Below are 143,714 nucleotides of genomic sequence, written 5' to 3'. Positions count from 1 at the left end.
TAACATCCCCATTTAACTGAGATTTTAATTATTCATGTTTAAATACTATTCATCAAAAAAAAAACCCTTATGCACTTGGTCATTTAAGGAGCTCATCAGTGACTGCATGCCAGTTCAAGAGCTCTGTTCAAACCTCACGGCAGTGGCTGCCATGAGCAGGGAAGGAGCTTCTTCCCCCTAAATTATGGTCTCCCCATAGAGGGATTGTACTCGTGGAAAGAAGAAGGGAAATGACAACAAAACCAGTGCGGCGCAGCACGAGCCCCCAGGCAGGCTGGCTGCACCCTGCTTTGGGGTGTCAGCTCCATCACCCACGGGCTGCATGGACACGCAGACAGTCTCCTTCCTCCTAACGTCACCTTCCAGTGTCAGGAAACCTCTGTGGAAAGGTAGCAAAAAAGAAGCAAAGGAAACCTTCTGGCAAGCACACAAAGGAGCTGTGCTGTTCCAAAACTTAGCCACTGTGGAAAAGCTTTCCCTATAGACATATTGCCCATTGCATCCCATATATGATTTTTACCCCCATGAAGAACTTAGGCTGTGAGTGCTTGGCCACTGCTCTTGCCTGAGGCTGTGAATGGTGCAATAAATTCATGGCTGTTGCTCTGCCAGGCCAAGTAGAAATAGCACAGGGGCTCAGGAAGCTGCAACCAGTGTGGGGTACTTAGCCAAGGCAGAGCTTTGCTGCAACTTCATTTTCATGATTTAGCATTCCTGCTGTAAATAATTGATACTAATGTAAGTGAGATAAGAGACAGACTGTCTGTGGGCCGGGAGGAAGTGGATCCTGGTCTCATCCACCCGAAAATGTGCTTGAGGATTTATCTGAAATAAGAATGTTGAAAAGCCAAACACAAAATCTGAGAGGCGGGGAAGGGAGGACGGATAAAAACGATAATCTGTGGATCAGATCCGAGGACTCTCATCGCTCTAAGAAAAAGCTCGCAATATTAATTTCCTTAACAGGAGAACTCCTGCACTAACTAGCACTTTTTAGCTCTCCCTAAACATTGCTCTCACACTAGTCAATAAGCTAGTCGATAAGTTCATGCATTGCCAGAAAGCTGGCTGGGTATTACCATAGTTTAAGAAATCATAATGTCATTACAAGGGGTACATGGAGTGCGCCCTTCCTCATCGGAGATCATGCTGCCAGGAAAATGCCAGTGAGCTCTGTATATTTGATGCCTCTGCCTTAGGTTATCTACAAAACAGCTGAGTACCAGGAAGGAGCAATCCTGCATATTAGTCTCTGAAACTGGAGAAGGCAAATTATGTGTCTTGTCCTGCGAGGGCAGCCATGAGACGGGCGATGGAGACAGCCGCTGCTGGCATGGAGAAGGGGAGATTTCCCTGCTGGGAGCGTTTGAATCCAGCGCATCCCAGGGGCCATTACACAGTATCTCTTTCTAAATCCTGAATTTTGAGGCTGCTATTAGCATTTCACATCCTCTGAGCAGGCTATGCTCAGTGGCAAACAGACATTCACTTCACCTGGCATGACGTAATGCCCGTTTCACCCTGTCTAGCATATATAAAAAAAGATAATATCAGCAGAAAGAAAAAGACACCACGATTGGGCCACCTTTACAACTCTCCGCTGAACTTTTTCTCTCTCCGTCTTTACACCTCACCTGCATTATTGATTGCTCATCAGCCCAAGGACCTTTCCATACCCGCTGTAGAAGGTAAGCATGCCTGATGGTTTTTAATTGCTGGAGGATGCCACACATAAGTAAAAGAAACCAGCAATGGCAATTCCTTAATTTTAAACTCTGTCCCTCAGATCGTGGGTCTCCCATGCCTAGAGCAGGCAGGTTTGTGTGCTCACATCCCTAAGGCCATGACTTTACACATCACTCTGGCAAGCACACACTCAGAGCTCTGAATTTGTTTTAAAACATACTTCTTAGCCCATAGATTTCATGCGGGAAGCCAGATGAGAAGAGCTACTTTGGAAATGCTAGGAAAGAGCAACATTGACTCATCAGCAATACAGCAGGAGAAAGCTAGGGAGACTTTCTCATCTCTAACGTGATTTTATGATTCAGTGAATAATGCATATTAGCATAATACTAACTAAAAAAATCCATACTCATCATTTACTATTAATTAGTTATCAACATTATCCTATTATTAATTATTAACATTTACACTATCAATCAGCTCCTGGCTGACTGATAACTTAAAATCTTGCATAAAGATTGTTACAACAATAGCTACAGTGCATCACATAATGGGCTTCACAGTCGGGTTGTCATACCCTCATCTATAAAGCTTTTTACTAATGCACTTTACAACATATCTTACAGTACATGGAAGAAGAATGTGGCTGTACCCAGTAATAATTCCATTAATTATGAATAAAGCATTTACAAATGACATCCTTATTTAAAAATGGTGATGAACACATTTTGTTTTAGTGCGGATGCACTGTGTAATTTGTAATTCCATAAAAAGCAATGCTGGCAGCACAGGTCAGGGAAAAAGGGCCAAGATCTTATGATCTTTACATCAGAAAGAGGAAAAAAACAGTGGAGAAAATAATTGACAAACAACAAACGCTGGGATAAAACTCCAAGGTGATGGTGGGAAGGGACGTTTAAAGGTGCCATGCAAAGCTGAAAGGCTGAAAGACCTTATTCAGTGACCTTGCCTTGTGGCTGTGTCAATAAAACCCTATCCCACATTAACAGTAAGTCTGTATTTTCACTGCTTTCTCTCGTTTGCAATGTTTTCAGCTGGCTGGCAGCTCACCAGGACTCGTTAGCCATGCAGAGTCTGCCTTTGCAGTACCTTGGTACTGCTTTGTCCTATAGGCTTTTGGAGATGGCAGAATATTTATTACACACAATATTTCAGCTAGGCTACTTACGTCAAGAGGCTATAAATACATTACTCTTCCTAGTTTACTTAAGGGATAAAAAGTGAGTAGCTAAGTTTACAGATCAGGCTCAAGCTCTATTAATGTGTGTGGTCTGTTCGTTTTCATATATATCTCAACTGTTTGAAATTATCTTCCAAATTAATCCTATGAGTGATTCTTGACTTACTGATCATTTCCGAGTGCTGCTGGTCGAGTTGTGCAGCAGCCATATTCAGGTTATTACACGTATTATGCAAGAAAGATTAATTTAAACTTACGAGGCTTTTTGGCAATAAAGTTGTGAATATTAATGCTGCCCATAGTTTTCAAATGAGAGCTGTGAGCCAAGGGCTTCTTGCACGGAGGTTCAACCATTTAAATGTGTGCTGATTGGGGATGCAAAAATCCCAGCAACTCACTCCTGACCACACTGGCGGGTGGCTGAGAGCTTTCATGGTCAGCAGAAAGTCAGCAGACTCCCCCTGATTATTTTTTCCTTAAATTGTTCATCAGTGTTTACAGCAGTCTGGATAAACAAGGTGCCTGGATAATTCACAAACCATGGTGCCATGTACTTGTTAGCACACAGCCAGAGCCATGCACGGCGGAGAATGCTGAGTGCGGTGCAAGTGTCTGCAGAGTCAGAGTCCAGAGGAAAAGGGACTTGCATCCATCATGGAAAGATAAGACAAAGCATTGTCTTGGGAGGGACCTAGTTTTGGGTTCAACCAGACCTTTTTGCAGGTGCCCTGTGGAGAGGAGGCTCCAAATGGGAGCCAAGCCAGGCAGGAATTTCATGCAAATTATTTTCACACTCCTTTTCACTGTCCCGTTCTGGTGTTCATGGGTGATACTTAGTGCAAAGCATGACACCTGACATGGCCCTTTCCCCAGATTTTCAAGTGAATAAATATAGTAAAAAGTTAATATATATAGTGTTTACTGCCAGCAGCGTCAAAGAGGACATTCTGCAGTTCCCCTCCCCTCTGAAACCCAGGGAAAGCCAGGCAGCGTAGAAGAAGCTGCTGTAATCACAGGTCCCTTGTGCAAGGCTCCTTTGAAATTCCAAATATTTCTCCAAACCACCAGCAAGTTGGTTTTCAGAGCTGGCTGACAGAGGATTTATTTATTAAAGTTTTGCCTGTTTGCAGCAGCGGCTGGGCAGCAGCGGTTCCGCAGTTATCAAAAATCTATTTCCTCGCAAAGTCACAAGTAAAATATCAAACACCCTCCAAAAAGCCGAGTGCAACATTTACATTTTAATCTCACAAAACACTTTCGTTTCTGACAAACTGGGTTTTTCGGTCTGTGTGTTATGGAGAGGAAAGGCAGCGGAGTTACAGGAGAAAGCTTTGTAGCCCTGGGAGCGAGCGCAGGCTGTTTCGTGTACGTCCAGAGGGGCACGGTGACCTCCCCGTCCGCAGTGACAGCAAAGACTGTCCCCCTTCAGCACTGCTGGAGCCACATGAAAAAGAAAAGCAACCTGGCCCTAAAAGCTAAGGGTACACGGGCATCTCGTGCTGCGCTTGGTTAGCGATGGCAGTTGCCTGTGTAAAACAGGTTGGGGTTGGAGGAATCAGCAGCCCTGTGCTGCTGGCTGCCGTGCACAGTCACTCCCGGCTACAAACAGAGCCAGGACAGGGGCTTTGAACATGGGCTCTTGTGGGGTTTGCAGTAGCCAGCTTCAGCTTCAGCTGCCCCTGACTCAAGAGCAAAGGTCTGCCAGGATGCACGGCTCTGAGCCAGGCTGGCCCTCCCGTGATGTGGAGGTTTTTCTTGCACCCCTCAGCACACGGTAGTGCACTGGCAGCTCGTCCTTCCCGGTACCCATCTGCAGCTCTTATTTCACTGCCTATTCGCGTCTTTGCTTAAAAGGCAATTGGGATAAAGTGGAGGTGCTGGCTGGACATAAGCTCTCCAGTTTGCAGTCTGGCAACAAAAAGCATATCTCTCTCTCCCTTGTTATCGCCAGCGCTGAGGTCCCGTACTGCCTCTGTAGAATCGCTGCAGCAAGATATGAATTATGGATGAAATAAAAAATCCCAGCCCAGTGCACAGAGGGAATATGCAAAGTGCAGAGCAATCACCTCTGTGCATGAGCCTTGCTGTGTGCCACCTTCAGGTGCATGATGCCCGAAAAACTCTGCTCAGCCCCAGCCTGCGACTCCCTCATCCCACGGGTCTCAGGATTCCCTCCTCCCAAGGGCTTTGGGTTTTGAAATGATGACATCCATTAATTTGAAAAGCATCCCCTTATGCTTTGTGGGATCTTCATGTGGAGGTACTAAGGGCGCTGTACGGATAAGCTTTCTTTTAAATTTACACACAGAGCATCTCCAGTGGTGCAGGCATCAGGCAGGCTGGGTGTCTGCTCCCAGCATGGGAGGGGCTTGCCCTGGGGAAATTTGGCACGGTGCACATCCACCCCCTCCAGATTTGCTCCTGAGCACATGAATGCACGTTTGCAAATACGGTGATGCAGGGTGCTGTGGGCAGGGACCCCTGGCAGAGGCAGGTTTGCCGGGGTAAGCATGGCACAGCCCTGGCCTGAGCAGAGGAGCTCCCACAGGGGTTTGCAGAGGCTTTGGCCGGTTCCTGCCAAAGGTCCATTCTGCAGAAGCAGAGAAGCGAAGGGTTGCACAAGTCCTTCAAGGTAGCCACAGACTGGTTTTAGGGTCTGTGATTTGGGGAAGCTCAGTCTCTTTACTCATAACTTCTTTATCAGAGAAGAAAATGACTTTCAGAAGGTATTTTTAAAATGTCTTTTAATTTTTAAATGCTTTAATTTCTCCCTTGCAAGTGCAGTTCTTTGCTTTCATTCACCACTAATAGCACACTGCAAATGTGTTTCCACACAGCCATTTCTGAGTGTGTAATATCAACATCTGTGCTAAAACCAAGCAGAAATTTTTCCCTAAAGTGATATTTTGCTCAGTATTATTGTTACTTTTTCTTTTTAATAGTTTGCTTGTCATGGGGGTTCTTCAGCCTCTTAATTTCAGGAAATGAAACTCCCTGCTTCTCCCTCCTTGTCAAAGCCAGCACTGCCAGGCAAGAGCCACACCACTCTTGTCCCTTCTGCTAAAGAAGTTTTACTCAGTGCTCACTAAAATTATGCTACACTGAAGCACCTCGTTGAACTGGGGCTTGGCCACCGTCTTCATCATCACGCAGAGCCCAGACTGGCATGCCCATGCACGGGAGAAAGGCCATGTACTGCAGCCAGACCAGACAGCCATCTTTAGAGCTCAGCTTTGCAGCAGATGAAGACTACTTGTAGGAGACTGAAGAGATGCAAAATAACTAGACAGGTGTTGCTATAAAAAAAATGCACAGGAGGCAATGCTTCCTGCAGTAGCTTAAATGCTACAGCTGCTGCTCAAGGTCTGGTTTAGTTAATCCTCGTGCAGTGCTGTTATCTTGTCCTCACCATGAGCAAGCAGAATGGTCAAAATTTGTCGTGTTCCAAAACCAGCATGGGAAAACTGCAGGTAGAGAGGTGCTCACTGAAGGCATCAGCAGCACCTGTGCTGAAGGTGCTGATGAAGGACACAAACAACTGAGCAAAGTGCTGATTTCTGCCTGGGGAACAGCATTTAAGTGCCATTATTCTACCAGAGTTCCCCATAGAAATTTTGGTAGCCTCCTGTGTTTGCCCTGGCTTGTTGCCTGCACCCTTTCCTTTGGGAACTGCTTTTTCCAAGCCAGTTCATTGCTACCGGTGCCACAGAGCTCCCTGTGCCTGCCAGCATGTGCCCCTCCAGCAAAGGCCGTGACTTGAACGGGCTGTGAGGTGCTGCACGGGTGAAGATTGCTCTCCTGAGAAAGGGCTGAGGTGCAGGATGGGGAAAGGGAGTGAGAATCGCCAGTTATGTGCATCTGTAGCATGTCCAGCAGGAGAAAGCATGGTCAATTTTCAGCTCTCGGAAGCTGGAATAGGTCTGATGTATAAAAGTCCACTTTTGGCTTCTTTCTAATTGGTGTCTCTGTTGCCTTGCGAAGGGTTTGGGAAGGGGGTGCGCTCTGATGGACGGAGCCATGCCTTCCCGCACACCCTTCCTTGGAGGATTTTTTTGTGGTGGTGCAGGCAATAGAGGTGCAGGCAGTGATGTCTTATAGGGACTCCCAGAGTGGCTGCAATGGAAGGAAAAGGGAAGCCCTGGGACTGCACTTGGAAGTGGAAGCAAAGCAAATGGCTCATGTCTGGGCAGGGCTCAAGTGGACAGGCAGAGCTGCCTGCAAGTGTGACTCCAGCTTGGACTTCTCTGCTGGCGGTTTGCAGGTAACTGTCTCCTCACCCATCATCCTTCCCCTGCCCAATACATAGCAGGCTGGCAGGATTAACCGATCTGTTTGAATTTGTCCTGTTAGGTCGGTGGGGGTGGAGTTTTTTTGTTTGGTTGGTTTTTGTCCTTTTGTTTTTTCCCTCATCATAGCCACAGTGGCAAACATTCCCCTGTGCACGTATTTAAGCTATCCAATGTGGGCCGCTTTGTTCTTCACTTTGATTATTTATAAGAATTCCTTTAGCACATCAAGAAGTCTCTGTAGATGAGGATTTATAGGAAGGTCTTGAGAGCTGTCAGAGTAATGTTTTTCCAGCAGCGAAAACTTAACCTCCTCTTAGATCTTTATTTCTGCATTGTCCTGGGTTTGCCATGTGATAAAGAGATGGTGTAGCTGCAGCAAGCGCTTGGTTACAGCTATCAGGATGAAGGAGATGTGTTGTCAGTTGTTTTATTTTTGATCCTATTTGAATGTGTCAGTCAACTGCCTCAAATCAAAGAAAGTGAGAAGGAGCCTTTAGTAGTTGTGATTTGGAAACTTCAAACTTTTTTTTTATAGGCACTAAGTAAATGGTTGGCGGGCTCTTGTAAATCATAACATTTCTAAATATATCAGAGAGGCTGTTAGCCAAGCTGCTGGCGAAGACAGTGTCTATTCCTATTGACTTCTCTTCCCCCTTCAGATTACTTTTGCATTGAATAATTTCAAATCGTAATGCAAAAAATCAGGGAGTCTTTAACGAGACTAGCTAACACTGTGATTAATGAAAGTGTAACGCAAGCTACTGTACAGTACTTAGAAACCAGATAGCTAATTAGTGTAATCACAGAGGTGGAAATAATTAAAAGACCATAAAATAGAGGTAGCCTAATAACATTTTCCTCTGACCCAGAACTGGTGAGAAGAGGATGCTTTACTGGGTGAGGAGCGGAGACTGAGCAGTCTGGGAGTAATCACCATCAATGGGGTCTTGGGGCTGGATCAGACAAGTAGAAATAGAGCAGATTTTACAGCAGCGTAATCCAGATTGCAGCAGAGTCCTCTGGCAATGGCGCTCCATGTTACAGCACCCCTCTTCCACCTTTATCCATTGCCGCAAGTTTAGTGGCAAACTAATCAAGACAGAGGTACTTGTGGTGAGGCAGGATCTGCCTGGCTCTCTTTCTTCCTTTTTTTGTCCTCTTTCTTCTTTCCCAGGTAATTAGCCGATACAGTATTAAAACATCTTTCACCTTGCAGTGCCCGAGCCCTCCAGATTTGGTTTCAGGAAAGGGAGAAATCGGTGTCATAAGGTATTTAAGAAGAAAATCATGTTGGAGGATTCCCTATATTTATATAGAATATACTATATTTATGTATGTTATTCACTATAAGTTTCACAGGACTCTAACAGCTGATTGAAAAATCTCTTGCAAACAGGGAAAAGTCTTTCTGGGCAGCGACCAGTGAGGGTGGCAGTTGTTGCCAGAGCTGCTCCGAGGAGCTGGGTGCCCAGCAGACCTGCCACCCTGTTCAACCCGCACCCGCAGCCTTTGCACCCAGGTTGGTGCAGACAGCCCTGAGTCCTTTGGGCAATACCAGCATATTACTGCAGTGGTGAGACCTAAACAACCCCCTAAATGCATGCCTGGTGCTTCTCCAAGTGGTCTCCTAAGCAGGACTGTTCAGTTTCACCTCTTGTTAATGAGGCACAGGATGGTGTGATGAGCTGGATGTCGCCCTCGGTGATTAGAAGTGACCTGCCTCTTCCTGCTACATGAAATAGCTCCATGTAACGGGCTATAAAAATTCCGAACTGGTAATTTTCCTGTTGGGATGGGTCACCACTACGGCCATCTCCCTCCGTTTTCTCATTTCTGCCACGGTTTTGTGTGTGTTTCATTTGACCTGGGTATAATGAGCAAAGAAGAATAAAGTAGCTGCAGACACACAATCAACGATCATCTGCTGAAGCTGATGAATATGCTGAGACTGCTAAGTGGGTCTTCATTAGCTATTCACATGTTAAGAGCAGTCCTTATTTAGTCTTCTTTCCTAGGTGAATATTTCTTTTAATATCTTTTGTACTGATCTTGTCTGGGGGGGGCGGGAGGTTGGATGGAGGGTACCACTGCTGCCAGGTAACCAGATTATTTTCATGAAAAAATAGACTGTGACACCAAGTTGGCAGCAAGCTGACAAGAAGAAACAATGTGATGCCATTTAGAGAAGGAAGGAATAATTTTCCCTGGTGACACCTCTTGTGGGAGGCAGAACTTTATCTTCTCTTTGCAGCTCAAATGAAGCATCACAGCAGTAGCATTAACTGTGCTTCCACATTTCCAGCATGTCTTTTCATTAACCTTTTTTTTTTACTGCTGTAGTAGCAAACACTGTTTTCCAGGGAGGGTTTGCAGGGCCATCGCTGGAGATGCGAGCCCAGGATGTCCCACCCAGGTCCCCAGGCTGTAGTGCATGTGGTACCTGGTGCTCTGTGCTGCATGTAGATGAGCTTGCAGTGAAGAAGGGAAAACTGATATATATCTGCACGTCTGCTGGAGAGTGGATTTTGGAGCAGCAAGTGGTGGCCAGCCTTGTTCCAGGGGCCCCACCAGCTCAGATGTGCAAATCACATCCCAGGACATCCTTGAGGGTCCAAATGGGACAGCACTTAACGGCCAGCAGTGTCTTCATGAGAGAAAGGTGTCTTCTTCATCTGTACAACCTTCTTTTCCACACTGGGAATCACTTAAAATTTCTCATTTAAGGTTTCCTTAAAAGCCACGGCTCCCGCTGTGCTGGGGCTGGTTGGTTGCAGGTGCCTCTTGCCTTCCCGGCCGCATCCATCTGCGGCAAAGGCTGCCCTCTCCAGACACGCAGAGTATCTGAGAGATGCAGTGGCTGAGCTCTGCCCCAGCAGCACTAGGGGCCCAGCACCCTCCGCCAGCACCTACACTGGTCCCAGCTGCACCGAGCACAGCCCAGCGATGTCCTGTCCCAGTGAGCACAGACCAACGCAGCCTCATGTGTCCCCCGAGGTGGCTTGGCCCATCCCTGGTTCCTGCCCGTGCCACCTGCATTCGCCCCTCCAGCAGCATGTGGGTGCTGCTTGGGAGAGCACCCTGAGTGCTGCATTCCTTCTGGCAGAAGATTTCCATCATTCCTGAAGTGATTCCTGTCCTCCCAAACCCGCTCGGCACCTTTTATTTTTTCCTTTTTCTTTTTCTTTTACTTTTTTTTTTTTTTTTAATAATCTGACAGTCTGGGAGTGAGTACCATACTCATCTGAGTTACCTTTTTCCAGCTGAGGCTATTCACACAGCCGACTCTGTGGGTGACACCCTGGAAAAGCCAAGTTTAGCAGCGTACTGCTCCAGGAAAGCCTTTTTGTGTGAACTGCAATGTGAGCAGAGCACTTGTAGATCAGCTGTTTACAAACCCTGGAGGTATGAGAGATTAGGTTTTTTTTATCCCCTCTTGTGCTTTTGACCTTATTTGCTGAAAAGGAAACATCATCTAACCTTCCAGGAAATGTTACAGTTCTTTGATCTGACATAAGAACATAAATCTTCTGTAAGGGTGCATCAGCTCTGGTCAAGCTCTCGGGTCTCTGGAACAGGGTCCTGAACACCGGACTGGCAATAGCAGCATCCTGAATATGGGACAGCAGGACCTGAGCCCTGCATATCTCAAGCCAGGGAGCGACAGCCACATGGCATTAGTCACTGACTGAGCTGGTTTTGTACCAGTTCCTCGTGGAATAATTGGGATTTCTTGGGACTGAATCACCTTGAGCATCTTAAAGTTTTGTGGGAGAGGTGAAACCCTTCCCATCCAGCTCTGTGCGTCTGGCTGAAATAAAATACGGCCTTACAGCTCGAAGTAACCCACCTTGCCCTGCTTCAGCCTCCCCTTGTCCCCTCCTGGGAGAGGTTTTAAAGGCTGTTGCATTGCTGAAATTTCGGGCTCTGCATGCCATGCTCAGCGAGTGCAGCCCCTGGCTCACATTTCCGACAGCGCATTTCCTGAGCGTGACACTTGCGGGTACCAAACCTTGTCTGTACAATCAGCCTTTGCCCTTTGCGCCTCCCCCTGCTATTTTGGGGGACCACGGATGTCTTTCCAGGAAGGCAGCGGGGCTGAGGGGAAGCTGCAAAGCCGTGCCTGCATCAGGGCCGGAGCAGCAGCAAGGGCTCTTTGAAGGTAAGAAGTTATTTGTGGAAAGACACGACTCTCACGATGCGGCTTTCTGCCTCCCGCCCAGAAGACAGGGCATTCCACTGCTCACAAGTGGTTTAGAAGACATTATTTGGTTCAAGAAGTGCATGCTTTCAGATCCAGACTGTTAGTCTTTTGCCTGGGGTGTATTCACCAGCGTGCAGATCTCCCTCCTTTGTGGCTTATTCCCGGAGCAGGGCCCCCCAGACCCTGCTGGACCCAGGAAAGGATTCGGAGCCACCTTTGCGTTTTGCTGTGTTTCCCTTTGGATTATGTCAGTGACATTCCCGACCCCCAGCATGCTGGGGAAGATGGGTTTAACTGAACTCACCATGATAACCCCTCCAAAAGCCCCAGAAAGCTAAAATTTCTTTCCGTCTGGCCGGACCACCTTTCCTTGTTTTACCACTAGATGGGAGAGTGAGACTGGGTTAACTCAGCCGCTCTCGTCCTCATCCCGGTAGGAATTCCGAGGGGAGATGAGAACTGAGAAATGCCCGCAGGTCATCCTGCAAATCTTCCCGCCTCGGGAAGGGAGTGGGTAACCCCCAAAAAGGCACAGTTACTGCCTCACCCCAAAAGTGCACGCCTAGGGGGGAGAGTAGTGCCTGCCTGGTGCTTTTCCCTCAATATTCGTACCCAGCAGCAGCAGCTCCTCTGCCCTCATGCAAGGAGGAATTGCTTTCACAAAGATTAGATATATTCTTGGGGTGAAATACTTCATTTGGGTTTTTTTGTTGGGTTTGGGGTTTTTTCATTTTTCATATCACCTGTCCTAGAGCAGAGGGAGGTGGGGAAAGCACTTGCAATTCACTCCTCTCATCCACACCCAAATCCCGCTTCCCAGGAAGCTGGGTGACCCCAATAATTGCTTTGGGAGGTAAAGAATAAAGCAGCATTCTTTTCCTTCTTTCCTTTCATGCCTTTCTCCTATAGGATTCTTGTGTAATGATACTCCCAGCAATACCATTTTCCTGCAAAGATTAAAAATGGGCAGGATTGCACATGCAGGAGGAAAATCTGTGCCCTGGTCTGACGCTGCTCGCCTTGGGAGCTGCTGCAGGCGAGGGAGGGGAGGGTGCCTGGTTCATTAATGTCTTGTTAGATTTACTTTCACTGCAGCACTTTCCATCTCCCAGGACACTTCCTGAGCTTTTGCTGGACTGGGTGTGCTTGGGAATTACATAGTTGCAGAAGCACTTTCTCAGCCAAATCAAAGATTGCCCAGTTTGATTATTTGTATCATTACAAGGTTTAGAGTTTTTAAAAATGGAACATCTCTTCTTTCTTCCTGAGATTTCACAGGTTGTGGAAGAAATCTCATAGTAGCCAAATTCTCCAACTGCCTGTGTGACTGTGGCAGAATTCATAATCCTGTAATTTGGAAATTATCTTCTGGGGGGGTTTGCTGTCTGCCCAGACTTCCTAATTTGCAAGACTCTTAGAGAAGTGACTCAGCTGATTTGTTTAATGTGTGGCACAGGTGGGCTCTGAAATGAAATCATTCTAATAACCTCTCTAACTGCAGTGCCCTTGTTGCCTCTGTTGGGGTCTCCCATCTTTCCCCTCACAGAAAGTATCTATTACTACCCTGCTAGAAAGAAATAACAGCTGCTTTGGGAGAGGAAGTTTGGGTTTTTTACTGGATGTAACTACTCCTATTTTCCATAAACAACCACTCTACGCTGTGTGTGCAATGAGGCCACTGAGTCACTCAGCATGAAGCACTGACCGGCTCGTGCACCTTACCAGGGAGGCCCCAAAATCCCCTCTGAAGAAGAGAAGAGACATCTTTCTTCAGCTGATAATTACAGATGAAGAAATGTTGCCTGGAAGCAATTAAAAAAAATAGAAATTCCAGACCTGGCAGGTCCAGGGCACGTTTGTTTGTGCAAATGCAAATTCTAGCTGCTGGGGAGAGCCTGGGGTGACAGCAGCAAACAGGACAGCCAAGGTGGGAGCATTCCCTGTCGCAGCTGGGGCCAGGGCTGAGGTTCACCCCTCTCTCTATCCGTGGGTGGATCTGGGACAGGTGGAGATGAAGGTCAGAGCAGCCACAGGGTGTCTCTAATAGGTGGCTGATCATATGGCTGCTTTGGCCATGGACACTCCTGGGAGAAATTACTGCCCTCGGCCAACCGCCTGCTGCTCCCTGAGATCCTCTGGTGCCAAACACCGGGCAAGCAAGTGGAAGAAAAGTCTTAAATACTCAGGACCACTGCAGTAACTCTGATCTGCTTTGCTATGGTCCCAGTCTTTATATCCCTTTCCTCTCTTACCTCCCCCTCACCATCCTAGAAGAGAATTAAAAAGCACTAACTGGGGAGAGGAGCTACAAAGCGACTGGTGTCACGGTGCACCCTTGCGATGACACAGGACCAGAGGGATGAGGACACCACAGACACCAACCTCTGGCCTCTGCTGACTGCAGGAGATACTGTGGCTTGTTGTTGCCTAATGGCTTACAGCATGCCAAATGCAGAGTCAGGCCTGCTTCAGCAAGGAGAAGTTAATTAAATTTCTCTTTAATTATAACAAGGAAATGACACATGCAAGTGCTGTTGCCTCAGACAAGAAACACGTGGCAGTCACCAAATTAAAGCTGTATCTTGTAAACCTTTCCAGTGCATGAGACTGAGACTTGAATTCCTGCTGCTGCAGGGCCAGGGGGAGGAGGAGAAAAATGATGTGATCATGGCCCAAGCTGTGGTCAACAGGACTTGTTTCAGGAGGGCTCAGTTACCTGTGGACTGTGAGCCCTGCCAGGGCTGGGGCAGAGCCTGGCACGACACATATACATGCACAGCATTTACTGCACTAGGAGGCAGCTCCAGCAGCAATATAAAGAGTGTAAAGTTTAAACTTATAAAGCATCAATGCAGAGTCTGGAGCAGCAGACTAGCAAATCACAGTCTTGCTTGGAAATGCTGTGTTGACATAGATTGCAACAGGAGCCCTTCAGTAGCTGGCTCACGGCATCTATGTGGACCCTCATCATGGTGATTAAGAGCAGCTCCATGAATTTGGAAAGCGGGCAAAGGAGTCTACCTCCTCCTCGGGGGCATTTTGGGCTCCGAGCTGAGCGCAGAGCGGTGCAGGTGCTGGTGAAGTACGTGGGATGTGCTCCGCAGGGCTGCGGCCAGTTTGGAGGGGCAAGATGCAGTTGTGTAATGGTAAGCACAAAGCTCAAATTAAGTGAAAACTGTTAGGTGGGTGAACATCAGCCCCAGCACACCGGGGCATCCCCGGACAGAGGGGTCTGCGCCGCGGGGGTGGCTGACACTTGCTCTGGTCCTGACCCGCACAGGCAGCTCCCGGCTGGGAAGCAAGTCAGCCTCACAGATGCAGAACCTGAGCTTTCCTGTAGGCCTTGATCCTGCAAGAGGAACTGCAGGAATGGATTTTTCAAAATCAGCCAGAATGAGTGGGATCCAGGCCTTATCTGAGATAGCAACAGAATTAGCCACATGATTTCTTATCTGGTTTACAGGGGCAATGTCTTTCCGAACTTCAAAGTCTTTCTCTGCTAAAAGTATGTGACATGCTTCGGTCACAATGTAGTTTTGGTGCTATGAACAATTTTTTAAAAAATCCATTTCTGGAGCAATATTTGCAGTGTTTGTAATCTCTGAACTAATTACAGATCTGGAAAATCAATAGCTATCTGGAAATCTTTCCAGTGCAGCTACCTAAGCATGCTGGAGTATATTCTTCACAAACACATGTTGCTCATGACCATCTCCCAGATCATACGGGTAGATGATATCACTGTCAGTAAGTGCCTGTACTTCGTTACACCGCAACGGCAACATTTACCAAAACCTGCATGGGGGACTGGGCAGAGAGAATAGCACAGTAGGAGAGATCTGGAGCAATGCTTGGTGCCAGCTTTTTAAGCCAGCAACAAAAAGAGTTGAAAGACTCTGTTAGTTCAACAGGAATCTTCAAAAAGATTATGAAGCAATGTCATTAACGTTCATGCCTCAGTTGTAACGTTGTTTTTTCATCAGACTAAAAAAAAGAAAACAAAGTAAAACCTTTTGTGACTGAAAAGAACCTCTTTCTCTAGTCTCCTAGCAAGAGAAAAGCGGTGTTAAATGGGTAGTTCAACGGCAATTACACTTCAGAAACATGCGTAAAGAGGAAGGGTGTTGTTCTGATGAATGTGATCTCCTCTTGCTGTACAAACATGCTTTGTTGACCATGGCAACTCGGTTGGAGCCAAAGCCCAAACCCTTGTACCGACACTCTGCACCGCTTTGCACATACCGCAGGCATTGCTGGGATCTTATTTGAGACGCTGACACCTCGCTCGTGCCCTGGGAGTGCCCAGTGTGCTCTTCCTTGGTACCGTGGAGTTGGTGCTGTTGCTAAAGGAAGAGTAAATAGTCCCATCCCATGCCAAAAGCATAGCAAGTGGCTAAAAAGCAAAGACCACAGTACAGGTGATTTTCCCCATGGTCCCATTTGCATCGCTACTTGGCACAACCAAGAGATGAGTTCTGAGCCGTCATGTGCCACAGAACTCTCATTTTATATGTTTTTTTCTGATTATTCTTCAGAGCTTTTTCCCCCCAGTGAATCAAGCAGAGAAAAAGTGGGACTGGGATGCACCTCTGCCCTCGCTCCCTCCCCAAGCTGGGGGGTTCTCGCAGCTGCACCCACACCCACAGCTCTCCAAGGGGGCTGATCCTCATCCCGGAGCAGATCTTTGGGTCTAGCAGCCCATGAAGGTAAGGTGCAGAGTGTCCCTTGTTCCAGCCCTCGTCTCAGGAGACAGGCCATGATTCATAGTTCCTCCTAAGTAAGAACTTAGCAGGTTAATTATGCTCAAAGAATTTAAATTTTGGAGCTGCACACGACCCATGTAACGATCTGGATTGTAATTACTGTTGTTATTACATACTGTTTGCATTTCTGTAGGACTCCCACGTCCAGCTCAGGAGCTCCTGTGCGTGGTGCGGCACATCAGCACAGAGAAAGAAGCCCCTTGAGCTGCTGACAGCCTGCCCGGAGCAGCGGAGCCGGACCCGAGCATGGCTGGGGGTATTTATGGTAACAGAGCTGCCTTGCCAGCACCCAGAACAAATGCTCCCATGGCGTGGCTTTGCTAATTTGGGCTACTTTCAGACAAAAAGCAACAGTTACAAAAATATTGTGCCACAGACAAAATTTCCCTTTTAACTCCTAAGCCTGAAATGACCTTGATGCTAACTCAGATCTCCCAGGTATCACGTACTGTTCGGGGTCTATGGGAACACACCTACAGCTGCTGCACTGAGTTTCAATGTGTTTTCTCTTCGGATGATGCTTTCTTTGGACTTTTCCATCATTCTTCCCAGTGTAATGTCATATTTCATTCAAATAAAACCTGACTGGAGTGCAAGAAATCACTTCTATTTCTCTCTGTCTTAGGAAGAAAAGGCTGCGGTGGCTGCCCATCACCTAATGGAAAAGACCTGAGAAAAAATAGCTCAGACCTTTCAGAAATTGTTCAAAGAGAAGCTACAGTTCTCCCTTATCTCTTAAAATTAACGCATCACACTTTGTGCATCCTCAGCAGTAAAGTTCCTAATATCATTTCACAACAACCGAGAGGTACGGTGTTGCAGTGCTGTTGCTGGCTGGTTTATAAAGAGGGTGAGAGCAGGACAAGTAGCGAGGGATGCTCCCCTGGCCACCAGCAATCAGCACCTTGGGGGCATCCTGAACTAGAGGTTTGCATGGATATTATTGGGTTTAACAGCCGCCAGAGCATGTGTCACCCATGAATTTGTCTAATCCTTCCTTGAACACAGTTAACACTTCCACCTCTGCAATGCCCTCTGGCAACAGTTGCCACTGTTATATCAGGAGCTGTGCAAGAGTTTGCTTTAAACCTCCTCCCTCATCCTTTCATTTACAGGATCCTTTGCTCTTGTAATAACAAATGCAGCTCACGGTGCTAAGCAGGATGGATTCTGATGCTCCAGTTTGCAAAACCAAAAGAGGTAGGATAACAGAAAGCCTGGTAAAAATCCCAGGCGGGATTTTCAGAAGTGCATTTTCCACTGCAAGCCAACACTACCCACCGCTCTTGAAAAATCCCACCTTTATTCATTATTTATATGTTTCCTGTGAATGAATTTCTAGCTCAAATTAGAGTTATAAAAAAACTTAAAAAAAAAAATCTTCTTTTAGAAAAAAATCCATTTCTGTACTTCCCTGCTTCTTCTGCAACAGGAGATGTGAATCATGGAAGTATTTATAACAGCAATATTAGGTAATCATCTTTCAGGCACTAGAAATCTGTATTAGACATTATGTTTTTATACAAATTGTTTATTACTATGTTAACCTAATCTTGTATATATGTGCACACTTAACTATATTAAAAATGTAAATGTTCCCAGAACTGGACTTTACATGATGAATAACAACGCCCCTTCTTTCCTAGTCAGCTCTGTGGATCTTGGAAAAACGCAGACAGTTTCATTTGATGGACATTAATAAGGTTTATGTCTGCACAGGTTTAGCCCAAAGATCGTCATGATCATCTCAGGTCCCACGTGGCTTACACGACTGAACTTGAAGAAACTGGTGACAGAGCGATTCCAGCTCTCAGAGTGCCTCCAGCCAACAGACTTCCCTTCTGTGGCACTAAATTTGCATTAATTAAAACCAGAGTTTTAATGATTTATGGACATTTATAAAAAATGGCAGCCCAAAGCTTCTGACAGAGGTACAACACATCATAAATCCATCCCGGTGTGAAATACTGAATTAAAATCATTGCAGGTAAACCTGCAAGTGTTAACATGACCCATGAAATCAGGGCTTCAGTCAAACTAAAATGATCAGAGCCTCCCAAACCCAAGGAGGTAGTAACCCACATAACAACAACAGTATAATGCTAGTAATAATACTACTAACATGATTACCAGTCTCCTTGTCGTTGTTTATTACCGTCACTGCCCTGATAATTCTCAGCTCTAATGATGGACAGGGGCAGAGGTGGCCCCATCCTTTCAGAAAGCTTTGGGCCCACCAACAAGCCCCAGCCAAGGAAAAACTTTGTCCCCTTCAATTTTAAAAGAAAAGCCACCAGCCACTCGCAGAGCTCTGTATCCAGTCTGGCTGAGCTTGACAGATGTGGAAGTGAAAGGAGATGGCCCTGAGACAAGACACTAGCAGAGGTGAGGAAGATTTAGGCCAGATGCTGTCAAGGAAAGCTGATGCATATCCGAGACAGGTCGGGGGACAGGGATACACCTCCCCATCATCCTCCCCCACCTCCTTTTGGTGGAGGTGTCTGTGGCTCGCAGCAGGACAAGGACTATGCTCTGGCGAGTACTTTTCTAATTCTTCTGCAATACACCTTCACCTTCGCTCCTGTTGCAACCTTCCCTTTCGTGAGTTTGCAGAGCCAGGAGGGAAACTGAGTGAGGCACGACCTGAGTTCATGCCAAGGCCCCAGCACCTTCACGCTTGGGTCTCTGCCATGCTGCCCATGCTCCCCCACAAGGGCAGGGCTCTCTCTATGCCCATCTAGGCTCTGCCCAAACCTTGCCCATTCTTTACACCCCCTGCCACCCAGGCCTTCATTGCAAGACACACATTTCATGCCTATACTTTTAATTTGCCTATAGCTTTGGCAAATTCATTCCAGCTTCTCCTAGCCCCTAAACCAGCTACAAAGATCCTTTTGGATGAGCCCGGTCCTGGGAAGACGCCAAACTCTGGAGGAGTGTTCTGCCAATCACACAGCAAGGTGTACATTGGCTCATCCTGAGCCCCAGGGGCTTTAAAACAGATTTTAAAACAAACTTGCCCCTGGGACAGACTCCTTTTTATTGTCAAGTGAATCAGTAGAGATGGCAAGACTGATTTGCCATGCCACAGTCTAGCATCTTTTAAAGATTTTTGTAGGAGAGAGATTTCTTCCAGGTGTTCTCTGTCTTTGCCATACTTTCTCCCTTGGAGATGCTAACAGAGTTACTACAAGCTCATGCAAATCCATTGGACAAGCTCCATACCTTTACATCTCCCTCACCCAAGAGGTAATATATTTTGAGAGGCTGTATCAAAAAATCACCAAAAATTAAGTAAAAGAATTACTTTACACGTCTGAGGACAACGTCACCAAAGGCAGGATGGACCAGAACGTGTGGAGAAGCGAGCAGAGCTGAGGAGCAGGGATGCATCACCCTGAAGCTGGAGCCAGTGACAAATGCAGTTTGGCACGGTTGAACAGGAAACATGAGGGGTTTCCCCAGCTCGGATGTTTTTGACGCACTGTTTCACCTTCGCACATCTGTTGTCCTTTCCAGCCTGTTTATTTAAAATACAAACAGTTTGAAACAGGGCCTCACTCATCAGTGATTGTACAGCACCAGCCAAACGAACGCCCTAACTTCAGCGTGCAGGAAAGGATTCATACGTAATAAAGCAACATCAGTGTGTGCCCATGGAGCAAATGCTTCCTGGTTTTCCTGACCACGGTACATCGCAATCAGCAGGCTCTCCCGCACTTAATTTTGCTTTAAAAGCTTATTCAACAGCTTCCAGTTTAGCCCAGTAAGTGAAAGCAAAACCCGCAGGAAGCCCATCAACCTCCAGCTCCATGGGGCACAGCAAGGATGGGGCAAAAAGGCAGCACTTCCCAACTCCATCCTGGAGCCACTGCTTCAGAGAATGATGACGAGGGAGCAAGGCAAGCAGCACACTGCCGCAGCCCGGGATGAGCCGTGGTGAGGTGCAGGGTCTGCTTCTGCCTCAACTCCTGCCCCAACTCTCAGTTAGCTGTGGGTCCCTGAGCTCCAGCAGAAGCCATGGGAAAGATGCAGCACCGAGGAAAGATGGGTACCACAGGGCTCAGCACAACAGGTGGATGTCAGACCTCTGGCCATATATTTGCCCCCCCTCACCGCCTTGTGCAGTGTTAGCTGGGTTTTTCCATTACCCAGGTTATCCCGTGCTCTCCAGATAATGGAGAACTGATTGCACTTTAAAGAGCTAAACATAATAGCGCCTGAATTATTTATCTTTGAACATGCAGAAACAGGCCAAATTCCCAAGTGATGTGAAATAGCTCTCATAAGAAATGCAAAGCAGGCTGCAAAAGCTGCACTGGTAAGGCATGCAAGAGCTGCGTGGTTAGACCTCACACATGCACATGTCACATCTGCTGAGATTCTTCCTGCCCAGGTGATTTACGTCCTGGAGGGCATGGTGTGCTCAGGTGTGGGTGCTGGTCCAGGGGACTCATCTGTGTAACCGCACAACGGCCCCTTCAGTGCCTATAAACCAACCACTGTGACAGCAAGTCCCCAGACAGCAAAGAAAAGGCCCAAACAAATGCGTTAATGCAAATCAAAGGGGTTTGGTGTGTTCCCGCAGCTTTCCTGCACAGCTCCTCTGGCTCTGGAGGCAGTTGTCCTCTGCAATCATTAACCCAGCCGTGCCCAGGCTGATTGCACCTAGCGCTATATTGCACCAATAAAGATAATGCCACAATGACTGTGTTTATACCCCAGATAAAATAATACACATGCATCTGCTCGTGCGCTTGTTCTTCCTTTTACACGAGGTAAGCTCCTTGCAGTAGCTGGAGGTAAACGTCAAGTTCCTGCCATTGCTCTCTGCCACCACAGCCACGGATGTTGCTCCCTTTCAGCACGCTTTCTCCTCTCGGATGCATCCCAGAATCTCGCCCCGAGCATCCCGGGGGTGCAGGGAGGCTGGGAGACAGCGGGCGAGGGGGAGCAGCCCGAGCCCCGCGGGGGGGCTGCGAGCCCCAGGTGCGCAGCGGGACAGGAAAGGGGCGGTTTTCATAAGATGCACCTGCCCCTACCCTTGCTCTCTCCTTACCTCGTTTCTTGTCGCCCTCTCCCCCCTTCCTTTCCCCCTCCCCTGCTCCCATCTCTCCCGCCCCGCCCGCCTTGCCCCACGCTCTCCCTGTGGCCTCCAGGCTCCCCGCCATTGGCCGGGTCGCTGCCGATAGCCGCCGCCGATTGGAGGAAACGCCCATCCGTTAGGGCGGGGCGCCCGCCCCTCCCCGCGGCGGGCCCGGGATGCGCGGGGGTCGGCGGCGAGAGGGCAGCGGCGGCGCCCGGCGGCAGGTACCGGGGCCGGGGAGTGCGGGGGGGGGGGGAGGATGGAGAGGAGCGGGGCGGGCACCGCGGGGTGCGGGCTGCCCGGGGGAGCCCCCCTCCCCCTTCCCACGCACGGCGGGACCTACCGGGTGGTGCCGCACGTGGGTGCGGGAGCGGCGCGGGGAGCCCCGAGGAGGCGGGGATGGGCGCGGATCGTCCGCTGCGCCGCGCGGAGGGATGGAAAGCCCCAGGTGGGGCTGGCGGCGGCCCGGAGCGGGGCTCGGGGCCGGGGTGCGCGGTGCGGTGCCCGGGGACAAGCAGCGCCCCAGCCCCGGGAGTGCGGGCTTTTGCGTGGGAGTGGGGGTTTGGTGGCTTGCGGTCCCCGTCGGAAAAAGCCCGTCTTGTTACAAAGGGAGGGGAAAAAAAGTCACGAAAATAGCCAAATTCATTGAGACTTTCCATTTGCAAGCGGTCACCGGTGATGCTTCAAACCCGGCATTACTGCCTTGTAACCGAATTTCCTTAGAACTGATTCACTGGGGTTCCCCCCCCTCCCCTTTATCAAACCCTTGCCTTTCTATAAGAAATTAAAAAGCTGCAGAGAAATGGTGGAAAATAAGAAAAGCTAGTAAGGTGACATGGCAAAATGATCCTTAAAAAAATTAAAATATGTTAATAGTACAATGGACCTTGGTTTAGGGGGGTAGTAACTGAAGTTAAAGAAGGAAGTCACAGGCAGCATGCTGAGCCGAAATCGGAGCACTTTCATTGCCTGACCTATATTACTTTTACTAACCTATTTTTTTCAGATTATACAAATCAAAAGCATTGTTATAATAAAAACTTGTTTTTCAGTTCTGAGAGGTCAGAGGGCACAAGTGGGCATTAATCACATGAGTTTGTTGCATTAACATCTTGTTACCATTTCACAGGCTGCTTGGTTATACCAGGCAACATGCTACAGATGTGAAGTTATCCCAGTCTGGCACTTCTTTTTTTTTTTGATTTCTGGGCTCCTACTTTTCTCTAGTGCTGCTTGGTTATAAAAACACACCTTGAAACAGTATTTTGGGGAGGGCGAACACAAAAGAGATCTTCAGAGAGGTATGCTTTGAGCTGTTGCAAGAAAAAGGATGAAACGTGGGGAGAGAGGGTTAGTCAAATAATGAAAGGGGAAAAGAAAAACCAACCCACTAGCTAGTTATATGCAAAGAGGTCTAGCCTGCAGGCAACCCAAAATATCGGAAACTGAGCTTGGCGGGCTGTGAGGGACGCAGACCACAGCCACCTGCCCTGCCGTGACTCGGACGAAACTGCGCTGGCATGCAACGAGCATGTTCAGCGTCGTCTGAAGCCCTGTGGAATAGCTGCTCCACTGATAGTGCCTTAATTCGCCCTGCATGCGTGGATCAAACCCACAAAGATAGCGGCAAAAACATTCAGCTCGATCCTGGGATGACAAATGAGACAGGAGGCAGCGATTCCTGCGAGGGTTAGATATTCTTGGCCAGCGAAACCAGGAACTACCTGAGCAAGTACTTACTAGAAATCTTTACAGAGATTAGAGATTTACAGGCAAGGAGGAGGATGGGGTCAGCCACTAACAAAAGAAATATCCACCGGCTTAGGGAGATCAGCATCCGGCTGCTCAGTGCCTCATGATTTCTGATTGCAAACTCCTCAAGGCAGCTTTGGGTTTTTTGTGTGTGTCTTTACAGCATGGAACATGCTGGGGAGGATCCTGCTCTCCGATTTGGGGCTTTACACCCTGCAGTAGCACAAAAAGTGAATCAAGGGTTTGCTTTATGCTGTTTATTTTGCTTGGGCCACCCTAAAAGAGAGGATCGCTGAGCTTTGCTTTCCTTTGTATTAATTGAGAGTACCAAGCCCAGAAACCTGTCTTTGCCTACAGGGTTGGTCACAGCCCCCAGGTGAAGGTGTTTGTGTGCCAGATTGCCAAATATTCTGCTTTACCTTTTGGATTTCATGTCTTTCTCACCTGATTCCTTGAGCTGCTGCCCATAAGTTAATTATTCAGTGCCTGGGACATTTGCATCTTGCAGAATCCCATTAATGCAATGGTGAATGGCGGAAATGCTTTGCAAGACTCTGCAAACATGTAGCAGAGCTCATGGCTTGTTGCTAGTAGATTAGTGAGACACTGAGTAGGATTTCAGGGGAATGGTTCCCCCTATGGATTTTATGCTTAATAAATGGAGGTTACTGACTTAAAGCAATGCATGGGAGTTGTTAACCGTGCACAGGGTGTTTCGGATGTGGGTTGCCCTGAAATGCATTGGCGGTGCAGTCCTGATCCCGGTGGCCACCCTGAAGTGTGTTGCGCTTCTCTAGTAAATTTATGTTGGCCCAGTGAGGGGCTGACCCTTGCGCAGAGAAGCAGATTTTGGGAGCAGGAATAGGGCAGGGCAGACCACACCACAGGCAGGATCAGGGGCTTTGCCCACAGGGTCAGTGGCAGCACGGCGCACTCTGCATCTGTGTTTCAGCAGGTTCCCTGGCTATGCCAGCCCTCTCTAGCTGTGGGATCTCTGGATGCAAGAGCTGCTCCTATCTCTAAGCCACTCTCCTTTCCCTTTTCAAAACTGATTTATTGCTAGACCTCCCCACAATATAATTAGTTTTGTTCCATCTTGGCCTTGAGCGACCTCCCAGCATACGAGTGGTGATGCTGAACTGGAGGATTTGAGAACAAAGAGTTTCTGCAAATGCTTTCTGGGAAAATGCTCTGAAAGAGGTAAAGGACTTCGTCTGGTTTTTGAATCCCGGACAAAAGCATCCATCGTACTTCGGTAGAACATGATGAGTGATTGTAGACAAGCACTCAGAGAGGGCCACTGACTTTAACAGATTTTGCGTCAGACCTCTTGTTAGTACAGCGGAGAGCATGAGATGAGGCAGTCAAGTGTTTAATATTAACAGAGTAATGTTATTCTAACCTTAAATCTCTCTTCAGGCAGAAGTACCTCTAAATCTGTGTTATTACTATGTTGCCGGTGTAAAAAATAATGTTGTTTCACTTCTAGATTGTAAATGAGTTTGAGCAAAGGAAATATGTTAGAGGTGGGAAGTACCCTGTTTGTTCTTGTTAGCTTCGTTCAGCAAAGTGCCTTTCTAGCAGTTTTTTTAATTCCTGGAGCAGCAAGGACACTAGCCTCATTTCTTCTTTTGGGCTATTCCACTGACATATGTATAGTTACACTAAAACCGAATTTGATTGCTATTGTTAATGGATAAAGTATATTGCTGGATAGCATCAAAAATCTTCAGTCATTTGAATTCTAAGAGCTTGGCCTGGTTGCTTCAGGAAAGAAAATGACGTGGTTACAAGCTTTGTTTAACTGTTGTTCAGTGGTTTGAAAGAGTTTGGGCGTTGTTTTCATGTTGAGAAAGCAAGGCCAAACACCTCTCAGAAAATACTTTGACTTTGCAATGTTCTGGCTGAAAAAAAATCCAAGAAAAAGTCCTTTTTGGCATTTTTATAGCCATGGTTTCATATTTGTGAATTTGAGTACTTTGGCTGTGCTACGAGGTAGGCGTTTACTTTTTCTAGATGGCATTAAGAGATAAAAAAATATGTTTAGATGCTACAGTTCTGATAAATGATACCAATCCATGGCACAGAAATAAAAAGTCCCCAAAACGTTTGAAGGTCATGGGCTCTGTTAGATTTTCTGTTCCCTCGTAGCTTCTAATTGGAAAACTGCATCAATCTTTTTAACGTAACATATTCCACATAAATCAGACTTGAAAATTTACTTCAAGATTTCTTTTGCTTTAAGCACCACATGGAAACCAGAAGCTCAGCCCCTGTCCCTGCTGCAAGGCTGCTCTACCTTGCCTTAGCTGGGAGGGCTCGCAAACCCTTCCCTCTGTGACCGATCTGATCCTGCACTGCTTCAGCATAACCGAGGACAGGACAGATGCCATGTTGCTTTATGTTAGCATAAGAATTCCACCCAAAAAAAGGGATTTCCTCGCAGTCCTTTCAAAGCAGCTTTATGGTATTTTGTACTGCTGGAGAGGATTCAGTCTCGCTGTGGATTTAGACCCTCTGAGCTAGATGTGCATCTTTGTTACAACAGGATCAGCTTTTTTTGGAGTCTGCCTATAACCCTGATCAACCTGTGATCCCTTTAGTGTTGCGTGTTTTCCTCTTATTTGGCAGAAAACCTTGAAAAGAGTATTTTAGGATGATGAAGAAACGGAATTAAAAGGAGTGAAAAGTAGGTATCCAGCCTGTGGTACACTGGTTATCTGTCTCCAATATTCATGTTTTAAAATAATTTAAAACTTAAAATACTGCCTTTTTTTAAGGGGCAATAAAAAAATCTTCCTTGCCTACCACCACAAACCAGCCAATTTTTATTTCCTTGAATTAACTTGGGATTTTGGGAACCCCACTTGAATGCCTTGTGTGGGCAAACACTGCTCACGGGTAAGCAGCAATGGCAGGATCAGGCCCATCATTTTTTGGGGAACAGTGGCCAAAATCAGTCCTCAGTGACCTCGTTCGAGCTGATGACCAAGAACAAGGTTATCCTGCTGTGTGCATTTCTCATAGCACCTTGGTGCGGGCTGTAGGATGCGAGCAGGTCCTTAGCAAGGAAAATGAAAAAGTTCCTGAGTCAGAAACGAAAGCCCCGCTACACTGCTGCGTGGACGCAGGATCCCTTGAAGGCAATTTTCAGATTTCCAAGTAAATCCAACAGCTGCTGTCTAAGGCTGCAGTTCCTCACGCGTGAGAAAAGGGAGGGTACAAAGTAGAAGCCGTCTCCACATTGCGCATGGACAGCAAACCCCTCTGAATTCCAGCAGATGTTTTGGGTTGACAATGGGAACATTATATGCCTGTTTGTTCCTTTATCTCAGGAAGAAACACCATTTGGCAACAATTTGCTCCCTGGCAGTAAGAATGAATTACTGACCTGACTGAGCACTGTCAGATGAGAGACGTGCCAGCCTGCAAGAGGGGCCGCTTGCGAACCGCGTGGTGCTTGCGGGCAGCGTGCGCGCGCACCTGCGCACACACCTTTCTCTGCACGTTAGTATGTATGCTGATATGTGTGTGTATGGATTGCTGGTTTATACCGAGCTGGGTTTCTCAGAGAGGCCTGTTAATGCAGAACAGTATTGCTCAGCATTTTTCCACCAGCATCTCTCAAAGGCATCAGAGGACTCTCACATCTGATCAGCAGGGAATTTTACTTATTTAGATGCAGCAAGCCACGGAAGGAGCAGGCAGCCGAGGTATACCTGCCCGTTTGCAACCTGTTGTGCCTTGTGGCCATCCTTGAGGTTTTCAGTGCTTTCTACATCAGACATTTGCCGTAGCCACTGTAGGAACTTTGAGCACAAGGACTTCCCATTGAAACGGATCTGAGGTTTCTAAGGACGGTGTCGTTTCAGGTTAGCTTCCTCTGGTTAATCCAACAGAAATGATTATGTTCCCGTTCCTGCTCCAGATCGTACCTGCAGTAATGGGTGATTTAGTAATACACAGAACAGTGGTTGTAGAGAGATGGCTTGAGGGCTCTAGATAACCTGGATGTGATGATCTCCTTGCAGTGGGCAACAGAGAGACAATAGGAATGTCTAGCTCAAATTAGGTACTTTAAACAAGTAATTAAGGGAGAGAAACCCCAGTCTTAATGCAGAATGACTTGCTACGGAGTCACCTGAGCCATAGAAATTGGGGTTATTTAACTTTGCGTTTTGCATGCCGTAGTGACTTCCTAGGTGCTAATCTGAGATTAAGCAAAAAATGAACAGCTGGAGTTCTACTGTATTTTGCAAAATAGCCCATTTCAAGCAGTGAGCTCATTTAAGTGCTGTCTGGGAGGCTGTGCTGTTCCTGTGCTTGGCAGGAATCTCAAGACTAATACCTAAGAGGATTAGAGAGCATCGCTGAATGTTAAACAAGATCCAGGCTAAGTGGTGTGCACCAGTGAGCTTGTACTCCGGGGGGCTGTTTGAGGGAGCTGTTACTTGCTGATCTGGAAAAAAAAAAAAAGTGGGCTTGTGTGGGAAATATTCTTGCATCAACCAAATCCTTCCTGTAGTTTGTTTCTCTTGTGTTCCCACTTGATGCAGTATTTCCACTCTGCCTGTCTCATGGACTCACGTGCTCTTGTGCTCAGTGGGGACAGTGAATGTTGCAGGGAATGATGATCAGCAAGCTTCCTTTTCCTTGTTGCATTTAGCTCTTCTAATGTGTTCTTTTCACCTCTGTGTTGTCTGGTTTGAGAGAGGAATGGGTGGGCATCCAGCCCACCAGCATGGGGTTGAGCTGGAGAAGTGATCACAGAAAGGTCAACATAAAGACTGTCGTTGCCTGGTAGAGCAATATGAATTCTCAGTACATTTTTTTCCCTAGAAACTCTACTTACTGTGGAGAATAGGGCTTGGAAGGTAATCTTGTCTCAGAAAAAAAATGACGTACTGGATAATTTGGATCTTGACCTCCCAACTCACTTTGTTCGCAGCATGTAAAAGAGACAGCATGGAGGCTATGTCCCATGACAGATTTTCTCCCCCTTTACAGCACCATGTAATGCCCCAGGATTTCACAGATTTCTTCCCATGCTGCAGCAGAAATTGGGGATTTAAGATTCGTATTTCAACTCCAAATTTTGTTCTGTTTGACCCATTTGAAAGGAAAAAGGCATTAAGACCCCATGAAGGAATGGCTCTTCAATGGCAAGGATTCACGTGAAACCCACTTCTGGCAGCTCCTTGCTCGCGGTCTGCGGTAGCACGGGCATGGCAGGTGATTTAAGGGGAAAAACAATCGTGGAAATGTCCAAATTTCTTTAGTTTTTTTGAATAGGTGACAGTAGAAAGGGGCATCATGAGTTAGGGTATAAATAGTTCTGGCTCCAAGCACAATTGTGTTTCTGCTTTTGCTCTTATGATCAAGCCAAAAATAGATTCCCAATACTCTGCAAGAGGAGTGCAGCCTGGTGTAATACATAAATTGATCATTGGGGGGGGTGGGGCGGGGGGAATAAAAAATAGCCAGATGATGGGGATATCTCAATGAAAAGGCTGTTATCCCACAGTGATGTAAGAGAGGAGCCTGTGGAAAACCCCTTTTGGAGGCTTTGCTACTCCAGCAATGGCTGTTAGCCTCTGTTTATGAGGACGATGCAGTAATTCTGTATAATATTAACACATCACCTACAACAGAAGGGCCTCATACTATTTGTGCCAAATCCTACTTTTTGTAGTATGGCTTCCACAACATTTCATGGTATTGTTTCCTCTGGTTTGACCTTTTTGTTTTTACACTCATACTAATCAAACCAGGAGGATGAAAGAGAGTAAGGTCTTGTAAACCATGGTAGATGTCATCATTATTCTGTTTTATTTTTCCTGCGCTCAGCATCCTTGCATTGTGTAACATAGGATGTTGTGTTTTTTGCGTTTTTATTGCTTCTATCTTTTAGAAGCAGCAAAGAATTGTCTGACATTCTTCATTTGGGTTTTGCTCATTTTGTTTCATTTCTTATATTGTAGACAATTTGCCTGAATCTGCATCTTCTGCATGAAAACAAAGAAGGTGTGTCTATAGGAACGAATGGTAGTCATTGGGAAAAGCTGACTAATGGCTTGTGCAGAAACACTATCCTGAGTATTAAACAACCTTAAACGGGTTGTAAGGATCCAAATGATGGAAAATAATGCCATGCTGTGGGCAGGGCAAGATACTGGGAGAATGCTGGTGGTGTATCTGCGTTGGAAGAGCCACTGAGACACCCGGCTCCGTGGGCAGTAACGGTGGCTGGAGAGCACAGTACAGTGCCAGCATGAAAATCTTCCCATCATCAGACTTGTGGGTAGGAAAAGGATATTAAAGCAAGAGTGACGTTAGGGAGAGAGGTATTATAGCATAAAAGAACCTTTTGTCTGGCTAAGCTTTGCTATGGAAGAATATAGTGGCCCAGTTAAATCTGCTTTTGTGCATTGGCGCTGCAAGTTTTTAAAGATGGTCTAAGGCAGCTGCAGCCAATTGTATTTGCACAGATAAGCTGGAACAAATAAGTAAGCTCAGAAAATCTGGCTAGATTTATCTTCAAAGCATTTTCAAGCAGCTAATTGAAAATTACCCAAGCCACCATCCTGATTTCTTGCATATTATTGCATTAATTTGCCAGTGAGTGGAAAGCGCTTGGAAACATACAAAGGATTTGAGTGCTAAGCTTTACTATTTGGGATTGATTTAATTACAAATGTGTCCTTGCTGATGCGATAATTTAAAGCCATCTTCTACTGCTCTCATCCATGCTTCAGATGCTGGTGGGACTAATGTATAAACACGTCTCTGACAGGAGGGGTGGGCCAGGGTATTCCTATCGCCTTCCACTTCTAGATACCTCCTCCCGGGCACCTCAGCTGTCCCTGCAGCACTGATGGTGAGCACAGCATTGGATTGTTGGCCAACAATCAAACAATTCACAGTTGGTCAGCTGGCTCCTCCTCAGGTGTGTTTCTCATTCCTGAAACGTTTCTGTGTGTGCAGGATGATGCTGTTCCCGTAGGAATTGCTTACGGAAGGCTCCAGGCTGGTCCCAGTGTTGCTCCCCGCAATAGCAGCATCCTCTATATTGCTGAACCAAAGAGATGCTTTTTAAAAGTGTGCTAAAAAATGCAAGGCTTGCACTTTGTGTAAGCTGAGGACAGTTCCTCAGCTGCCAGGAAAACAATTCAATGTTGCATGTGAACGACCTGATCACCCCACGCTTTCTTTTATGTCCCTTTTAACTGAATCAGCGCCCTGAGGACAAGCCCCATTCACGGGACCAGGACGTGGATTTATCTCACTTCTGGGAGCCTTTCCTGTTCCTAAACCAGAGAGTGGATTACACTTGATCCATATGGTGTTTATCAGTTACAACAGAAGTAATACTGATAATCCTCTGAAGCTGAACTATCAGAGAAAAATTCACTATGTGCTACCAAGATAAACTAAATGTACAAGCCCAGATGAATTTGTCCCTTTCTGGACTAACGTGAGCTTTGTACTTGGGTGTGGACTTTCCCAAAGTCAAAGTATCTGTTAGTAAGGTCAGGCTCACTCGCACATCGCGGAGAACAACTGAGATTGCCCAGCGCAGCCACTGGGCATCACCTGGGGCTGCTCATCCCTGGTTTGCAGTACGTTTTCTGATCATTTTTAATCCGCCCTTCCTGTTCCTTAGCAAATATCTCCATTTATGCCATAGAATTGGAAAAAATTAAGTCTGCACATAAACCGTAAACTGTGCTCAGCTATGGAAAGCAGAAGTTATAAATAGATGTTACTTGCCACAATAATACCCTATAAAAGTCAAAAACCATGGAGTGAAAGGCAAGATTAACTATTATTGGGCATGCTTCAGCAAATGGGATTATTTTGCATGTCAGTTATGACTTAATTTGTAACATTAATCTGATCGCAGTCCTTGGCAGAGACACAGAATGTTTTTAATTGGTCCTGTGACTGTTTAAATGATCACCTGATGAAAAGCTTGTGAATTTTACTATTGATTTAATGCTAAATATTAGGGGGGGAGTCTATAAATTTCATCACAAAATACAAATCATATGCTTTCATTGCCTTGCTACTTTTGTTGTATTGACTTGGTAATGTTGGCAGTCTGGAACCAGCTGTACAGCTGGAAAAAAAAAAAAGAGTTAAAATCTTGCAGCAAAATGAGTAAATCTATTGCCGGGAGATAATAGCATTGGGACTGATTCAATGAAAGCAAGAAATCACCAGCTGAGTCATTAAAAACAGAGATGAATGGGAAGCAATAAATGGATGGCTGAGATGAATATGAATGATTAGGAAGTGCATGACGTTGGTTGGGTTTTTTCCCTAAAGATTATATTTTTGTCCTCTAAAGTGGCATATGGCTCCTATGAAAGCTAATATTCCCAGTGAAGTGTCACTGCCAGTTTATAAATACTTTGAGAGATGAAAAGCAGCTTAGTGGATAGCGTGGAGCAGGAACCAGGGCTCCTGCCCACAGCTCCTGGGTACAGCTTTTTAGTCCAGGTCCATCGGGAGATGGCTTTGGGGGCATCTGCTTTTGTGGAAACGGTTCACCCTGTGTTTACTGCTAAGTATGACTAAGGGTAACCAAAGTTGAAGGGGAGGGTGATGCGATCACCTGGGTCCAGTGGCCCAGACTCCTGCTACTTCAAGTAAAAGAAAACTTGAATGAAAACCTGTAATCTCTTTCCTAACTCATGAAATATTGAAGTATTAATATATATTCATGAAGTATCAAAGGAGATATCCCAGTTCTGGTAAAGAGGCAGTAGGAGCATTCCCTCGAGGGTGAAGTTGTGCCAGATTGGGAGCTCTTGGCTCCTGGTCGCATCAGCTAACTAACGGAGATGGGCTTTTTTTATCTACTGAAATTAGTGATAGCACAACCAGTCCCCAGCCAAGCAACCTTCTTCACAAGTGCAGTCAAATGCGACATCAGATTTATGTTTGATATGGGAAATGTGCAGCTGAAGTCAGCTGCCATGCAGGAGGCACTTTTGATTTACACTGGGGTAGCATGACCAATTCCACCTCTTGGAGCCTGACCCAGTACCTAACAGTCACTTCTGACTTTAATAAAGTTAGAGGGCTACAGCGCTCTTATTTATCATTTCCAATATTGCATCCAAAGACAAGAAAATAGATTTAGAGCTGTAAGAGTTATAAGGACATTGGAGGGATGAAAGAGTGAAAAAAAATATAGTCTGACATCCAAGGCAGACCTTATGAAGTTCAACAAAGAGAAGTGTAAGGTCCTGCACCTGGGAAAACATAATATGGGAGTGCAGCACAGACTGGGACCCACCTGGCTGGAGAGCAGCTCTGTGGGAAGGGACCTGGGGGTCCTGGTGGACAGGAAGCTCAACATGAGCGAACAGTGGCTGCTGCGGCCAAGAAGGCCAACAGGGTGCTGGGTTGCATCAAAAAGGGCATCACCAGCAGAGGCAAAGAAGTCATCATCCCGCTCTACTCAGCGCTTGTCAGGCCACACCTGGAGTGCTGTGTCCAGTTCTGGTCCCCGCTGTACAAAAAGGATGTGGCCAGGCTGGAAGGGGTCCAGAGAAGGGCCACCAAGATGATCAGAGGACTGGGAAGCTGCCATATGAGGATAGGCTGGGATTGCTGGGTTTGTTCTGCCTTGAGAAAAGGAGGCTCAGAGGGGATCTCATCACCATGTACCAGTACTTATGGGGTAGCTACAAAGAAGATGGAGACTCCCTTTTTACACGAGTCCCATGGAGAAGACAAGGGGGAATGGACACAAGTTGCTCTTGGGGAGATTCCGATTGGACATGAGAGGGGAATTGTTCACAGTGAGGACAGTCACCGTTGGAATAATCTCCCCAGGGCAGGGGTCGACTCAGCCACGTTGGACACCTTCAAGAGTCGTCTGGACAGGGTGCTGGGCCATCTTGTCTAGACTGCGTTCTTCCTAGGAAGGTTGGACTAGATGGTCCTTGAGGTCCCTTCCCACCTGGGATTCTGGGATTATTTTTGTGGCAGCACATTACAACAGTCTGTGCAGCGAAATTTCAATGCCTGCAGTTAGTTTTCGCATTTACACGTTACATATTGAAGTTATCCCACGCTGTGCTCAGTCAGCTAAAGTAGAAGTTGCCCAGAGGAGCAGTGCCCTCCTGGCTGCCAAGCTCACCCTGCCCTGAGCTATCATCAAATTCTCAGTAAAATCTGGACCTTGAAATATTCTGTGCACTCTGCTCCCCAGACAGGGTAGTTAAGATAGAATTATTTGCAGGCGAAAGTTGGATCTCATTTGTTTAACTTACCCCAAGGGCCAGACCTGTTGTAGCGCTACTGCCCTGGATGTTTAAAGTTTGCCTGCACCGAGTGGTCTTTCCTCTGCCCTTCTGGGGTGGGAGCAGGACCTCGATGCCGCTCTAGGCGCCGTGTTCTGCCAAGTTGTCCTGCACCAGTGCCTGCAAGAACTGCTGTACAGGGAGGCACGTCGGTGCTCCTGCACACCATTATCTACTAAACAAATAGCATTAAGTTTTTCCAACAACACACAGATGAGTATTAATTGATTGACCAAAGGCTGCAATATTGCCAAGTTACAGCGATCTGAACATGGCTCATTTTACTGGGGAAACATGCCCGTTTTCCCTGTTCCCTGCTGATGAGACTTACTACAACCAAGAGACTTATTGCAATTTTTATAGGAACCTCTTGAACAGATATTGGCAAAAATATTGTGCAACACAGGATGCTTTGAAGATGCTCTCTAATAAAACAGTTCTTGCCTAGCATTCGTTGCATATTTAAGACCAGCATTTAAGGGAGAACCTTATTGTTTTCATATTTATAGTTCAGCCAAGGCATTTAGGAAAAAAATACTCCTAGTTGCCAGCATGATCAGGTGCTGTGATGCACAGGAACCGGCTGAAAGAAGGCAGTCTGCATTGGTAATCAGGTTAGAGTCAGCTGCCTCTGCCCTCCAGCTCGCTCTGAAATGGCATGTAGTGTAATTAGTTATAGAAAGTATTTTACCGAATAGTTGTAAACAGATCTGAGGGCTTGGAATAAAATCAATCTGACTGTGGAAACTTTTCAGGATAATTATAAACTGTTATTGGCAGAGTGTGAAAGAGACCAAAGGATTTTTAACAGTGGGAAACTTGTAGCTGTGCATGCTGTTCTCTGCGGGGGGATGAAGAGGGACAGAGGCTGCGGCTGGTGGAGTGAGGGTCTGGTATCTAACCAGGAGCTCTTCAAGAGGGTGGGTAAGGGGCTTCAGCTGGTAAAGAGACTACTTTTAGAGGTGCCTTTTGTGGTTTTTTTAAATGCTCTTGAATGTTTTGGGGGTTTTTTTTTCTGTAATATTAATGGTGTCCCAATACCTGATGTCCCAACACCCCCCATGGTGGAGGGCACAAGTCCAGCTGAACTACACAGGGAAATGCTAATACTTACAAAAAAAATATTTGAGGGTTTTGAGCATTATTTTATATAAAGGCATGTGTGAAACTTTTCTCTTCACAGATCAGAATGGTCTTGGCTCAGACCTTCGCCATCTCCCTACTGATGTAAGCACTGAAAATTGCATCTCCCAGGTAGGCAGGTCCTTGCTGCCCCACAAAGCCACCCTGGCCACCAGCCCCACCTGGACCTGCCGCTCGACTCTGCGTTCCTGTTCATGGCAATGCCCCAGAATTCAACCGGCGAAAATGGCTTTTGTTTCACTCAGACACTCAACTTCTCCCACCCGCCTCCTCCTCCCGGCGAGGCTGGCCGGACCTTTGACACCCCGAGCGAGCAGAGGCCATGCAGCACCCTGCTGAGCAATGGCACAGCATTTTCCAGCACACCCAGCCCCTCCGACTCGTGCGCCGAACCCCTCTGCTCCACCACCCCAGGAGAAGAGGAGACCCAACTCAACGAAGGGATTAAATTCGTGTCAACTGAAGGGGAGGAGCTGGCATGCGGCTGGGGTGCGTTCACCCCTGGGTGCTTACAGCTTTTTAACACATCCAAGGGCGTCTTGTTCTTCCTCTGCGTGGCCTCCTTCCTGCAAGGCATGACGGTGAACGGCTTCATCAACACAGTCATCACCTCCATCGAGCGGCGCTTTGACCTCCACAGCTACCAGAGCGGGCTGATCGCCAGCTCCTACGACATCGCGGCGTGCGTCTGCTTGACCTTTGTCAGCTATTTTGGGGGGAACGGCCACAAACCGCGATGGCTGGGTTGGGGTGTGCTGGTCATGGGCTTGGGCTCCCTGCTGTTTGCCTTGCCCCACTTCACCACGGGACGGTACGAGGCGCGTTCAGCGGCAGAGGTGGGCATCTGCGGGGGAAACCAGAGCCTGCCCTGTGCCCATGCTGCCTCCAGCCTCTCCAGCTACAGGTTTGTCTTCATGCTGGGGCAGTTCCTGCACGGGATGGGAGCCACACCGCTCTACACGCTCGGTGTCACCTATTTAGATGAAAACGTCAAGACTAACTACTCCCCTGTGTACATTGGTGAGTTGAGCTGGAGAGGCAGCTTAAACCCATGAGCTGGGTGATGGGAGGGGGAGCCAGTCCATCTGCCTTGGCACCAAACAGGACACATCAAGCAGTTTCACAAGAGGTGCTCCCAGTCTTTTGTTCCCGATAATGGGTGCGGTGGTAATCAGAGGGAATTGGCAGCTGTTGGGGAGGTTTTGATTATTTACAGGCGGGAACTGTAAGTGCAGCTGGGTATTTTCGCTCCTGCAGATCAGGAGGTGCCTCCTGCTCCCAGCATGGGGCCAGCTGGGGAGAGCCCACCAGCGTGCCCCAGCACATGTGTGGCTTTAGCATCTCTGCTACAATCATTTCAAATATATGAAATAAATAGGGTATATTGCAAACAACCATAAGGCCATACCCTATCTGTGCAAGGGGACATCACCCCTTTAGTGCCATAGCACAGCGGGGACAGTTGCTGGGCTGCTCAGATACTGCTGGTGCAAAGCACAGCCAAGCTTCACCATGGGAAGAGGCTCAGCTCACTCCTCGGCTCTATATCGCTGATCACTTAGCAATTGCCAAATACTTATTCAAATACTTTGAAATGGCTGACCTTTTAGCAATTTCAAAATTTAGCAGTCTGTCCATACTGTCGTATCAGAGGGCTGTGCAGGGAGAGAAGGAGGTCGCAAGGAGATCATCAGTAAGTCTATCTTTCCAGAGCAGCAAACCAAAATTAGTGCCAGTGGTGCAACGTTTAGTGTAGACACTGTGTATTGCCGGTGGGGAGACAACACCAGTGCTCATCACACCGGCGCTCAGGATGTGGCAGCGGGGTCAGTTACATCCCTGCTGACTAATCAAACAGTAACCACATAAATATGGTTTTCCACTGAACCAATTTTGCCTGTCCCATGCTCTAAAAATTCCCAGGTTGGATACAAAAGTTTCCCTGGGACATAAGTGTGAGACGAAAACTTGTCAAAACTGCCTGGCTTTGTTTCTCAGTGGCTTAGGGAGTGGGGTGCGAGGCGGGAGGAGGCCAAGCATCCCGGGTCCAGGAGGGAATCAGGCTGCGGTGGGGTGGGGGATGCTGGGCACCGGCAGTGCTCCGCAGCATCCCTGGCTGAAATCCTGCTATTTGTCTAACACAGCTCGTTTTCCCTTTCAGCTGTTTTCTACACTGCTGCAATCCTTGGGCCTGCAGCGGGTTATCTGGTAGGAGGAATGTTTCTAAATATTTATACTGAAATTGGCAGAGAGTAAGTTGCTAAAAAATAATCTTGTTCCTTTTCCTTTATGCTATATGTTTCCTTTGGGGTAAAAAAATAACAGTAGTCTGGAGAAATGACCTGGTGGCTTGGTGGAAACGTGCCCATGGTGTTTAGCGGTGTTTCTGCAGGGGTGCTGAGGCTGGAAGGGTAGCTTGCATTAGTGCTGTCACTGGAAGAAAATTGCTGACAAACATGTCAGATTAAATCCCTCCTCGCGCTGCGCTGCCTGTGCTAATGAGGCTATGGGCAGCAGGTGAATTTTTTGATTGAGTACCCTAATGAGGCAATGCTACCAGCAGTGCAGCTCGTCCTCCTGGTAATCCAGCCAGGATGCTTAGTCCCTCCTTGCTTCCTAGTGTTTGTCATTTATCTTGCCTCCATACCAGCTTTCTGGCAGATGAGTGGGTTAAAAAGGGGGAGCATGTTTCTAGGGGGTGGAATGGGTTATTTTCACCAGTTTTCTTGCAAAGGGTGGCTCTGGGGTGGACCGAAGATCATAGCAACCCCCAAAGCACAAATGAGATGGAGAGAGGTGAATGTACAAGCCAGAGATTAAAGGAGAATTAAATTATATAGTTTCCGGGGCTTGTTAAGTGTTGTGCTCTCCAGTAAGGCAGGCAGCACTACAGTGTGGCCGGAGGGATGGTGGATGTGGCATCCCTGGCAGATCACCGTGGGAGAGGCCAGAGCTCGGTTTCCTCTGCTGATGTCCCCTCCGTGTCCCTCCAACCCCTGCCAACTTCAGCAAGAAGCATGCCAAGCTGTCCTGCTCCGTTTTGAACCACCGCCTCTCTCCCTTGTGTCCTCTTGGCTTTGTTTCTTACAGGATCGACATAGCCCCGGAGAACACGCTGTGGGTGGGGGCATGGTGGATCGGCTTCCTTGGGGCTGGAGCAGCCTCCCTCCTCATCTCCATCCCCATCCTGGGGTACCCCCAGCGCCTCCCAGGTACACGGATCCTCCACAGCTCGAGGGAATTGGGGCTGGGACTGCACAGTACTCACGCTTGCCTGGGGTCTTGCATCCTTATGCACACGTGTAGCCTGGGACACAGGGGTAGAGGAGGAGCTTCCAGTGTTTAAATTGTAATGCCTACAAGGATTTCACCTCCATGCTTTCCAGCTGCCTGTTTACCTGCTCCTCCCTTGTAGCTGTTGCCGGACGGAGGATGTCGCGTTGCGTTTCTCCCCTGCAAATCCACTGCTGTGGTAGCATCTGCATCCCGTGTCTGACATGGTCCTTGTTCCTGTTTGCTTCTTGTTTTCAGGATCCCAGCGGTATATCGTTATGAGGGTGTCAGAGGCTCATCAGCTAAAGGATGGGAGTCACAAAAAAGCATCGGATCCAGACTTCGGGAAAACTGTTAAAGATCTGCCTCGGTGAGAAAACCACCCCGTGCCCTGAGGTTCAGGGACCCCTCCCTAGAAGCGAGAGCAATGGGTCCAAACTGAGCTTGCTTTCTGCTGTGCTAGCTGAAAGGTTTTGCCCATCTTTAAATATAGCAATGATGCTTTCTTGCAGAGGAGGTTGCAAAGTGCCTGGGTCCTGTCAGCAGCTGGGTGCCCTTGGCAAGTGAGCTGAACTAGAAATTGTGCTGGGGCTTGCATGGGAGAGCAGGGGACAAGTGGCTGGTCCTGTCTGCACTTTTCAGAAGCTCAGGTCCACATGTGAAGATCCACCTGCAGTCATATGCAACATGCTGAGTTTCACTGAGAGCGGCTTGGTGCCACCCTTTAGGTGACAGGAGATGCACAGGCGTTGCCATCTCATTCCCTCTCCCCGCAGGCATTATTTCTTCCTGTCTGCTTGTCTCTGGCCTCACCTAGCCCAACTGGTTGTTGTCCGACATCTCCTCCTCTCCATCCCCTCAGGGCTTTTCTTCCTTTCCTCTATTTTTGCTTGTGTTAGAGCCCTGTTTTGTCCCTTTAGTGAGAAGAGAGAGGTAACAAAACCCCCGACTCCTACAGCTCCATTCCAAATCCAGGGAACGAAACATCCTGCTCTGTAACTTTCAGTTCCTTTTGTCTTTTATTCTTTGTTTCTTTTTTTTCTTTTTTGCCTTTACATCTTCCAGCCACCTTTTATGTGTTACTACTTCTTATCTCTCCTGCAAAGCAGTGACACAGCAGCGTGCTTAATCACAGGGCCGCTGCTTGGCTCTGTAGTGTGGGCGAGCATGCTTGCACCAACGGAGGTTCGGTAGGAAATGGTTTAAAGGGATCCTGGGTGGGAGCAAGCGAGTGGTCTTTTAACCTGGAAATATTTGCTATGGATCTTTGAAATCTTTTATAATTTTTTTTTTGTGTTGAGTTGTATTTAAATGGAGGGCAGGGGGAGAGGTGCTGCTTTATTTACAGCTTGGGTTTAGCTGGTGTGCAAGCTCTGGAGGTTGCAGAGGTATCTGGGTATCAATTCCCTCCAGAGCTTGCAGTCAATAAGGGGATTTTTCATTTTTTTTTTTCTCCCAGGACTGCTCTTAGGGAGGAGTTTGCATCCATGTGTGGTGGCTGCCCCATGCAAAGGCAAAATTCAATGTTGCCAAACCCTGTGCCGCTGCCAGCAATTACTTCTGAACTTTAGTTGTGGTGGTGGTGTTTGGGCTGGTGGAGGAGGATTGGAGCGGGTGCTCAGTATGGGAGTTTTCAGCAGCCGTCACTCTGTGTTGTGTCAACGCAACTACTCCCGTTGGTCTGAAATACTTGGACACTTCACAGGAAGTTTACCAGGGGTTGAGGCAGTTTTATGAAGAATATTACATTGAACAGATTTCAACACTGTTATTAAATGGCATTCTTGACCGGGTGCCATTTTCCGAGGTCACAGTTTATTCTCTGCACGGAAATTAAATTCAAAACCTGCATTTAAATAATGATGAAGTTATGACTAAAACCAACACAAACAGGGTAGCAGAGAGGGATGAAATTCAGTGGTAATGCTTTTCTTGCTTATCTGGAACAAAGCTCCCACTGTTTCTCAGTGAAGGCTGTCTGACAGCAGGTATGGAGGCAGTCCTCCTCCGGGACCATCTTCTTTCACCCCTCGTTCCTGAAGAGCAAATACCCGAAGGTGGGCAGCTCGTATCAAATAATTCAGATCAGTCCAGACCTTAGTGTGGTTTTCGTTTGAAAGCAAAAACTCAACAGACTTTTGTGTTCCCTGCTTTTGATTAACAAAAGGGAAGTGCCTTAAAGGGTTGCTATTCTGGAAACTTGCATTAAAGAGGAGATCACATCTGTGCGTGCAGCTTTTGGGGACATGTGGACCAGGCTGGAGAGCGAGGCCGAAGGACACTGTTGCTTTTGTTTTAGTAAGCGATCAGATGCTACACATTTTCTTGTAGTACGGACAGTAAGAGTCTCACAAAGATAAGCAGAAATAGCGATGAAATAAAATATTGTTCCATGCCATTGGGTCCTTTCTAAACAAGCTTAATGAATTGCTGTATTCACAGTGCTGCTTAAGAGCAGGAGCTTACAGGAATGCAGCCCATACGGCTTAATCTTTTGCCCTGAAGAGACTTCTGTCTTAGTTCTTGGGTTGAAAAAGCCTGATAAAATAGCATTTTCCATTCTCTGGTTCCTTATGATTGCTCACATGAAATAACCCCTGCTGTCAGTGCAGACGTATCCAAACAGAAGACACGTAGAGCTGCGCCAGGAAAGGAGGCTTTGTCCTAGCAAGCTATGGGACAGAGTCTGTGAGGTTCTCTCACTGGTCTGTCAAGCCCTGATCTTCAACACGAGAGGCTATGGGTCAATATTTCCTTCATCCCTCTTGGATTAGGTGGTAGGATGGGGCTTCAGTTTGTCTCATGGCTTTACTACAGCTTCCACGTGTTGTAAAGGGAGGTTGGTTTACGTTCCTGTGGGATGTACATACTGCACTCCATTCCCTTGATGGTGGTGACAGCAGGTGTCATTTTGTGCTGGAAAAGTCCCCATTCACATGCTCTAAGATTACATAAATATCTATCGTTAATGACTCATTAGCTTGTGGCCACGCTCTTACAGTCTGGGGCATCCTGGGCGTGCAAGTGTTTCTCAGAGGGGCAGGCTCTGATTGTACACATGGTCCCAACCTACTCAGCAGGACCATTTTATGAGGAAAGAGTACCTGTATGTGCCCACATCAGTAAAGAATTGCAGGATCAGGCTTTTAGAGATGGTGAGTTTCTTCTCTTGGCAGTGCTGAGCCTCCTGAAATCCCTTTGACTGCAAGAACTGAGAACAGTCAAGACTACTCAGGAGTTACGTGGTTTCTGGGTATGTTTAAAGGCCTACTGCTAGCAATGAAAAGGTCTCTGTTGACTTTGGTAAGGTTTTGTATGCCATAGTTCCTCACGACTATGTTTTCAGTTTATAAACAGATTAAATTACATCAATAAATCCATACTCTTAGCACCTCAGCATTTTCCTACCTGCAAGTCTAAGCTGTAACCTTTGACCAACAGGCATGAAATCACACTAGTGCCAGGGGACAACGCCTCTCTTTTATCTTGAACTGTGAAAAAGTGAAGGCATTTTATGTTTTCTACATCAGCCACAAGTGTTTTCTAGCTAAGAGATTAGGCTTTGTGCTTTCAAATAAAGCACAGTTGAAAAGATCATTCCTGGAAAATAGTTTAGTAAATTAAACTAATCCCAACAGCTAGACAATAGTTAGTATAAAGCCCCCTGTGATCAAGGTGTATGAATGTGTGGTATTTCTGTGTTTTGGCTTCTTTGTTCTTTTAGTATAATGAAATTCTCCACTTTATGTGGGTAAAGTTGCGTAAGTCTGATGCTAAGCCTCAACACGTCTCTCCCTTGGTTGTATTATAGTAGGTTTTCTCTGATTTCGCTTTTCCTCCAAAGCAGTAGGTGGTAATTGACTGTGCCTTTCAATTCAGCGAGCATCCCACAGAATCCCAGTCACTGCCATTGCTGCGGGATGGCGTGTTGGTGCCTGTCTCAGAAATGGGATGATCTGTGGTACTGACCCAGGCTAGGCTCAGGGAAAGCTTGTTACAAAATGCCCCCTGCAAAGCAGTGTCAACCCTCTTAGTCCAATATCCGAGATAGCGAGAGATAATTGAGACCATCCCGTGTGCCTGAGGGTGTTTCTGTGTCTCAGAGATGGAATTGTCGCTGGATCATCTTTCCGCATATAAATGACACATGGCAATTTTTCAGGCATATCTATGTCTCTCTACTAAATCCCAGTAGGTTGAAAATAAAATTTATTTGCTCAACTTGTACATTAAGCTTAAAGTAAAACTGTGCTTAGATTATGGGAGAAAGATTGCTTTCTGTTTTTCAGTGGGATATAAGGTGTCTTGGAGGTGTTCCCTCCATATAGAAGGGGTTGTTTGGTATTTCCCCTGAGCTGCAAAACATCCATGGCTATCAGAGATTGTTATTCTCATAAGGACATGGGTGCACATGAGTAAGTGCGTATGTGAGGATGTAACACAACTTTATTCCCTGCTCTTGGTTGAGTCAGGAGTCCCAAGATAACTGCCATCAAGGACTAATAAAACCTTGAAATGATTGAGATTTGGTGAGGAGTATTTCAGTGTTGCCCCGTTTAGGAATGCAAAATACTCAGCCTGACCCTAAATGTTGGAAAATTACCACTGAAATCATCCATGCAGAAGTCCTTGGCACCCTGAGAGTGAATTATGTCACACGCAAACACTGCTGGTATCCAGTCCCCATTTTGAACGTGCACATGAGAGAAACAGACCCATCTGGTACCCTCATGAGATCCACAGAGAGGAGTCCCAGATTATTCCCTCCTGTTTAGGCGTTTGTGATGTTCCTCAGATTCCCTTGGTGCTTGGCTGTATCCAAGGGGGCTATAAAAGATGGCCAGGGTTAGCACATCTCTTAGGTGCCTGAAGATAGTCAGGACAACACCCAGTAGGAACAAGAGCTGGAGCAGGTTGGCACATGAGAGACATTGTATATAAAGGCAGAGTTTGAGGGCAAACTTATTGATCCCCACCTGCAGTGGAGACTCTCTCCACAAAGCACCAACATCTTCTCTGTGCAGGTACTTAGAGAGAGGTGAGGGTATCCTCAGCATCTTTCCTTGGCTGGTAGATCTTGATAAATGTAAGGGGAGAAGCTCACTGCTCTTTCAAACTCCAATTAGGTCCGTTTTGGTTTTTTTTTTCTTTTGAAGAGATGCGGCATGATAGGATGCTGCCTCGCCTTACATGTGGTCCTGCTGACTTGAAGATAGGGGACAGACCTGAAATCAAAATGTGCCACAGTGATTCAGTTTCACTATGTTTGTCCTTCCCAGGTCAGTACTGCTGCTTCTGAAGAACCCCACCTTCATCTTCCTCTGCTTAGCGGGAGCGACTGAAGCCACCCTCATTGCTGGGATGTCCACATTTGGACCCAAGTTTCTGGAGTCTCAGTTTAGTTTAAGTGCCTCTGAAGCTGCTACCTTTTTTGGTAAGGAAACCAGCTATTTGCAATGTTTTCCCATTTTGCCTACAAATACAAGTGCACTGTAGTTCATTTAGAGTGGAGACAAACATGCCTTGCAGTTAATTTACAGAGCAGTTATCATCTTTAGCTATTAGATAGGATTGTTTCCTGTTAGCACATCTGTACCAAGTGCATTTTCAGAGCTGTATCTACTGACATCAGGAAGAAATGTGTCACTTCTGTAGCCATCTGTTACCCTCTAGAGGAAAGCAAAATAACTGTAGTCTGTTCCTTCTCGTGCATTACCAGGAAACATTAACTAAATGTTTTCTCTAACAAGGGATGTCTGAACTGGGGGACATATTTTGTCAGCATCCCAAAACTGGGAAGATCTTCAATCAGCTGCCGTATTGTAGACTGAAGAAGTGATGTCCAACAAGCATCAGCGCTCATTATGTGCTCCTCAGTCTGTTTTAAGATCTCTGGATAGGAAAAGCTGCCTTTCCAGGCTCATGCCTCATTACCTGAGCTGTTATGGAGGACTACCTACTGTAGCAAAGTCCACCAAACTCCCACCAAGCAGCCACACAGCAAACAAGGGGTTATTCTCATGCAGACACACTCCTGTTAATGTATTCAGACATGAAAACTTCTTGCTGACATTTCTGAACTTCCTTGTGTTTTTGTTTCCCTTTTTTTCAGGTTATCTGGTCGTGCCAGCTGGAGGGGGAGGCACGTTCCTGGGAGGATTCCTCGTGAATAAATTTAAACTCCGCTGTTCAGGAATCATCAAATTGTGTTTACTTTGCACAGTGTCGAGTCTGCTGGCTATATTCATTTTTTTTATTCACTGCCCTAACATGCCGATGGCAGGAGTGACCCAGATGTACGAGGGAAGGTAATAACAATCATCCCATCTGTCCTGTTCTGCGTGGCCCTGGTCAAAATAGAAGGGTAACTCCAAATACGCGGTGCTGGTGATGGTCATGCGTGAATGTGTTGGTGATGGAAGGTCATGTCCAGTCAGTGTTACAGGCAAATACTGAGGGTAAAACCCAGAATACAGATGTCTTAATTTTTGCATCTAGTTGGAGTTTAGGGAAGAGGCTTCCTCTCTAGTGAGGGAGGGAAGATCAGCAGCACCGGAGTGTGAGATGCTCCGCTCTTCAGTTGCCTTACAGAGTCCACCATCTCTATCCAGTGGGATAAACTGGACTAAAAGTGGGAATCTCCTCTCCAAATGGAGGTGTCTCACTATGAGCTGGTCACTTAAACTCCCTTTGTAGCTGTGGGGAAGACACAGCTCCAGGCCACAATTTCCAGTTCATCGTTAAAATTGGGTGAGATGAAACCCTTCCCAAGCCTGGCGTTACGCTACTTAGGGATCCACCACATCTCCTAGTGTCCCCATTTCTCCTTTTTCTCTACCCATTTCCTCCTGGAAAAATGCTGTTCACTGTCTCTCCACTGACTGCTCCTGTGCTTCCCTTAGTGCTTTGCCTGGTGGCCACCTAAACCTGACAGCAGCCTGCAACACCAGGTGTGGCTGTCTGCAGGAGATCTACAGCCCCGTCTGCGGGAGCGATGACATTATGTATTACTCTCCCTGCCACGCTGGCTGCAAAGAAGTGTCCGAAAACCTCAGGAATGGCAAGAAGGTATGTCTGAAAGCACTGTGTATTAACAAGGTGGTGGAACATCACCTTTGGAGTGATTTGACTGCCTCTGCAAAAGCATCCACAGGTTTGAGCTTTGCTGCAAATCAGTATAAAAGCCCGGTGCAGAACGGATGCTCTCAGGCACCACCTGGGATGAAGGCAGAAGGCTCCCTGAGGTCACCCTGCTTTGCTTCTTTCAATGTGTCCAACCGGTTTTGCCTCACTCCAGGTCAAACTGTGCTGAAATCTGTGGTAAATCACCCAGGCAGGTGAGGAGCTTTGTAGACACCTAATTACTGTCTCGATGCTTATTTTGGGTCTTCAGCGAACATGAGGCACCTTGCCATCCTTCCAGCATGTTGCTCAGAGACAGGCAAAGGCGTAAGAAGGGTTAGGAAGGCATTCATAGTTCAAGGGCTGCCTGGCAAAGTTAATTTCTCTTATTTAATAACCTGCTTTGAAATAGAGGTGTGTCAAGAATGCGGCTTGATTTCTGCTTTGCTCCACTCTGGGAGTGAAACTGGCTAGCTTCTGCCCTTGCTGAATTTGTTTGTTGGTTTTTTTTAAGCTTTGACTATCACCATGCTCTTCTTGGCAAAGTGCCCACCAGCCTTTCTTTCCCAGGTCTATCACGAGTGTAGCTGTGTTAAGAAAACCCTCCTGCCTGGCCCTGGTGATGCAGAGGCAGGGAAATGCACCTCCTCTTGTGCGAAAAAGCCGCTGCTCCTGTTCTTCATGTTCGTGGTGATCCTCTTCACCTTCCTGAGTAGTATTCCTGCTCTGACTGCCACTTTGCGGTAAGCATGGGATTGCCTCGTCCTCTGCCAGCGCTGCAAGGATCCACCTCTCCGTTCTCCGTTTTATCCTGCTGGCTCAAGTCACGGGGAAGGTGTGATAGAAACCACCTTGTTCCTGGCAGCCTGGAGACATTGGGATTAATTCCCTTCCCTGGCAGGCGGGGAAAGCAAACTTTAGCGTTGGTAGCTCATCCGCTGACATTGTGCACCCATGTGTGTGTCCCAGTTTGCAGCAGTGGTGGGGGCACAATGCACTGGGGTCAACCTCAAGCTCCAGAGGGGATGGAGGTGCCAAGTGTGCTGGACTTGAGTGCATGGTGTTGTGGGGCGGGGAGGTGCTGTGCAGCCTGGCAGCATTTTTAAACAATCCCCTTTTGTTCCTTAGGTGTGTCCCTGACAGGCAAAGGTCATTCGCACTTGGGATCCAGTGGATTGTAGTACGAACACTAGGTATGGAGCCTAATGAATTTGGGCATTGGTATAGTCCATTGGCTTCATGGAACATGTGCCAATCTGTTACCTAAGAATATAACATGTTGGGTTGGAAAAGAAGGGGGTAGAACACATGCTGTTGAAAGGAGGATGCTTTCTCTTGTTTGCTGTCATTCAGAAAAATCTAATTCCATTTGCATGTGGTTTGCAAACTCAATGAAGGATTCTGTAACATATCACAGGTGGAGCTGATGAGCAACATCCAGGCAACATATCCTTATTTTAAGAAAAAAGGAGCAGAGGCAGTGAAGCTCTTGTGTTTGTCCCTTGGCTGTTGTGCAGTGTGTAGGTCCGGATGGTCAAAGGACTCACTGGACTCTTAGATCTTGAAATTCAATGTATTTTGGGTACCTTGTGTCTCTGGGCACAGCTGTAGATGTTGCAGGATGAGTTTGCGTAATCATGGTAGAAGCAGAGCCTGATGCTTTTCTGCAAGCACCTCGCATCTGGCAAGGCTGGCGCCTAGGTGCTGCACAAACTGAAGGTCCGCTCTCCCTTCCCACAGGAGGCATCCCTGGCCCCATCGCCTTTGGGTCTATGATCGATAAATCCTGCCTGCTCTGGCAGGACCAGTGCGGCGAGCAAGGCTCTTGCTACATTTACCAGAACTCAGCCATGAGCCGATACACCCTCATCGCCGGACTGGTCTACAAGGTGATGCTGCCTGTTAACTTCACTCTCTGGTAAAGCGAGCAGGGGACAGCGTTTTGCTCTGGGAGAGAATTTGACAAAATTTGGTTGTCCTGATCTGCCCCGGCCCCCCCAAACCCAAATTAGACCTTCACACTAGAAATGTTCTCAGGGAAGGCAAAAGCTCCATTTGCTTATCGCCAGGTAATGGTGCTCCAGGCACCATCATTCTCTTAAATTCCCATTATTTTCTAGGCTTACAGCTTCTGTTGTACCATATGAAATATCTCTTCTTCTCCCAACAGTTACCAAAGTGATTTTTTGCTAGAACCTGAGTAAAATATATAACTGCAGTGTGTTAGTGAGAGTGAGGGATGGCATTGTGAGCAGGCTGTAAATAACTATTCCCTGATCACTGCTAGAAAATAAGAGAGCTTAGCTGTGTGTTTCTTATTTATTAGCTAAAACACCATAATTCTAACAGCTCCCAAACAAGCACTTGCCCTGGATAGTGGTGTTTAGCAGTTGCTGTGATAAAGAGGCTTTCAAAACCCTTCCAGCAAGTGGCTCAGGCGGTGTTGGTCCACACAGCACTGTGCTCCAAGTGTCTGTGTGGGGCTGAACAGCTTTCCAAATTCTCACTGTCCCATTGCTATGGGCCTGGCTAAATTCAGATTTTTTTATCCCTTCTGGCTCTGTGCACTGGTCTGCTGCCCAGGCTGGCCTTCAGCATCATCTCCTTCCCAAAGCTTGGTCAGCAAATCTCATCCAAAATGAGGGCTGGGTGCCTGGTTTTGGGTGTTGCAGAGAGTAACGGGATGTCTTCATGGCTGCAGGTGCTTGGGACAACCTTCTTTATAGTCGCCTGTTTACTCTACAAACCCCCGCCACCAGAGTCGGCTCCAGGCAGCTCAGGTGCATCCGAAAACGGCAACTGTGACCTCCAGGAACACAAGCCTTCGCTGCCAGCTGAAGAGGATATATAGTGCTGTACGCGTGGAAGTGACTTTCTCAATCTCAAGAATATGATGAGAAGACATTATGCAGTCCCTAGGGGGTTTTAAATTAATAGTAACATTATCACTTTTTTTAGTTCAAGAGAAATAATTTAATTAACCACTGGTGTGCTTGCTATTTTCTTAACAGCAGAAGCACATTTAAAAATGTGCTCTGACGCCATATGCAGTTATTTAATTTTATTTAAAGAAAGGGCTACCATAGCTTTTTTTTATGTCTGTGACAAGCAAGGATCGCATTCTCCAGTCGTGGATATAAGCACCAGTAACTCCAATGGAGCATGTGAGGTTTAAACCACCGGAGGATCTGGTCCCTAATATCTGAATTATAAAGCCAACTGTAGCAGAACTTCTGTTGAGAGTTCCTAAGCCTGAAAAGAGCCCCGCTGTCCTGCAGTCTGTGTTGCAAAGATGACAACTGGCCCTTAAACTACTGTATTGAAAGCAGGTGGCCCCAGCAGTGTCCTCCTCCTTCCTGTGACCCACAGCATCACTCCTTTTGTTCAGGAGCAGGTTATCTAATTATGGAAATTCATATTACTGTGCAATGGGAGATAGGGTTGAGAGATTTGTCTAGCAAATTCATCAGTACACTACAGGCAGCCTTCCCCGAGAGCTGCCGAGCACTGTATATTCACTGCCTCATTTCATTGCAGGGTTTACACCGTGGTGACACTTCTTTTTTTTTTTTTTTTTCTTGTGCTGTTTAAGGGTGATGCCTTTTGTAACGTCCTGTGCAAAACTTGAACTTACTTTCTGCTATTTGTTGGGTGCAGAAAGACATGACAGAGATCTATGCAATGCTTCACTTCAGTTGTTCTGTAAAGACATTGTGTTTGGGTAGATGAGAAAGGTCAGAATGAATTTAATTTGTCTCTAGACTGCTAGCTTAAGGGATAGCTTGCCCTAATGGCAGGCTGCCTCGTGCAGACGGGATGCTGACTTGTAACTGGGCTGCTTGCAAGTAGAGAGAGCAGCGTTTCCCAAATGACCTTTGAATGTGCACGTGCAATATTGACCAGGACCTTTCTGAGGGGGATATGTGGAATTTGGATGGGCGTATGTCTGGCTTTCCTCTCAACCCAGACTAGGCGAGGTTAGTGCTTAGTCTGCCTGTATTTGCACAGCCGCACGATCCAGGTACAGCTCCAGGGGAGGGCTGTGGCCGGCCCCTGGAGTCCTACACTGTATAAACTCTGTTCTTGGGGACGGCTACCTGCTGAGCTGCAAAACTGGCGCTCCTGTTGTGCCAGCTGCTACTTAGAATGACTTCCTTTTTTGTATATTTTATGTATGCTTTCATAAATGGACGCATGATGGGCACTTCTTCCCTTTGTTAGCAAAGGACCAACTCTCAGAGTGGGGGTGAAGCTGTTACTGTTCTGGACAGGGATGGTGGCGCTGGGAGCAAAGTCGATACTCAGGTCAATGGCGGTCAAGAAAGCAGCTTCTTCTATTCACAGATCCCCTTCCACCAAAGCCAGGTAGTGACCTTCCTGCTCCCAAAGCCCTTGTTTCCCAGCCTCTGTCAAGCACTGGGAGAGACTTTTGAGCATCTCCCATAACTGCTGGAAAAACTAGGAATGCTAAGGGTGAGATGGAAGGTGGCTTTTGGCTGCTTGAACACGGGCAGCTGGTGCAGCTTAGATGGGGCACAGCATGCAGGAGAGCCCTGTTTTTCCAGGGAGGCAGGATTAGACCCATGGATGCAGGTGTTAACCTCGACACCACCCAAACACCAAAGGCTTCTTCACAACCTCCACCTGTGTTTGGAGCCACCTGCAAACACAAGCCTGTCTCCAGGCCTTGCCCAGCAATTGCCCTTCCCAGCTCACAGACACTTTGGGTACAGGTAGGGATCTTAGATGGGGGAAATGCATGAATGTATTTTGGGAACATATTTTATATATGATGTATTTATGAAAGGTAGAAGCTTTTCTTTGTGTGTGTATATATATGGATATTGCAATGCAATTCTAGTGTTTATAAAATGAGCTTTACCCAAGTGTGGTGTTTCCAGAGCAAAAGAGAAAAGCTCATGGGATTCTGGGCATTTATTATGTTGCTGTGGGACTGGTAAGTCACGGATTTAAGTCAGCATCAACAAAGCGTTCCTGTTCCATAAACAGGTTAGGTAGGTGTACAGGTAACTTTAAATATTTGAAGGTATGTTCTCCAGTCTCATACGAAGTATGATATTACTATAAAAGCATAGAAATGTAATCGCTTTTTCACAGGTACTTGTGTGCCTGTTTTTCATCAGTTGTCACCCTTTCCCAACTGCTGTTCTCGGCAGAGGTGAGCTGGATCCACGCTGCCTGGGAGGCGCGTGCCGCAGAGCCTCCTGCTGACGGGGTCAGGGCCACCCCATGGGGGTCCAGGCTTCACTGCAGGTCATCGTGGTGTCTCCAAGGAGGAGACTTTGGATTTAGGTTTGTGCTTAAATCACAGTGTTAATTAGCCCCTTGCGGATACAGGAGCTGCAGGCAGCATCGTCTGACTGGTGGGACAGCAGGTGACATTGAGACCCTGTGGGTTGCTGTCTCCTACTGACTTACCCTCTCCTCCTGAGACAGAGGATAATTGCTTTTGAAGGCTAAATGAGGGTTTTTTTTATTGCTGGGGAAAAACAAAGAGGGCAAGATAATACCTTCATTGCCCTCCTTCATCCGCAGACCAACCCTGTTAAAGCTATGGAGTTTCTCCCAGACCTACAATACGTAAAAGAGCTGAAAGTCCTGTGTCACCTGGGGTTTGCTTAAGGGGTGATTCATGCTGTTAAAGAATACAAACAAGCAGTGGTTTGTATTAAGGAAAAGCCACAGGGAAGTAAAACAAATGAGCACCCAGAAGGGAGCCCGAGGAGGAAGAAAGGAACAGTATTTATTGTATACAAAACCCCAGGCAGTCAATGAGCCATTTTTCTTTAGTGAACAGTTTGTTTAGAAGCTTCCTGGAGGTTTTAAAATGACAGCTAATAAAAGCTTTGAGTGTGATACACGGGTGGTTTTGCAGCGCTTCCTACCCATTTCCTGCTGCCATGGCCTCTCTCCTACGCCCGGGTGTGCAGAAGAGCCTCGATGCCTCCCCATGCCGGCAGCTGCACCCCCCGGCTTCCCGTGCTCCCTCCCTTCGTTTCTTGCCACAGATGGGAACGGGAGCAAATACTGATAAAACACTTTTTATACTTATATCAATATAATTCAGGAGAGAAAAAACCCAGCTGATTGGCACGTTTCGATTGCATCAAAAGAAAGAAACTCCCTTCTTTCAGGGGTCCACAGACCATTTCCCTGCCGTCGGGGTCGGGGTTTTGCGTGGGGCGCGGGTGGGGACCGTGGCCGCGGTGCCACTAGATGGCAATGGAGGCGGCAGCACGGCGGTGGCTTGTCCCAGCATCTCTGTGCTGGTTGAGAGCAAGTTCTTGTTGCTTTAGAGAAAGGAGAAAGGCACACCAGTGCACTGGATTCCAGATTTGTACTGGCAAACCCGCAAATAGATTTTATAAGATCTAAATAAGGTCCAAGCTAAATTACTAGCATCTAGAAACATCTTTCCAGGGACAATAGATATCCTTTGTAATCAGAAAGGGATGCAGCAGGTGAGGGTCCAAACAGACCAGCTTATTTTTATGAAAGTTGATAAATTCTCATTTGAAGCCTTCCCTTCCCGAGCAGGGATGGAGAGCTCTGAGCTGCCAATCCAAAGGCAGTTTCCCTCTTTATATTTTCCCTTCTTGATTTTCTTCTTCCCCCAAATGGGATCATTGCAATTGCTATTAGCCTGAGCCTTTCGCCTTGCCCTGAGTGACATGAAGATAAATCCCCTAACTCCACTTCCCAAAGCAGCACCAACCCTTCTCTGCGGTGTGTGGCTCAGCTTTGCATTTAAAACAAAAAGATTGTCTACCTATGTTTGGAGGGTAGCCCATGCTGCTTCCCCTTTACCTTCAGGTGCTGTTGTTGCTGTGTGGTCACTAAGCTGGAATTAAAAAGTGAGGAGGGTTTGGGGGGTGAAGAGCTAGCTAAGGGGTGCCAGCCCCCGAGTGCTGGGGCATGCCCTGGCTCAGAGGCTGGCGCTGTGCAGCGCCTTCCCCGGTAAAGCTTTGGGCGGTGGAGCTGCTGGGCTTTTTGGAAAACATCACTTGCAAAGAGTTAACGGATGGTGAAGGGGAGGGGGGTAAAGGCTGTGATAGGGGAGCGGTGAAGACATCTCTGCCTTGCCACAAGCTGGCAGAGGGGGTACGTGGCATCACCAGAGCAATCTGGGTGATGCAAAGATGGATTCACGGGTGATTTCCTAGCTGCTTCTCCCCATAGCAAAATTTTTCCTTGGCTAGCCAAGACCAAGCGGTGTTATTCTGCCCGTGCAGTGTTCGACTTCTCAGGTCTGACTCTCTTCTTGCTTAGGACAGAAATTGTATTGACTGAAGTCAACTAAGCAACACGGAGCAAGGAAGAGAAGTGAAAAAAATAATTAAACTACAGGAGGATGAAATCTTTACATCCCCACAGGAGAGCCTTGTTTGTTTTAGTTGTGCAGAAAAGCCTACCTGTGTTTTCCTGTGGTTACAAAGGATGCTTGTTTGGGAGCACAGCAATAACCTCAGAGTGCTCTGGTCCAGCTGAACTCAGTGGAAAACCTTTTATTGAGCCCAGTGGGCTCTGGATCAGGTCATAATTAATAACTTCTCTAGCTTGCTTTAAAACCAAACACCAGTAAAGAAGAGTGGCAGATTAAAGGAAATGCATGTGTTTTACCAGCCTGGGCAGACTCAGTCCAGCAAATGTGGTGGTGGCCTAGAGGTGTGTGGGGTGGCTGTGGCTCTGCTGTGGGAACAGCACTGGATCTCTGCTGAACAGTTCAAAGGGGTCGAGGGAGCAGAATGTGCTGGCATTTTCTGTGGCTGAGATAATGTCCTCTGCAACAGAATAAATGCCAAATTTTTCTTGTGTTTCTTGCAAGTTTTCATATTGACCTGCACAAAGCAATTTTAGAAGACAAAATAAGACCATTCCCCCTTGAATGAGGTGCTACTTTTCTTCTCCAGCTGGTGACCCTCTGTCCAATTTCCTAGAGACACGTAGAAGACTAAATCTCATGTTAAATTAAGGATTTCAGTTGTATTACATCTTGCCTGAGAAACCTCCTAAAAGTATATACAGTGGGATGAGTCCACCAAGAACTCTCATTACAGACCTACCCTTCCAGTAAGGGTGAAGCAGAGCTACTATAAAATTAATATCTCAGTAGTTCAGTGAAACACTAATGCACTAGTAACTATAGAAACTGTAGCTCTCGACATGAATGTTCGACATACTAATGTGCCCTGGTTCAAACTAATAAGAAAAATGTGATCTCTTAGTATTCTAGCAATCTGGTTTAAAAATACGAAATCTGTTCCAAGAGGAGCAATGCTTTGAAAGTCAATGAAATCAGAAATTCTTACCTCAGCAGAAGTAAGAATTAAAAATCATGAGGTATCTGAGCCTTTATGGCATTACAGATAAAATCTGCCCAGTAGTTGTCACCTAAGCAGTATCTATGAAAAATGTTTTTAATAGGAAAAGTAAACTACCTGTTATCTTTGCATGCCTGCCCTCCTAAGGATGGATTGGCGGTGGATTTGCCTTGGGAGATGCAGACACTAATTTTTGTTTTACTCTGGGCGGGGAGAAATAGGGTTGAGGTCAATGCACCAAAAAAGGTGGATTATAACTTAACTATAGTGTGCAACTAACTTCCTTCACCGAGCAATACGTCTGTAGCAGCTCAAGAGCAGGTGGTGGCCCTCACCGTCTGCACCACTCGCTGAAGGCAGCAGTCAAGTGAGTCAGGTTAAACTGTGCCCCTTTGCCATTGCTAGCAGAGAGCTGGCATTGGATGGAAATGGCGTGAATTATGCTGAAACATTTAGACTCGGAGCAAGAGATTGTTGGGCACTGTTAAGTTTGTGCTTTTTTACATCAGTCAGGATTAATCAGGGGCTGTCCATCTGCTTTTTAAAGACTCGCTGCTCCCTGTGCAGAAGAGTGGCTCCTGAGAAACAGCCCGAGCTGCTGAAGAAACCCAGTCTGGGGCTTTCTGATGTGTGGTTAATGTTTCTTTAACAATATGTTAAAACTTGATTTTCCTCTTTTTTTACACGATAATCCACAATTCCCAACCAGCAAGTTGGGAAGATTATTTGGGTTTTGTGCAATTCTTTTAACGCTTCGTTTGGATCTGCTCTAGGAATGTTCCCTTGTTAAAACATTGCAGCGTATTTCTTTCATTTTCTCTCTACACTGGGGAGCTGGGCACGAAGCGGTGTGTTACCTGTGTCTGTGTAAATCAGATAACTGAGGGGAAAATTGCTGAAGGATCAGGACAGTTTATCAATGTTTTTCAGGGATCCCGCACCTTGGAGGTCAGTATTATTCTGGTCTTGTGAGCGTTTCTGGCATATTATCTACTCCTTGTTTTTCTCTGAATCAAATGATGATCCTCTTCTCTTAGAGATAAGCCCCATCTCATTTTTTCATAGTCCTGTTATTATCATTGAGATCTCGGTAGCCCTGTGTGGGATGGCTCACGGGAATGCCCAGCTGTGTTTTACATTCCTTGTGAATCCTGTGGAGACTCGAGAAGCAGGAGAGCATCTGGTCCTCCCGAGATTCACCCCAAACAATGTGCTCCAGTTCTGTGGGTGCTGGGGCTCAGGGGAGTCCCTGCTGCAGCCCAGAGCAGACTGACGAGCTGCTAAACATCTGCCTTCAGCCTCAAAAATTTAAAAGCTGTAGGAAGAACTAGAAATCTTTCCACATCACTCCCACAGTGCTCTCCTGCCTGGCCCCAGGGTGGGCACGGGGGGCTGTGGCATGACCCAGCTGCTCTCTGCCCTGGGGGTGCCTGGGGAAATACCTCCCTCCGGAGCACCCTGGAGCCAGATGGGTGGTGCTCCTTGGGAGGCACAAGCTGGAGAGATGGAAGGAAAAAAGTGGCTGTACTCATGTTTTGCTAATCTAATTAGGCAAAAGAAACATCATTAATGCTCTGCGTGTCTAATTGATTAACATTCCCACTAAGCACAAGGTTGCTCTCATTAGCAGATCTGCGGATCTGCGAATGCCTCTTTGCCTGAAGTTGCAAATATGTTGTGTATTTAGAAGGTGCATCTCATTTATGTCTTTGTAAAATACTTAGCATTTTTATATGACTATTAGTGATGAGGGGAAATGGAGGAGATAGGAGAAAAGCCCGAAGTACAGAATAAGCAGAGGGTCTTGGGAAGTGAGGGAATGTCATTTGTCGTGCCTCAGCAGCAGTAAAAGCGAGCACGAAATTTTTTTTCCTATCTCATAACAATTGTAAAGATTTTTTCCATTCTGCGTGGAAAAATATATTCATCTTTGGGGATTCAGCAATCTGAAAACTTGGTAACACACAACTATCTCATCCAAACTAATCAGATTTCTAAATTTTCGTTTTGCATTTCTTTTTTTTTTTTGTTTCATAAATATCTAAATGAAAATTTATTTTGTGCCTAAACCAGGAATTTGAGGTTCAAAGAAGGATAAGTGTGACAATATTTATGACTCTTGCTGAAGTCTAAAACATGGGTGCCTGCAGCACCAGGCTGCCCTCCTCTGTGCTGGCAGAGCAGTGGGTATTCCTGGGGCATGACTCATCTTGGGCAAAGCCCAGTGTCAAAATGAATTTCTGCCATAGCATGGGATGATCAGCGTCCTAGGAATGCCCTTTTTTTTTTTTTTTTTTTCCACTGGCTGTGGAGAGGACTGGTTCACATGCAGATTTCTACATTGCAGAGATCTAATTTTGATGGGAAATAACCCCAGCCATTCCACAGTGCTGTTGGGTGCCTTTTCTACCTTGGAGCAGAGAGCATTGATGCCATCCCATCCCATCCCGTGGTTTATTTGGAGTCCGCGCCAGCAGACGGCAGGACTGGTGGCCACAGCCATCCCTGTTTTGCACATTTCCTTGTCCCCAGTCACAGCTGAGCCCCTCTAGCCGGGCAGACTGTTACTAGACAGCAGATTAATCAGATTGATACCATTGATATTTGATAATAACCCCAACTTTTCTTTCTTGATGTCTTTTCCACCATCATTTTCATGGATGCCAAATGCAGAGGCAATGGGGGAATTTGATGCAGGTTCCCCAAGTGCTCCTTGCTACCACCAGTGGGCTCTGCCCTGCCTGTCCCAGAGATGAATTACAGAATCACAGAATCATAGACTGGTTTGGGTTGGAAGGGACCTTTAGAGGCCATCTAGTCCAACCCCCCTGCAGTGAGCAGGGACATCTTCAACTAGATCAGGGTGCTCAGAGCCCCGTCCAGCCTGACCCGGCATGTTTCCAGGGATGGGGCATCCACAACCTCTGGGCAAACAGGGCCGGTGTTGTACCACCCTCATCATAAAAAAAATTTATTCCTTATATCTAGTTTGAATCTACCTTCTTTTAGTTGAAAACCATGACCCCTTGTCCTACCCTGTGAAGCCTTTGCCACAGCCCAGATGCCCCGTGCAGGGCCTGTCACACACTGGCCAGAGCGATTTCCCAGGATTCAGCAGCTGCTGAAGTGTAGGAATATAAATACATTTAGATCATCAAATTATTCCTTTTGCAAGAGACAAAATGCAAATTCTGGTCGCATTTTTCCCTTTTCCTTGTCCTGCCAGTGGGATGAGAGTGGTTATTATAAAAATATGAAGAGTTTCAGGCTTTCTTAGGGAATATACCTATAAATAAGTTTAGTATTAGATGGGTCTAAACTTGCAGGTGGGCAGCCCTGTCACCCAGAGGACTGTAGCCACATCTACCTGGTCCATTTATCCCCAGCAGCAACAAACACTCTACAAGTTACACATAGCCCATCTGAGCCTAGTCAGGGCAAATAAAAGCCCAGGATGAGGCCAGCAATACAAAAACCTCCATAGGCATAGCATGGGCATTGCCGTCCCTCATCATGTTCGGTCTCGTCCCTGGGAGCGGTGACAAATCCTGTGTGAATCTGGGTCATGCCAGGACAGTGAAAAATGAGCGGCACAGACTGTGAGTGCTTCAGCTTTTACCCACAGCCAGCCCCTCTTCAGGTTGTGAAAAATGGTTTTATTGTTCAGGAACGTACATTAAAAAAATTGCAAAGGAGATTAATGCTTTTATGCTCACTTCCAACATAATAGGAATTTTGATTCTGTTTCTTTGAGGGAGAAAAGAAAAAGTTACTTCCCAGAAGCATTTGCAAATAATTGTATTTACAGAATTATTTTTGCATTCGTTGGCTCTCAGGGGAAGCAGTGGGAAAGGCACCAGCACTGGGTATGTTGTGATCTGACTCACAGATAAAGGGCTCAATGGATTCACTTTCCAGACTGCTCTATTTTAGTTTGTCATTTGTTTATTTTTTCCCTTTCATTTTGCACATTTCCTCTTAAACGCCTTCCTTCCTGGCATCGCCTGTGCTTTTCATTTCAGCGGGAGAGATAAACCGAAGGTTCAACAGGTTAAAGATCCTGTTGCAAACCCTGCCCGTGCCAGGAGGCAGCTGCATGTTATTGAAGTTTATACTTTCTTTTTTCTGGCTGCTCATGCCCAAAGCGATGGAGCTCACTACAGTGAAACCCAGAGCTGGGAAAATTATTTTCCTTCCTTGATAAGGAGCATAGTTAGCGCGTTAGGAGACGGGGACAGATGACTTTCAAGCAGCAGCTTTGGGAAGTGCTTTATTAACCCTCCTCTTCTGAGCAGCTGCCCTGGGGGGTCTCTCCCATCCCCGTCCCCTCCTGCCGCCTCTCCATAGCTGCGAGGCTCAGCCTGCAATGGAGTGATCCCCAGTGCTGTATTAAAACAGACGAATTGCCTTTATGTCTCTGCAACTCAGGAGAAAGCACAACAACCCAGACCTGAAGGTTCAGTTCTTTTAAAACACATCTTTTTGTGTGTTTTCAGCCTAAAACAGAGCTTCTGCGGATTTGGGGGTTCCTGCCTGCATATATACCAGCTTTGTTTTTTAAAGAAACACCATCTTAGCTTATCCCACCCAGGATAACAGCAAATCCTCTACCTCTTGAGAGCTTTAGTTACCAGCTTTCATGGAATTCTTATACAAATCCTGTCGGTAGATTAAAACCTGGTCTGAGCAGCTTATACCCCCAGTGCTGGGTGGCCAGCGCCCCTGGTCCCGGAGTGCAGAGCATCCCTCATGTCGTCTGAGGTGGGGGACAAGCCTCCCCAAGATTCTGCCCCTCTCATAGCACAAAGGAGGCCACTAGCTCTCGCCTTTACCTTCTTGAAATCACTAAAAGAAAGGAGGCAGGCGGGAGGTTTCCATCATCCCCTGGATTTGCTCAGCAGCAGGAATAATTGCCATGACAACGTGATTTTCTGTGTGCTCTATTAAGCCAGCCTTGGGGGTCACGGTCCCCATGAGGGCTTGGGTGTCCCGAAGGTCTTCTGTCATGTCTTCCAGCCCTTCTGGGGACATCTCGGATACCATGGGCTGAGGGGTCCAAAGCAGCTCATACTATATGTTCAGGGACCTGAATCCTTCCTCAAATGTCAGCCTCTCTGAAATTTCACACTGCAAAAATCCACCTTGCTTCCCCTCTGGCAGTAGTTTTTTGCTTTATATTGTGCGTTGCAAGAACTATGAGCAGGAACATACATACACATGTAGAGAGAAAAAAAGAAATGCTTTAAATGAAAGATCAAGTTATGAATTAAAGATAATGGAAATGTAATTACTGTAGAAACCAATGGAGAGCATGCAAATGCTGAAATGGATTAAGCAGGAAGCACTCACTGAGCAGTGCCACGTTTGCTTCCGTAATATCCTGTTTATGGAGATAAATCTAAATACCATAGCTAGTTTTAAAAGAGCAACATTTAACGTCCCCTATGCCAATGTTTTGATTTAGGCTTTTCTTAAAGTGCCAGATGTAATTAAAGCTCCTAAACAGCTGTTAGAAGTGGTGAAAATACATCCTTTCCTACCTGCAGCCGATTGAAGGGTATAACTGAAAGCAGGCAATTAATTAGACACCAGAGAAAGAGATCATTCATGTTAACCTTTTCTCTGTGCACTGCTCTGACAACAGTAATGTTACGGCCTTTCCTTACCTTTCTGTGCTCTCAGGCATTCTCCTTTTCACTGCCTGAAGCTTTTTTTCCTTTACAAACATTAAGGCATGAAGTTCAGACAGCGCAGTCACGAGTATCTCTGTGGGTAAATGCATCTTGTGTAGCCCCATCTTAGAGCCATCAACAGTAGGAAGAGCCTAAAACTGTATCCTCTTGCTATCCCACTGGCTAATTAGGTGTTAAAAGCCCAGATGATGACATTAAATAGACCCAGACTAAAAGTTACCTTGGAAAAGATCAAAGTGAGATTAAAGCTAAATTTTTACTCAATATAATATGACGACTAGGTAGATTGCGTTAAAACTGTATCAGACCCAAATGCAGCCAGACCTTGACAGGTTCAGATTTGAATTAAGATCAAATAATGCAATAAGCTAAAATAAGCATTAGGTGTGAATTAAAGCACGAGGAAGGGTAGATCTTAGATCTCCTTGCTCACACCAGAGCAATCTGACTGAGTTCAATGCTGCCTGCGTGTGTGGGCGCTGCGGGGTCTGGCTCTCAGTGCCCACGTCCATTTCTGGCACCACCCTCCACTGCCCCTAAACTGCAGTGTCTGCACAAATCTCCCAGAAACTGAAAAGTTTTACTTGGCTTTTAAAAAGTTAACAGGAGAGAGACAGAGTTAACACAGGTCATTCCTCCGGGCCAGTAACATATATTTGGAAAATGGCCTTCATTTTACTAACTTGGGTTTTTTAAGCACCATTCCTGCTGAAGAAGATACTAAATACCACAAAACATTGTTAAAGCAGTAGCTGAGAAAGAAATGCTCTTGTCTCATTCTTACTCATTCATAGCCTTAAGTTCTTATTGATCCAATGTTCATCAGCTGCTTTTCTCCTCATTAATCCCCTTTGGTGGGTAAACCTTCCTCCCACTGTGTCTTCCCTACGCACAGGCTCTTCAGAGGTGCTCTGAATTCCAAGTTGTGGTTAGATTATGGTCTACACAGAATGAAGAAACAAAGAATAACATATTTAGGGAATCCTGTAGCTGCAGGGAACAGAGGAGATTCCCTGAATCCCATGTGTTTTGTCCTCCTGGCTGTGACAGCACCTTACCAGTTCCTGGTGGCACTTGTCTCGCTGCCATCACACCTGATCCTGCAAAGATTTCCCTGCGTGTTTGCCTACGGTGTTGTGAGCTGTGTTCTCAGCTGCTAAGTCAGGTAATATCTTCATTATAATTAGTAGGGAATATTGACAGAAAGAAAAGAAGTCCTGGGGCATGCAGGGAAAATGATGAGGCTTGTTTGTGATTTCTCATGGCTTTCTTGATCTGATCAGCGGTTCCAGTAAATAAACACACACGTACATAAATTCATATAGTCTAGCTTTTTCCAAAGTATACTCTCCATAGACATCATCATTTGATACTATAAGTGGCATAAAACTACTTGACATTTTTCATTGTGAATATCAAGATTGTTCTCTTGCCACTGCAAATCCCCGAGGATACATTATGCCTGGTTATCTCCGTTCAACACATTTCACAGGGGGCACATGTTATAAGAGAGGCAAGATTGACAAAAATAAAAATTCACTTGAAAGTAGAAGGCAAATCTATTTCTTGTTTGGCAGGCTCTGGCAACTGATACTTAAACAGCTCTTCATGCATATGAGATACACACATGGCAGTTCAGCTGAGAAAATAGCTGCCTTCTAGTCTGGAGGGGAAACAGGCACTTTGCATTACCCATCTGATCATGGATCATCGGAGCTGAAGTTGCCCAAAAGTTGCTTAAGTGCATTTCAGGCTGGGGCATTCAGAGCTGTCTTTGTGAACCAGCTACGCAGTCTGTATCAAAGCGAATTGTTTTAAACATCACCCCTACCCGGCACGTAAGGGGAGCGAGGTGTGGTGGAGTTCCTGCTGACTGAGCCAGGCAAAGCCAGTGTACATTTTTGCACCATTTCTGGGCAGAGTTGCTGTCTTCCTCCATCAGGCATGGGAGCTGGGAGAGCTAAAACTCACCCTAGGACTTGAAATATTTCAAATTACCTTGCCCAGCACTTCATTCTGGTAGAGTCGTGCCTTAAGCAGAAAAGGAAAACCTAATTTAAAAAGCTGGTTAAGAGGAATAGCTGGCGGGACAGGCTGAATGCTTCCAGGGTGGCTGGCAAGGCTTTCATTTTTGTATTTCAATTTTGTATTGGCTTCATCGGTCACCTCATCTCCTGAACTGGCCAAGATGCCTGGTGCTGTGGCAGCCGGGGTGACGGTTGGGGTCCCCTGCCCTACAGTCCCAGGCAGCTCGAAGCCAGCTGAATGGCACAGGGGTGGCAGCTACAGGCACTCACCAACCGGTGTCTGAATTTATGGAAAATGGGCAGCAGACCTGGCTGAATCCCCCAGGTCTGGTGGGCAGAGATCCCAACGCTTTGCACCGAGTGAATCACAGGAACAGAGCGTGCTTCATTAGAAGACCTCCTCGTAAGTTATTAATTATTATTTAGTCTCAATACCAGACAGCAAAATTTAATCAGCCAGCATTGTGAAATAGCAGTGAGGGAAAACTCCGGCGAGCAGCAACAAATTACCAGAGGCATTATGAAATTGTCCCTGTGGCTTTAACTACTCATTTTGCCATATTTGTTAGCAGTCCTGCTCTGCCTGTTTTATTTCTGCTAAGGAGAGGCTGTAAGCATCGCTCTTCTCCGTCATCCCCCCATTGCATCAGAACAGGCTCCTTGCTGACCTGCTGTGCCTCAGGACTTCACGGATGAGATCTTTGGTTGGTGGCACATGAGGAGGAGAAGAGTAACCGAGACTTTTTGCTGAAGGATGTATGGTCTACATTGTGTTGACCCACAAAGTCGGCTCACCTGGTCCTTGAACATTTAAAAAGAGAGTGACTTTCAAAGTGACCTGCCCCTAAACACTGTTACATGGATTATAATGCAAGAAGAATATTTCCAGACCTTCCTCCTTTTGATCATGCCAGTTCAAACTGGCAGCAGAACGTGACTGCGATGAAGATGTAGCTTTCTTCTCTTTCCATTCTTTTTCTGTTTGTGTTTCAAGTCTCTTAACTTGTTCTCAAGGCTTCATTGATTTGACAATAACATTGTTGTATTAAGATCGTAATTCACAGTTCCTCAGTTTTTTTCCTTTTCCTTGCTGCTGCTGTCATGGGTGAATGAGAGAGTCCTTTAAAGTGAAATAGTGATTAATTATCATCACTTCTGGGAGATGCTGAATTTCCCAGTCATAACTTCATGTCTAATTTATTTTTTGAGACCAGCAGAAAGGACCACTGGGCTCCTCTCACTTGCATTTCAAAGGTGACATTTTAATTAAAGGCACCAAAAGAGGATTATCCCATCTGAGATACCAGCTCTGAAGGGTGAGCACAGCAGATGTACAGGGAGGGGGATAAACAGACGAATGCCACTAAGCTGGCAGCAGAGAGCACTGAGGGGTCTGCAGGGAGGGAGACACCCAACCAGCCCGGCAAGGGAAAACTTTGCAGACATTGTTTGCTGCAATGCTTACTTGAGCAAAACTAGGAGAAATCATGGGATACCTTCAGCTTCTGGATCTCCTGTGGAGCTCACGTGGGTTGCAATTTCTTGGGAAAACCTTGTCCTTTCTGATATGTTCAGCAAAAGTGAAGCCCTGAGAACTGTGTTGGGACTTCCTGCGCTATTAATGCAAATGGAGGTCACCACTGCTGCTGCGGGACTTACCCGAATCCCCACCAAGAAGGAAAGAGAAAATGTTCTAGTAATTGCTTTTACTGGCTTGTGGCTATTCACAACACTTTCTGAGGCAACACGTGGTGTCTGAGAGTTTTATGATCCTATATCTGAGTCCTCTTCAGTTAAAATTGGAGATACTCCTTTCTCATTTGGCTGATCTCCTTGGCAGACAGCAAAGCCATATACTTTTTAGTACCTGTTGGTAATCTTGATAACAGAAGTTCCAAGCCCCCCAGAAGTCTGTTATTTTCATTTGTCTTTTCAAAATGGAGGGACACATTAATTGCTCCCAGGACTCAGGAGAAGCTTCTTGTACACAGTCTCAGGGTTGGTCCTCAATATTCATGTCAAACCATGCTGCATCTCTGTGATATAAGGAAAAGGAGGGTAGTAAATCCCCCCAAGCCTGAGAGGCTAATGCATCAGCTTATTGCCTCTCCTACCCTCACTAACGCCATAATCTGATGGAATTAGGAGAGATGACCCAAAACCCAGGAGAGTGGAATTTTTTCCTCCAAAGCCATAGGTACCTGTGAACCGCTACTGCACATCTCCATCTGCACTGAGGATCCTGTGTGAAAGCTGATGCCACCATATCCAAGCAGATGTATAGGAGCAAAGCCATATGTTTTAATGGGTTATGGGTCCCAGCGGGTTACTGCAGGCCCTGCCCTATGGACAGCAGCCCTCATTAGGAAAGATAATATAGAGGCTGAGGCAAAGCAGGTGTCTTGACAGGAGATGGTTTCACAGTTGTAAGAAAGGAGTGTTTAAGGTCTCTGTGACTGCCTGGAAGAGGTGCCAGGGTTTTCTCACTATCTTGGACCCTCTTCCTTTCGCCTATCAGCACTTGGAGGGGCTCCATCCCACAGCTTCATCTGCTTGGCTTCCTTCAGCGAGAGCTCTGCTGCATTAGCACTCGTTCACAGGCAACCTTCTGCTCTGCTTTCTGCTCATTAAGTAATACAGCTTCTTTGCCAGCCACCTGGTGCCTTTGTTAAAAGAGGAGTAAACTTCAAACTGTTCACATTTCATTTCTCAGGATAAAAATTGACAACTTTTCACATGTGTAGAGTCATGAATATGTAGAAATTCAGAGACCCCACCAGATGCCTGATCCTAACTTAAATCTGACCCTCAGAGAAAGACACGCCTGCTCAGAAATCACTTGTCCTGGGCCTTAACTATTGTGCAGTCCATGCCCTCTCCCATGATCTTTACCATGTCCTTAAGTTCTCGCTTGGGTTCTCGCTAAATGAATTAAATTAAATCATACCTGTTAATACAAGCTGTGTAGGGCACCCTGTACCAAACGGGGGAGAGGTTTTGTGAATATTTCTTCACATCCTGGCTGAGGTCAAATGGAGGAATAATGAAAACTCACAAAGGATATCGTTCCAAGCAGGGGGTGTTGGAAAGCAGGCGTGAGAGGCTCTGCTGGTGGCTGGTCTTGTGTTGTTGCAAGGGAAGGCTGCAGCTCTGGGTACCGCGATGGTCCATCAGCGATGCAACGTCCTAGGGGGAAAGAAGCGGTGGAGAACAGAGCTCAATCACCCCATCCATCAGGACGCAGAGGCAGTTTATATGTACCATGAGTCTCAGGCACGCTCATGTTTGTATCCCACACATCTTGTATTATTCATGGCTTGAAGCTATAGCTATTTGGCTGAGGAAAAGACTGTGGATGGATGCAGATTTAGTTCACACCTTACAGCTAGTGGTGTTGCTCTGTTGTCTTCACCTGCGTAAGAGAGATGTGAATGTGGCCAATGTGTTTTGCATGCTGGAATGACAATATGCATATGCTTATGGAGACCGTCAAAAGACACGTAGAGATGGAATTGGGAAATCATAAAGCCACTGGAGAAACATTAGATGATATCATGTCTACAGGACCACGGGGCTCTTAAAGCACTATCCCAAGCCATGACAGTACTGACTGGGCTTTGTGATCCACTGGCTTTGGGGAAAGGGTTATGCTTAAAAACCCACCACGAGGACTTTCATTAAAACATGAAGAGGTTCCAGCATTATCATAGCCTTCCTTCTTCTCCATTTCAAGAGCTTCTTCAGGGTCTAAGACAGTATTTGTAGGTCGAGTTGGACTTTGGAAACTAATGAATAAAGATGAAGAAACCAAAAGGAAATTAGTTATTAACCACACTACATACACACACGTACCCAGGCTAGCCCTTTCTGCAAGCCCTGTGGAAAGAGTGGGTGTGTACAGATTAATTAGACTTGATCTTCTGGTTGCCAAAGAAATATAAATTTGCCATGCCACAAAATTGCCACTCTTTCTTTTTTCTCTTCATTTTTATTTTCATCTGCCTTTAACAGAGTTTTAAATACTGATTCCAATGTAATATGCTTCCTAAGTAGCATTAGTGCTGAGTCTAAACCAAACATTATCTGATTAAATCTTGACCCAAATGAGTTTGTCTACTTTCTGTGCCTCTAAATACATATTTACCATATGTTGCCTCATATGCTGCTTTTCTTTTTTACAGATACTTTGGTCCAAATGTTGTAGCAATCATATGTTGCTTTTAGTCATGAGTCAAGCAAAGTTTCAAGTTTGTAATCACTTTTACAAGTCTCAAATAGCATCAACATCCTGGTCAGTCCTGATGTTGTCACATCTTACCATCTCCAGAAATGTTGGACAAAGCCCCAGTGGACACGTGTCTTTCCCTGTGCCGAGTCTGCTCGAGCACACAGCACTGCACAGCCACCCCTTTTATGGTGCAATGTCATGGATGGGTTAAATTCATCTAATTCTTAAATGAAAAGCAGTCTATGGCTCCAAAGAGTCCTTGCTGCCCTGCACCAGGTCTAGCTGATCCATTAGTCCTTTCATGGGACGAGTGTTAAGGTGGTTACCAGGTCCCTGAGCTGGGTGACGACGCTGCCACCATGGCCCAGGGGCAGCCAGCAGTGGGGAGCCAGCGTCACTTAAATCAGAGCACAAATGTGCCTTTGCTTCCTTGGAGTTATCATACACCTTTGCCCCAGGCTGAGGATGGTGTCTGCCCCTCCCCTGGCTATCTCTAGCTGTGGTTTCATCTCCTTTCAGCCATGGGAAGGGCAGGGATAAATCCAAGCAGCTTGTGGGGGTTGCAGCCCACAGGTCAGGAGACCCCCACAGGCTCTCAATACCCTCCAGCTCGACAGTCGCAACATCACAAGCCTTTTAGCAGCTGCTGTGCCTCCAGCCCTGGGTTGTACTTGAATTCTCAAATGAATCAACACAGAAACGTGTCAGATTGGAGCAAAAGCTTTGGTTAAACAGAAACAGCCTGGCTGATCCTGGGCTCCTCTTCTCCAGCCTCCTGCAAGGAAAACGCATCTTGTCTGCTGGGGAAGGCTGTGTTCTGCCACCTTCACCACAGGTTATACCCCCTGCACAGTCCCGTGCAGCTTCTCATCATCACGCAGCAAACTCAGCCTCTGCTTCAGAAAGTGCCTGTTGTCCTCCTGCCCTTCTCTATGTGCCGGAGGTGATGCCCAGTAGCAAGGGGCAGCTGAGGTGGCAGTGGCGAGCTGGGAGAGCCTGGCCAGATCCTGGAACAGAGCTGAAGAGGTCCCAAATGTGAAGCTGCAGTAGCTGCATTTCCACCAGTGCCTGGCCCCACAGTTCCCAGCCCTCTGGCTGCCGTGCAGATAGGCTAAAGCATTCCAGAGGCTCCATCTGCCACTGAGTGCTGCAGAAGCAAGAAGGTAACCCAGTGCCGTTTTCCTGGGTGCTGGGTCTGGCTCTGGCTGCATGCTGGGTCCAGACCAGTGCAGGAACAAGCACAGGGAGGTGTTTTGCAGGTATTCATCAAGCTGACTCCTTTGCTACCTCAGCCTTTCTCTCTGTTCTCTCCAAGGCTGATTATAAAATCTTCATGTTAGCTTCAAATAAGTGTCAGTCAGCAGACACAGCAGCAAAGCAAGAGATTTTTTTGAGCCTAGGGGTATTTTTATTCATTTACGAATGGCAAGCAGAAAGACACCATCTGTTATGCAGATATTATTTTTTTTCCCCTTCCTACCAATTGTTTCTGTGTTTGCAGCACAGGCAGTCCCAGAGTCTGACTTGCTATTGTTCATCGATTTTATAAAAAAGCCCTAATAACATTAGAAGCTTCAAAGCAGGGGCCCTCGCTGCATTATCTGCATCTTCCTGAGGTGTTAGCAGTAAATTTCAGTGATTTGCGGGTCTGGACATAGTGTGTTTCTTCCCATCCTTGTGGTTACGTATCTGAGATGCACAAAAAGAGAGTTTGTTTCAATGGTTCAAATGTTATTGGGAGGCATCGAGAGTAAATCAACAGGCACAAACACACAGAGAAGTGGTGATGTTAGAGGTCATGTTTCCAGGCTAAAGAAAAATACTTTGGGTTTCCACATCTGTTTTAATTTACACTAGATCTGTGCATCTCCTCATTTGAAGCCTTGTTTGCTCCTATCTGAAGATTTTCAGGTTTGTGGTTTGTTTGTTTTTTTTTTTCCCAAAGCAAAGCCCTTATCCCACAAGAAAATTCCCCACGTGGACATGGAGTTGCTCCAGCCATTAGCTCCTTCCTTGGTCAGATGTACCAGTCAGGTCAAATCCTTCCTGAGGTTCTCAGGGAACCTCTTTTTTGTTCCAATTTCCAGAGCAAACATGAGAAGATTTTATGGATCCCGTTTCTAGTCTGCTGCTTAAAAAAGTCTTGCTTAGGCTGGACATAAGGCTTACTAAGATGCATTTATATGCATAATATCCAGACTTGTTTTCTGACTTGAATCAAATTTGTCAGTGCCTACAAAACCTTTGAGCATCTAGAAAACATATATCATTTTAATGTGCTTAATTATTTGCACTGTCAAAGTGAAAGTGAACATAAATGCAAGTTCAATATTTTTCCCGTTTTGTTCATGGATTTTATTTTTAGGATTGTTCCTTCTGTGAGGGTAACATAAATGTAAGTTATTAGTGATAAATATTCACCCTTAGTTCCTCTCTCCAAACCCTCTTTATGCTCACCAGTTGCTTTTGCTGTTCTTCCTTATTTTCCCTTTTTTCTAGCAAATTGTAGCTATAGGTGAAGTATTTTCTAGTTCAAGCCACTTTCTAGAATTATTCAAGCATTTAATTTAAAAAGAAGCATGTAATTATAGCAAAGTAATTCAGAAAATTCTAATCCTTATACCATGAAGCTGCCTTGGAGTTTCTGGGAATGGATGCAGATCACCTCACCGCAGGCTGAGCTGGGACCCCAAAACAAAACCTGTGAGCTACACGCTTCAGCCTCAGCTCGGCGGTCACGTTGTAGCAGACTCAGTGCTGCTTCGGGCTGCTGCAAAGATGGTCCCGTTACACACGCCTACGAAAGAGCATCTCCAGGGAGTGGGTTCCTGTCTGAACAGCAGGAGTTACTGTGTTTAATTTAAATGTTTAACATTTAACATCCTCCCACCCCATGCTCAGATTCGATTATAAATATAGGGGATTTATATCTTCTTTCTGTGGAAGAAAAACTTCAGTGGACAGAAATGGGGAGGGAAACTAAGGGCTACTCTTTGTCTCATGGACCCAAATTGACACACGTTGGCCAAACCATATTATTTATAATATTTACATATATTACGCATACTATCTATAATTATATGCCTTACTGCACTGCTGGTGCTGAGCCCGATGCCGGTATTGGTGGCTCTGAGCAGTAACAGAAGGCTACCTGCAGGTTTATTGCAGACTGAGCTGCTAGCTCTCTCCTTGCTTATTCCAAAGCAAGAGCATTTCTTTGCATATGATCACACAAAATTTCCTTCACTCATGTGTGCCAGGGTAGAAATTGCACTCCAGAATGGGGGTTGCTGTTAGAGCCAGAGGAAAGCTGTCATAAAATCACTTAATGCCATTTAAGCCATATAGGGCCGAACGCCACTGATGTCCATGATGTCAGCAAACCCAAGGGCTGCAGGAACCAGACCGTTTCAAGGGAGGTTGTGTTTGAGGTGTTTGCTCAGAGCCAAAACCAAGCATCAGGATTTGCTGCTATTTTCTAGGTTGGCAAAACCCACATAAACACAAGCTGTAATAATTAGCTCAAGATAGTAAGCTACATGTACATTGAGTTAGAGGAAGGGGATGGTTTTTGGGCCTGCTATTTCTCCACTCATTTTGATTTAGGTGGTGGCATGGGAAGGCTGAAACACATTGGTGGTGATATCCAAATCCAACCTGTTAATTAGCTCCCGGAGTCAGGGGGGAGGTGGCAAAAATCAGAGATTCCTGATTTCTGGAGCAGGTCTGGGCGGTCAGGCAGGCAGCATGGGGCTCTCCTGTGGATCTGGCCACTGATCCTGGGTACAACGGAGACGAGCCACACAGTGAGGCTGTCTCCATCCCCACTCCATGAACTGGCAGTATTTGAACTTAATTTGCTTTGGTAATGAGTTCATGCAATGTCTTTCAAGAACAACAGCAAAACTTGTGATTTCCTGTAGAGAAAATCAAAGATGCTTCCAGGGGGTTCCTGTTATTATCGGCACATTTTGGGGCTCTGTCTGCCTGATCAAATAAGATACTGAGAACGATGATGATTACTGTCATCATTAGCAGTCCCTCTCCAGCACGATCAAATGACGATCAATACCAGTGCTCCAGACAACTGGTGAGCCCAGGCCAGCCCATCCACTGGGGCAGAAGGACAAGGCGTTGCAGCAGGTCTGGATCTGTTCCTCCCTTCTCCTCCTGATGAGACACAATACGGGTGAAACGCTGCACGTTGCTGTGCATCAATTTTGCATTGTTGTTCACTGAATGGGCAGGGAGTAGAGGACAGGAATGCTGTACTCACTAGATGCTGGAGGGAAGTCCTTGTTTAGGGGGAATACTCTCCTGATTCAGCTGGAGCTGGATAAGGCAAGTGGGGACACTTTTGCTTGTGGGGAAAACTTCATCCTTCATAACCCAGAACCACCACTTCGGATTACCTGCATGTCCTGTACAGTGGGTCTCCAGGGATTTAGCGGCACATTTCTTTTTTCCAGCTTTATCATCTCCTTGGAGCCATCAGGAACATTCCCTGTGGTTCTCTGATATGGGAGCAGGGGAAGACCCATCCGTGAGGATACCCTGGATGCACCAAGGTCTGGAAGGGACAACTGCATCAGCAGCTGCTCTTTGCCATGGAGCTGAGCAGAGCAGCTCCTTACTAGGTAGGAGAGGAAGAAAAAGACTCTCTGTGAAATAAGTGGTCCCTGGAGGAGTTATAATAGCAGGCTATCACACGGTGAGGCTGCTGGGAAGGTGGGCAGAGGCTTGTCAGTGAAGAGTGATTCACTGGATAACTGTTTTACAGGGGAACTCGCAGCATTAATCACAACTTCTCAGTTGCTAATGGCTTAGAGAGTTAAATGAAGAGTGAAAATAGCTTCTTGCCTTCTGAGTCCTCCATGAGCATCATACTTGTGAAGAAGTTGGCAATTAAGCAAATTAAGAATCTATAGAGAAATCTTTCTCCAACCTCTCTAGTTGACTTAGTACTAGAAGAACCTGAACCCATCAGTAACTGAACATGGGGCTACTGCACCTCTCTGGATTATGAACATCACTGTCTCCCAAATCCTCTGATTAAATTCGGAAGCCAGAGAGCAGGATTAGGATTCATCCCTCAAGCGAAAGTGGCCGCTTGGACTCCCCATCTTCAGCTCTTCTTCTACCACTCTTGGAGGCTGGACAAAGCCAAGATACAGCTGCGAGATGCCATTGCAGAAGCTAAAGCAGAGTTATGTGCTAAATGTCTTGGATCAGTTCTCATCACGGGCAGCGGGAGGGAAGGGACCAGCTGTGACAGGACCCCTGCAGCTGGGTTTTGTGGAGGGATGATTGGTCGGTGAGGGTGGGATTTGCACACCTGGTGTCTCTATCTGCTGTCCAAAATCTGTTCTAAATCAGTTTTGTTTAAATACACAAAATTGCCTCTTAACATAATCCCTTTTAAATCTTGAAGTAAGCATGCATTTGATCAAAATGTTTCTTTTTATACTACTTACAGCTCAGCCTGAGACATGTCATGTGGCTAACTCAATACCTACAAATACCCTTTTATTCCAATAAAAGGTGAACGGATAAAGCGGTCTCCTCGTATTGCAGTAGATGTGTATTTTAGTTCTCATAAGTCTGCCCTTTTTCAAGCATATCCTCAAATCTCTTTATATGGCAAACTATCCTTATTCTATCTGGTATACGAGGCTTATAATAAAATGGTTTTGCATTCTTATCAAAGAAAGCAGACAGCCTAGCAGAGGGCAGGGGCATCTTTTTAAGCTGCTTGGAGGGGCTTCTGAAAATGAAGAGCTCCATTAAGGTCTAGATACAACCAAGTGGGAAGTACACAGCTTCCTAATGCATCCAAACCTAAGCCTCACAAAGACGCATTTAGGACTTGCTGTTTGCTCAGCTCATTTGTCAGTTGTTTCAGAGGCTCACAAAATGCTGTCAGTTATTTTCTCGGTTGTGGTCCACTATTGAAACACCTCAGGTGCCTCTGTTTCTCCAGCAAGACACCCAAATGAGCTGCTTGGAGACAACAAATGAAGAACTCCTAAATATCTTTATAAGTAGCTCCTGGCATTTATGGTCCAAACCCCACATTTTTTATATGCTGCTTTTTATTATATGCCCCAAACACTGGAGAAGCACTTCCAAGCATTGGCCTTGCTTTACAAATTAAACTGTATAGGTGAAAGCAAGTGTCGCGTGTATACTTCTGCCTTCTAAAATTATAACTTATGCAAACAAAATGGGGACGGATTCTGTCACTCTGACTTCAGCATGGGTTTTGGATTTTAATTTTTGAATTTCACAGGTTCTGTTTCTCCTCAATCCTTGCTGGTAGAGGAACATTTATCCTTGCACTGAGGTCAAGCCGGTCATCTTGTCAGCATAGCTCCAGGAAAGGCAAAGACTGTAAGTGTCTCTCTGCACCATCACCTTACACAACAGCCACGTCAAGCTAACCGGTGGCTGCAAAATTTGCTGAAGGATTGGCTGAAGAATCAGAGCAAATTCTAGAGAATCAAATCATTTAAAGAAATCTTTTTGTTAATTGAACTCTGTTCAGCTGTCTGCCAGTTCATCTCACAGCTACTTTTGTGGCAGTTATCATCATTACTACATCTGTATTTACCACATAGTGAAATATGACTTTCTTTGATGGAACGATCATTACTGAGCAAGAAGGGTGCCATCTAATTTTTCGAAGTGATTTCACATCCCTGTCATCAGTGTGGCTTTGCTGCTGTTTAGCAATTTCTTATACGAATGCACCCTTCTTCCCAAACCATTTTCTAGACTTTTTCCTCCAGCATTCAGCCCTGGATTCAAAGCTGGGCGGCAGCTTTTTCTACTGCTGTGCATATACTGTACTAAAAGAGAACTGATTTTCGTTTCAACATCCATACATGGGCTTTGTGAGCAAATGAGAAAAAATGCAGCCTCTGTTCTTGCATAGATACATGAGCTGGAAATATGCCTTGTGTACACATATATTGGGTGTCTTGCTGTAATAGCCACTCCAGTTTTCCTCTGTAATAACCATACTGCTCTGCTATGCTCCCCTTTAAAATCTCTCTCAATATGTATGAGATCTCCATATTTCCATGCTTTTGGAGAAATATAAATGCAGTAATTATTTACTGTTTACAGAGTACATTTTGGGATGATATACGTTCATTAATTTCCCTTCCCCTCCTCCCCAAGTAAGCCTGTGCACTGCATTAAGCCTAATCCATCCCTGTGGCTTTTCAGTGATATTAGACTGTGTGGGACGGCGGGTTGGATAAGGCTCCTCAAGAAGACTTTTTAAATGCTGCAAATTCTGAGCTAGAAACAAGCTCTTATTTTAAATGTATTTTGCACCAGTGAAAGACTTCCTACTTGTAGACAAGAGGTGGATTGTCTTCTTTAGAAAGTACTCCAGAAGAACCTTAGAACGAGCTTCTACCATGTTTTCTTTGCACCATCTTCTAGTCTTCCACAAGAGAAGCTTTCCCTCATCTCACAGCTACAGCAGTGTGCCCTGAGGAGCAAAAGATCAATTCTAGCAAAGACACCATAGGATCACCCCTTTGCTTTGGCATTAGGTTTTGAAAGATATTTGCGGGTTAGACAGGACAATGAGCGGGGGGAACTCTGTAGAAGCAAAAAGGAGCACATGCTGCAAGAGCATTGTTTTCTGTAAGATACAAAAATAATTTCTTTTTTAACAATGACACAGTTGGAAATATTTGTTCTTGGAGTCAGAACAGTGTGTGATTTATGAGAAAGTTTAGAAAGATAGTTATTGTCCAGAGAGTTCCCCTTCTTGGTAAATATCTTTCCACTAAATCAACAAGAGATTTATTTCATGCAAGCTGAGCTTTCCTTTTTTTTTTTTTTTCAAATGTCTTCAGTATCTGCCGTTCCCCAAACAGCTCTGATCAGATTTACAAAACACCTCAGGCACTGAATGCAACTACAATCAAGCCCCAGTATCGCGCTGAAAAGCACTGAGTGAGCTTCCTCTCTAAGGCAGGCTGAGCAGAATTAGCCTCCCTGACCATTTTCTGTAGATTTTTTTCATCGCCTGCCTCCTTTGGCTGTTTTCTTACAATTTAAGTTAGAGCAGTCCTAGGGCTGCTCTGCGTTGCAGCCTGGACGGGGTGTTGTCTAGGCACGGGAGCCCTTTCCCCTGGGGTGGTTGCAACAATCACTGAGCATTAACAGAAAAGGAAAAGAAAAGCCCTCTCCAGGGAAGCTCTGCCCACACTAACAGGGTTAAAACTACTTTTGCCATCTCTGGGCCACATGCTTTAACCGAGAAATCATCTGGGTAAGGTCTGGCCAAAAGGAGGAAGAAAATCAGCAAAGTCTGAGGTGTGAGATTGTGGTTACGGGAGCGTTAGGCTGGGCCAGCATGCGCGGGGCTGTGAGCCATGCGTCTGCGGGACCACCCAGCAAGTGCCTTCGGAAAGAAATGTCCCCACGCGAGCCCACGGAGGAGCGTACCCAACAGTTCCCTGGCCCACAGGGGTGCGAATAAACCCTTTCTCTTAGGCTCACATTCACCATCGGAGCACTAGGTTCTGCAGCAACGTTACCGCGGGAGCAGCAGGACAGAAAAGGGACTTCTCTTGTGCCGAGGTCAGGCTGTGCCCAGGCGGCTGCGCGATGCCCTTGCCTGTAACACCAGGGATAGAGCTCAGGGACCAAATATCCTCTGCAGCCTCTTGTTCCTCCTCCTGATAATAATCTGGAGGAACCTTCTCATCACTTGCAGAGGCTGCAGACAGGTGTTAGCATCCTTTCCTCGCACAGCAAGAAAGATGCCAGTGTGGGCTTGGGAGGAGCCCAGGCTCAGGCAAATCCAGGGTGCCGGTGCTGTGAAAAATGGGAGGATGTGGGCTCTTAAAGGGAAGAATAGCAGGAACGAGCCACATCGCAGAGTACAAATAATATGTGTTTACAGCAGGTCACAGTGTGCTTTGGAAGACACAAAGTGCCAAGTTTTCAAGTCTGCTGAAGAGGCACAGAATGATTCGAAGCCAGTGTAGGGCGTCCCAGGAAAATGTCCGCTGGGAACCTCTCTGGGGCTGACCCTCTGCGTCCCGCAGCTCTGGTCTCTCTGGTGTAAGGAAAGGGCCCTTCTGGGTGTAAGGGACCAAGGCGGGGGGAGCGTCTGAACATGTCATGTTGTTTGGTGACATATGGCCAAGGAGAAAGCATTACCAGCCCGTGGTACTTCCAGCATTTAATAAAAAGGCTCACACTAGGAAAGAGCACAAAGCATGCCTGGAGCTTTGCGTGTTTCCGGAAATCCAAGGCATTTAATAAGGGTTTGGGAGCATTTCAAATGTATGGGAAGGTCACTGGGAAAAGGCACTGAAGTGTATTTGCCTGCCAGGGATTTTTACTGTGCTGCTTTCTCATTTGCATTTTAAAATTGCCAGGCATGCTGAAATTTTGAAAAGCAACAAAAATTATTTGGGGGCATGAGAAAATGAGGTTAATCTATGCCTCCTGAGATTTCCTGGAAAATGTTGGTGTGGTGCACGAGGGGAAGGGATTCTGCTGAGCTGGGAGCTGGAGCTGGAGTGTTCCCTGCCGTTGAGGGCTGTGCTCCAAACCGGCACCGCTGAGCGGAGCTGTTGGAAGCGCCGCTGGCAGAGCCACTGCGGCTCCGGAGAGCAAGGGCTGCAAAAGCAGGTTAAATCCTTTCAAAATAGAGTAACTGCCCATCTGCATGTGCACTGAGGGTGCCAGCACCATGCCTGGGGCTACGGCGGAGGCTCCATTTCGACTCCTCTGTCCCTTCTCTTAAATATTTGTTCCTGGAATAAAACAGGATTTCCGAAGGAAAACCCTGTGTGCAGTGTGAACACGAATGCCTATGTCTTGAACACTTACATTGTATGTATGAAGATAAAAGTGCCTTTATTGCCACGAGGAATCTGATTTGGGTTTGTCACAGTAACAACTCGGGGGACGCAAAAACTACTTTTATCACTAAACTAAAGCAGTTGGTATCTCCTCTGTGTGTCCAGTTCATGTATCAGTCTGTCTGTTTGAGACAAATATTACAGGGTCTATCAGCCAGTACATCTGTTAACTTTAAAGGAGTTTTGCCAGTCCAGAGGACTGAATTTAAACATGCAGCACACAGATGATAGGACCTGTAAAAGGTGCCTGGAAACCTCATTCCCCAACTGTCCCTTCCCAGAGACTGATCTTTCTTCAGGGTAATTCTCTTACCAACATCATCGTACACACCCTGGTGCGTTCTGCTTTTGGGTTGCCTTTTGTTTTTTGTGTTGTTTTTTTGTTTGGTTGGTTTTTGTGTTGTTTTTTTTTTTTTAAACCTACCCAGGAATACAAATGCTGGGGTGTGTGATCATTGCTCTGCTCTGGGTATGGTCTGTCTACTTTGCCAACCCATACACCAACGTGCTCACACTGTGCAGTCTCAGCAGGTTCCTCTGCTATGTAAATCAGCGGCAATAAATATCCCATGTATCAACTGTTTTGATTTAAAATACTCTTCTGAAATCAGTTCGGCCAAAGGCAGTAAATAACATGCAGCCATTGGGAACCTTTTATTGCTCATCCAAACTAACAACACTTTATTTTGCAATATATTGAGTGTAGGAAGGGATACACTTCCATGCCTATAAGTAATGATACAGTCAATACTGTCATCAACAAAGCTGATATATGTCCCTTTTCCATCACCCCTTTCTCCCTCACTTCATTGTTTTTCAAGTGCAGCATCCTTAAAAAAGTGCTGACACCCCAGGATTTTACCTTCCTAACCCACCTTAGACACTCCTGACTTTTAGGGAGAGCCTGTCTATAGTGAGTCCACTGGGAACTGATTTTAAAGGCTTGAATCAGCCCAGCATTACATGACATGGGAACCTGCTCTAACAGGTATTTGGGGTGGGTGCTTGGACCTTAACAGGAAAAAGGTTGATGCTGTGTCTTAGCACCAGCCTCTTGCAGAGGTTTCTCTCTGCTGCTTGTCATGCCCTTCAGAAAAATCCCTCCTGGCAAAATCAGGCAGGAGTAGGATCATTATGAAAAATTCCTAGTGGCCCCCAATTGCAACTGGAAAAAGCAAAGATGAAAAACACTTGGGTCAACATAAAAGGGAGTGAGGCAACCTGTGGGCCTCACATCTTGGGCACTGTGGGACCCTCAGCTCAAAGTCCAGGCAGTTTTAATAGACGAGGACTTTGGGTGACATTTTCCTGCAAGATTTTAAGTAAATGCCTTGCTGTAACATTTGAGATCAGGTGTCTCTTAGTTTCCATGATTCTTTTCCTTTTTAAGCCACAAACACACACATACAAAATATATTAAAACGAGCCCAGCTTAGCTAAAAGGTCGGCTAGTTCAGAAACAAACAGCAGGGATTTAGGCTGGAGTCTTTGGCGCCCAAGAAGAGAGGGGTGCATCTCTGGCTCTGCTTTTGCTTGAAGGGGAATATGGATTAAAACTTTGCAGGGAGCAGAAGTGAAGGCAAGAAGAGGTACTTTTGTCATTCATTTCATTATCCCACACCAGGAAAGGGACTTCACACATCCCCCAGGCCACGAACTAGCAATGGAGAGAGTAAGGGGGTGCTGGATAGATGTGCTATGGTGAGGCAGGAATAGGGTTGATGTCTCCCTCAGGCAGGGCTAAACCTCTGCCTGCTCCGAGACCAGGGCTGGCAGCGGGTCAGGTCTGTAAAAGCAACATGAGGACCTGATAGATAGATAGAACAAGGACAAGATAGAACCTGCCTGGACAAAAAGTTTTCTAAAATGAGAGGGGAGAGGTTGACCCTTTTCCTTATGGAGACAAGACTTTCTTTTACTTTCTCCTTTACAAGAAACGACCTGCGTGTCTGCATGGGGAATGGCAAGGCTGCATCCCAGAAGGCAAGCTCTTTGCTCAAACCTAGATCTATAAGAAAAAGAACAGGGCAGAGCTATCTACCCATGCTAGTGAGAATGCTTCACATGTGGCTGAGACAAACTTGCCAAGGAATTAACAGAATTTATTAAATTAAGTAGCTCATAGAAATATGCTGCTGAGGCCTTTAATGATTGGAGCACCCAGCGCAGTTGTTGGGCGGTCGGTACTCTCCTGACGCACTTCTACAAAAGGAGAGATTTGGATGGTACAAACCGCACCAGCCTGTTAAGTGTGTTAATTGTAAGTCAGCCATCACATTGATTCCAGGTAGTTCATATTTCAGTGCGTAATTAGAATTATTTTTATCTGTATCTCTTGATATTCCCTGCCAGTACTTGGCATGGAGGGAAAGTGGAGGAGGCAGCACATGGAGCACTTGGGACAGCTGCTGGGACAGAGCAGGGAGATGCAATACTGTCCTCGTTAGCAACCGTGCTTGTGCATCGCCTGCGTGCAGAAACATGAGGCAACAGAAGCCAAACCAGAGCATTTCTAGAGACAGCTATTGATATAAAGGTGCACATCTCACTGTAAAAATAGACTGGCAGATGGGTATCTTGCTTGTGGAGACAGCAATTGCTTTCCACAAGGCCGAAATGAAGTTACGGGACCCAGAAGGGGCAATAACTCTTCATCATAGACAAAGATCCCAAAAGAATTCACTTGCTGCCTCTGTGGGAGAAGCACTTTAGTCCAGGGGCATGAGTGTGTCCTTGGACCATGGGGCCATAAACTTCCCTCAACTTGGAGGTTGAGGAGTAGCGACACTGGGCGCCCAGGGAAGGGCTTGCATCCCAGCTGCGGCTCACCTTCAGACATTAGTACAACCCACCGCTTACTTCGTGTTCTACTTTTCTTTCCAGGAGCAACAGGTGAGACCAGCTGGGAACACCAACCCTGACAAACAACTCTTGGCTAATAGAAACTCTGTAACATGGCTGAGTGGACAAACAGCCCACCGGAGTTTTCCAGGACAGCTGCTGGCTCAGTGCCTTGGGCCTGAAAGGGTAACCTCACCACAGACTGCCGTCCCTGGGGGGGCCTTTCCAGTGGGGGATCCCTTTGTCACCTTCAGCATCGCCATGGCACCCTCACAGCCCCTGCCCCTGCAACAGGGCAGCTCAGAGAGGACCCCACATCCCCAAATCTGAGGGTATAGGGATGAGGGAAAAATCACTGATGGGGACCAAAGCAAAGCAGCTCGCTGCTGTTGCTGCTGTGCCATGGCGCTGAGGGTGCCCCAGGCAGATCAGGGCAGAGGTAGATATTTTTAAGTGGTTCTTCCACCTCCTTTAAATGCATTTCTCCTAGCAGCAGCAGGTGGGTGGGTATCTGGGGACTAGCGGGACATGCGGATGATGGAGCAACCCTGGTGCCTCTCCTCTCCCCGGAAGAGGGGTAGAGAGGGGGGTGGCTGTGCTTGGACCCCCTACCAGCCCTCAGCTTGCAGCCGTGCCTCTGCCTCTGGCTTTGCAAGGGATGGGGAAAGGGTAGGGGGCCCAGTGGGGAGGGGCTCGGCAGCCCGGCCCGGGGCGTGCTCCCTCCCTCCCTCCCTGCCCAGTTTGAGGACCGAGCGGGGGTTGCAAAACCCACCGCGGCAGCGCCGGCAGGGGTGCGCGGTCCCGGCGGAGCGCCGTCTCCCGGGGCGGCTGGGCGCGCGCGTGGGTGTGCGGGTGTGTGTATGTGTGTGCGTGGCTCCTGCCCTGGCAGGGCGCATCTGGGCGCCGGGGAGCTGAAGGGAGGAGAGAGCCGGAGCTGCGGGCTGCTCACAGCCGAAGCTGCTCGGGGGGGTGGTTTGCGGGGGGGGTGTGTGTCTCGCACACGCACACGCACGGCAGCCCGGGAGCGGCAGGCGCCTCCTCCCCGCCGCATTAAAACGAGCCAAGTTTCCCCGCCGGGGGCAGCGGCACGTCGGGGCGCGGCGGCGGGTCCGAGCGCGGCGCCGGGCGGAGCTGCGGCCCCGGCGGGGCCGGCCCGGCCCCGGGGATGCACCTGAACGCCACGGCCCCGGCCGTGCCGGGCGGCCCCCTCCACCTCCACCCCAGCGCTGGCTATGCCAACGCCTCCAACCGCTCCGACCTGCTCCCCAAAGGGCCCGACGAGGAGGACCTGGACGTCAATACCGACATCTACTCCAAAGTGATGGTCACCGTCATCTACCTGGCTCTTTTCTTGGTGGGCACCGTGGGCAACTCCATCACGGCGTACACGCTGGTGCGCAAGAAGTCGCTGCAGAACCTGCAGAGCACCGTGCACTACCACCTGGCCAGCCTCGCCTTCTCCGACCTCCTCATCTTCCTCCTCTGCATGCCCATAGAGCTCTACAACTTCATCTGGGTCCATCACCCCTGGGCTTTCGGGGGGGCCGTCTGCAAGGGCTACTACTTCCTCCGGGACGCCTGCACCTACGCCACGGCGCTCAACATCGCCAGCCTCAGCGTGGAGCGCTACATGGCCATCTGCCACCCCTTCAAAGCCAAGAGCATCATGTCCCGCAGCCGCACCAAGAAGTTCATCAGCTGCATCTGGATCGCCTCCTTCTTCCTCGCCATCCCCATGATCTTCACCATGGGGGAAATCTATGGCAAGGAGCAGAATCCCGACTCCCTCATCTGCACCACCATCGTGGACGCCTCCACGCTGAAGACGGTCATCCAGGTGAGATCCCCGCGGCCGGGGCGCCCCGAGGTGCCGGCGCCGGGCAGCCGCCGCCCTCCCCGGGCTGGGTGGCCAAACTTTGCGGTGACGGGCGGGGCAGGAGGCGGAGGCTGGGAGGGGGGGACCGACTCGGGAAGGGGGGTGTCCTGGGCAGCCCTGACGGGGCGGACGGGATTTGGGGGGTGGGGGCGGGGTGTCTCGGCTCCGCTTGCTGTGCCCCACTCCGCACCCCCGGGCTGAGTCCCCGCACCGGAGTAAATCCGGCCCTGGGCCGGTGCAAGCGCCCCCGGAGATCCTCCCCTGGCGCGGCCGGTGCCCGGAGCTCCCGCTGTCCCGGACCGGGAGCCCCCCGGTGGCGCAGACCCCGGGGCAGCCGGCCCCGCTCTGCTGCCGTCTTCCTGGGCTCCCATGGGGATGCTCGGGTCCTCCCCAAACGTGGCAGTTCATCGCCAGAAAACCCACAAATCGCCACCTTTCTCTGCATCTTCTGCATTTCCTTTCCTTCTGCTGGAGAGCGGCTAGCAAGATTGAGAGAAATAAAACCATCTCTCCCCCCCTCCCAGTTTCTCGGGTTGATCCAGAGCCCATCTCCTATGTGTAGTGACAGATCCTAATTTCAGAAAGTTTTGGGAACAAGGGGCAGCATAGGCATCTGAAAATGAACTGCATCTTCAAAGCCAGAGGTTGATATTTTTGCTGTTTTGGAGAAATCCGTAGCTGGTTTAACTAGCAAACCACTCCTGACTTCAGAAAGGCTTTGCTGGTCTCCACTTATTGCTTAATCTAATACGCCCATGCATGGAAAGGATTTCAGCATCAACACTTGCTGTTCTCCAGCGCTCTGAGGGGTTAAGGCATTTGTTTACTGGAGCATTAGGCTTGAAAAATGCAAGAGACATGGAAGGAAAGACAGAAAAAGCAAGACACTAATCTCCATGGTCCCTTTACTGCCAGGCTTGCATGTGATAGCTCCTCAGTCTTTTATTTTGAACATGAATTTCAGGTGGGTTTAATCAGCAACCAATTAGAATTCAAAACTGCATGTGTAGTAAAGCCTTTGAGATGTTCCTACAGCTAAAGGGAGGGAACTTCAATGGAAACAAATCAGGATCATTTCTCCCCCTAAAAGCGGGCGAGGATACATGCAGTTAGATTTAAGCCCACAGCCTGCCAATGTTTAGATACATCTCTCCATGTTTCCCCCTGTACTGCTCCAGTAAATGAAAATCCACCCTGCGCAGAAGCATTGGATGCCCTCCATGTTTTGTTTTGTTTTGATACTTAACTTTCATCTTGAGATGGTGAGGCCTGTATTTCTCCTGTAGGTGCTTTGTAGATTTTGTCAGTGGCAGCCCAGTGTACTTAACCCAAATTCTCTTCTCTCTAAGGAGATGTCAGCCATCTGATTTGAGAACAGTGTGGCGGAAATGCATTATTTCCAGTCATCTTCCTCTTAGGATTAAACTGGTGCTCATTGTTACCATGATAAGGCTAAAAAGAGAGGATTATTTCCTAGCCACGTCTTCGGAGATTACAGTTTAAACAATTCTCAACATATTTTAGTCTTGCTATTATTCAGGCTATACCTTACCCTGGTACCCAAGTTAGAAGTAGGCAGACATGAATGCACAGTATGTGAAGGTCACCTGGGGGCTTTTCCTCATGTAATTTTTTTAAATTTCACTTGTGAATTAATTTAAAAGTAAAAAGGAGGCAGCTGTTGGGGGTGGGGGACACACACCAAAACAAAACACCATACTGTTCCTTCTCAGGGGACCCGGCTGCAAAAGTGGATTTGTTAAGACAGGAAGGTTGTTTAATGGCTTCGCTCCATTCCTCCGAGCACAGGGAAGCAGCACACAGCGTGATGCAGGGCCCTGGACCGGGGAAGGCTCCAGAGTGAATAAGCAAAGCAGCTGCAAGTCAGGTTTGAAGTGCATTAATGGAAACCACCGCACAGCATGTGAGCGGGCATTCTCACGTTGTAAGCTGTGCAGAGGTTTAAAAAAAGACAAATAATGGAAGACCTTTGAAAGAAAGGGCAGTGGTAATGTGGAGAGTGACATGCAAAGGTCTTGCTGGTTGGAAATCTGGATGTCCCGGTCTTTTGCAGTGGATTCAAACTGCTTTAGAGCAGGTCTTTGCATCTCTCTGCGTTCTTTTTTTGTCTTTAAATTAAGCAGAGCAATGATGCACTTGCTCGAGCTGGCAAATCACTTGTAATAAATCACTCAACATATTTCACTCCTCTTCCTGCTTGGCAAACTGTCTAAAGCAAATTGGGATTTTTTTTTTTTTGGAAGCCATTAGTTCTCCAAGAGGTTTTATTTGCTGATTGATTGAAAGCCAGTCCCAGAAGAGAGCAATTCTAACCATTTATAGACTCAGAGCTCAGCTATAGTTCTATTGGGACCATTGCAGGAGAATGCTCCTCCCTGGACAGGAACAAGGTTCCCGGGATGAATATTTGAGTGTATTAATTTAACATCTCTGCTTTTGAAAAAGTTCTTCTATATTTGCTTTGAACATTTAACTGTTAATGGGCATTCCTGAGTGAAACTAGACTGTGTGTGAACAACCAGGTTTCCTTATAATAAGGGGAAAAAAAAGTAACTCTTCAAACAACACTCAGCATATTTGATTCTTGTTTATATTACTTAACTTGTACCACTTAAGCTCCACACAGCTGTAAGAAGTAATTACTGATATTCTAGTACTTACGGATTGCTCAGTGCAGCACATACTGATAAGCAGGAAGAGCAGTAAGTGAGATGTTCTACAGAGTGTCGCCGTGTGTCACCACGATCAGTACGGCTGGGCACTGCACCTCTCGCCTCGTGCCATCAAGGCGTAAGCTCTGTGTGGCCTCTGATACTTAATTCTTTAGAACAGTGCTATTTCCCAGATTTGTTTATCACTGTCCTTGCAGCTGCTTAAATCAGCCTGTGAATCTGATTTATCATTGCCAAGCTTGCTTGTTACTTCTGACAGTCGGGGACGTCTGGTTTGAATATTGGCATCAGCATGGGATCTGGTAGCAGGGATAAGTCCATTATAGCCACATTACTTAGGTCTAGTTAACACCTTAACTGGCAGACATCCCCCAAAACACACTGCAGCCAATTTTAGGGTTCTTTCTACATAAATTAAACACCTCTTAAAGCCATCCTGATATAAGTAAATTCATGTTTTCATTCCACTTCAGCTGGAGGAGGTTTTAAAAGCTACTTGTTGTGGCAGCAACAGATAAGAGAGCTCCGAGGCAGAATGAAATGTTTCTTCTTTTCACCTGAGGGTTGGTGTCTGTGGGCTTGGCTACTTCACAGCCTTGCTGTTGGCTCTGGTGCCACCTCCCCTGAAACAGGAGCCCACTGGGTGTCCCATCCCACCAGCAGCTGGCCTGTGTGCTGTTAGCACCATACACGCTCAGCTCTGTCTTTCAAAAGGTCATAATTTTAATGGCCAGAAGCTGTGCAAATAAATTTCCCTTTATTGCTTCTTACTTTCTTACCTCTGTACCTCTTTTCTGGAGAGGTCCTTAGTGGACCTGGGGAAAGAGGGGAAGTCAAAAGAAATACCTGCAGTCTTGATGTACCACCACTCCCAGCACACAGAGTCAGGCAATTCCTCAACCCAAAATCTCAGGATTTTAATTAAACCTGGATTGGGCGCACGTGCAAGGGGAGCCTGGGTGTGGGCAGCTCTCTACCACCCTGTAACGTGGGAGAGAGAGCAGCGTGTTGTCCCGCTGGCAAGGCACAGCCTGCACTTGGATGGCTTTACTGTAAAATGTACCCAAAGTTATGGCAAGTGCCTGGGCAGATAGTGCCTGACACGTGCTAATGTTTTATTTGCATGGACAGCTGGTGTGAACCTATTTATTAAAACACATGGCAGCAGGCCCTGAGCCTCCATAAACTGTCACAGCTCTGTCAGCTCCAAGTTGCTCATTTGATAGGGCAACTTCGTGGGAAACACACTGGGAACTTCTCTGGACCTCCTCACAGGTTTGGGTGGACAGCTGCTCCAGTTCTGCTCTGCATCAGCCCACCCTGGCGTGGCTGCAGCTCGCCTATCCCTCCCGATCCCTTGCTTATTACGTTTTATGAAGTCTGCTCATAGTTCAAATGATTTGTAGAGTAAATAACTCTGCACATGAAACAACCACTTGCCCAAAGAGGTCCTCTGCTCTACTTTTTCCTACATTTCTTCTTGCGATGCCTTGGAAGAAATGGGCCAAAAAGCCTCAGGTCTGAATGGGCGGGAAGGAAAGGCCAGGCTTTGGAGCTGGGAGGCACAAGGTGCAGCCTGGCCTCTCGGCATCCTTTACTATGCTCTCTACACACTCTTCTAAGGACATCTATTCAATTCCCATCTGTCTGAGAGGCCCACAAAGTTATAAATTTCATGCACAATGTTGCAAACACTCCCTTACACTTTCCTCTGGTGAGGAGCAGCTCGGCAGGGTGGTACGATGAGCCTTCTGCTGCGATGGCACACAGTCAGTGCTGTGGATGGCAGGGCTTTGCCCACCGGCAGGTCTGTGGTGCCGTGTAAATAAACATGACAAGCATCTCTATGTAGTACATGAAAATAGCAACCCATAAAACCAAATGGCTGAATTCTCTCCAGGTTTGCTGGCAAATCATATCCAGGATCCGTCAATGGCTTCAGTTCAGGAATCCTGCGTTTATACTGATGTCGACTAGAGGAATTGAAGCTGGTTTCTTTTCCTTAGGTCACAGCCAAATTCCTACTAAGGCTTTTAATAACAGTACTGTTTTAAATCACCCACTACAGCTCCATGCAGTGATAATCCCACCCGTTGGGCCTAGCTGATAAAACTACTTTGGCTACACACACAGGATCTCTGCCCACCAGAGCAGCTCACGCCTGGGTGCTGCTAATCCCTCCGTCGGCACAACAAATCGGCACCTCTGTGGCAGGACTGTGTCCCACAAAAGGTGTCCCGTCTGGTCATGGTGCTGCCAGCCTCTTGGGTAGACAAGAAAATGAAGATGTTGATGTTTAAATGTATCTGCATCTGTGCGCACAGTGATGGAGACACCTACCCCAGTGGGGATGCTCACCTGTGGTGGCGTGAGCATCCCTGAAAAGCTGCCTTTTTCCCATGGACTATGCAGAGAACCCAGGGCCTTAATTCAGCATATGCATGATGACAGCCCATCTTGCCTAATCCCAGCCCATTTACACTGTGGTCCATCTTGCAGCTAGATCTAAATTAAATAAGCTTGTGTGTTCATTGCTTTATATAACCAGTTGGCCTGCTGTGTTTTGCCAGTTCTTACATAATTCTCTTTTTTCCCCCAATTGATTTTAATTCACTTGATTTCTTTTCCCTCCCCCTTCCCAAGATGTCAGCTGGAGGGATAATAAAAGAATGAGGAAATGTGGCCAATCAGCTTAGCTCTTAGGCTTTCCTCTTAACAGCAGTTTGTAAAGGAAGAAGAGACAAAGGTAATCTGGTGTTTCCTCTTCCCAGAGGAAAACAAAAAAAAACCAAACAAAACCTGCAGCTGTCTTTAATCTTCCAGATCTTTTAAATCAGCTATTTAATTGTCCTTTCCCTAATTCTTCCCTCCTTTCCCTTAAAACCTTTTACTATTGTCTCTGTGCAGGATCTGCTTGAGACTCACAGATGGCACTTTCGCTTCCTGATGTTTAGAAACGCTTCTGTGTCCTGCCCGAGGCACATGTGATAGGCAGCGTCCCCCCACGGGACGCATGGGGGGCAGAAGGGGCTTTGGGCCTCAACAGTGTCACCGTTGTATTTTCCCTATGGTAATTTCACCATTCCCTGTGAAAATTGCCCCTTGCTGAGGGGCATGGGACAGTGGGTGAGCGAAGGTATCTGGAGAGGCTGGGGAGCGTGGTGGGGTCCAGAGCTGACAAGATGGGAAGGTCTGAGTGTTGTGGCCATCTAGCCCTAAAGCAGATATCATTAGATGCCAGACCCAGTGCCCCCAGTGCTGACATCCCTTCTTTTCCTCTCGTTAACAGATGAAGCTGAGTTGTTATATTCCCAACCTGTCTGGTTGCTCTCCAGTACAAGCCCCTTGCACTGTGTGAAGCTGGAGATGCTTCCAAAGCCGTCCTCCCTATATGTCTATACCCTGCATCTCCATCACAGGGGTGTCAGCACCCTCAGTCTGGCATGGTAGAGAAAAGCCAATTACAAATTCTGAGCTTTTCTAGCCTTTTTGCTACTTCTATGCACACATGAGCATTGTGGTTGCTTGCCTGGTATGACCATCTGAGACCAGCTCCTGGACCCCATTACCCTCTGCAAGAATACATCCAAGCAGGGGACCTGGGTGAGCCGGTCTCCTGGTTTCATGAAGAGCTGCCCTTCTACAGGTGACATATTTTCCTGCCTTTATTATGGAATTTGAATTGATATTTTTAAAATTCCCTTACAAAATGGCATCCTCGCTATTCCCAGACCTCTTTGAAATGCAAGCCAAGAGCTCTTTGCATCAGAATTAATGCCGGTCTGGCATCATGATGGCTGATGGCGAGAAGCCCAGCAGCTACCCTCCCGACAGTGGAGGGACCATGGAGCTCCTTGAGCGTGGCTCGGCATCGCTTCCACCTCATTTTCTGGTGTGAAGATGGCACCAAATGCAAGTGCTGCTCCTTGGCAGTGAATGAGGAGTGGATCCTGCAGGGCGCAGGCAGGACGTGCCTTGGAGGATGAGGGACAGAACAACTGCGCTTGCATGAGCCCTGCCATGGAAAGGCACCTGAGCAAGACACGGGCACAAGGCCACGCACTGCTCCTCTGCCTGGCTGCGGGCACCAAACGCCCGTGCCATCCCCTGCACAGGCTGGGCTCAACAGCTCCATTCTGTAATTTTGTGTGAGGGTGGGATCGCTGAAAAAGGTTTGGTTTTTTTTCCCTTGAACAAAGCTCTCCAGGGAGAGGGCCAGCTAACTCATCATGCTCCAATAACATCAGCCCCCACACTTTCCCTCCCATGGATGCTGTTTCTTCTACTCAATTTCAAAGCATCTTAGGTGTGGGATTAAAAAAAAAAAAAAAGCTGATGATAAATCAGCTGAGCTGATGAGTTATTCAGGAAACCAGTGCTTTGGGTTGGTTAAGAAAAGGTGATGGCGATGGAATTCTAACCCTGTCTGGGTAGCACGAGTTTCTGACCTGCTGGTTACTTCCCAGTATTTTCCTGCATTCACAGTATCTGTTGTTAAGTTTTCCATGGATGGGAGGGAAATTGTGGTGAGACAATTTTATATCCCTATACCCAAGTGCCCTCGTAGTGCATCTGTGCATGGAAGGCCACCCTCCTTCTCCCTTCCTTGGGTACCAGAAACCTGTGGCTCCCCCCTGTTCCTGCTGGGACATAGGATGCTGTGGGACAGGGCTGTAGGCTGTACCTCGCTGGGGAGTGCTGCTCTCATCCTCGGCCTTTGGAGAAGGCAAGTCTGACAGGCTGGAGGAGCTGGTCACCCACAGGTGGTTCGAGCATGTGAGATTTGCTTCTCATCTCCTGTGGCTTTTTCACTTCAATAATTCTCGGTGCAGAGAATGCACTACGGGGCACAGCTTCGTGGGGGCTCTTTGTCAACCAGGGGAAAGAAAATAGCATGAACAAGGTCTTTTTAACTGAACTTTTGTTTTTGAGAGAAAGTTCAGTGAGGTTTCCCCAAAGATTTTAGGTTCTCAGGGACTAGAGACAATTGTCAGTTGAAGACAGAAATCAGAGATGAGATTTTCCTAGTGGAAATAAGGGGGGGGGGGAAGGAAAAAACGTAAACTTTCACAAAGTCTTTGGTATATGAAAGGGAGAAAAAAGCATCTGTTTTATGGAAAGTGCTTATGAAAAACCTAGGAGTACCTCTAAACTATAAAGCGACACACAGAGCAAAAAGCATATTCAGTATCAGTAAATCAGAGAGGCATTGGAGTGACAGCTAAGCCGGAGGATGTGCTCTGGGTTTGGTGGCATTGCTAGTGGCTGCACTGCCAGCTCTGCTGGAGCAGCCCCTCGCCGTCCTCGCGGGCAGCCTCCCTGCCCACCGGCTCCCCTCCATGATTTACACCCAAGCTGTGGATATACATCTCCCCAGATGCTGAACGCTGTGCAGTTACTCTCCGTTTATAAAACCTTCCATCTGCCTCTTTGCCAAGTGAATTCCTAAATATATAAAAGATGAACAGACAGCTTAGTCAGGACTGGCTAAATAGCCTGATTTTACCGTTTTCCCTTCTCTTTGAAAATACCTCTGGTACTTTCCTGCCAATTATTACTCTCTCTAGATAATAAAGAATTAATTTAGGGCCACTGCTGTTACAGCCAACTTGTACTCTTGAAGCGAATGGTTTACCTTGCTTCCAGAGATTTGTTCCTCCTCCAGAGGAAATGCAGGAGATCAGCAAACACTCCCATAGCACGTGGTGTGCCCATCAAGAGACTCCTGGGATCCTGGAAGCTGTCTGAGGACCTTCATTTCAGGGGCTCAGGGTGGATCTGGTTTAATCTTTCCATGCCTTCCCACTTGCTGAATGGCCGCAGGAGAGATCACACTTCAGAGCAATACTTTGGATGTGCCAACACGCCGTGCCTCCTGCCGACACCAGGTGTGTTTGGAACTCTCATATGTTAAAATATCATAAGTTGTCCAGGTACTATTTCTTTGGGCCAATGAAAACCTGCTGTCCCTTTGCCTGGAGCACTTGCCTGACTTTTGGAGCCTGTAGAAAGGTTTCCATTGCACGAGAAAGGCCTGACAGAAGGTTGTATTTTCTGACAGATGCTGGCTTACAGAGCCAATGCATGGACCTCTGTTTTCTGGGCGGGCAGTGGGACTCCAGGAGAAAGTTACAGTCTGTTTGCTCTGGTTTCTGCCATGCAATGGCTGTGCTGGTTGCCTTCTCCTCCCGGGCAGCGCAGCCCTGCTGATGGGTCCTCTCCTGCCCTTGCAGTCTAAGCCTGACAGACGCTCACCCACTGCCTCGGTTCTGCTGCTCAAGGCTTTGCGTGGTGTCTAGCAGCAGGAGGAGCAATGTCATCCCTTAACCATCTCATTTTCTTCCTCCTTTAACCTTGAAGAAAGGGATCTGCCAACTTATCAGCCTCACACAGACCTGTGGAGCAAAGACCTGCTGTGTATCAGCTATGGACGCTTCGATGCAGGATGGCATTTAGCTCAGCAGACCCCTATTTTTGATCAGGACTCCAAGGAGCTAATTAATACAGTCATTGCAATGCCACATCCTATTAATTGTAACATAATCAAGAACAATGCAGGTCTTCAGTGCTGAACTGAATAAATGTGGTCTCAGTACTCGGTAGGGCTGTCATATCACCTTGTTCCCTTGGAGAGCTTGTTTAATAAGTCTATAACTATTTGAGTATGTTCAATAACAAATTATACTGCTTTTCCCTCCTATTCTATGATTTTTTTCAAAACTATCTTAAAATGCAACTCTCACAGCCACTGGGAAATTTTAGCTCATTGCTCGCATCGCTCTATTGATTTGTGCTGCAAAGACCTTACATTTTATCCTCATGGGGACAATTTATACGTTTTAATATACTCATTTCATTCAAAAGAGAAACTCATAGGATTGAGTTTCCCTCCCCAAAGCCCACGTTTCATTTTTTATCACTGTCAGTCATGGGCTTATAATATTGTCATACTCACTGTTCCTTAACTCCTAGTGTGTGAAGTGTGATAAAGCACTGTAGGAGGAAGGGGAAATATAGGTTCAGGCTAATAAATAGATATTTGACCTTAAGATACAGTGGTGAGGTGATGTTTATGCCCCAAACACTTGACAGAGTGCAGTCACTAACCCAAGGGACAAACTCTGCCCTGAGCTTGGTCTCCTTCACATCGCTTTGGCAGTTCTCAGGTGCTTCCTAGCCAGCGCAGGAGAGCTGTGGGATGGAAAATCCCTCAAAAGGGCAAAAAGATATGCAGGAATTTGCTCAGAAAGCATATCACAGTGCAGCAGCCCAGTGGAGCAGGGCACACGGCCAGCTTGGTAGTTCTGGTCCAGCCCAGAGACGAAGCCATGCCAGGAAACAAATCCTGTAATACCTGAGGCTCCCAGAGGCAGAGAGGAGCTGTGGTAGAGAAAGATACTGGGGAAAAACAGCAATAAAGTAACCAATAAGTTCACTGCCCCTCTGTGGTATGCTTTTTTCCCTCCCCTGAAAGTCTAATTGAATTTTCCTTGCTCCTGTCCTCAGCAGTGTAAGAGGAGGTGCATGTACAGCCTCATGCCTGCACAGTTGTTGTGAAGAAAAACCATAAGCAGAGTGTGCAGAGGGGCAGAGGAAAGCAAAGGGATGGGGGGTTGTGGTTTTGTAGCAGGTTGGTTAAAAATAAGCTAGCAGGGTCTGAAAGCTGCTCAGGAGGTGGATTAGTGGGCTGGGCAGCACCAGGCAGTCAGGAGGGCACAGAAACGTGATGAGATGTTGCACTGATCACGTACCTTCCTCTAAATATTTGTGGTCTAATTTGTGTCCTGTGGTGGAGGGACATTTCACGTCCATGCTGTCACACTGTTCTCTACCACAGATACCACAGCTATTATTGGCAGCTGTTAGCAAGTTTGAAGCAAACCAGAATAACCCCAAACCCTTTTCTCCTGCGCTCAGCTCTAGATGGTCATTCCCACCTTGTCCTTCTCCAGCCCAGGGTCCAAATCAGGCAACATCCTCCCACACCACAGAGCAAGGGGGCCAGCACAACTCCCATTTCTTAATAGTTTGCAAACTGCCCGACTGTAAAAATCGCAGTGCTGGCAGCTGTGGTGCTGTAGCAAGGTTTGTGGGAGCATGACATTTCTCAGGGCGATGGGTAAGTATTTGCCAGGACTAAAGCCCCAGCTCCCACTGCCCAAATCTCCTCCTGAATTCAGGCCGCTGACTGCTGAGGGATCAGGTAGAAAGCAGGTATAGTTTGTGTTGATGACCTGAGCCCCTGTGCCCATGCTAGCAGCCGTGCTCACGCCCTCATTGCTCCTCTGAGCTCAGCCTCAGGCAAGGAGGAATTTTTTAGGAAAAATGTCTTCACTGCAAGAGTGGTCAGGCACTGGAACAGGCTGCCCAGAGAGGTGGGGGAGTCACCATCCCTGGAGATGTTAAAAAAATACGTAGATGTGGCACTTGGGGACATGGTTTAGAAGGCCTGGCGGTGTTGTGTTGATGGTTGGACTTGATGATCCTAGAGGTCTTTTCTAACCTTGACAATTCTATGATTCTATGATTCAAGATGTACCAGGGAGAGGGAGGAGACCTCGGCCCCAAAGCTCTTCCACAAAGGGCTTGTGCCACAGGAGTCACAATCCACTGGAACACCCTGTGTTTATTCCAGAGATTTTAATTTTCATTATCAAAAGCTTCAGGTCTTGACTTTTGTGCAGTTGAACCCATCTATCACTTCATATACTCTGAGGCCAGGAGGAGTTTTCTTTAGTTATTTGCACAAACTTTCTTCCTTATTGCCAGAAGAGCACGGCTGACTATGTTCCTATAATTAAAATGTTTATATATAAAATGAAAAGACCAATGGACTTGAGGTATTTTGCTGAACATCACCTCCAGCAAACCTGTACTCTATTCTGCCCAAGCCAAAGTGTCCACAATACAGTCAGCACTACTAGAGTTTGGGCTGACACTACAAACCCCACTAAGGGGGTTAATTGCCCCCTCGAATGAGTTTCTCAGGGCACCGATGGTGGAACTTACCAGTACCATTTCCTCCAGCAAGTCAGGCAGCCGACCAAATCTGTATGGTCCACTGTTAACAGCTCTCACACTCGAGTCTGCAGTCAACAGTCAGACAGCATTTGACTTAAATATGGCCTTTAATTTATTTATAACTGCATATCCAGGACTCGGTATCATGTTTAATGCAAATAACATTTAAGTGAAATCCCCACTGAGAGGCATATTATGAAGATTAACAGCCTGCCTTTTCTGTTACTCTGGTTTATATGGTGCTGGTTTGTGCTTGGTGCTTCATAGCCAAGTGTTAAGAATATTTGAATCAAGAAACCTACATCTAAGACTGCCATTTTGCAAAAAAAGCAGTGCCTGAAAACTTGCTTGTAGCTCCATGGCCAAAGGAAAGGGCTGGAGGCATAAAAACCTCTGGGAAATGCTGACATCCAGGTAGGTGAGAACCTTGAAAGGTAACGTCCACTGGTCACACAATAGGCCATCTGTGAGGCTTTTCTTTCTTTTAATTATACAGCTCACTTTCCCTTTAAACAGGCTGTCAGGAAAATTAATCTCACCAAGTCGAAGATGACACTGAACATATTCTTATGCTCTGCAATTATCTGGAGCTGTTTTATTCCTTTGTATCTTCATGTGATGAATTTGTCAGGTGTAATGCTGTGGGCTCAGCATCTCATTAAGGACTTTAATAATAGGTTTGTGTCTAATCTTCTGTCTAGGTCCTTCTCTGTCCCTCCCATCCTCTGGAGAACTGAATGCCCTGCCCAGGTCATTGCCCAAGTTCACTTTTCATGGAGGAGAAATGTGACCAATGTCACACTGTGAAATTTGGCCAAACCCATTAGCAGATGCCAGGACAGGAATCAGTTTTGGTTTGCTTTTCACCGTGGATCAGTCTCACAAGCCAGCTCCGCAGGGAAGCTGCTTCTGGCTCCACCACGCTGAATAATGCAAAGGGCCTTTTGCAGGATGTTGGCTCTGTGATTTGTGCTGAGACTTGTTTTGGCATCTGCTCTGCAGGTTTCCATCAAAGTGCAGTTCTGAGATGCGTAAAGGAAAGACATAAAACTCAGGGTCTAACCTGCTCCTTGGCTATCGCAGCTAAACAGCCATGGCTATGTATATTGGGACCCCGAGCCCTCGGCCCTTGTACACTTGGTCTTGACAAACAACGTTAAAGGTGATGCATGGAGATATTCAAAAGACGTGTAGTTTTGGTGCTTAGGGACATGGTTTAGTGGTGGACTTGGCAGCGTTGGGTTAACAGTTGCACTCAATGATCTTAAAGGTCTTTTTCAACATAAATGATTCTATGTGCCGAAGAGCTCACAGTCTAAATAATCACAAGAACGATGCCACTCATTCCCTGTGGCATTGTACAGATACTGGGTCTGTCACTGGCACACTTGTTGCTCATTAAAAGAGATTGCCTCTTGTTTCAAAGGGGAAGGGAAACCTCCCCCCTCTTTTCTCTTAGTGGGAGTCATGCAAAGGTGAGACCTCCTAAGAGCAGCTATTGCTCAAGGGCAGCATTGGGGTATTGGAAAGGAATAACCACCCCAGCTTTAACTGTAGACAGGTCAACACAATGGCAGCATGTCCAGAAACACTGCCTGATCTGCTGGTCATTTTCCAAGACTATCATGGAGACAAGCAAAGATCATTCATTCTTTAGTGTCTAGGGAGAAAGGGGTGGGTTTTTTGAAGATACAGCACTAGCAGCTACAATAGGCATTTTTTCTGAGAGTCAAAGGAAATGGCAGAAGCCTATTAGACCTTCTAGCTCATGGCTAAACACGCTGTGCTCGGGAGCAGCAAAAAGCTCAGAGAATTTCCGACAAGACCTCCATTATGGATACATTTTCCCTCAGTTCGTCACCAAGCTGGAGTACGAGGGTCTCATTGACAACGTGTCTCAGGGCAGTGCTTCCAGTGAAAACAAAACCACTGTTATCCAAAGAAACAGACTTTTAAAAGGGGCCAGGGCAGAGAGGTGGTAATATTAACACAGCACAGTGAGGCCATGGCTCCCAGCACCCAGCTGCCCAAGCTCAGCTCCCAACAACAAACCCGCCCCATCTGCCTGCACCCTCCCTGCTCCTCCCAAATCCCATTGGGTCCTGTTGGTGCTTCCCACGGTCTTGCCCTGTTTCACCGAGGTTTCAGCTTGGTGCAATCCCTCAGCAACCTGCTCTTTAAATTCCCCCTCTCTACTGGTGCCCCACTGCGTTAGGGGAAGGCTGGGGGCTAAAGTAGGTGCTGGGAGCAAAAGGAGTATTTTGGGTTGCGAGCACTAATAGGGCTTTAGGATAGAGTAGCTGAGCTTTATCAGGAGCTACTCTGCTCCTTTGTAAGAAGGCACAGGCACTGGTTCACTAGTGATATTAATGCTAGGAGTCCTCTAGGAAAAGAGGAGGAAGATGAAGCATGGCAGGAGCTATTTATCTAAAGAATGAGATGCCAAGCGCATTACTACTTGCCAGCTCTGTCTCTTCTAGCAAATGAGGTCTCCCGCCCCTGTCACTCCCTGCCCAGCCTGAGTTCCTCTAAAAAGGGTTAGAAAGACGTGATCTGCCAGGAACGGCTCTGTCACAGGGAGACAATGCCAAAGTTCTTCCACTTCCATGAATGCTTCTCTTTTCCCTCTTCCCCACCTTTATCAATGGAGATGTTTCAGCAAAGACTACCACATATACAGTGAAGTTACAGCCAGAAATAAAGCTGGCTTGTGTGTTCATTCCTTTGAAACAGTGTGTTTGGGTAAGGGAAAATTGCAGGCCATACTCTAGAGGTTTTCTCATATCATGTAGTGCTGTGCTAATTCCGTCCCTTAAATATTGCCCAGGCAAAAGTTGCTTTTAAGGGCCCTCAGGGGCTGCCCCCCTCGTTGCAAGGTTATGTCTCCTTGCTCTGGCACAAAACAAGTTCAAATAATGTTTCTTTGAAGGTTGCTGGTTTCTTCCCTGTGAAATAATGGAAAACTTTGTTAAACTCATCAATTATTTAGGGAAAAACATAATTTACTCAGTTTCAATTAAAACAAAAAACGTAAAGTAATAAAAAAATTCACTGGCAGCCTGTAAAAAGTTGAAGCAAAGAGACAAGGGCAGAAACAGGGCAAAAAATGACAGTTTTATATACCTCCTACGGGGTAGTGATAGAAGAGCCCTTTGTGCCTGCAAAACAAAACTGGTTTTCTGTTAAAGCAACTATTGACTCAAACTCTACAACTGCAGCTGTAGCTTTGCACAGAAGCTGTATGCCAACGAAGAGACTGACTTCCTCGCATCTGCTCGCCCCCCTCAGCCAGCACCCCTGCCTCCGAGCTGAATTCAGCTCTCTTCAGAAGAGGCAGGGACTGCTCTCCCTTGGTGCTGTAAATCAGAGCCGTGCCTTCAAATTCAGAAAAAAAAAACCAACCCAAAACCCAAAACATTTCTGGTGATTTTTCAGGAGAAGGAGCTGGTTTGGGTGATTAACATGACTTTTCCTATTTCCCAGTTTTACGGGGCTGGATCAGCATGGCTGTGACAGGTGGCGTTTGCTGGGGCTGTGTCTGACAGGGCACAATCCCTGAGTTTCCATGTGGCTTTGCACTAACACCTTGCCTGAGCCATCCTCATGACAACGGAGAGCAGCTTGTTTTTAAGGCCATGCGTATTGATCCAGCTGTAGAGATTATTTTGACTTGTGGGTACTGTTGATACAAAATTGAAGTGCAGCTGAAAGCGTTCTGGGTATTAATTCCTTTTCAGCAACGCGCTTCTTTCCTCTCCGGGGTGCTGGTCCACACTCCGGTGCCTTACACTAAAGGAAAACCTTAATAGTTAGCAAATTTCCTTCTATTTCTGTCCTACAAATCTCACAGAAGCACAGTTGCACAACCTGCTTGTGCTGCATGGAGCCACGGCACTGACCGACTGGCTACTGCCCTTTAGACCCAGCATCCCTTAGGAGCCGTGCTGCTTGTCTGCAAAGAGCTCACCCATGCCTGGGGCCTTTCAAGTCAGCATCTCGGCAGCAGGGAAACCGCTCAGGTGGAGAATGGGTCTTTCTGCCTGGCTGCTTTCACTTATAAACAGACACCGGTCCCAAACGCAGGGTTGGTGTCGCAGCAGGGCAAAGCTGGGTTCCTTCCTCAGAGCTGGGTGAGCCCGATGCTTCCAGCACCTGCCCTGTATCGGCTTGCCAAGGCTGCTCTTATTGTGCATGTGTGTTACACCAACATATCTGCTGGCATAGATCATGGACACACAGTGAATCGACAGGGAGGCTCCTGGGAATCCCCCAGGAATGGGGTTGGCAATCAAAGACCTCTTCACCGATGGCGAAGGGCTGTGCCCAGTGTCCCGGGAGGCTGATGGGGAGAGATCCCCCACCCCCTCTGGGAATGAACCCGATGAAAATTATTACCAGCAAACATCAAGGAAGAAGCCATGAAAAATTACTTTCTAGGCTGGGTCAGTAGTTGTTTTGACAGAGTTTTCATACCTTTATTCGATATTCTATTGAAGCTTTGCTGGAGATAAGTGATCTCATAGAAAACAGAGCTTTTGTGTCCAGTCACAAAGAATGAATTGCAAAGACTGCTGAGGAAAGCAGAGTTATTATCCAAGGAGACAAGAAATTCAGCTGAAAATAAGCATGGCTTTTTCATTTATAATTCTAGCTGCAACTTGACAGAAATCTGGCTCCAGCCAAGCTGACTGGGCTGGAAATGGGGCAAATCAGCAATGAAATGTGCATTGGTCACCCCTGAGAAACCAGCTTGTTCCAAGGCTTAATCACAAAATGCTTCCAGCTTCTCCTCTGCTCACGACATCACATTCAACAAAAATGGGATGTTTTTTAGGAGCACATGGTTAAGGCAGTAACATAGATATGAAGCGAAGCTGCTGCCCTCAGTGTTTGGTAAAGTTTTTTGTTTAAATTGTTTTAAGGTGAATGAGACAAGCTTGCCTGGAGCACCAGCATCAACCCCATAGCAAAACCAGACTGAATAAATAAACAGAGATTTTCCTGTTATTAGTGCTGTTTAGATAACTTTGAAATGCTTATTTTTCAAAGTAAATGAATAACATAACATTTTTCTCTATTTTTGGCTCAAGGAGTCAGTAAATTTCCTTTTTCAGAGCAGAACATTTGTGCTTTTTACCATGATTCAGTGAACAGTTTTGTACTTTGAAACCGGTGTGCAGATGATTCATGGTGACACATTTTGTGTTGGCAATGGACCTCATCTCAAGAGCCTCAGCACACCATGTGGTCCAGGCTGTGCCTCTCCAAAATTTGGGTTTGCAGCTGCAGTGACGCTGGGGGAATGAGCTACAAAGGGATTGATCCCTGGACCACACCAGAGTGCAAGTTAGCACCAGAGCTGATTAGGGCAGTGTTTCATTACCTTTTTTAGTTAGTGTACATCCTTATATTTGTGAAAAGTTTCATGGTTTACTTTACTTCCAGTTTTTTTCTTTTTTCTTTTTTTTTTCCCCCCAGCTTTATACATGAAGTAAATTTTTTGCTTAGCCCTGGGCAGTGATGAGGGTGACCACCTCTGAGCCATGGGTACCCACTGCTGCTCTCTCTCTTCCTCCCCATTCCCTGGCCAGACACACAAGCTACATTGGCAATGTGACCCAGCTCCTCTGTTCATCACCACGGCTCCTTGTCAGGCCATGTTCCTGCACCCCCAGATTTGCACCACGGTTTATGTCCTGTAACACTTTGTGGGCATCATCTGGTTTGGAGCTGTGGAGATTTCTTTTTTCATGCAAGACAGGTAATGTGGGAGGAAGGGTCAGAGGGTCAGAGTGTGGGCTGGGTCCGCTCCCCAGAAGGCTGTCCTTGCTGCATTGGAAGGAAAGTCATTTCCCACCCTTGTTGTCCCTGGTTTCTAACACTGTAACTGAGAAAAGACAGAGTGGTGCAAAAAGTGTTGTGGAAACTGTGCTGTTTACTGTCCTTTTACTGTGTTATCTATCAAAGTAATTACACGTGGCTCGGCAACCTCAGACTGCTGCAACAATATCACTCTCCTGTAGCTTTTCTATTTCCATCTGATTAAAATGTTATTGTTTCATTCATGTTAGTTTGCATTTTAAATAAGAAGATAGGGGCAAAGTGGCTGATTGGTAACTTATTCTCTGCGTGGGTAAAGATAAGCATTTATCACCCTGTCATACTCATGCTTTCCCTTTCCTTATGCATCTCAGACATCGAATTGCAAATAAAGGGGAGAAAAAGCCTGGTTCTTGATGGCACTGATTTGTTTCCTCCGTTGGGTCCCAGGGAGGGATGGTGACATGCCCTTCACTGGCTGCACATGAGCTGCATTTTGAGGAATGAGGGAACTTCCATCCCAAAACGAAGCTCTGCTTTGGAATGTAATTTGCTTCCATCTCCTGTTCCCTTTAATTTTCATTACATGCTTCATCACTGCCATGCGCCTGCCTCTTTGGTGTGTCAAGGCAGGGGAGGGAGGAGAGCGAGGCTGGGTGTGTATGCAAACAAGCCTGTTAGAAACATAATCTGAAATAATCTCCCTAAATAATGTGGTGTCGCTCAGCAGCCCCTTTCCCCCTCTCGTATGCCGTGATCTGCTGCTGAAACGGCTGACATGCAGCAGGCACGCTTCTACACCACCCTTGGGAGGCTCAGCAGCCTCAGGCTCCATCGCCCTTCCCTGCTCCCTGGACACAAAGCACATCAGCCACGGCGGCGATGATCGATGGATATCTATGCACATTAAATGGGAGCAGGGGTGCAATACTCAACACGGCTGGGTTTCGATGTGGGGAGCTGGAATCTGATAATTTAAAATCTCCCCTGCTCCAGGTGTTTCTGTAGCCCTGAAGCATGTGTGCTTTTGTAGGGTATTTTTAGCAAATTTAAGTTTACCGAAGGTCACAGAGAAGTAGAGCATCAGCATCTGGAAGAGCTGTCATTCCACTTCCAGTCTAGCAGGAGTAACACATTGACTTATTTATGAGAGCAGTCAGCTCCCTTCTCTCTGTGTGTAACAATCCGCTTTACCTCTCCCAGCACAGAGAAATAATTTTATTGTCAACAATTCTGTGTCCTTAATAAAACCTTAAATCAAGTTAAGCAAGATTTGAGGGAAATGGAAATGTTCCCAGATATTATTATTATTATTTTAATTCTTTCCAAAATATCCCACTCTTTCACTGTCTAAACCAACAAACAGCAATCACTGATCTAGCCAAAAGGAGGGGAGGAAATGAAGGCTGCTGGATAAACCCTTGGCCACACCAATCCCCAGTGGCTGTGCGACCCTTTGGGTGTTAATGCCACACTCACATTTGACAGTTTTCACCTGTTTTGGATCTAGCTCCATCTCCTGCCTTGAGAGAGGGACTGGCAGGAGGGCAGCATCTCAGCAGCATCTCACTGGCAGTTCCCAGTTAGCTTTCCTTCCACCTCTTCTGAGCTGCACCAACAGCCCTTCCTTGAAGGAGTAAAGGAGCCTGAGTGCACAGCAAACTTCAAGCAATTCATTAAATCTTGCAAGACAACATCCAAATATTTTGTGCCCAGTAGGAGAAGCTTAATCTGTTAGCTGGAAAACGCCCGTGTCAAGAATGACTAATCTCAACCAGATGACACCCAAAAAATGAAGATACTTGATGCTCCCTGCAGAGAAAGATCCATTAAAATGGCAAGAGTTGCTCAACAAACATGAAGAGGGAGAGTGCAAGCCATGACAGCACTAGCTGGCTTATTTATATCATTGTGTTAGTCATTGTGTGTTGATGCTATTGGAAGACATGTGGGAGAGGACATGAGGAGAAATGGCCCTGGCCAGGCTGCCCTGGCACATTGCAGGCTCCCACCTGCATCCTTCGACCCTGCAGGACTTTCCCTGCAGCTGTGATTGTAGCAGCTCCAAATATTTCATTCCAGGCCCAAAACAGAGCTTCTGTGGCCAAGGATGAAAAATCACACGCAGTAGGGAGGGGAGGCTGAAAAAGAAGCTAAAAGAAGAAATTAGAGCTGCCCATGCTGTGCCTATCTGTCCCTGGGTAGGTGTGTGCTGCTATTGCAGACCGCGACCGCTGGGACTAGGTGATTCCTGCCTGGTGCTGAGCTCTATGCTGAGCAGATCCTAAGTCTGCTCAGACCACAGTGTGGCCTTGCAGAGCCAGGAAATGAGGATTCACCAGGACCTCTTGGGGTCCCACACATTCTCGTGATTTTTACCATTTCTCCCGGCCGTCCTTGATGAGTTTAGCCATCAGAGTTTTTTTTTCCAAGATAAAACCAATATCCTTCCAATATCCTTCAGACCAATACCCTCACGTCTTCAGCAGCCAGAAGGGTTGGCTGTTGCGTGACACAAATCAGAGACTCTGTGCCATGGCTGTGTGAGCCTTGCCTGCCCCTGAAGGGAGGAGAGCCTAATGACGCAGGACAGTGAGGTCATAAAGTGATCATGAACATCAGAGATGCTAATGACTAAGCATTCATAAGCTTTTTTCTAATAAGCTTAGTAATTTCCTAAGAAGTCTTCCCTGAAGTGGGTGGCAAGTGGCCGTGGCTGGAGAGACACTAAGAAAGGAGGACTGCAGCAAAAGGTTGGGTTGGTGCCTCTTCCCATCTCTAAGCATTAGAAGTGTGTTGAAATTTTAGGCGCTGTGGCCTGGTCCCAGTCCTCTGCGTGTGGCTGGTACAGGGCCTAGCTTACTCAAGGCCCTCTGCAAGATGGGTTATCAGCTTGGAAAAACTGATATTGCTCTGCTGAGGTCAGTTCACATTCCTGTGGTGCCACAGTTTATACCTGTTGGGGATCTGTTCAAGATGCTCCTCAGCTCAGAAATAATGAATCCTCCAGGCACGTATCACATCATCCCTGCCTTATAGACGAGGCAGCTGGTCCAGCTAGTTGGAAGCCTTTGCTTGAGGCTGCATCTTGCTCATGGCAGAGCAAGCCCAGACCAGCCTGCTCTTCCCATGCACCACAGGCTTGTGACTCATCTTGTGGTTTCCCTTGTGACTGCTTTTCACATTCATCAGCTGTGTTTTAACTACAGGGGCTATTTCCTGAACTTTGGGAGCCGAGCAGTCATCTGCCAGAGGTGACGGGTGCTTTTCCAGCAGCTGGCTAGAAAGCAACCCTGTTTGCACACCAATCTTCCAGTGGCCTTTATTTTTTGATCTGCTAGAACTTGGGAAAGAATAAAAACACTTGAGTGAAGCTCCATTGCTGCTTCCTGACATAAAGATGAGACAAAATCACCTCTGGTCTGACGAGCTTGCTGCTTTCATGATCCAATGTACCTACTTCATTTAGAAGTTGGGGGATCTCTGTGCTCCTATCGTTCATCAATTGACAGAGTCTGCAAACAGAGCAGCATATTTTTGCCATTAATTGTAATTTATGAATATTTTGTGTTAGATGAAAGGACTAAGTGGAAAGGGCAGTGCCTGAATATGTTCAGAGCTACAGGGACTGCCCATCCAGCCACAGCACAGGCCAGTCCCAAAAGCTGGTTTGAACCTAGTTGGATATAGGTGTCTCACTCTCAAACACTCATTTCTCATGTGCACCAAATTGGATTAAATTCGCCAATAAATTATAATGTAGAAAAGGTTTTGTAATGAGTTGTAAAATGTTAATAAATCACCAGGAAATGCTAAAGTAGCACGCAAATGACATGGCAGCATAAGGATCTTTAGTTTCATTCTATATAAACTATTGGCCCCAATAAAGCCCAGGCTATTCAGGGCCCCTCACCAAGACAGACTGTTTCCTCCTTTGTTTCAGTTCAGATGAACTTTCTTCCTTCCAATACTAGTTTTTTGGGGGTTTTGGGGGGTTTTTTTGGTGGCCAAAATACTCTGAGGGAACTGTTGGTTCACCTGTGAAAACAAGGTTGTCTTCTTGTCACAACATTTGCACCCAAATGCTGAATCTCACAAAAGCACTGATATTTTGGGAGAAAACTTGACCTTCTGTATCATGTTAGCAGCCTGGAAAGATATTGGATAAGCAGGTTCCAGAATGAGATCAGAACAGGTGGATGACTTCAATGTCACGTTGCATAAAAAGAAGGCATGAAAAGCTGGAAAGGAGTGAATGTCCAGGGCCGTGGAGACCTGTCACATCCACCCGCAATGTCTGATGCAGTTCTTAAGTCTGATGGTGGGTTTTCTGTCTGAAGTGGGCACTGTATTTGTGTTTATGGGGATGCCAGCCTGATTTGATCGATTAGATTTTGATGGTACATCAAACATTGGTTGCCACGAGTGTGAACAGTCCAGAGCTGGTAGGTCAGGGTAATGTAATAAGGATTGTCAACCATCAAAAAGGGTTTGACTGAAAATCCAGAGACTCTAAGCTAGAATGTCCTGGTGCTTCATCAATATAATTATTGTAATGAAAAATGACAGTTTTAACTAAACAATTGCCTGTCATAATTGTCTCTAAAGCTGTTATTACCAAGGAGTCAGCTGTCACTTGCATAGATATACTTCTGAGATGTTTCTGCCTATTTCTAATGAAATTGCCCAGTAGAGGATTGCTACAGAATATAAAGATAGCCCTGGAGCACAGAGGAGGGTGATACATCTAAGCCCTGGCTTTCCCCAGATGCTGGTGTGGTCTCTCTGGAGTGTGGCAGCGGGAGAAGTTGATCCTCCCTACTATTCTTATTCATTCTTTAGTGCTTGTCACAGGAAAACTGGGGTCAAAGACTGTGGAGATGCATCTGCCCACGGCAAAAGTTGCATTCCTGCTTGCAGTGCTTATGGGCTGGAGACACTATTTCTCCTTCACCCTCTCTTTCCCTTGGAGACATTCCTCCTGCACTTGGGAGAACAATGGGGTTTGTCGTTTCATAGTGAAATAACTAATTTTCAAAGAAAAAAAAAAAGTGTTTCTGTCAAACTGAGAAGAAAGGATTAAGAAATTTTATCAGGGATGAGATAAACAAAGCAATTAATTTGGGGTTGACCTACAGCACTTTGTTTGCAAATAAAACATCTTGTCTGAGCTGAGGTGAACCACCTTGCTTCATTTATGGCTTATAACACATCTTCTTTCTTTTCTAGCTAAGGACAATTCTGAAATAAAACAGAAGTTTAGCATGGTTTTTTATTTAATATTTTGAAATAAAATGTGTTAGTGTTTCCAGAGTAAAGACAAGTGTTTATTTGAAAACACTGAAATAGTTCAACATTTCCCTCCTTTTTTTTGTCAATACTGTTTATTGAATTATAACATGAATCCTCAAGTAGCTTTTGGTTTTCTTCCAGAAAATCATTTTTCATCAGATTCACCATTCTCAGAAGTAGATTAGCTGTCTATAGCTGCTGTATACTTAAGCAAGGGCAGAATCCTGTACCTCCAGGTTTGTAACTCCCCATCCTTTTCAGTCAGCCTTCACTTGGGTGACTTGTGTGAGTTGCTGGAGCTTGAACCAGGGATCTCCAGAAGCAACAGCACAGCCTGTTACCATTTGCTTTACAGGCTTCATTCTGTGGGAGGGGGCCTTTTGCAGAGAGTGTGTGTGTAGCAACTACTCACAGGTGGCAACGCAGGTGTAACAAGCTTCAAGAGGCACAAGATTTGCTCTTTCACTTAATCATTGCAATTAGGACTGTTTCAATTATTAGAAACTCCTTACATGACAAATACATTTTTCAGTTGTTTCTATAACTTGTATTCCTGCATCTACTCAATCTCTGTACTTTTCATTACCTTACGGCAGTGTATAATATATCCTTAAATGCACAAAGCTTTTAAATTCTCCTAACAGATCTTTCTGGTTGTATTTTTCATACAGCTATCACTGTCCCACTGCACTGAGTCAAAACATGTCTGATTTTGCTTTATCAACACTGAGCCAGGTTCCACTTCTTTTAAGCGTTTTCATTAATGCATAATAAGTAAGTAAACGTAGTCATAAATTGTCCCCTAAAAGTGAGGCACAATCTTCTTGGTATTCTCTTGATTTATTTTGTTTAAAGTATCTGTCTTCCAGTGTGTCTTTTTTTCAGTCTGCTCATGTTCCTTCACTGCTAATGATCAAATGGTTTTCCTTGTCTGTGCCAGGTGTATACCAGGGAGATCCTGGAGGAAGAGTATTTAATAAGGTCTCTAATAGGCTCTAAATACAATAATCTGAATAGCACTCCAATGGCTGGTGCTTCTCCCTCTTTATGTTTCTTTCAGGCTCTTTATTTTTGTTCTCAGGTTGTGAGACTGTCTCACTAAAGATCATACATATCCCTTTTATCATCTATATGATCCCTGCTTTACCAACAGCTGAACTTCTGAATGCCTTTTCAAAGAGCCCCAGAGAGGTCCTCGCCTGTAAAACATTTTGACACACTCGAATTAGGTTTGAACTCTACCTTTAGAATTAAAGCTGGTCCTGGTATCACATGCACACGTTTATGCAAAAAGCCATTTCATCATGCAAAAGGAGAAAAGATCAGAGAAGGTGGCTTCAAAATTACCCTGCAGGAGCTATGGCAGAGCCAACAGACTTGGCTGCTTGTAGCAACTGGAGCTGCAGAGACCTGGATGCACTGCCCACGGGTCTGGGGCGAGTGAGGTGTGATCTCCTCTTCTCAGCTTCCTCGTATGAGCTGTGAACCAGGTAAAGTGGTCAAAGTTGGCATAACCCCGTCACTGTAGCTGTGCTTTTCCAAATTAAGCAGTGCAGGAAATAGGTGAAGTGAATAAGAGCTGTGAGTAATGGAGAAGAGAGGTATTTTCAAACACAGGCTGGGTACCCTCAGAGGGGGATTGCAGTGTGATTGGGGTGGGGGATGGAAAGTTGCTGTACAAACAAATAAAAAGGACAATATCAAATAGAGTTGGATCTGTTGAGAGAGAAATGAAAGTAACCAGCAGCAAACCCTGTAAGATTCAGATGGTCAAGGAAGACAACGAGAGAAGGCAAGAGGAATGCGCCTGGACATGGAGATGTCTGGCTCTGGGTGACCCAGCTGCGGCGCCTTGTCTGTGTAAGCAAGGAGAAGCAGCGTGTCTAAAACATCCCCAAAGGAAAACATTCGCAGCAGTGATAAAGTAGTGCACAGCAAATCCTCTGGGCTGGCAGAGATCCGGCTCTGCTTTGGCGATTGTCCTCTTCTCTATCATTCACATGTTGATTGTAAACAAGAGCCCAGCGGGGATTTGCGTCTTGAGAACGTTTAATTTCTATCTTAAACAAAATCAAGTGATGCCTCCCTGAGCTGGTAATTCAATACGAGCTAAATGGAGGGAATGACTCATATCAGTGCTTCCCATTCCCACCAGCTTTACCTGCAGTGCTTTACCTTTACCGGCTCCATTTAACTGCATCAGACATGAAGGCAGCATTTACATCCTTGCTTACATGTATTTTTGAAGACATTTACAAGATGAGAGATAATCAAAAGGAAAATGTGCTGCCACTTCTCTTGCTTTGCCCACGAAACCACCCTTGCTGAGCCCCACTTGCCTAAGACATTATGGCCCATTGCTTCATGAGAGATATCAGAGTTCAGTGTAAAACAAGAACTCACCTTCCCTCCTGCTCACCCTGCTTTAATATTCCTCCTTCTCCTTCAGAATTTTCAGTGCCAGTGGAATAATTGTGGACATGGATGTTTTAATTTCCATGACTTGGTTTCAGAGTCAGCAACACAAGGCAATTAGAAGCGTCACTTCTCCAAGGTACTGCAAATTCCTTTAAACAACCATGAACATCACTAGCGGTCCAGATTCTCTCTGCACTGGTGAAATGGCATGCTTTTTCCCTGAAATCTAAATTTTGCTTTATGCATTTATAATATCCGTGTACTCAGTCTGCCAGCCTGGCATTTCAGCTCCCCTGTGGACCTTTTTATTGCCTTTAGTCAAAGCAATATTACTTGGGAGTTAGATTGAGGTATGGAAAGTCAGACTTCCCAGGGTCACTTGAAGGCTTAATTTAAAAATAAAGCTTGCTAGAAAACAGAGAAAATAATTGTGACAGTGTTTGTGGAGAAGAGGTTTAGATCAGATCTAGTTATTTTCTGCCTCCATTTATTTACTTGAAAAACAGGAATGATAAAAACTTTCTTATACCCAGAAGGGAATGGGCCATTTTGCTTAATGAATTACTTAATGTCTTTGTCCATAAAATGCTGAATAAATTCAATGTACTTCCACCACTTCAGTGCTACATATGTTATTCTCTCTCCATGAAAATTCATTGCAGTACCTGTATACTGAGTGCTAATGAGAATTCTCTGCACTAAAAGGGCTGAAATTAAAATATCACAATTACCAAAGTATCTCCCATTAGATGGAATTATTTATGAGAACTTGACACTTAAAAGACTCTTAGTTTTTTCTGAATCAGAAATCAAGACGTTTCAGGCTGTTGTCATGTTTTTTTCTACCAGACTGACACAGGAGCATCTCTTCCTACATCGCAATGAGTTACTTGGGAGAACAAAGTCAAAGATTTCTTATGTGTCTTCTTTAACTACTGTGGCACAAGTGGAGTCTTTCAAAACAATTCAGAGCTGAGAGCTTCATCTTTACCAGTTTTGATGCTCATCCTTCTCATGACTGGTCCTTCATGGAGAGTGAATCTGGAAGGAGTTCAATTTATTGTCCTGCCATTCAATTTATGCATAGGTATTGACCACAGGGAACATCGCCCCACCAAATAATAACATTTTTCAATATTTTTGGCAGAAGCAGACCTGAAGGTGGAATCCCAGATCTTTTATGGCCCTCTTCACATCTTCAAATCTTGGAGGGTTCATTTTCTAAGGCCACACTCACATCCTAAGTGAATAGGTCACCTCTCTAATAGTTTGGGCCTTCATTGCAAACAGTTTCTTTTCAACTGGAAGAGGTAAATAATATTAGAAGTGTGTCTGTCTTCCATGGTGAGGCATGATTTTTGTAGGTAGAGGAAATATATTTTATTAAAATAATGAACCAAACTGAAAAACAAGCAAGCAAACAAAAGATCTTGATGAGTTCCTGGGTAAGCAGGTCCTTCTTTGATCTCAGGTAGGAGCAGACATCTCAGGTATATATCAGAAAATCAATCTGACTGTAACTTGCCTGTTAACAAGTTAGCAAGTGTGAGTCAGTTTGGTCCCTGCAGTGCAAAGATGCTGACACAAGGAGATAAGGACACTAACACCAGTGGGTGCCTGGCAGCAGGAGAGGTACATATAGTCCTTGGGGTGGGGTGAGCTGGGGGGTATCCTAGTGTGCCCCAAAAGCAATATGTGTCCTATTCCATCCTGTGTTAGTTAAAGCATTAACAGTGGCTTGTCTCAGAAGTAGCTGCTTATGCTTAAAATAGATTTATTGATTTAAGGGTAGGAGGGGTCACTGTGAATCTTGGGGGTTTAGTAGCTTTTTGCAAATAGGAGTGAGTAGTAATACTGCTGGTTCTCTGTCCCTGCCTTATTGAAAAGGAGTAAAAAAAACCTGGATAAATTAATTGCATTTGAAAGGTATCAGATATAAAAAGTTGAAGAAGTCATCAATCATGACTGATGAAATGAGGAGAATGTTTCATTAGAAAGCCAATTTGCCCTTTATTGAGAGACGTGTGCCAGTACTTGCCTGGCAGGATCCGCCAGCTTTCGGCTGTGAGGCTCTGAACAAAGCCAGCCTCGACACCTGGGCTGATCCTGCCCCTCTTCCCATCCCGCATCGAGCCGTGTTTGCACAAAATCTGGGAGAAAAAGGTAGTATCTTTAAAATATTTTGAGGCAGAAATCGGTCACCAGAGAGACCCACACCAGCGAGGGCAGGGGCTGGAGCCTCTCACCCCTCCCGCTCCTCACCTGGGCTTCTGCCAGCAGCTGAACCTCTGCACAGGGAAGATGAATGATTTTGGCACATCACCCCTGGGAGGTCTGCCAGTGCCCATGTGAAGCAATGTGGCTTTCTCCTTGGTCACTGAAAGAGAGCCAAAGAGACGGTAAGAATGGGGTTGCTGGAGAAGAGCAGCAAAAGCGCACCTGGCTGTTACTGCCGGAGGGTACAGGGCTCCTTCCTTAGCCCAGAGCCTGTTGGTTTAACTGGGATATTTGTGGGCAACACGCTTAGGCTGACACACTGTCACCCTGGGCCCAAGCTCGGGGCCAGGGAAGGCTCGGTATATACAAGTGAGCTCACAGGGTAAAAGCCAGGAAGCACCAAAAAGGCACTTTTTCACAAATCCCTGGGCATCTCTTTTCAGGAGGCATCTTGCCCGTGCCAAGCTGGGGTTTGTGTGCACAGGGATGGCATCCAGGGCAAGTCAAGCATCTTCTGTTTATATAACTGTGAAAGCCTAAATGCTCTGCCTGCCCAAAAGTATCGCAGACGCAGCGACGCTGGCTACGGCACATGGCAGCGGTTCGTGCCTGCAGCTGCCGGCTGCCTGGAGATCTGCTTTTGTGGTTTGCACGGGCCTTTCCTCATCTCATGCAATAATGGACGTGACACATGCGAAAACAATGGCACTGCTGTCCAATAACTTCTACATAAAAGTAGCTTTTTGCAAATAGACATGAGGAAAATGATCAAAGGATGATTCCACCATCAAATTTTTGATGTATGGGATGTTCATCAGCATAGCCAAACAGAAACGTAATGTGTTGGTTCACTGCTGGAGGAGAAAAGCCAGATGCTCCCAGTGATCCAAATAAAAGGTGCTTCATTTCTCTGTGCTTGTTCTGAAACTAGTTTTTAGTAGTGAATTAAAAATTTAAAAAATTAAAGACTAAATACTCAATCCTTGGCTATGAATATTTATGACAATATTGGACTTGCAAATCTAAGGTAATTTAAATGTCAAAACTGGTGTAAAGTCTTTCCTTTGGAGGATAAGTTGGAGAAAATTAATCTTGATTACAAGTCATAACATTGGGAAATTAGCATCTTAGGGCATCAGTGATAAACACTTCTGTACTATCCCCTTTTTAAGCCATGTATTTTACAAGGATGAGAATTAATTTTAATTAAAAAATAGCCCCTTAATTAACCAGTTAGGTAATTAACAGGGAAATCCTGGTTGCATTCATGACGCTATGATTATTTCATCTTGCTAAATCACCTCCTTTTCTGCAAAGACTCTACCTCCATTACTGTTTGGAGAGGAATGTTTTCTACCTGAGATTGAGTCTTGTGTTTGGGAAGCCTGCCTTAGGGATAAAAGCAGCTATTTTTTCACTGAAATTCTTGTGCTTAAAAAGGAAATTATTTTAGTTAATGCATAGCAAAGGCCAGTGTAAGCAAGTGCCAGCATCATCAGCTGCAATGTCTCTGTGAGTAGAAGATGGATGTTACCATCAGCCTGTGCAGCCACACTCAGATCCCTGAACAAGACTGAGGGTTACTGGGTGTCTGCAGAGATATAGCTCCTGATTCTTGCATTGCAGAAGCCAGTATGCTGGAAGCTGATTTCTGCTCCAGCTTCTAGTTCAATGTTTTCAGCCATTCCTTCCCGGACCCATGTGGTTTTGAGAAAGGTAAATCTGAAAAACAACCCTACTGTTAACAGGCTGCAAATTGCTATCGAGGAGTTTCAACTGCCATGGGGAAATAGAGATTTTTTCTAAACCTGCAATCAGAATCTTAATTTAAGGAATAGCAATGAATATCTTTGCAGGCAGCCACAGCTCCATACAGAATCCAAAGAGTTAATTAGCTCAGCACCTCGGACTTGCCTCATCCATCAGACTTTTAGCTAATCTCAAATGCTGGCTACAGCCAGATGCTTTGGGGTAAGGTCCAAAGAAATTTATAACAGAAAAGAAGCCAAGACAAAACATCTTCTTCATGCCAGTCATCTGGTAGCTGGATTATGCCTTAAAGCAAAGTAGGTTACATAAAGACTGTATTCAGAAATGACTCCTCAGCAGCTACACCCGAAACAAATCTGACATTTGGCCTATTAGTCTCATTTGCAGTCTTATCCGATAGTATTTGGTCCCACATGTTCATTTTGCACTTCAAAAAAAAAAAAGAAAATCAATTCTGAGAAATGGAAATGCAATCAGGACTTGTCTTTGCTATGGTTTGCAGTAGAGAGCCACGACCTTCTTGCTATGTTTTGCCTTGGGATCATTTTCTGAAAGACTGCGCGGATTTGGGATTACAGGGGCCTTCCAGCTGTTCACGTAGGCTTCGGACCTGCAGCTCATTGGGGCCTGACCTGTTCAATGCAGTGAGTTTTAATTAGCCAACAGAGACACTGTCACCAGGGAAGGATGGCTCTCGTATTCACTTCCCTCTCTACCTATGCTAGATTTAGGATTTCTCTCTCTGCTATCGCCTTTCCTTGTTCATCACTTGAGCCAACAGGTACTTCCACACTGTCCTTACTATATGTGTGTTTACCTGCTGATTTACCTCATGGTTTTATGAGGAGGTAGGTCAGCACTCTGAAACCCGTAGATCCTCTGAGCTTCCCGGAGATGCCAGGTCTCTCTGCAACCCCTCTGTCTCATCTCTCTGGCAAAGTGGCTTTTCTCCAAAAATATGCCTCCCCCACCCCTCCTCAGGTTGACACCTGTAATTCTACAGTAAGAGCAGCAGAGTGCATAGTATTACTGTAAAAATATTAAATAGACCCTTTTAAGTAGTCTGGAAGTCTGTGCATGAGTAATCACCCCAGTTTCTCTTAGGGAGCTCATGGTTTCCTGTGGAATAATCTTTTGAGACCCAAGGTCATGTCTCCACAGCAGCCCTGAGCACCCATTGCAGCACAGGCAGATCCAGCTCAGCCAGCTTTAAAACCCCTTCTTATGGAAGGTGGTACTGGCTGTGCATGGAGATGTCCAGGATGACCGTGTCCACCTGGGAGCCTCCTGCAGCTGCTCTTTCCCCTGAAAGCCCCACTATTGCAGTGCCAAGCTAGCCGAGCCAATGCTCAGTGCTGGTCTCTCGGGCCCTGCTGCGGCTCCAGCTCCTGGCTGGTTCAAGCTTTGCATCCATCTTGCATGAAGAGTGACCTGTCTTAAAGCTTCAGGTAGGGAAATTGCTCACTTAAATGTAAATGCACAATTGCACCCAGTTCTCATGCCTCCTTTGAAAAAAAAAAATAGCTCCGAGCATCTCCAGCTATCATGCTTTCATTTTTGTCCCTTTCTGTATTTATCTGAGTCATTTGTATTTCATCCTTACAACACAGAAAAGAAAAAAAAAGTGATACACACATCAACTGAGAGTGAATGGGCTTTTTTCCCACCCTCTGGACAGATTTCTTCCCTTTCCTCCTCCAGCTCTTCACATCCTCAGCTCTCCATCTCTCTCTTGCTGTAAATCTCCTTAGCAGTGGATGGACTAGCAAATGTACTGAGGAACATGCAGTGCTGTGGAGAAACCAACAGCCACCCTCAGATCACACAGGCTGGGCTGAGAAAGCACCTAAAAATTATGCAGATTATTAAAGGTCCATCCCAGAACGAGAAGCTGTCCAGGATGGAGGCTGTTTCACATACAGCCGAGACCTCCTTTGTAGCTGAGGATGCTGGGGCTGGGAGGAGGACCAAGCAGCAGCCACCGTCCTGAGTAGGAGCTCTGGGAGGCGAAGGGGACACAGCTTCCTTCTGTCCTCCCAGATTTCCCCCAGGAGCGGTCCCTGGATTTGAGCATGGTGGCTGGTCTATTTATTCAATAACAGCCGCTGCAAGTACCCTACTGGAAAAGGCCCTTATCTCAGCTGCTTCCAAAGTCAGCAGGGACAGACCTGAAAAAACAGGCTGTGATATAACAATATAATGACATGTCCGGTGATTAAAGCTGCCCGACAAAGGCAGACATACCAATGCACTCCCGTTCACGCTGGGAGCACGAGAGGACCAAGTCGCTCCCAGTTCATACTGTATTCCTATTTTTGTCCCACTGGCATTCAGCTTAGGAACTGGGGGAGGAAATGTAATTAATGGAGGACGCACAGCTAGTGTGTGATAAAGGGAGAGAGACAAATCTGGCTTTGTGTTAGATTTATGCCTTGCCTACAGCAAGAGCGAAAAAACAAAAGGATTTGGCCAGCGTAAAAGAAGTGCTCCATGAAATACAAATGTGCTTTCCGCCTTCAAAAATAGAGAACTGCAGGGAAGTGACTGAAATTTTCTCAGGTTTAGTAAGGTCATAAAGAATCTGAGACTTTCATTAATAGTTGCATGATGATAAATCAGTAAAACAAGTCTATAAACAAAAATGTGCTTCTTGATTTGCCTTGGTCACACTGCTCAAGCGCAGCAGAGGGAGATAATTTTAGTCTTCCTCAAGACACTACCTAGTCAACACTTTTTCTTGGTAGCTCATCCAATCATCCTGATTAATAGATGCATGGTCGGGTCTCTCAGAGCAGCAGGAGAGAGATTCAGGAGAGATGAGCGCGCACTCAGCGCTACTTGACCTTGCTTGTTTTCGAGAGGTCAGCTACATTTCCGAAGCAGGAGAACATCTTGAAGGAGAGATGGAGATCTCTCCAGCCCACTTCAAAGCCTGATGAGAAGTGGGACAGGTATGCCTCCTGGGAAGGACTGCCATGGAAATACGGACTTCAAGAGGGTCTTATGGCATTAACTTGCTCGAGAGAAAGCTAAAATCTCACACTGCTAAATATCACTACTGTACCAAAGTTCTTATGTCAATCAGACGTCAGACTAGGATAGGTGCTGGTTGCTGCCCCTGGCTGTGGGGCACTACTTTAGGCTGCAATTAATTTGTGTAAACTAGGAAAAAATAATGACAAGAGATAATGCAACTTGGGGAGGAACAGTAACATTCTCTGTAAACTGAGGAATGTTCCAAACTTCAGCTTTAAAGTTCAGACCCCTGGAGAGATTGTTAGATTTTAATTGCTACCTTAATCAACATTTATTAGTGCTAACCAAAGCTTCTCATGGATTTAAAATTCAACCCATTTGTCAACTACTAATTATTTTAAGCAGACAAGCTGTTATTTTACAAGCTATATTAATGTGACTTTTCAGCATATGTGAGATATTACAAATAGCTTCAGAAGATTTGATCCTGAAACATAATTCATCAGATAAAGCATTCTTTGCCATGATCTCACTTGTGTCTCGGACACCTATAGCACCTCTTACCCTTGTCTGCCTCCACCTCACCTGGCAGAACGTGCAAAACCAGAATCAGGTCCAATGTGTTTTTCAGGAGGAGAATGATCTGTTCTTTCCATTTGTTTTTTTAAATTAACTCTCCTTTAAATCCTTCTGTAGTGTGCGTGCCTCATGCATCAGGCTGAAGGCTTTAGTTGCTGCTTTGGTTTATAGCAAAGTCTCTATCTTGAATCTTCAGTATCATCCTGGGGGATGGAGCTGATTTATTAATTACCCTGCACTCTCGCTCTAATGAGTGTGTGCTCGCCTGTCATCCAGCTGCTGGTTGCAGCCCTCTTTTTCCCCCATGAACAGCAGGAGAGGGGAGTCACTGCAGCTTTGCACACTGATGCTCTGGCCCTGGCATGGGACCCCCCCTGCCCGGACCCAGCTCGGACGCCGGTGGGAGAGGGGAGCCCAGCACCCTGCTCCTGCACAGCCGTGCTTGGCTGCTGTGTTGCCACATGCTGCGTGTAAAACTGACCTTTGACAGTCACCACATGAGCAGAGCAGACCCACATTTTTCTCTGCCATGATCCATTCACCATTCATTGCCAAGAGAGTGTGGGAAGAAGAAAAGCAAACACCACTTGATTTAACTGTTTACTGCTCTTCACAGTTAGAAATCTTCGCTTATTATACTCCCATGCTTATGCTTTTTGCTTTATTTTACTCCTAAAACACTAACTAGAAATCACCACACTGGCCTGCTCCCTGTAAGTGATTTCATACCCACATAGGCAAAAACCATCCATTTTGATTATTCAGGATTGAAATGACTCAATATTACCAGAACAAGAAAAGTTGGGCAATAATTGACTGTCACCATGGTTTGACTCTTTTTTTGACATGCTCTGTGAGAAAATATCCGAGCATAATGGTCTCATTCATTACAACAACTGTCCCGAGCATGAATTGAAGAAATACGGAATAATAAGCAGATGTTAGTGAAGCAACTATGGGATATGGGCTTGTGAAATCAGCTGCTGTGATTTATTTGCATGGCGATGCACCTCTAAGACTTATATGTAGTCTGCATTCTCATTAAGGCTGCAGGGGCTGCCACCCCTGCACCCATCCCAGGCTGCAAAAGCCACACAGCGGGAGCAGGAGCATCAGATGTACTAAGCACTTGCAGTCGTGGCTAACAGCATAGGAAAGAGTATGACTTTCCTGGTTTTAAGGACATCATTAGCTACCCTCAGGAGAGAGCATCAGCCTGCACCAGGGGGAGCACCAAACCAGGGAGGCACTTTCTTTGGATGAATGTCCACCATGTGAGCCCCAGCGGCTTGTGCAACGCATGGTGGAAAGGAAGATAGACAAGAGAATAGACACAAAATAACTGCAAAATCTGGGTTAGGATTACTCAGATGTCAGGAGCATTAGGCACTGTATGAGCATTTATTAAATTGTTTAGAGGGCTGGCAAGCAGCAGAACTGGAGAAAATGAAATATATTGTAAGAGGTGATGGTCAATATCCCTTCGACAAAAACAAGTAGGAACCAAAATACCAGCAGATAGTGAGAACTGAAATCCAACGGCACTGATAAATTATTTAAAGCATATTTCCAACCTGTCATTTGAAGCTGAAGTATTATTTCCCCTTCAGTTGAATACAGCTGTTGGGGAGGGTGAGGGGGAAATAATAACAAAGACCTGCATGTTCAAAGGCAAAATCAAGAACATTATTCATTGAGTTTCTGTTGAACCAAAAAGCTTTCTTTAAACAGTGCTATGGATAAACTAGATCCAAGGAGAAAAGCTGAGGCCAATAAACTGATAGCACACAAATTGACATTATTCTAGCTTGCAAGCAAAATTGGGTAAATTTAATTAATTTCCCTTGCAGCTCAGTGTACCCAATCTCAGGAAACTAAGAAGGAAGCTTTCCTGAAGGAGGAAGGGAAGATTTGAAGCTTTCAGGTTAACGATGACATGATGGAGGATCATCACTGCTGCTCTGTCCCTTCTTCCTTTCTTCCTCACCAAGTACGGGCAGGCAGCAGCCATCCTGGGCCAAAACTCTTCCATTTTAACTTCCACATATCCCTCTTAAATCGCTGGCAGGAGACCCTGGATTAACTGAAGTGATATGTACAAGCCCCCCAAACTCATCTACATTATCTCCATCAAGCATAATCCTAGTGAGCATTTGAGGTTTTTTTGTTTGGGGTTGGGGTTTTTTTGGTATTTTTCTAAATAAACTTTCTTTTATCCTTCAGTTTTATCAAGCAATAAAGCTGGATATCCATGATGTACAACCAGGCATTCTGCAACACACAGTAGCAAATCTTAAAACCTTCACATTTGCCCACTATCCAGTCAATTATTTCCAGGATTTCCTGAATTTCACAGCTTTTCTCTCTCTTTGGGAGCTGGAATCAGAAGAACCATTCAGGTTTGAGACTGGTGTCCTAAAGATCAGGAGAGGATGTTTTCTCCTATGAATAGTTAAAATGAAGGTAGTTTTCTGGCATTTAGCAAGGTAATGAAGAGCTCTGAGGTCCCCAGGGAGTTTGATACTTAGGTATTACCCATGTGTACAATTAGGAATAATAAGCTTTATATCAAACACTTATGTATGAATCATACCTTTTTGCTATTACTTATGATAAAGCTGAAAATACTTTAGGGCACAGGATTGTAACTATGCATAGAAATGAGGTTAAATGATCTCTTCATGTATCCAGTCAAGCTCAGGAATGCCACCATTATTCAATGCTCTGACATCTTTGCCAACCCATCATGAACAAGAGACCCATTTAAGTTGTTCTGCATCAGATGATATTTTTTATGAACAAATGATTTCTCCATGGAGGGAGATTTATGAATGGGAAAGCTGGTAGAATGTTTTTGCCATAGAGATATGATGGATTTTTTTGTCAGTATGCAATTTATTTCCATCTGTTCAGTATCTGATTAATTCCTGCAGAGGATGTGATTAACTTAACTTCTCAAGATCATTAGCTGCTCTGCATTCCCATTATTGCTCATCACTGTGGGACCACACACAGGCTTGAAAATGTTACACGTTGGATATTCTTAATATCTTAATCCACACTGCCTGGTCATTCTCTCGTGATGGTCATGGATCTAAACAGAGAAGGCATGTTACCAGGAAAACATCACTAGTCTGGAGCAAACACAAAATGTTAATGAAAACAGAGTTTAAGCAGATCCTCCTGATCTCAACGCTAGAGCTAAATTAAGCCCTTTGGAAGAGTTCATGTCTGGTGTTAGTCAGTTGGAGACAGCATCGGAGGCATCCAGCCAGCATAGAGAGAGGGAAGGACCACCAGCCCGTGAGCGGTTCCTGCGCGTTACCACACTGTGCTGAACAAGTCCTGTTTTGCAGTAGGTTGCAGGTACTTGCACCTTGTAGATCCCAAGTACAGCACAGACTGCAAACAGTGCACGCTGTCACCATAAGCCTTGTAGTAATATGCATTTTCTTCTGATACAAATGTCTACCAACACAAAACCTGAAACACCTTAACAGAAGCAAGCAGGCAGAGCTCAGGCACAAGTCTTTCGCATTGTCCTCTGAGTTGTCTTTTTAGGGGTTTTCCTTTAGTGAATAAGGCCAGTTAATGGATGTGTCTGTAATAGAGACTCGCCATGCAATGAATTGGGTACCAGTGTCATTGACATTAATGGCTGCAGGGCTGTACCATCATGGGGACAGGACCTAGGCCAGTCACTTGGAGCATCCATCAGATCCATCTGATAGTTTGTCTTCAGACTTGTGTGCTCTCTTTCTTCACCAAAGCAACAGTACCTGCAGTCCCCTGTTCCCAGACCTCATCCAAAACAAGAAGACAACTGGGACTTCTGTGGAGGTCTAAAATACACGGGTTTGGCCAATCCGAGCTCCGGCAGCTGATGCCAGCTGAGGTCAGCAAAACCTGCTGAGTTATTTACTCTGAGGCGGATTGAGCTCAAATGCCTGCATTTGAGGTTTTCTTTGTTTTCCTGAGTGACACACATTTGATGTCTTACTCGTCTCTGTGTTTAGATCAGGCTCATGCCCACATCGCTGCCCCAGTTCCAGAGGTTTAGCTGCTTTTGACTGCCATCCGTCCCTCCGTCCCCACACAGCGGTGTCCAAGCTTCAAGGTTTGATGCTGTAATTTGTAGCTGACTGTAACATTTTGACATCAGATACCTGTGCCTGTGAGCAACGTTTCACATCATCGTAACCTTTATTTGAAATGTCTGGGTTTGATATTTAACACTTTTGAAAAGGCCTCACTGAGGCAGAGTGAAGGTGCTTCTCAATTTCTCCGGTCTGCAGCTACAGCTCCTGGAGATCATCGGGGGAGCTGTTCGGGATGAGATTAGAGCAATTCACACCATCACACTCTGTTAACTTGGATAAGATGTATGGAACCTATACTTACCTATAGCTGGAAAGAAGAGGTACAAGGCTTACAGTAAGATAACAGCCGGAGGCTTTTGTGGTTATTTCTCAGAATGCTTTAAAGATAAAATGTTAGTTGGGTTTTGGTATCTTTTCTTTGCTTATTCATTAAGTTAATGACGGGATATAACGTCCCATCACCTGGATCTCCATCAGATATCTACATACCGTTTCTGGTTACAAGGCAAGGGGAGGGCCGTCTCACCCATGTGATGAAGTCCCAAGGCGGTGTGTCTTGTGTCGCACTGTCTGGTGGTGCGAGGGGACCCTGCACGGATGCAGGATCCGGCCATACCCACATGCGGCCGCCAAGTGAGCCCACACAGGGCACCTAGTGCTACTTATCCACACCACCGGCCAGCCTCCGTCCGAGGGTGACAGCTGCATCGCCCCTTATCACGCTGTCAGGGCTGCTTGAGATAGCAGCACCAGAAATAAAACGTGACAGGCAAACCTTCCTGAGTTAAAACCAGCAATGTGTAAAGATCGAGCTCCTGCTCAAGTACACAGTTAGAGCTCCAGATCTACACACAGGCTTCAATACTTGGCCCTATTCCTATTTATCCAGGATTTGTGTCCCCACACCACAATGCACTTAACTGAGATAAGGACCGGCGCCCGTACCCTGCAGTACAGGTCCCCACAAGTGTTTGATACCCACTCAAGCATTTCAGACTCCTTAGTTTATATATTCTCTCACTTCCATACTCCTTTAAGCTTCCTCTTTGAATCTGCAGATTTAATTTAGATATTTATTAAATGAGTGATCAAAGAGAGGAAAGATTGGAAAGATTTTCTACTAAACTCTAGTGGTAATACACTTTGAAATTAATAAAATTCCTCAGAAATTTCCAGAAGAGCTGAACGCACTTCCTAGGCTGCAGTTCTTCTGCTTCCACATTCCTCCCTGTACCAGGTACCAGCTACAAAAGCAGTTGTTATTTTCTTCCATCACTCACAAACGCAGACCTCTCCTGCCCTGCTGTATCTAAGGAAGGGCTTTTAGCTGATAACCACTAGATACTTGGCATGAAAATCTAGAAAGCTATGCAAAGATGGGGTTTAATTAGATGGTAATTTATTTACTGGGGGAAAAAAATACAACCTTTGGATTTTTCATCAGATACATCCTGTGAATATCAAACATGAGTGCCATTGCCAAATGCTCCTTTTGGCATGCCATCGCCATGTGCCTTTCCCCTTCCTGCTTTGTCTTCCACAGGTTGCCGTATCCAGGAATGCGGCACTGTGCTCATTAAAGGCTGAAATTATCTACTGGGTGGTTAAAAAGATGCTAATTCTGGCCACTGAGTGAGATAACTGGTAATTTTGTAAAGTACATTTAGTCAAATAAGATTTTTTGGCAGCCGAATGTTGATGTAGTAGAATGTGCTTTTCTGATTGACATATGCTAACAATACTGCCTCCACAGTCAGGGGGAGGATAATTTACTTTCCATTTCCATTGGAAATGAGGTGAACCAGAATGTGGTAGATTGTTAAATCCCAGCTATGTGGCTTAATTTATTTGCTCAAAACCACCAATCAAACGATAGCCTGCCTCCTCAGTCCTCTCCATCATCACTTCCAGGGAACCAGCAAAGACAAATCTCCTCCTGAGACACTTTTCATCTCCTTTTGAGTTTTTCAACCAATTCCCCAGGCCTCATTTCCTTCCACCTCAAGGGGTGGCTGAACCGGAGGAGAGTCTCTGCAATGAAAAATCCTCCCCAGCAGAAAATGGAAAGGCTGGCAGCCGTTTCATAGCATTTCCCAGCTGGCAGGCAGGCATGCCATGGGGAAATGAAGTACGAGAGAAGCTTAGTCCAGGTGAGGTTTTACCAGCTGCCCATCGTCCACATTTCTTCTCTTCATTTTAATTGTCCTCCTCATATCCCTGAAAATAATTGTTCTGAGCATCCCAGCTCCCTGCTGGAAGGGGCTGTGTCTCTGGGGATGTGGCACTGACAGAGACCAAGAATTTGTCTCTGCTGTCACCTCATTTATCAGACACTGAGGTGACATCTCTGGTCTCTGCCACAAAGCCACTGTCATAACCCAGAGCTAAAATTGTCCCTAAATCTCAGCTGGCCCCCACGTCTGCTCTGGGGGTCTTGCTCCTCCTGGCAGGGGATCCCGGCTGCTGCATTGTGGGATGCACCGGTGCAGCTTACCATGCCACGCTGCTGCTGCGACTGACATTTCATGCTTCATTTGCTTTGTGGGAGTTTATTTACTTATTTAGAAAAAAGGCCAGCTCATGGGAAAACACAAGGCGCAAGTTCAAAAATCTTTGACAATCTCAGTAAAGGAGCACTTTCTCATCGAAACTCTTTCAATGAAATATTATTAATAGTTCTGGATCGTGGCCTTTTTTATTACAAATACTTTCAGTGGAGGTGTTTAACTTGCTACTGTATCTCCAGGAAGAGCCTTTAGCCTAATTTTTTACTTTTAACCACTTACGTGCTCCAAGACCTCATAAAGCGTCTACAAGCACTCATTAACAGTTCTGAACCCCTCCGAAGCCATGCGCTGACCACCCATGGGAACAGTCAGCTGTAGGTGGCTCAGGCAATGGAGCTTTTCTGGGAGCAGAGGTGACATGTAAGTGCCAGTAACATGTAATATTTCCCCTCCTCCCCTTCAGATGCGTGTAAGACAAAAGTTTGGGCTTCTAGGAGGGGTGGAAAAACCATCTTCCAAAGTGGCCTCTGAGTTTATATTCCTCCAGAAGTCACCACAACGCGCAAAAGAATAAACCTTTTCAAAACTTCTGATTTACAGGACTCGTTTAAGCCCTCTGGGGAGTCCCTATGTGAAGTTATACGCTCATCCTCTCCATCACCGTTGTGAGTGAGCTGATGTCTGCTTTTAGTGGTAACCCAGGGAAACCACGGCAGCAAAATAATTGAGGGACAACTTGGCAAAAGCAAATCACGTCAGCATGAAGCTCAGCAGAGTCAAGGGAACAGTTTTCCATACAAAAGATTTAGGAAGAGTCACAAACCCAAGAACTGGCTTCTGCTTTTTGTTCACTTGATTTTTCCAGTTCCTCCCCCCGTGTCTCTCCCACACTTCTGTTTGGAAGGAAGAAGGAAACTCACATCACACAGAATTCTCTAGTGTCACACAAAGTCTCATTTTTGTTGAGCTGACCAAGAGAGACTCATAACTGCATTTTTCCCCTTCCAGGAGTGTGACTTAATTTCCATAAATTCCCATTTCTCTTCTCATGAGTTTATGAAGCCCCATCCCGAGATTTGCTCTGTCTTCTGTGTCCTGCAAAACCCTGCGTAATTTTAATGCTTCATGTTTGGCTGAAATTAAAATCGCCTTTGGCAACAGAGGACTAAGAGAAAGCTGGGATGAAAAGCGCATCATCACTAGAGAGTGAGGGAGGCTCGGTGCCTGAGCAGGGCAGGACCCCCACGGCCACCAAGATGGGGCTGGGAAGGTCAGCATCCTGCCCTGGGGGCCGGTGCAGGCATTGCACCTCTGAGGACTGGCTGAGTCGTGTCTCTGCCATCTCTCTGCATCCCTCACGTGCTCAGGTACCTCAGGCATGCCTTCACGGGGACAGGGTCTAGGCAGATTTTTCTGCTGGGAGCTCACCCTCAGACTGCATCCACATCATCACTCTCCTGCACAGCACAGCCAAAGAGCAGTGACTCGGGTCTCTGGGTGCTACCGCTCAGGCAGTGCGGGAAGGGAAGGTTCTTATTCCATGTGAGACAAAACACAGTTTTGTCCTGAGGACTAATCCCATCCCACAGATGCTGCCAGCGTAGTGTTTGAATGGCTTTTAGGACTGCACTGATCACAGGAGCAACAGCAGCATGAAAGTGGGTTAGTGTTTCATTTTCTTCTGCCAGTGGCAAACATTGTAGTAGAGGATTTTTTTTTAATAAGGATTTAGCACACAGTCACAAGGTTTGCGGTGTTGATTTTTTTTACACTAGAGAGCAGCCAGTGCTAAGCCTTTCCATGCACAGCTTTGTGCTTTTGCACTGTGCTCGTGCTGCATGTCACCGCCCATCACGGTGCTGAGCAGAAACCTTGGATCTGGTGGATTTACACTTATGCAAACATGTCAATTTTAATGGAGAAGATAATCAGACTGTACCACACTTGGTGATAGCAGAGATATGGCCAGACCACTCTGCCTGTGCATCCAAACAATCCTGAATACAGAATTAGTTTAGATCCAGTATCACATAAGCTGTCCTCTCCATGGTGAGCCAACAGAAAGCCTGAGACTTTCAGGTCAAAAATGAACCTGGATACCGTCCTTCCCAGGGCCAGAGCAATCTGTAAAGGGATATAAGGACCCAAAGGCTCCCACAGGTGTTCACTGACAGCCATAGCCAATTTAATCCCACTGACAATGGGATTTCAGTGTTTCAGTGTTTCAGTTCAGGAGTTTCAGTGCTATAAAAAATCCCATTAAACACCTATACAAGTCTTCCTCCTCCTGAAGACCTTTGAGTATGTAGTCTTGGGATCCCAGACCAGCTCCTCTTGAAGCAGGTGGGAAACTTTCCACTGGCTTTGAAAAGGTTTGAAGCTCCAGCAGTGTGCAAAGTCACCTGGAAATGAAGTGTTACTGCACTGCCGTGCACAGTGTGCTGGAGTCTAGACTTGCACAACCCAGCAAGTAGCTTGCCAGAAAAAACACTGAATACAGAGGGTTTGCAGAATGGGGATTAGTTTTTCCAGCCTTTATTGTCCTCGAGAGTTTGTGCTTGCAAATAATTCTTTCCACAAATTAAACCCTTCTGCCTCTGGGGAAAATATTGATTTTTTTTTTTAACTAGATGAGAGTTTTAGTAGAAATCAAGACATGGAAAAAAATCTTTAAATATAGCCTTTCATAGAAAGCATGCAATTTTCACACTTTTACCATAACAATTCATAAATGGGAAAGTCAATGTTATTCTAGACAATTTCCCAAGCTCTTTAAAGACTTCACAATACAATTATGGAATGAATCAAAGCTTTAAAGAAATCTCAGAAAGGACTTTTTGAGTTCTGTGTAATTATATTAGGTGCTAGGGCAAAGATTTTGAATGAAAGCCAATGAACTCTGAAGCTCAGATGACAGAGTGAAGCATTTCCAGAGTTAAGTGTTTCCTTTTGCTGATGTGCAAACATTGTTCAGCAGTAGGAAAGACGGACATTCAGCAACTAACGACATAGAAATAGGAGTGGGGAGCTACAGGGCTTATTTCTTAGTCTGCTCCGTTAAGTCTGAGCAAGCCATTTCACCCGTGTGCACCAACGCAGCCCAGCTGCATCATGAAGGTTAAATAAATGAAGCAGGTTCTTTACAAGCACGAATTACTCTCTCAGTGAAACTGTGTCATTTTGTACCAGCTGAGAACTTGGTCCCTACTGATTAATGATATTTCTTTGCATCGTGAGGTGACTCCAAAAGATAACTCGATAAGCAGGAGGCTGTGAGATGTGTTATCTTTTAGAAGCTTAGAAAACTGCTATATATTTAACAAAAGAGACCATTAACAGCTTGTAATGGTGGGGTGTATCTAGGAATTTCCTCAGTCCACAGAGGAGTGCTATTATTATTACCGGCATAAACTAGAGATGATGTTCTCACCATGTGGGTTGCGAGAGACGAAACCCAGCTGGTACTTTTGCTAAACGCATTGAGCTCTGGAGCACAAAGCTGTATAGAGACTTGATCCTTCTAAAGAAAACTTTGGCAACAACAGCGCTGCCTGTCTTCACCGAAAGAGGAGTTGCAGCTTTCTCAAATTTACGAACAAAGGAACTTAAGTGCTTCTGATTGCCAGTGCACCTGCTCCCCATATGCTTATGCGCTTCTTATTTCTTTCTGTTATGGATCCGCTGTAGCATCCTGGGGGTGTGGTTGGATTCTTTCTCCATCTTGCCATTCACCTCTGGCATTTCTGAATCCCTACAGAGCAAGGAGACCACACATCTGCACGACATACTGGGAGTACAGCAAACGCTCGTAGACTGAGGCGATGGTGCTGCGTGAGTGGGTGGGTGGGGAGGGCATGTCTCCATCCGAGCAGACAGAGCACCTGTTTCTAGATGAGGCTTTCCTGGTTTTGAAGTCTGCAGAGAGACGTGGGGTTGGCTTGGGGTGCAGGGTTGCTTCTGTATTTTAGAGCACTGAGGTGCCAGGTACGTGGCTATCTGGGGAAGAAGTTAGCACGCCTTGTAACCCTGCCACAGGGCAAAGTTCCCTATCTGTGTTATTAGTTTTAGCTTTTTGTCATTTTATCACTTGTAATAAAATTGCTTCCACAGTGATTTGGAGCACACAGTTTACTTCTTGTTAGTATTTTGAAATTTTAAGACTTGAAGGGCCCCACACTTATCTCGGTGATGTGCTGAGCCTCCTCCTGAGCCATACAGCGGAGAGGACGAGCCCCTGGGCACGCAGCCCCTCCGTGCTGCAGGGAGGGTTGGCCCGGCAGCTCACCATCCCACCACGGCAGCCTTGCCACACAGGCAGGCAAATCCCATACATGCCTCTCATTCCCTGGGCTGCCGTTCGTTAAGCTCAGCTCCAGCGGGGTTTCTAGACAGCGCAGAAGGCCCTCACAAAGCCTTCCTGCTTTTATTTGACACGAACAGTGACTTCCACTTGATTCAATCACTGCTTAATTTGATCCTCCATTTAATTTTATCAAAACTGTAGTAATCAAATAATTTGTACTAAAACCATTACAACTTCCACTTGTTTATTCTGATCAATTTTAATCCTTTGAGGCACAAGGTTTATTGGATAATTTGATTATGAGATAACAAAACGTAGTCATTAAATCTACAAGAAAAGAACAGAACACAAAAAATAAAGTTAAAAAGATCCTAAGGAGTGCTCATAATAAAGAAAAATACAATATCATACTGTTATTTAGAAGTCACGCTACGCACAATGAAAGCTAAGAAGCATCCTGCTGTTTGTGAGATGAAAATACCAATGGCATGTTTCAGTTGAGACATTTCTGGCAATGAACTGCACTAAAAGAGGAAGGCAATGTAACTGGATGTGAATAAATTTGCCTTTTTTGAGTGTTGACCTACATGAATGAATGTCAGCGGTGGTTGAATTTTCCCTCTGCGTCATAAGCCTTCAAAAGCCAAAGCCAGCAAAGTGAGAGGAGGGAAAAGATTTACACTGCAGACTGTTTCTCTATTGCTGTGAGAAATAAAGCACAAGTTCCTGCTCCATTGATCCTTCTCATCCTTTGACCATGCCACATCTCGCCCCCACAGGTCAACACTTTCATCTCCTTCGTGTTCCCCATGGTCGTCATTTCTGTGCTCAACACCATCATCGCCAACCAGCTCATGGTCATGTTCAAGCAGGCTGCCCAGGAAAACCAGGTCTGCACCATCGGCGGGCAGCAGACGATGCTCAGCATGTCCATGGAGCCCAGCCGCGTGCAAGCCTTGAAGCACGGCGTGAGGGTTCTACGTAAGTATTCATGTATTTTGGCATGGAACTGGCTAGAGGTGTCTAAGTAAATACAATACAAAGAATAATAAGTTGAAATCAGTAAATGCTTTCACCCAAAATATTTTAAATGAAAATTAGATCTTTTTGGAAATCCAAATTGCCCCCAAATGCTTTGACATTTGCCAAAATTGTCCAATTCTTGTCTCAAAGCCCCAAATTTTGGAAAATAGATTTGTTTGTTCTCTTAGTCTCTTTCCTTCTTCATCTGTTTCTTGAGTCACCAAGAGCCTTCTAGGGAATTTTACCATCTATTTTCCACTATTTTCTTTCTCTGTCACAGTCACTTTTCTGAGTCCTAATCTTCCCTTAAAGGATTAAACAAAAAATCATATAGAGAAAGGAGCTAAAGAGATATCTTAGTATTGTTTAATTGTTTCAATGGGGGAGAAGCAGATAAATGAAAATTTCAAATTTAAGGAAAAAAAAAATCATGTTCTGTGAAACAGAGACAACTTGATAACATCAAGTTTTCCTGTTTCTTTTTCTATTTCTGGCCAGATCCAGCCTGAGCACCTCTCTTTTGGCTGGTGCTGTTTTTAGGCTCTGATGGTGACCGGGGGACTGATGTAGTTTTAAAACCAAACTAATTTTGTGGGACTGGGTTTAAGCAGATCAGCTCGAGTGATACGCAGCACAGCACAGGTAGGCAGCCCCACTGGCATTGCCAATGGCAAATCAGATGTGAAAATTCCTCTCAGCTGTTACAATCAGTGACTTTAGAAACCCAGTGTTGGTGGTTTCATTCCCCTGCTCCCAAGGTAAAAGCTGGAGCTGCTCTGGAGGTGTTGTCTGCTTCATTAGAGGTATGTGGAAAATCAGTTTTCCCCTGAAGATACACGTGTAGGAAAAAAGAGTTTCTCACAAGCAGTCACGGCGTTAATTCAGATTTCAATTTTCCTCTCTCCGTTAGAAAAAGAAAAATGGCCAAATGACTCAGATTTAAAAAGGAATACTTTTGGTCAATTCATGCTCTTCCTAATGTTTCTCCTCTTCAAACTCTGATAACAGCAACACTGATTTGATAGCAAAACACTGCTCATGTAATCCCATACACCTGGTGTTTTATAATACCCCAGAAATTACTCCACTGTGCATTTGAAAACTTGATGCAAGACAGTGATGGGGCGATCACTGTGTTGTCTACGGTGAGAGATTTCCCCTATTCCTCTCCTGCACATAACGCCTCCCCAGGTCAGGAGTTCAGCTCTGGGGTAAGGAGGCTCTGATTTATTGCCTTTCCTGGGGACCAAATGTCTCACTATAAACTCAGCAGAGTTCCCAAGGGACACGCGTGCACCCTTCCGTGAGTTGCGCTTTTCCTTCTCCCACCAGGTATTGCACCCCGTGTTTTCCAGATCCTGACCCAGTTAATAACAATATAGTAAAAAAAAGACTTCTTTTCCCCAAGCCAAATCAGCAGCAGAAATTTAAATAAAAAATGCTGCTGCTTATATGATTTTTAACTAAATTTTGCAGCCCTTTGAGGGCTGGCTATCTAAACATATTTCAGACAAATTCCCAAGCCCTGTTCTTGAAAATACCTTCATCCATATTTCCCATGCAACAAAGGGTTCACGTTTGTACATACAACGTCTCAAACAACATTGATAGCTCTGAGCACAAGTGGCCTTTTATGAACTGCTCGGGTGGGTATCCATAACTTCATGGAGAAAGTAGATAGAACTTTGATCTCTATCGATAAAGGCAGAAAGAGATTCTTTTTTAAAATTTATTCTTCCAAACAACTGCATTTAGGGTATTCACAAATAATCCTTTTCTTTTGCCTTTGCTTGTTGATATGTAGAGCTGAAGAACCAACCTGCTCAGCCACAGGGTCTCTCGAAAAAGCAGAACTAGTGCAGCATTTTTACAATTCAGCCAACAGCAACTTAAGCCTTGTATATATCACTTTATTTCTTTCCTTTTCCTGCAGAGCTTTGGTTCAGACAAAGGTTAAATAAAAGATCCTGCACCCAGGAACTGAGCTGTACTGCAAAATACCAATGGCTTAATTAAATAAGCTGAGGAAAAGACCAAAGTATCTGGTAGCTTAAACTGACAAATGATAAATCAAAAGCTCTTCAAAAGTAGCACCTAAAAAAAAACTCTAATGAAGTGTGCTGGTACTGGATATAAACTGTGCAAGTCCTCATGCACATTAAATGGTGAGAGTTTGTTGGCAGGAAGATTTCTGGTCAGTGCTTTTCATGGCAAAGCTCTTGGTAGCTGAAGTGCTTTGGCCAAGGCCACATTTTCGACAAGGAAAGAAATCCCCAGAGAGGCACCAAGGACCTCCATGAGATTTTTCCAGCTGTTTTTCATGAGGGATGCATCCCATGCAGCGCACTATGCCCATGCCATAGGCAAGCCACCACGTGCACCCCGGCTTTGAACACTGTGCTGGGAAATGCCTCCTGAGAAAAAAGACAGAAAAACCCAGAAGACACTAAATTCCCTGTAATTATGTTGTCAGGATGTGGTTATTTACTGTCTCTGCACCCCAGTTAACCACCATCCACCCAGGGTTAAGAAGTGAGCCTTGCTTCGCCACTGAGCCTGCAAGAATGGGGCCATGCAAGTCCCTCAGTTCCCCACTATCTTTTTCTGTTTCTTAGCGCTTCTGCCTACTGCCATTAAGTGAGAAGTTGCCTTTTCTCACTTGCGCTACAACATCTCACACCTCTCTCTCCCCTGTTAGTATTGTGTTCTTTTTTAACGTCAAGAGGACAGAGCTCTTCATGAATAATAACAGAGACTTAAATTTACACCTGCCGTTCTCTGGGCATTGCTCACTGGTGGTGGAAAAGTGTCCCTCATCAACAGGTCCACATTTCCTCCAAGGCACTGAAAAACAGCTCTTCTTTCTCCAAACAATAAGCTTAATTTTCTTCTTCTTCTTCTCCAGGCAAAGTTTTGCTTTTGTTGTGTACTGCAAAAGCTGAGAAAAGTTAGTAAAAGCAAGGGCTTCACTCTGGAGCCTGAAGTGGTGTAAAAGTGGGTCAGACGTGGCACTGTGGGGCCCTGTGGGCAGGGATGCACAGGTATTACGTACATCTCCGCAGTGCCACCCCAGCAGGAGGACTGAGCTCCCTTCCCTGCTGGGAAGGCAATGAGTGAGCGGCCGCTTGCTCCTTTTCTGGACTGAGGAAGAACCAGCAGATAAGAAATCCACCATCAGTTTTGTCTGTGATTCACCACATAATGCAGAAAGGGTTTTTTATCTAGCAAGTGTGAGTGAAATTCTGCTTCATTTCATTTTTCAGATGCACTTGATTACTGGATGTGCTTGATTCACATTTAGTTTTGTCACCTGTTCCTTGCAACTTTCTCTTTTTTTAATAAACCAGGCCTCTGAGCTGTCTGACAGGTAGCAAAAAATAAACAAGGAAGAAATATGATTTATCCTGGGATCCATGGAAGCCAAACCCACGTATGCAGTCTAGGCTAGTTTATGGAAGAGGATGGGAAAAGAAAAATGACACTTGTCCACGCTAATAAAACTGTTGGCACAAAATCAGAGCTTCTTTGGGGTCATAGAATTTTCCATTTCCAAAAATGAACTTTGGCCTGAAGTACAGACAGCTTGATTTTGTTTTAAGGGTGGAATGTTTCAGAACTTGTAAAACCAGTGCTCAGAAAAGAAATTTTTGCAGTTCATGGTGTGCAGAGATGTTGGGTGAGATCAGAGCCGCAAAAAACCTTTCTTTCCTCCTCCAGATCTACTGAGATTATATATTTATTTACACTGAAATAGGAGCTAAAAGTGATCAAGCTAACAGCTTTATTCAAAACACCCACAACATCATTTTCCTTCTCTTTGGTAGCATTTATGTATTTTCTTGGCTCTCTCTGACTTTGGTTCTGTATAAAATAATTAGGGAGATCAGGATCAAGGAACGTGTCAGCCCTGCTGTCTGGGAGCCAGCTCGTTAATTTATTAAGCATGTGATTTCTGACTGTAATTCCCTCTCTGCTGTCAGCATTCACCAGGTGTGAGGATCCAAGTTCAGAGAGCTCGAGGCACTGGCAGCTTCCCAGACCTTCTGTGAGGATAACAGGGCAACGTCTGCACCAGTGCTGCCGCTAAAAATACCTCCCACCAAGAGATTTCATACCCTCCTTCATCCATCCAATATTCCTTCCATTTCTCCAATTATAAACCTCCTCCATTTTTTTGTTATTATTCCTTGGCTATATGGTAGTGCTGGGAAGCTGAGTCTCGAGTGCTGTGTGGTCCTCCATGGAAGGGTGAATATTCTCTAATTGCACAGCCTGATAGGCCAATCATTTCATAACATCCTAAATATATCTTAAACATGCACATGCACACGCACACACGTACCCTTCAGAATAAGCAGCCCTGAGCAGGTAAAACCTCAGGTACACCGCCCACACCATTGCAGACTGTACCCAGACAGCGGCAACAGCAATCTTCCCCATCTCAGCCTCACGTTTCCAAACAGCTGCTCATAAATGAGGGCATATTTGAGCTTGGCTCAAGCTGAAAGCGCTGTTTGGCCAAAATGCCTTCTCCAAAGGGGGCAGTTTTGTGACATGGACTAATTGTTCCCACCAGTACACCAGCCTGCTGCCCATTCTCCTCCCAGCAGCCCTCAACACCACCCGACTGCCTGTCAGGCCGGTTCCTGCTGTGGAGGGAAGGAAGGAGTTATCGAACGGCACAGCTGAGCTCCGATAACAACGTTGAGACAAATTGATGGACATCAAGGGGAGGCTTTGCATGTCCCTGGGTGGACGTTGACTAAGCCTATTAAAATGTGATCAGTTCCAGGTAGCATTTGCTCCCTTACAGAAGCTGCTTAGCAAAAGCAATTACAAAACACTTAGAGAGGTTTAACCCATTAAAAGAATATCCTTTGGTCTCCCACAGCTGGCTGGGTGATGCCTCAGGAAGATGCTTTTTAGGAGATGAAGTCAAACCATATTTTTTTACTGGATGTCTAAGAATTTTTAGATTATTATTTTGGGGTCTCCGCATTTCTTCAAGTAATACTAGACAAAGGCCAAGTATTAATGAAGTAGCCATGGCCTACATTTCATCAATTTGTGCATTAATAATTCCCCTTCTCACCAAATGCTTTGAAGAGTTCATTCATTTCTCTTCACTGATGTTCCAAGTCTGAGCTATCCATTTCAGGAGGAGAATATTGCTATGAGATTTAGTGTAACCATCCCACAAACAGGAATAACAAATAGCAAATACTTTGCAGCCACAATACGCGAAGAGCACCAGTCTGAAAATCTGCTCCTTACACAGCGGTATTTCATAATTCCTATATCCTAAGGAAATCAGATCTGTTCACGAATCATTTCTTTTGCAAGAAAGGAACTAAATTCATGGCAGTTTGTACCCCTAATAAAAAGTCTGAGCAACTCCAAGTGGAGTTCAGCAAAACCCCTGTGGATGCTGAGTTTAACAGCTGAAGTGTCACATTAAAATTCAAGAGGATAAATTAGCTCTATCACAGTTGTATATATTTCCCAGAGATGTTTGTACGCATAGGTTTACTTTACAGCCTGCCAAGAGACATAAAGAGAGCAGTATCGGAGCGCTCTATAAACACCCTCTGAGGAGCGGAAAGGGACCACGGCTGCACCTCTCGGGACAGGGAGACTCTTTTTTCTCCCCTCCCACGCTGTGTCCCTTTGCTGGCACTGCAGCTCAGGCTGGTGAGGCATTTCTACTGGGATTCAGGCTCTCGTGGCTGCATCTCTGAAGACAACCCTAGGGCTGGTCAAGCCCAGGAATCAGATTTTCCAGGTGTTAAATTCTGTCCATGTGAGTGTTTAAAAATCTAACTGATGCATTTTTAAACATAAAGTCTGGCCAGGGCCTTCGTCACTGCAGAAGCATGCAGTAAATACATCCCCAGGGTCCCTCTGGAGAGCAGAAACCGTTCTGGGAAGAACAAAGGACACACAAACCTCAAAACTGGAGGGGAAAGAAGAAAGGGGCTGCAGATGATGCCGATTTGGGTTATACCTGATCTTACCAAATAGAAAGAGCCTTGAACAAGGTGAGGAGAAGACGGGAGCCCTTATCTATTCTTCAAAGGGGAAATATTCTTTCTTTCTTTCTTCTTCCTTCTCCAAACATCCGGGCATCCTGGGGCAGAATGGCACGAATTAATTTTAAATGGAATCAAGTAACTTCTTTAATTTCGAAAAAAATAATTATCTTAGAAGGAAACCGGTGAAGAGACCCCAGTTTGCACTGGGTCAGCAGCGACGTGCTGCTTGTTGGAGCCTGTTCTTGGGTTAGCTTTAACCTTCATTTTCAAGGCTCCAGAGGAACCTTGCTCCTTATGGCTGAAACCGGTGCCAGTGGATGATTTAATCACCAGCGTGAGCAGGGACAGGAATTCAAATCCTTTTTCAAATCTGTCAGCTGAAGTGATTGAAAATCAGGACTGAAGAATATAGTCTGAGTAAAATACATTGGGTTTGCATGCCAAAAGGTTTTTCTATTCACTCTGCTCTCTCACTGCCATTAACAAGTATTTAGGGGAGTATGGCTCCTTTCAAGCAAGTTAGCATCTTTTACCTCATAATCCAAAAAAGAGACACAAAAAGAGGCAACCCTCCCCCAGCAGGAAATAAAGAAGGAAAATGATACAGAAAGATAAACAGCAGATCTCTGGCTGCTGGGAGTGGAAATTAAGGAGTCAAATCTAATGCTTACACTGCTCAGGAACATGTGCAAGAGCACAGGGCAATTGTATCCAGCAAATGCTGCATGTTTTCAGTGGTGGCTAAAGGAGCTGAGGGCTCCCCAGGCCCATTGCTATTCTCTGTTTCTCCTTTTTTGCACTCCTGAGTACTACTGGTGCATGCTGGTGGTCCCCAATCTCCGCTGGTTGTTATCAACTTTTACAGAAATCCTTTCCTGCACCTTGTGACGCAAATACCAGCAGAAGCAGTTTTAATTTTACTAGGCTCATACCCAGCCTTGCCGCTGCCATTATCCCTAGTTTGGGGCCCACTGGTGTAAATATTGCCTATGACCTGTCAGGTAGTGCATTGTGTTAATGTAAACAGTGCCTCGAGGTTTAACTAGGCAGTGCCAACTACATTTACACTTGGCCCAGCTTTTACCATCTCTCATATCAAATGGCACAGTGACACTTGCTCCCCTTTGTGAGAGATTCTCTTCTAATGGCATTGACTAAATAAGTATATAAAACCCAGGAGCTTTGAATACACAAGGACTGTTTCTCCAGAAATCAGCATTAATTCTGATATGAGCCCCATAAATAACACTGTCATATATGTTATTCTGTACCAGCTGGAGCATGCATTCCTTGGGTAGCATTGGAGACACACGGCTGCTGATGAGCTGAAAGGCAGAAAAAGCTGAGATATGTTGTTCAGATAGGTCGGTACATATCCAAACAGATCCTGCCTTTTCTCAGAAATTACAACACACTGTTCCCCAGCTGTATGTGTTTCAGGTCCCCTTGAAATGCAGATAAATAGAAATAAGTTGGCCAACATAATCTGAACAAAACTATCAAGGAAGGATGGGTCTGAGCTTCTCTGGAGGCCTTAAAAACAGCAGAGGTTGTTAAAAGAGGGGGCAGCATCTCTTTCCTCCCTCTCCAGGAGAGAAAGGAGGACAGGACAGAGGGTACCCACCACGAGGGCCACCCCGGAGCCGCAAGGCTGTGACTTAGCATGGCCCCAGAGGGGATGGAAGAGCTAAAGTGAGGAGGAAAACACCATCCAAGTGCTTTGCACTGCAGCAGATCCCTGGGGTCCTGCATGGGTCAGCAGCAGCAGCACATTACCCATTGCTGTCCCAGTGCTCTGAGTCACACCGAGCCTCAGATGGCCCCAGGAGAGAGTCAGGGGGCTCAAAATCCCTCCTGAGCATGGCTCCCATGCTCAGCCTAGCTGGCCACCAAGCACCCACCAGGGAATATTTATATGTGATGTATCGCTCTATGCTCACATTAACCCAACATGAGTTTTTCAAGATGTTGGCTCTGGAGAAGGGCTGTCTCCCAGCCTCAGCCACAGGATACACGCAAGGTAAAATAAAATACTCAGTGCGATCTAATATAATTTAACTTCTAGGATTGCTTCCACTTCTAGTTTAGTCTGAAAACCAAGACTGGCACAGTTTAAATCTTCTTTTGCACAATGAAAAAGATGTCACTCAAAATTTATGTTTCCCTCTGCAGGGCTTCCTGCGTGATAAACAAACAAGGGCTCATCTCTTTGCTGCTTCTCCTTCCTCTCTCCCCTTCTTCCTTGGGATGCAGTTCAAACAGACAGAGAATAAAGCCATTATAAGACAAAAGGAGAAAGCCACAGGATGCAATAATTCAGGTTTTAATACACTTTTTAATTGGGAGTTTGATTTGGAAGGAAAATGAAGATGCAGCTTGGTGGAAGAATCATTCCCCAGAATCCCCAGCATGCCAGGATCGGCTTGCTCAGGTCTCTCCGCTCCGCAGCCCTGGGCTTGCAGGTTTGGCACCTTGTTTGCTCAAATGTGGGAAATATCAGAATTTCATGGAGCAGCCCTGCTCCTATTAAAACCAAATTGAATTAATTAGAAGTGAGGGATGGGTCTGGTTTATTTTTAGTTTAAAAAATTGATGCAGGAAATGTCCAACCTCACGAACACCATTCTGGACAATCACCCCCACCATATGTTGGGTCAGATCCTTCCCCAGCAGCGCTCAGCTCCAACAGGCTGTCCTGCTCCATCTTACTCCACCAAAGAAACCCCTGTGTGAAGCCTCAAGATGATGGAGAGCAGGTTTTAGGAGCCAGTAACAATAACAAAAAATCATTTTGGCAGCCACTTTGCCCGTCATTTGTTTGACAACTCATCTGTTTTGATAAGCGTGTGCCCGGGGAGGCACAAGACAGCAGCAAAAGGCACCAGGTATCAGGCAGAAAAGGGCACTTTCACGCTGTGTTAGATGAAAGTTAACATGTTCCTCCATTGCAAATTCACCCCTGGGGAGGGGACCCAAGAGGGCAGGATTGCCACCCTAAATCTGCTTGATCTCCTGTATGATAAAATTGAAACATACGGATTAAGGATGACAAATACAGGTCAGGGTCTCCTAATCTGCATGGCAGAGACTGGCAGCACAGAACCACACAGCGAGCTACCCAGCTGGGATTTCAAAATCAGACCATAAGTGTCTCCAATGCACTTAGCTATGTGTTTAATAGATTTTTAATTGCAGAGTGATTGCATGTGATATTACAGAATTACTGCAGATTACTTAGAATTGACTATTCGTTTGCTGAGGTTAAGCTGATATTTCTCTCAATATGTGTTTTTGCTGCTATGGGTCCCTGCCTCCATATTATTTGGCACAGCATTTTCTGAACAACAGAACAGAGATCCTTTACCAGGAGAATATTACTTTCATTTAAAGTGTTGGTAAACTTAACAGGCAGATGTGTGAGACACTTAAAATCGGCTGTAGAAAGAATCCAGATCCTCCCATTCTTAAAGAGCAGAATGCAGGGGTAAGCAGCTGGGAAGTGCCAGTGCAGGGAGGTTCCTGCAAAAATTATGACGTGCAAAAATGAACATGTGTTGGGAGCCATTTGGAAGCTGCTTTCACAGCCTGAAAATCCAGCTAATCCTGTACAGGCACTGGGAAAGCACATGGACTGGAGCTGTGACATTGGCTCGTTCCTGTCGGCCCAAGGCTGATGGATGGAGGGGGAGAGGCCGGAGAGTATCGCTTCACCTGTGACCCCTGGGAGGCATCTCCTGGGGAGTCACGGGTGGGCTACTCCATGCAGGGCAAACCAAAGATCCATCCAAGAGAGAAATTCATTTCTGGAGGTGGCCAAAAGCAGGTGCCCAAAACCATGAAAGAGCAAGGAAGGCATCCAGTGCTCCCTCTGAGCTTCCTGGGGGACCTCCCCACTTCTTCTGTGCCACATGTCATTTCTGGGCTGTCCCCATCAAAGTCACAGCAAAGCTCCTCAGGGCAGGATCAGACGCAGGTCAAATTCATTCACTTGATGGTGTCTGAAGAGCTGCATGACACCTAGTGATGATTTACTTCTGCGATCACAATGACCATATAGCAGCCAGAAATATTCAGATTGAAACAATGAATTCACTTGGACAAGAGAATAAAAACAGGACCTCTAGCCTTCTTTCCAAAACATGTCCCTTCAGCTGCCTAAACCCTTATTGATTAAATGGCTTTTGCAGCATTCCTGGAAGATGCTCTCATACACCATGCAGGCTGATGCTGAAAGAATATAACCGTCTCCATTGTTAGTTATGTGTTTAATAAAAGAGATAGCACATGGAGTTGAAATAAAGCGGTGAGTACAGAGCTGGACACCAGGAATTATTTAATTTCTGTACAAATTAGGCAGTGGCTCTGCCAGTGATGACACCCACAAAAACAGGGCAGACACTTCCCTCCCCACTGCATTACTGAAGCTTCCCCTGTGCCTCTTGGCTGAGTAACGGTGATGGGGAGATGCAACTACAGCCAGACTTGCTCCACGATTTTCAAGGGAAACACATCTTCTGCATATCTCCTCTATGAGCGATGGCATAGTCCCTGTGGGATGACAGCGTCTGGGTTTGGGACATACTCACATAAATATTTTCAATCCTGAGGCAGAAGGAAAAGCAGCCTTTGCCTTCACGTGCCACATGCACGTTGCACCGGTGGTGCGTAGCTCTGCAAGAGCTTTGCTGCTTCCTAGCCCTTTACAGGTCACATAAAGGACAAGAGTAATGTGGCCCTTATTCTCTGTAGAGCAAATTTGGGATAAAAAATTAACATAATTATTTTATTTAGCCTTGATTTTCTTCTTGTCTTTTATTGTGTTATGTTTTAACTGAGATTTCTTTATTTCCTGCTAGGATTCTGCCAGAATCCTGTCATTTCATACAGAGGTTGAAATGCATATTATGAAAGGAAACAAATTGTTCCCTTGATTGCCTGATATATCTACCTTTTAATCTAGATTGACAAACACACTCTACCAACAGCACTTTTAACCTTCAGAGTTGTTGCATTTTGTTTTCCATTGTATGATGTCTCCCAGCAGGAATCTGGAAAGGAAAAAACCAAACCATGTTTCCCTGATTCCCCTTTAACTAATCATTTTTATTATGGCAATGTCCACACCCAAATGTCTTGTAATAACTGCCTCAGGTATTGCACAAGTGTAGAACAAAAGGACAAGCCCTACCACCAGAAAGCAGCTCCTGAGGCTGTTTAATGCTCCCCAGCACCGTGGGGACTGCGGCCAGTGGCTCCGTGTAACAAACTAATGGGATTATAGTGTCCCTGGATCCCTGCCTACCTGGATGAAAAACATACAGTAACTGTCTCTGTGAGTACTTTGGACAAAATACCCAGTGCCACAAGGGCAGGAAACACAAGAACAGATGCAAATACGGTTTTGTTTAAGCCAGTGTCTGAATTAGGCATCAGCAGTCCCTTATCCGTATCGTACCTTCTTTGGTTCATGTCGCTGCCCCCATGCTTATTCCTATTTTCTATTACTTGTTATGCTTGTTTTTACAGACATTTGCAGGCTGGTTGTCCCTTAGGGTTATTAATTCTTTGCACAACAGCACTAGAAAAACAAAGTAGGGCTTTAGGAGAACAGTTTACAGCAATAAACGCCACACAGACAGGTCCCTTTTTCAGCCCTGATGAAGAATTGCTCACAAAAAGTAATGAGCTTTTTTCATACCTTGCAGGTGCTGTGGTGATTGCCTTCGTGGTCTGTTGGCTCCCTTATCACATACGGCGTCTCATGTTTTGCTATGTCCCCTCCAGTCACTGGACAGAGTGAGTCACAACTCGGGGGATGAGCTACCCCCATGCCAGGACGGGGTGTGGGGTCAGGCTGGAGCTGGGGCTGCCGCGGCACCAGCAGACTTGGGGATGGAGGTGGGGATCTGGGAGCAAAGGCACTCTCCATGCGAGGGGTTAAAGCCTCAACCTCCTAAATTGTTGTTTTGGTTTTTTCTTTTGTATTTCTTACCATGATTGCCAGCCAAATTAAAACCAGTTTTATCATCAGCATCCCCCGGGTGTGGGTGAAGGAAGTATTAGCTTGAACAGAAATGCATCATCAGCCCCTCCTTCTTCTGTGGCTGCGACCACAGACTTGCCCCTGTTAACAACAGCAATGGATATTCACCTCTGACAGCCCTTAATGCAATGACATTTGGAGAGGGGGGTTTATACATCCGAAGTGGATTGGTGTCTCCTTGGCAGAGATATCGATCACTGGCCCTAAGATGGAGCAGCTCCTGTCAACACACAATTTAGCTCTACAACACCACATTTCCTTAGTGGTAGGAGAGATTACAACACAGGTGGGGAAATAACTGCACTGCTTACTGAGTCTGGGGCAGGTTATTTACTGGTTTTTGCAGGGAGCGGATCAAAATTAAATACTAGTAGTTGCCACTAATTAGAAAATGTCCAAATTCTCAGAGAATTTAGGGATAATTGCACATCTACACCGAATGCACGTGCGCTGTTCACAGATGCACAAGGGCACACAAGCGGCTCCGTGCAGCCTTCCTGCTGCGCCAGGCCAGGCTCCTCAGCAAAGCAGCCATGGAACTGATTATTCATTTTAAATACGCAATTAAGCATTAATGCTGTCTGGGGTTATATGCCCAGGTAGGCTGAGATGCCATGAGATGCACTCAGTGAAAAATATGTCTTTTCTCCATGGTGTTATGTCTGTTTCCTGCAACGAACAGGAAAAGAACAAAATAATCTGCAATAGCAAAAAGCAGAGCAACTATGAGACATCAAAATTTCATAAACTCCAAGCACAAAAATAGTAATTTACAATATAGCAGTCTACTGAATGGAATTGTACATCCATCCGTAGTAAAAACCAAAACCTATCTTCAGTCATGAAAACAGGGCTCTAGGCACACGCTGGGACAAACTGTTGTTTCTTGTTTGCTTTCCTATAGGAAAAGCACTTAAAGCAGCAATCAATTATGTAATGACTGCATTTGCTTTCAACAAGAGGGGTAGAGAAGTCTGTCTGCAGTTAGTGTGAATTTATGCATTGTGGTTGCATTCACTTTTTTTTTTTCTTCTTTTAAAAGCCATGAGCGATTTTAGGAAAACATTGAATTTACGGGCATATTATGAACAGCGAACTACCAGTATGGTAGCTAATCAAGAGCTTGCAGCAGCTTGAGGTGTTCATTTATAAATGCATGTGCCTGCCTCTGAAGAAGTGAATTTTTTGCTATATCAATTCTTCACAACTACATAGAGAAACTCTGCTTGTAAGAGCTGGATGGGCCATGCAGTACTTGGCAGCGCTGATGGGGTGTGGGGGGACTGGTGATGTACTCCAGCACACGTCTGTTTATCTTTTGTTAGGCAGTGCTCAGACTAACAAAAAGGTCTGCAGTTTCCACTGAGATAAATGATCCTGGGGAACATCCTCCTGAAAATGAGACCTATGTTGTTTATAAAAGCTTCACCAGCTCAGAGCTGTTGATCTCAGTTGTCCCAAGGAAATATACTTCCAAAAGAAAAAAAAAAAACCAAACTAAGCATTTTCAATTAATTCTAGTTGAAAAAATTATATCGTAGTGGTCAGGATGTGTTTCAAATGTATGCTATCATCAGCTTGCCCCCAGAACAGAGAATGCTATCCCAGATCACGGACAAATCTCAACCCAGGGACACATTCATTGAGCTGATACAGCTCTCACTGCTGGGGGAGGACAGAGGTGCATGTGTTGCTGGATCTTGGCTCTTCTGTGGGCTCTGTAGACCAGAAGTGCAGCCAGAAAAGTCAAGCTAATGTATATGCATGACACAGAAACAGATTTCCACCTGGCTTCCCAGTTTCCAGAATGCTGTTTTCAATGACAAAATGAATGCATGAGGTAAATATCATGTCCGGGTATTTATACCCAGGGCATAAATAAGTTTCTAGCTGCTAGTGATCGGGGTAAGGCTTTTGTAGAGGTATTTGACCTATATTTGGCCAGTCCCAGTTGAAAACACAGATGTTTTCCTGATGTTTCATGCACCATTGGTAAGCTTATGTACCCAACTGAGAAAGGTTAGCTCATGTTTTTCTTGCCCTTGTGACTTTGAATTATTTCAATTCTCCACATTCTATTTAGATTTTTATCTTTCATCTGTCCTTGCAGTTTCCTTTTTAACTTCTACCACTACTTCTACATGCTGACAAATGTCCTCTTCTACGTCAGTTCAGCGATCAACCCCATCCTCTACAACCTGGTGTCTGCAAACTTCCGACAGATCTTCCTCTCTACGCTCACACTCTTGTGCCTGCCATGGAGGAAGAAGAAGAAACGACTGGCCTTCACCAGGAAATCCAACAGCATCTCCAGCAACCACACATTTTCCAGCCAGGTCACAAGGGAAACTACATACTGAAGCCAAAGGAGGAAGGGAAATACATTTCATCATGGAGTCAAAACTTGAGAGAGGCCTCTGTGACTTTCATGCATGGTCTCCAAATTCACGTAACACACGTGTGTTTAGCAAAGTCATTTTTGTTGGAAAAATAGCCTTTGTGCTGCCAGTAACTTTGAGGTTATTTTAAAGCATTGGCCTTGCCTCTTGTGAGTAATGTCTACACGTTTTGTAACTTCAGTCTGGCATAAATCCAGGTGCGGTGTTAACTGGGAAGCCAAAATACATTAAACTTAGGCAAAACCATACTGCATTTCATACTTTTCTCAGTGCACAGATGCCACGCTCACATCCAAGGGTTTGAGATCACATCTCTTGGTGGCACCGAGCAGAGAGTCTGATGAGGAGAAAGCAGTTCTGAACAGAAAGGGATGTTTTTGGAGAATGGATGTGGTCATCTATGGGATGTTCAATGAACAAGGAGTGAAAACTCAGGGAGCCAGGTGGTTATTTTAGAAATATATCTAAATTATTATTAATATGACCTAGGTGCTCAAGAGAGCTGCTCTGGCTCCTTGAAATTAAATAGCAACAGATGATGCCTTACCTAGATTGGGGTGGGTGTGGCCTGGGGAAATGGGGGTCGTCTTTTACTTTAGGGCACATATAGTGCCTGCCACAGCAAAACCCCCTCTCTCGCTGGTATCGGTACTGCAACACCAATAAATAACAAAGTCTTTGGCAAGGTCAAGAATGCAGAAACTGTGCCCAGCTGGAGCGCTGAAAATGAACAGAAATGGCCATACAGCCAAATCCTACTTTTTACCAGGGAGAACAGTTAGCTGGCCTGCATTAAGAGGTAAGAAAACTCCAGGCTTACGAGGGCTCCAAGCTGCTGAGGTAGGAGCAACCTGCCCCAATTCTGCGGCACCTTCAGATTTTTCCCATTCTTATTCCAGTTTTACTTGTTTCCTCACCATTTTCACAAACCTGGCATCTCATAGGTTATATCAGTGGTAGGCAGCAGGGCCTCTTATTCTACCTTTTGTTTTATTTCTTTTTGCTGCTGGACCTGTTGGCACACTGATCTGCACACACAAATCTTCAGATAGTGCAAATGAAGAACACAAGAAGGTCTAAACTGGGGAGTCTTAGCTCTAAACCAACTTTCTTTTAACAAGCCAGAGGAACAGAAACAAGACCAGAAAATTCTCTTTTAAATTTCTCAGCTGGCCAGGATAGGTAGCATGAGCTTTTCTCCCATATGGTTCCACCTCTAACAGCCCATTATATGATGAGCAAATTGCTCCAGAGCCTTTAGCACCAGAAATCGCCGGCCTCTGGGACAAGCTAAAGGGCTTTCCCCACTGTCACATCACCAGATGGTGACCTGCATGAACTTGGAGCCAATCAATCATCATGTGCAACCTCTGCTGTGAATTTGCTGGTGGTGACCTTGCGTCCCCTTTCACACCACGCTTCATTAGGAGAGCAGGGGGCTTGCCTCAATTCAGCTTTCTGGGCACTGCCCATACCCTGTCACTCGTCAACTAACGAGCACCTGTGGTACGTACCAGAAGTCTCAGTGCTGGAGATGTGGATCTGACCCAGTGAACTGTCACACAATGATGGAGACCAGTTACTGATCCACTGCGTACTGGTGACTTCTCCTGCTGCAGGTGTGGTATCTCATGGGTTAGGCCCTATTGGGCTCAGGGCATAGAGAAAACACCTGTGGGGCATTTGCTGTGAGTTGTGAGTGGTGGCCATCTACTTCCAAGGCATTTATAGCCTGGCAGTTGGACAGAGCTAGCTATCATGGTAGAGCTAGGTACCATCAGCCATGACCTCCAACCACACCTACCAGGGATGGGAGATGCTTTTAATGCCTAGTACAGAACCACTCCAAAAGAAAGGGCTCAAACTAGAAATCAGCGGGGCTTTAGTTTCTTCTGATTCAGCCAAACTGCAAGCGCTGTCCTGTCATGCTTTCTTTTAATTTCTTGCCCTGGTTGTACCAAACAGAGGGCAGAGATTATATACCACAAAGCACTTCTGTTGCTCATGCACAGTTGACTCCTCTTTGGCAAGAAAAACAGGTAATGGCACACACGCACACAAAGAACCCCAAAAGGCAAAAAGGAGACTGGTCTCTCTGGGAAGAAATCTGTGAGGAACATGCAAATATCATCTCTGTGTGTGTGTGTGTAGAAATGGCTTGGGCAGGTTAGAAGACAAAACTCGAAGACCTGTATATACCGCCTTGTGGGAAAGTCCAGGTACAGGAGAAGAATATTATTATCTCACATTTAACATTGGCCTTCCAGGCAAGATACTTTAAATGTTTCCAGAGAGGACCCAAATTTTTTAACTTCACTTCTAAATAGAGTCAACAGCTGGGAGGTGGTTTCTGAAACCTCCCATGGAAGCCGTAGCTGTGTGTTGCTTTGAATTTCATTAGGATTTAATGTCCTGTGTGTCTCAGTTGCTTTTGAAATGTTAAATATTATTAATATACATGTTCAACGCCAACCTGCTGAAATGTGCTTGATTATCCCTGAAAACACTGTACAAAAATTTTTGTTTCACATAAGATATTTGTCTTAAATTTTCATTACTGAGATACACCAGCAGCTTACAGAATATTTGATCACAGTTCAGAGAAACCAGTAGGTTTATTTTTGGTTTGACATGAAAATCAGAACAAGCTGCAGTAAAAATGAACTTATCATAAACTCTTCCCACAATGTTTGTTGGGCCACTAAAGTCCTCAAGAGCTGACTCTTTGGGGAGAGTTAGCCAAGGGGTTTGCTGGCTTCTACAGCTCTGTTCCTGCAGGAGCAGACTTGAGTCTACGGCCTTAACCTGAGATTGCAGCTCAAAGCTACCTCTTCCACTCACCAAATCTGACTACCTTGAGCTGAGAAGTGTAAGTTACAGCTGATTTCATCCTCTCTCCCCTCCTCACCTATTTTTGCTGTATTTGACCTAGAGATTTAGCGCTCTTGAGCTCAAAGCGAGGATAACTCTGCAAGACCCCACGGTTTTGTAAAGGAAAGCATGCTATTGTAGAGAAGAAAAAGGTACAAACTGCCCAGTGTATACCAGGAAAATGGTTCTTTCCATGCCTTTTAACAGCAGCTGAACTACTAAACCAACAAGGTTTAGCTTTAAATCTAATTGAGTATAAGCAGCTTTTGCCATTAGACAAAAAGCATACTCCCATCCTTTGTATTCCTGTCTTTTCTGAACTCGCCACTGGGGCAGTGAGGTGAGCGTTGGTGCAGCATGCTGTTAATCTATGCAAATTTCCTGTAAGTGTTTTGAACTGTTTGTTTCGACTAAAAAAAAAAAACAAAAATCTGTTGAGCCCACAGATGTGAAGTGCTGCCAGATGATTCTGAGAAATTCCCATCTGAAGAGAGTCTATCAAGTTACTTCTTCAAATATTATTTTGAGGTTTTGTTTCTCTTCATAGTGTTCTGGTCGGGGCCATCCATTTGGCAGCGTACGAAATCAGATTTCCAAAGTCATTACGCTATTCGGAAATTTCCCCCAGACAGGACTTTCTCACCAAAGGCCCAGTACACATCAGTGTGTGAACGCTCTGCTGAGCCTGTCGTTTTTGTAAAGTGCATGAGACCTTGCTTCAGCGACCGTGCCCGTAAAGGAGAAAACTAAATGGAAAAGTTGGTGAGGAGGGTTAGCAGGACACGTGCTGTAAACATGATGGTAGCAGGACCTTTGCGTTTATAGCATCAAATGTTCAGTGAAATAAAAACCAAGGTGTGCTGTCGCCGCAGACAGCTCGTGTTGCAGGTTTGAACCCGTCATCTGTGCGTCCACCATCGCTACCTGCCCTCGGGGAGGGACACACGTCCACGCGGCACGAGAGCGCCGGGGCTTTCCTGCGCAACGCCTTGGGTGTTAGTCTGGTATCCGCCTGGTTGTGCTGTTTGGTAGCTGTTTAAACAAAGCTGTATCTGCTAGAGCTCTGTCTGGTTCTTAACATTACAGCTCAACAAGTTCTTCTGTTCTCAGTCTGGATTCATTTAGTGTGAAACCAGAAATTGCTGATCCAAAATTTCATGATGCTGTGTCCTGGCTTTGTGATCGAGAGTCCTTCCCCAGCCGTGCCACCCGGTAGTCCTGCACATATTGTATTTATCGCAAATATTTTTTAAAGTGCACCTTTGGTTTTGGTTTTTTTTCTGAAATACAAGATGTTGATGTGCTTTATTTTCTGTGGCCTGTTGCGCAATGGGGAAAAAATGAGTGTTAAAAGTGTGTCAGCGTCTCCTTTGTAATATTTTCTGTGACAAAGGGAAGGAAGAGGGTGTGAAATCCTTTTGTGTAGCAATGGGAAACACTCTTTCAATGTAACATGCTATTATTGATACTGTATTTACTGATCAGACTGTAATGAAATGGTTACTTCCTGATAGAGCCTTTGTACTGTATGGTATTTTATTCTATTTTATTTTGTCATTTGTTGATTCTAAGAAATAAATATCCAAATTTAAGGCTCGGGCTAGTTATGCTTGAAATGGTAGCTATGCCTTTATCATACAGCCTGCTTACCAGCACAGGCTATCGGGCTGTGGTCGGAACCAGTGAAATCCCATCGACCTTGAACGGACCTTTGCACCTCCTCTGCAGAAGGGCCCCCGAGTGCTCCTCTCCCACAGCCTGCAAGCACTGGCTATTCGGCACAACGTGGCATCCAAACGCCAGCTGCTGCTTGCGTCTGCAAGCTGGCAAACGAATGGGGGGACAGTTTGGTTAGGTCTGAGGGGGACTCCCATCAGTGAAGTTTGCCCTGAGAAATTCCTCCTGAGACCTG

At 45.9% G+C, this 143,714-nt stretch overlaps 2 protein-coding genes across 2 annotated transcripts; both read left to right on the top strand.

The window, feature by feature from the left end:
• Window positions 1-21,376: 21,376 nt before the first annotated feature.
• On the top strand, window positions 21,377-49,716 carry SLCO4A1 (solute carrier organic anion transporter family member 4A1). Its single transcript, XM_075108722.1, has 12 exons — window positions 21,377-21,450; window positions 34,478-35,457; window positions 36,599-36,689; window positions 37,528-37,649; window positions 37,969-38,080; window positions 42,990-43,144; window positions 43,823-44,018; window positions 44,613-44,778; window positions 45,403-45,575; window positions 45,961-46,025; window positions 46,573-46,721; window positions 47,534-49,716. Exons 2-12 carry the CDS (start codon window positions 34,632-34,634, stop codon window positions 47,681-47,683), a joined length of 2,205 nt encoding a protein of 734 aa, XP_074964823.1. The 5' UTR covers window positions 21,377-21,450; window positions 34,478-34,631; the 3' UTR covers window positions 47,684-49,716.
• A 29,130-nt stretch (window positions 49,717-78,846) lies between these two features.
• Window positions 78,847-143,401, top strand: NTSR1 (neurotensin receptor 1). Its single transcript, XM_075108720.1, has 4 exons — window positions 78,847-79,699; window positions 124,214-124,415; window positions 136,195-136,285; window positions 138,643-143,401. Exons 1-4 carry the CDS (start codon window positions 79,028-79,030, stop codon window positions 138,890-138,892), a joined length of 1,215 nt encoding a protein of 404 aa, XP_074964821.1. The 5' UTR covers window positions 78,847-79,027; the 3' UTR covers window positions 138,893-143,401.
• The last annotated feature ends 313 nt before the right edge of the window (window positions 143,402-143,714 follow it).

Source organism: Phalacrocorax aristotelis, chromosome 13 (genome assembly GCF_949628215.1).
Source record: "Phalacrocorax aristotelis chromosome 13, bGulAri2.1, whole genome shotgun sequence".
Taxonomy (NCBI): domain Eukaryota; kingdom Metazoa; phylum Chordata; class Aves; order Suliformes; family Phalacrocoracidae; genus Phalacrocorax; species Phalacrocorax aristotelis.
The sequence above is the reverse complement of the archived record's forward strand: the minus strand, read 5'-3'. Positions and strand labels throughout refer to the sequence as shown.

Coding starts and splice junctions, on each gene's coding strand:
- SLCO4A1 (XM_075108722.1), top strand. CDS start 34,632: ATGGCAATGCCCCAGAATTCAACCGGCGAAAATGGCTTTTGTTTCACT. Junction 44,019..44,612: donor ACCCAGATGTACGAGGGAAG/GTAATAACAATC, acceptor TGCTTCCCTTAG/TGCTTTGCCTGGTGGCCACC. Junction 46,722..47,533: donor TCGCCGGACTGGTCTACAAG/GTGATGCTGCCT, acceptor TCATGGCTGCAG/GTGCTTGGGACAACCTTCTT.
- NTSR1 (XM_075108720.1), top strand. CDS start 79,028: ATGCACCTGAACGCCACGGCCCCGGCCGTGCCGGGCGGCCCCCTCCAC. Junction 124,416..136,194: donor GCACGGCGTGAGGGTTCTAC/GTAAGTATTCAT, acceptor CATACCTTGCAG/GTGCTGTGGTGATTGCCTTC. Junction 136,286..138,642: donor CCCTCCAGTCACTGGACAGA/GTGAGTCACAAC, acceptor CTGTCCTTGCAG/TTTCCTTTTTAACTTCTACC.